Source organism: Hippichthys cyanospilos, chromosome 16 (genome assembly GCF_059441005.1).
Source record: "Hippichthys cyanospilos isolate Australia breed blue-spotted pipefish chromosome 16, RoL_Hcya_1.0, whole genome shotgun sequence".
Classification (NCBI taxonomy): domain Eukaryota; kingdom Metazoa; phylum Chordata; class Actinopteri; order Syngnathiformes; family Syngnathidae; genus Hippichthys; species Hippichthys cyanospilos.
Genome location: NC_142384.1, coordinates 2,538,785 through 2,682,963, shown reverse-complemented (window position 1 = coordinate 2,682,963; position 144,179 = coordinate 2,538,785). Strand labels below are relative to the sequence as shown.

Below are 144,179 nucleotides of genomic sequence, written 5' to 3'. Positions count from 1 at the left end.
AGGAGTTGTGAAATTGTCGCTACATGTTTTCTTAGCTTAGTAGAGGTTATGTTTTTGGGGTTTTTGGCTCCACAAGACTCTGTAAAACGTTTTAAACAATCACACCCACGAATGTTTTCTTGAGAGCCAAAGTAAGGGCAGGCAAAAATGAAAGGATTGGTTGAAGAAACTCCAACTTTCTTTCTTGTCTTAATTAAAATTTGCACGGAATTGTTTACATTCCTGGTGAAGAGAACTGGTACTTTGCGTCCTCTTTTACCCCGAATTTCAACTCTGGTGAGATTCTTATAAATTTTCTTTTCCAAGGGAGACAGGCACTCAAGAATTTCATCCTGCATTCCACTTCGGTTCTTCTGAAGGTAAGATTGTACTTCCATTATTGAAACTTCTCCTTCATGACATCGATTAAACAATATCAGCTGGGTAAGTGTCACCTGGGAAAGCTCACTCCATGCCTTTAAGGAAGGACTTTCAATTAGTGCCTTTTTGTGAACCTCTTCCAGGTTTTTTAAGTGGTCATGGAGTTTCTTGATGTCCTGTGATAGAGGAAGGGGTTGTGGTGTGTTCCATATTTTTTTATTTTTTTATTTAATGTCTTCAGTGCATTGGAGGACACATGTGAAGTCCATTCCATTGCAATTAACTCAGAGTTCTTTGGAATTTTAGTCAGAGCATTATCGTGATTACATATTGCTTCTTCTCGCAGTATGATTGACACGTTTGAGTGAATGGTGCAGTTTGAGTGCCATTGAAGGAGTCGTAAATCGTTTTGTGGATTCGTCAAATCCAGTCATGGTTTTGACTGCATTCAAAAGACTATTAAACTTACCAGGATTTATCAAGTCCCTCAAAAACATTATGTCCTGGTCAATTTTCCTGGCTGTTATCAGTAGTCTGCCCAGCTCCCTCATTTTATTTCTGATGTCTACCCTGCGTCGTCCCACTTCTCCATTTTCTTTAAACATCTTCTCACCAAAGGCAATTATAAGCATGTCCGATTTCACAGTTTGAGTGATAGTGTCGTAAGTCATGCCCCCCGAGAACTTTCTTCATTCCGCTGGAAATTGATGTGTTTGAGGGCAACGTCAGAGGCCGTTGCTTGGACCTTCCTATTCACTAATCTATCCTTGGTCACATTCAGTTTGCAGCGCTTGTGATGTCTCCAGAGGTCCGTCTTGACATACATTGCATAGCAGAACTCACAAGGCAGGTAGTCTGCTTCAGTTGATGTGTGAACTGCTTGCCTTTTAGGTACAATTATTCCTTTTCCAGAAGAAAGAACCGAACAGTTGTGGTGGTAGTTCCCCATATTAACCACTTTGCTTAGTAGCAGTTTGTATGTAGATGTCCCTTGTATGTGAGAAAGTGCCTTTGCCACATCAGTCTTATCGGCGTGCACCTGCTTGAGATGTCTTGTGAGTTTTGAATAAGGCTTCTCACAATAAAGGCAGACATTTTTCTTATCATATACTCTCTGAGAAGATGTGTTTGAGGACGTTTTCACCTCAATACAATCTTGGGATTTTCTTTTACATGTGTCAGTTATCGCATCAAACAACTGGGCAACTGTCTTCTTTGGAACTACGACTTCATTGTTATCTTCTTCGTTAACTCCATCCACTTCTTCTTCTTCATCTATTTGTTCTTCGTCTTCTTGTTCTTGTTCTTTCTCTTCATTGTTTTCTTCTTCTACGTTTACGCCATCCACTTCTTCTTCATCTATTTCTTCTTCGTCTTCTTGTTCTTTCTCTTCCTTTTTTTTCTTCCTGGTACACCTCCTTTTCTTCAGACATTTCCAAGAAAGGAGAAACCTGTTGGTCAGAAATGTTATGAATCAGAAATGTTTTCTTAAGAGCTACATTTCTCTCAAAAAAAACAGGAATACATCAACAACATTACATTAACATTAATAACATAATATGATTAATTGCAAAGGGCTCTATATGCCTACCATATCCGAAGATCTTTCTTCACTAAGAAAGCTTGATTCCACCTGGTCACTCCTCATCTCTGAATTATTGTTGTTTCCATGATCAAAACACTCTGAGGTAGCAATCTTCTCTTATGAGTGTTCACAACTATTTGCTGTTTTTGTCTTAACCTGTAACACACGAAGAAAACATTAATAGTTAAACACATGACAGAAATAAATTACCCATACCATCATAATTTGCCCTGAAAGTTATTTTGGAAAAATTTAGGTTGTGCAGTCTTGTGGTTTATAGACATTTGACAAGGACACAATGCCTTTTCAAATGGAATGTGGATAAAACCTCTAAATGCTCTGAAAGTACCTTAAATGATTAGATAGAAGGTAATGGTTTTATACATGTTTATCTTGTCTCTTGCAGCAATTCTGCCATTGGCTCAGTTAACTTCACAGAATATGGTAACAGAACAGAAATGTTCAAATGACATTATAAACACAGAAGTGTAGTTAGTGATATTTGTCGCCATGGGAAGTTATCGTTTCCGTAGTTAAACACAATTTCTTCTCCTGGATTTATTTTTGTGATAGCAAATGAACACAGGTGAGGGCATTTCTGTTCATCCAATATCTGTTGTGGACAAAACAATATTATTATTATTATTATTATTATATTTATTACTATTTTGCCATTTCATACAAAATTTGGAATCTAATCTGTCAAGATGATGTTTATTATAAGTGCATTGAGTTTACTTAAAATGATGTGGCTCATACTTACAACTTTAATTTTACTGTTTGGCTTGATGTGATCATCATTGATGAATCTTCCCAGTCTTTCAGTATCCCTGGTGCCATCAACACTATGCATTAAAAGAAGATTTTGATTAGAAAAAAAAAAAAAAACATAACCGAATCATGTGGAATTGGGAAGACTATTTCTTTGTACTTACCACAAAGCCTGCCACTTAAAGGAACAGAAATACAAGAAAGGTGCCTTTTTGTCTGAGTACTTCTTGTAGCCTGCTTCTCCTTGTGAGCCAGTAATGTGTTCACCAACATACTCAAGCAAGAATTCTCCGGCCTGGATGGTTTTAGTGACAAATATTCCATAGCCTGGCAAAAAAAAAAAAAAAAAAAAAAACTTTTGTCAAAAGTATGGATGGGTGGATGGAGATAAACACAAGCTCCTATAACCCAAGTTCCCTGTTGGCTTGCAAGATGTGACAACAGGGAATAGATACCCTGTTGGATGGTGAGTTATGATGCTCACACTTAAAACAATCTGAGCTTAAGAGATGTTTACAAATTTGAAACTATCATCAACTGCAAAATTGGGGGACTGCACAGAACCCAGGACCGGTGACCATAGTCTTTTTCGAGAAAACGCAATTTCCCAAGAGTGATAAAACTCTGTCTGTTCTACTGCTAGAAGGGCATTATTACCGAATAAAATTAATGTAAGGTTTCTTGGGGTACGTTAATTTCTGCTTTTACTGTTACAAAGGCTTTCAAAACCTAGCAAATCATTCATGTGAGTCATATTGTTGTAAATGTCATGACCCCGCATGCAAAGAAAGGCCGCGGCAGTCAATACACTGTAAGGATTGTAACAAAATATCCATGAATGAAATCAGCTTTGCAAAACATAAAACAGCTACGGCCGATCAACCCCACTCAATTGTGAATTATGGAAATTTTGTACAGAATGTTACTTGAAGTACTACGTCAAACGTGGTGGGGGCGGTGCTAAACATAAATGTCCCCAAATCAAATGTCAAGTGTGCGGTGCAGCATTATCTAGCGATAAGGGGGAGAAATTGCTGAATCCACACCCATCCATACAACCATTGAAACCCGAACCCCCTTGCAATCAGATAATCTATTATGACTTTTGTAATGATAAACTGGCTGTTGCACTGATGCAAGCAGCATTTTTTCATGTCCTCCAGCTGCTCCAGGAGCCATGCCGGCTCCCTATTGTCTATGCATAGCCATGGGGATTGAATCATGAGACCCGCCACGACTCAGCAACAACTTTTCAATAAAAGGCTGCAGCCTGAGAGCTCGTGGAGAGAGACTTTGCAACGAGGCCGACACACAGTCACACTCTCCTTCGAGCTCTCCCCACTGCAGTGGTAAAACTAAATCTCTGACTCCTTTGTTATTATTTACACCTCTCCTTGGGTCATTTGTGGGGTATCGAGCCCACTCTCAAACCCAACATTTCTCTGGTGCCAAAACCCAGGATCCAAAGACCTGGATATCTGGATCGACGTGGGATCAGCGGCCAAAAGCCTGTCGACAGCATCCTCCATTGAAGGATCAGCCACCTAGGGTTGGTCCTGCAGCAAGCTGGATCTCCAGTGACGGGTCCCAACGAACCAGGGGAGGTGTTTTAAGGTAAGAGTTTTAATATAATCTTAACATACGCTAGACCCGATATTGCGTAAGTTGCTGTTGCTAAATAGGTGGCCCGGGTCACGCAATGAGTCAGGGACTCACTAGATCAGGGATCTAGCGGCAAATATTGTGTTTAATCGGAGTCAGGGACTCCGTATGTCAGGGACCTAAAAAGCGAAAGACTAAACCAATAATTTAATCAGAATCAGGGACTCCGTAGGTCAGGGACCTACAAAGCGAAAGATTAAACTATACTTACTGATCCAGGATCAGTCAATGAAGGGTTTACGTGTGTATAGTGGAGTCAGAGCTGCGGAATAAATATTTAAAAACAAACTAATCATTATTAATAGAGTATATCAAAAGTGAATTGAGTAACAAACCAGGTAATAATTGTGGAAAAAGAAAAAGTGAGTGAGAAATAAAATAAGTAAAATGGCCAAAATGCAACTAAAATTATAAAAGGACATCCGGATGTCAAATTTATGCAAAAATGTAAACTGGGAAGTTGTTGTTATTTAGAAGAATGGGTGAAGAGGTATGAGTTTAATCCGACTTTAAAAGAAAGAGGAAATGTGCGCAAGTTGAAAGAAAAGTTGAGGGAGAAAAAAGTGAAGGCAAGAAGCAAAGAGAAAGAGCAACTTGAAGATCAGTTGAGCGTGTTGAATATGTGGGGGTGCGAGGAGAATCGAAGATATGAAGGAAAAAGAAAAAAAAAGACAACTGGCAGGAAGTGTTCCACCGACAGCTCAACGGCAATTGCAGACAAAAGGAGGAAGTGAGGAGCCAGCGGACAAAGCCCCACCTCCATGCCATGCAACAGGAGGGGAGCCGATTGCTGACACAACAATAAATTTTCCACCTCTCTCTCCCAAAAACCACACCCGCTCCAGGGGCCCACCTACTGCTGCCAGCATTTACCCATCCCTTCAACAACAACCAACTATGGAGGCACAGCTCCCTCTTGTGAACAAAGCAGAGAATACACCACCAGCCGAAACATTTCCAATGTATGCTGTGGCAAATACGAGATATAGCATAGACCATGACAACTGACCAACAATATTGGTGCCCAGACCATGGACCCCAACTGAGTGTGCTGATGTGTGCAGAGGCCTTGGAGATCCAGAAGCCAATCCCAGTGAATGGTGCACAAACTTCCGGGACCTCCGAAGTTCATATCACCTAAATGGCGTTGAAGTTGAAACTGCATTCAAGCTCTCTTTAAAACACTCTCTTTTTAAAACACTTTTCTACCTTGGGTACTCAAAGCGCTTTACACTAACTAGTCATTTACCTACTGATGACGCAACATCAGGAGCAATTAGGGATTCAGTGTCTTGCTCAAGGACACTTGGACATGGTCATGATGGTTGGGGATCAAACCCACAGTCCCTCAGCTGAGAGACAACCACTCTACCACCGAGCCATGCCGCCCCATTGTCAATGGTCTTTACCCCACGTCTGCGTTTCGATACTGGCTTCGTTTTACTCGGTTGTCTGCATCTTTTAACCCCTTTCAAATGCCTCCCGGCAGGTTTTCTGACAGCCCTCCTAGCCATCACCATTAGACCTGAGCCCTCTTGTGGGTCACTCCGGCGTTGCACAAGTTCTATCACACGCCCCGCTACGTCACTAACGATACTTTTTGCAGCTGTCTGTAGATGTAGCTTGGCCACACTGAAACCTTTTTTCACTAACGGCATCACAAAGCGAAATAATTTGGCAAAAATAGACCCCAAACCTCTACCATATTGAACAGGTGTACCATGAAACCCAAGGTACCCTTCCCCCACCTGCGATTCATAGTTGATGAAACGATGCAGATCCGGATGTGAATGTAGCGCCACCATGTTTTACATGGGTTTAAAATGCAGTGTCACAATAACTTTCCAGTATGCAAAATCAAGAGTCTGGTTTTGACCCATCTTGATTTGGATTTCTATGTCCTCGAGATCAGTGACCCCCGAGGTCGTGGACCGGTACCGGTCTGTGGGTCATTTGGTACCGGGCAGCACACAAAGAAAAAATCATTTTCATTATTTTCGTTTGATTTATTATCCGAGTTTTAAAGATATTTCATTTTGAAAAGTGGATTCTCTCTGTTAAAACCGTCTCACTTGACGCATGTCAAGTCCTCATAAGTCACGTGATACATCCAGCTAAATTCAACCCCAAGATAGCAAAATGAGCAAAAAACAAACTTCTTTCAAAAGTTTCTTTACAAAGGGGAAACAGTCTAATGAAGGGGACAGAAGAGGAGCCTGCACCTGCTAAAAAAGGGAAAGCTGCCTTTAACAGACAGTATCAAGAATCCTATTTAAGATATGGATTTATCGCCATGGGTGATTCGGTGTACCAAGCCCGATGTGCATAATATGCGGTGACTGGCTGTCTAATGAGGCGATGAAGCCTTTCAAAACTGGTTCGCCATTTGGAGACCAAGCACCCTGCAGTAAAAGACAAACCTTTGGAGTATTTTCAAAGGAAAAAACGTGAACATGAAGGGCAGAAGCAGTTACTGAGGGCCACCACATCAACAAATGCGAGTGCACTGAGAGCATCATATTTGGTGGCTAGCCGTATTGCTAAGGCCAAGAAGCCATTCACGATTGGTGAAGACCTTATCCTACCCGCCGCCAAAGACATTTGCCTTGAACTTCTATGAGAGCCTGCTGTTAAAGAAATTGCACAGGTGCCTCTTTCAGAGAGCACTGTCACTCGGCGCAATGAGGAAATAGCAGAGGACATTGAGACACAGCTGATGGAGAGAATTAATAATTCACCATGGTATGCGCTTCAAGTTGACGAGTCAACAGATATTGACAACAAGGCACTACTTCTTGTTTATGTGCGATATCTTTATCAGGGGGATACGCACGAAGATATGTCGTGTGCACTGTCATTGCCAACCAAAACTACAGGTGCAAGTCGTTAGATTATATGTCAGGAAAACTGAAATGGTCCTTTTGTGTAGGCATATGCCCGGAGCTGCGGCCGTGACTGGGTGGCTGTCTGGTTTAACTGCTCGGATCAAGGAGGTTGCACCTGATTGCGAATCTACGCATTGTGTCATTCACAGGGAAATGTTGGCAAGCCGAAAAATGCCACAGGAACTGAGAAGCTTACTGAATGATGTGGTTAAAATCATCAACCACATCAAATCACATGCTCTTAACTCGCGCCTGTTCGAACAGCTTTGTGAAGAGATGGATACGGACCACAAACGCCTTCTCTTATATACTGAGATAAGATGGTTGTCCCGAAGGAGATCGCGGGCCAGAGTATTTGAGTTACGAGAGCCACTGCAGAGATTTCTCTCTGAAAAAAGTCACCGCTGGCACCACACTTCAGTGACGAGGAATGGATCGCAAAACTGGCTTACTTGTGCGACATATTCAACCTGCTCAATGAACTGAACTTGTCACTTCAAGGGAAAATGAAAACTGTCTTCAAGTTGGCAGATAAAGTAGCTGCATTTAAAGCCAAACTGGATTTGTGGGGACGGCGTGTGAACAGAGGCGCATTTGACATGTTTCATACACTGGCGGGGATTTTGGAAGAGACTGAGCGTGCGCCTGTCCTTGCTGTCAGAAGAGTTCGAGCACTACTTCCCAACCACAAAAGATCCACGAACTGCCAAGGAATGGATCCGCAATCCATTTGTCAACAAACCAGGTGAATCCAGCATGTCAATGCGTGAAGAAGATCAACTTCTGGAGATCGCAAATGACGGCGGCCTAAAACGTCTGTTCAAGACATGAACTCTGCCGTTGTTCTGGATTAAAGTCATGGCAGAATACTCTGAGGTCGCCACAACGGCACTGAAAACCCTGTTGCCATTTCCGACATCTTATTTGTGTGAAGCAGGGTTTTCTGCAGCGATAGCAACCAAAACAAAATTATGGAGCAGGCTGCACCTAAGTAGCACACTTCGGGTTTCATTGTCTCCCATTACCCCAAGATGGGACCAGCTCGTTGGAGCAAAACAAGCTCAGGGCTCCCACTAATTCAGTGCTGCTGCGAGGAACGAGTATTTTTATGCACTTTGTTTTTGTGTTGTCTTATTTTGAAGGTATGTTTAAACGTTACCATAGAGACCAGGGTGTGTTGGGTAGAAACGATGTTGCTCATGTCATGTTCTGTTGTTGGTGCGACGTTAGGTGAACACACTAATAAAGTTGCACATGATTACACAGTGGATTTACGTTCATTATTATTATTTTTTTTATTATTATTATAAAGAAAATACCACAGTTTTTAATGCCGATCTTATCATTTTATTTTGTTTTTATCTGCTACACACCTTTAGATTGGGCCGTGAAAATATTGTCAGACAATCAACTGGTCCGCGGCAATGTGATCTCGCAATTCCCCTCAATAGTCACTGTCTGAAGCAGAGGAGCAAATGCATCTCCCACAGTCTGGTGCTGGATCAAATCCGTGTACACGTATAAATGATACCACCCGGCTTTGAGATCCACTGGATAAGGTGATGCCATCCAATTAGATTCGCAGGTGAACCATTTACCATTCTTCAAATCCAGAATGTATGCTAATGCACCCGTAAAACGGACCTTCTGATGACCATCACCTTTCCATTCAAATCTTCGGCTGTAAGTGTCGTATACGAGTGAAAGATTCAAACTGATACTGTCTCGTAAACGTGTTTCCACCTCTCTTCTTAATGTCTCAAAATCATCGTATTGCCTGTAACGGATTTTGATTTGACTCTTCGGGAAAACTTTAGCAACAGCGGTAGTAGTAACTGTTTCGCAAACAACCTTATCACAAGAGGGCACGAGGTGATCAGAATGACTCCTTTTGTCTCGTTCAACAGCCGGAGCTTTTGAATTTACTCCGTAAAAATATGCTTGATTTTCAGGAACATTGGTAAACGTATTCGGATAAGATAAGATAGTGCCACCTGCCATGCACCTTGGAGATCGAGGGCTTGCGCTAGGTTCACTCTGTACTACCCCGTTTTGTTGTTAAACAGTTTCATACTGGCGTTAAACCAGAGCGTGACAAGAAAAATGTCCTGAAGATTCGCCCCCCCCCCCCCCCCCCCCCCCCCCCCCCCATGATGGGATATACATGCGTTCACCCACTTCCTATTACTCCATGTCAGAGTTCTCACACATCGACTATCTGCGATGCCGAGACCCAGCTATTGAATTTCGACAGCCATCCTTTCCATCTGACTAGGCCACCTACCTTACACCATCTTTGAATTTTTTCGACGAAACAATCTACAGTCGGCCCCCGGTTCACGAACACCCTCTTTTACGAACATTTCGATGAACACCCTCTTTTACGAACATTTTAACTTACGAGCGTGGACCGCAGTTTTTTTGTCCCCCACTTACGCACAAACCTCCCGTCTTACGAACAAAACGACATGCCAGCCATTGTATGCATACTTGTTTTCGCTTTGCTAGGTCAAATAATTCAGAAGTTGACGCTCATCACAGCAACGTTGAACGCTATTGCTCTTACAATGTCACAGTCACTGTCTCAGTCACGGTGTCAGTCACGGAGTCAGTCACGGAGATGCTATTGGTCGGCGTCACGTCAATCACAGAAATGCCGATATGCTATTGGCCGAACGCCTTTATCTAACTTGATGGCACAGCTGGTCGGGACGGAAGGAAGGAGAGAAAATGAGTCAAAAACGGAAGGAAGGAATGTTGTGAAGACTTTGCAAACATTATCTGTTAGACATGGCTTCTGCAGGAGATAATAAAAAAATATGAAGGAGGCGCACGCATAGTTAACCTTGCTCTTGAGTATGGACGTAACCGCTCGGCAATCTTCTAAGGGCAAGACTTTTCTTGCCGGGGGACGGACCTCGCTCGACAACAAAATGGAGAGGCTTCTTCTATTATGGATTAAAGGGAAGGAAATCGCCGGTGATATGTTTTAGTTTGAGAAAAGTTCTTGTTTAAGAAAATAAATAAATTCTGCAGGTTGGTCTCTGCTCACCTCCTCTCCACTCAGCTCAAGTCACGTGCCCCAGAGGAAAATGTCATTTATCCTTTGTATATTCATGCTAAATAAATTGAGTGTGCTGTAGATTATGGTATTAATTTTAAGTATGTGTGCAAATTCGTGATGGTTTTAACTATGATTTTCACCACGCGTTGCCAGTCATTGTGTACGTACAATTGACCTCGCTTTGCTACATCAACGAAATCATTTGCTCACGCGTGACTGTGCTATTGCTCTTACAATGTCACAGTCACTGTCTCAGTGTCTCAGTCACGGTGTCAGTCACGGAAATGCCGATATGCTATTGGTCGAACGCCTTCATCTAGCTTGATGGCACAGCTGGTCGGGACGGAAGGAAGGAGAGAAAATCAGTCAAAAACGGAAGGAAGGAATGTTGTTTAAGACTTTACCAACATTATCTGTCAGACATGGCTTCTAAAATTGCTAGTGGCGGTAAAGGAAGAAGTAAGAGGATGATGACAATAGAAACGAAGCAGGAGATAATAAAAAAAAAATACGAAGGAGGCGCACGCATGGTTAACCTTGCTAGTGAGTATGGCCGTAACCGCTCGGCAATCTTCTAAGGGCAAGACTTTCCTTGCTGGGGGACGGACCTCGATCGACAACAAAATGGAGAGGCTTCTTCTATTATGGATTAAAGAGAAGGAAATCGCCGGTGATATGTTGTAGTTTGAGAAAAGTTCCCGTTTAAGAAAATAAATAAATAAATTCTGCGGGTTGGTCTCTGCTCCCCTCCGCCTCCACCCAGCTCAAGTCACGTCGCCCCAAAGGTAAATGTCATTTTTCCTTTGTGTAATTTATTTAATTTAACTGTACAGTAGATTGTTACTCATTTTTAATATGTGTATAAAGTCGTGATGTTTTTACCTAAGGTTTTAGCACGCGTTGCACGCATTCACTAATTAACATAGGTTCGGATTGCCCGTCATACGAGCAGTTCAATGGCTGGAACAACAAAGAACATCGGATTTTTGATGATCTATAGTTATGACAACATGAGTTTAGAAATTCACCAGCAAATTACAGTACTTCAGAATTTTTTAACACCACAAAAAAGTTCACTCTGGTATGTCCTGGAACTGTGATTCAATGAATATTAATGGTCATTTACCATAGGCTGATTCTTCAAAATTGGTGGGCTTGTTTATTCTCTTTCCATTACAGTTACTGGGGGTCCACTGTAAGAACCTTTATGAAATTTTACTTGAAACATGATAGAGGTATAACCCCTGCAATGCAATAACGATATCCCTCTAAACATAGCTTTCACTTCCCAAGGTGACAATAACTCCACAGCTACTGCCATTCTGCTGGGTGGGATGGGACATTTCCTCCTGTCCACTTGTAGTCCACTCACTTTGACTTCACATAGCACGTTCTCCTCATTTTGACATTCTCGCTGTTTGATTAAGAAGCACCAAGAACATCAGTTTTCACACAGCACAATTTATTCCTATCCATCCATCCATTCAATTTCTATAGCTGCTTATTCTCACAAGAGTCACAGGCTTGTTGGTGCCTATCCCACCTGGGTTCAGGCAGTAGGTGGGGACACCCTGAATTGGGTGCCAACCAATTGCAGGGCACAGAGACAAGCAACCATTCACGTACCCAATCACACCTAAGGACAATTTAGTTTGTCCAACATGCCTGTCATGCATGTATTTGAAGTGTGGGAGGAAGCTGGAGTGCCCAGAGAGAACCCACATGGGCTTGGGGAGAACATGCAAACTCCACACAGGAAGGCCGGAGCTAGGTGGATTTTAACTTGGATCTCTTTAACTGTAAGGTGGATGTGCTATTCACTGCGCTTCGAGCTGCCTTGTGGATAAATAATAGAACGGCAAATACTGTACCTGAATCTTTATGTTGCTGTGTTAGAATCAGTTAGTTCTGTCTTACTTTGTGCTGGATTCATCAAATACAGAGTTTGTTTGATGGCACTGATGAACTTGTTAATGAAAAAAGCAACTCAAAAGTAAGACAAATAACATTTTACATAAAATAAATAACAGAGAGGTGCGCTATGGAGTAGACGTGTGTGGTGGAGCTCCGCAGAACTTTTATTTAAAAACGTTTAAAAGAGTTGATTTTTATAGGTTGCTATCTTCCTTCCTGTTTTGTTTTGTTTTATTTTGGTCTAAAAGTAGGATTTTATTTTGGCACATGAGTTTAACTGATCGTAAGTGGCTGGCAAATCTTCAAAAACACGCAATGCTAACTTGCTGTCTGCGAGGCCTTGAGGCCCCAGCTCATCCCCGGAAAAAAGTGATTAACCAGGCCCTACGATGGACTGTCCAGCTGTCCTCACCACCCAAGCTTTCAAACAAGAGCTGATTTTATTGCTGCAAGATGAAATGAAGTCCAAAATTATAAAGGCGCTGGACAAGGAAATGGAGGGGCTCAGAGCGGATATAAGTCGTACGATCTGAATTACAGTCTTACCAGAGCACAGTAGCTACGGAGCTAACCATGTTGAAGGGCACCATCGGCCAGCTGGAGAGAAGATTATTGACATGCATGAATGAAGTTATCTCCCTACAACTTGAAGTGGCTCACCTCAAGACTAAAAGGGAAACATTACAGGAGAAATGCGAGGACTTGGAAGCGAGATCACAAAATAACAATATTCGAGTTGTGGGGGTGCCAGAGAGCCATGACAGTTCTGCCACCACCATAGCAGCATTGCTACAGAGGGCATTCGGGCTCACCGAGGCACCGCTGCTGGATAGATAGTCATCGTTTGTTGCTGCCGGCACCTAAGCAAGGAGATCGAACTCGCGTGATTGTGGCCCGCATGTACTTCTGCAAGACTGTGCCATCATTCTCAGTCTCGCCAGGGAAAAGCAACAGATCAACGTGAACGGGACGACATTCTCTGTATACCCAGATTACACATCACGAGTGGCCAAGGCTCGAGCAGAATAAAATGTGATGAGACAACAGCTACGCGGGATGGATGGAGTCCACTTGGGTATTGTATACTCAGCCCGCAAACGTATTAGCCACGACAATCGGGAACAACTTTTTGCGCCATCGGAGGACGCCCAGAACTACATAAATGAGAATTTGGCTACATGGGAAACACCTTTTAATTAGTGAAAGTTGGCCCATTGCCGCGGGTAGTTTTATTTGGTTAGCATTCTTCCACTTCTACAGGATGTGCAAATCCTTCAGCCCGTGAGTAGTTTATCTTTTTCAATGCCATAGTTTTTACTTTTAATTATTTTTTTAACAAGTACTTTGTAACTAATTAATTACTATTATTATTATAATTAGAGGTTTGTTTGTTTGTTTGTTTGTTTTTTTAGCAACCAGCCAGCATCTAAAACAGGTACACTGATTTCTTCATTTATGTAAACATATAACTTATTTGATCCATGGAGACACTCCAACCCAAAGTCTAAACAGTTCTCTTTCTTTTTACCGGTTCACCTTTTGTTTTCTATAATTGACTTTTATCTAATTGATTGTAGGTCCATTTTTCTTGTAGGCAACTGTCAGTATTCCCCCATAGTGATCTCCAACCATAGCCCAGTACATGTCATTTCCTAATAATTACCAATCACAGCGCTCATGGCAGCTCAATCCTTTTCTACTAGCAAACAACAAATTCCAAAAATTCAACTCTGACGAGGTAGATTTCTATCTATAAGTCAACTGGCAATGCGATCTCTGAATCTTTCTCCATTTCATCAGCAAGACTAGACAAAGACGAGAAAGTTCGATCATATCACTCCAATACTAGCTGACCTGCATTGGCTTCCAATACACCTGAAATGTGATTTTAAGGTGTTGTTAATTACTTATAAAATTTTACAGTTTAGCTCCTTCCTATCTTGTCGACCTAGCATCGCCATATGTTCCGTCCCATCAACTTCGGTCACAAAATGCTGGTTTGGTATCAACCTAAAAGAAGTTCGCGCGATCAAGGGCTTTTTCCATTCGCGGGCCAGTACTCTGGAATGCCCTACCCATGGAAGTTCCCACAGCCACTTCTGTAGAAATCTTTTCTGTATGTTGTCTCAGCCCCACCAGTGATCAGCCCGATGACTGTAGTGTGGTCTGCATACTTAATTATGCTGGTGTTGCATTGGGAGGTGATACAGTCATAGGTGAAGAGCATGTAAAGCAGGGGGCTCAGCACACAGCCCTGGGGTGTCCAAGTGCTTACAGTTAACGTGCTGGATGTGCAGTTATGGACTCTGACTTATTGGGTCTGCCTGTGAGGAAGTTCAGCACCCAGTTGCAGAGGCGGGGTGCCAGACCATGTGCAAGGAGCTTGTTCGTCAATTTGTCAGGGGTGACTGTGTTGAATGCAAAGCTGTAATCAAGGAAGAGCATTCTTACACACGTGTCCTTGCTCTCTAAGTGTGTGAGCATTGTGTGGATGGCGCTATTGACTGCATCATCCATGAACCGTTTCAGTCGATATGCAAATTGTAGAGGGTCTACAGTGTCTGGAATGTGTTTTTTTGATATGCGTCATGACAATCCTCTCAAATCACTTCGTTGTGATTGGGGTGAGCTCTACGGGACGGTAGTCATTCGGGCAGGTCACGGTGCGTTGTTTGGGAATAAGCACTATGGGTGGTGGCCTTGAAGCAGGTAGGGACAGAGGCTTGTGCAAGGGACAGGTTGTAAGGGAAAGTATTTGAAGTGCAGCTTACCGTGTACACTCCCAACAATAAATATTTTCACTTTCTCAATGTCCCCCTGCCTCCCCAATGTCTCCCTCCCTCAGTAGTTCCATAAAAATCATCCAAATTTCATAGAATTCAGAAGCCCTCTTTTGAACCGTATATGTAGTAAGTTTCTCAAGAGCCAAACCCGAGGTTACATTTAACCACTGACCAAAAGAGGGGCAACCAATATTCTTCCAATAGAGTGTGATGCAACGTTTGGCATGCAGTAAACAAAGGTCAGCCATTTTTCTTTCCTTACAAGTTAGAGAACAGTTATCTGGATAAATGCCTAAAATATATAACTTCGGGCAAAAAGGTACAGGGGAAGATGTTACCTGGGAAATAAATTTTAACACATAGATCTCCAAAATTTTTTAATTTCTTCACAGTTCCACAAACAATAATAGTGTACCCTGATGAGTGTTACAGGAGAGATACAGTATATGTCCGCATTACCCAATTAAACTGTACCATTCTTAATCTGGTATTGATGGTTAAAGTGCGTGTTTCTAAACATATTTTACTCATTCATTAACCGTAATATCTTCCTGTAAGTCTCGTATCTACTCCAGTCTCTTACTATCAGAGTTTTCTTTATGATTTTCAACCAACATGTTATAAAACTGCAATACCAATATTTTACCAAAACAGTTTAGTAACCAGTGTTTCTAAGCTGGAGAACGGAGGTAGTGTTGAATTGTTTAAGTGTGCCAGAATAAAACTTTTAAGTTGTAAATATTTAAAGAAATGTTTCTGTGGTATACCAAACTTTGCCTTTAACTCATTGAATGACTTTAGAGTATAATCCTCATATACATGTTGTTGTTTTACTATGCCTTTATTCAGCCAGGCTTTGAAACCCATGTTATTCTTTGCTGGAGCGAAGTGAGCATTCCCCCATATTGGGGAGAAACAAGATAACCTTGAGGAGTCGCCCATCATTTTTTGAACTGCATGCCAAACCACAATGGTGTTTTTCACAAAAGAGTTAGTAGTGCTCGTCATTAATGTCTTAAAAGACGCTGAATATAGATTGATATTCAATGCTAACCCTTTTGAGGGTATTTTTTCAATTTCCAACCAAGGCATAGAAACATCACTTGAAAACCAAAACATTGTGGCCCTTAATTGCGCCGCCCAGTAATACCATTCCAGGTTTGGCAGTTGTAGCCCTCCTCTATCAATAGGTAAATATAATAAAGAGAGTCTGAGTCTTGGCTTCCTACTATTACTGATGAAATTAGTCCGAGAAAAGAAGGAAGGAGGAGGGGCCAGCGGAACAGACAGAAAAATATATAAAAAAAATTAGGCAGTATAGTCAGTCATCTTTACAACACTTATCCTTCCCATTAAAGAAAGAGGCAATGTTGTCCACCTAGTAATCTCATCAGTCACCACTGCTACCATGGGTTCATAATTAGCTGAACTAAGATGATTTACTTTTGGGTTATTCTGACGCCCAAGTATTTAAATCCCTCTGTAGCGTTTCAAATGGATGGGGTACTACTGGGGTACTCTGCCTCTCCTGTATATATTTAAAAACATAATCGATGACTTTTCTTTGTTTATCTTGAATCCAAAGATAATGCCAAATTGAGTAAACAACTCCAAGAAAGATGGCATCAATTCTGTAAGATGTGATAAGAATACCATGGTATCATCAGCGTACATCGCTGTACTGTGTTCCATATCTTCGATTTTAATACCATGAATTGTGGGATGTGATCTAATCACTATAGCTAAAGGTTCCATGGCTATCACGAAGAGAAGAGGGGAAATCGGTGATCCTTGTCTTGTGCCCCGAAATAGCTCAAAAGGTTGAAAGGCGAGATTATTAGTAGATACCATTGCAGAAGAATCAACAAGTACAATTTCGACCCATCTACGAAAGTAATCACCAAATCCAAAACGCTTGAGCACCTTGAGGAGATAGGGCCTTTCGACTCGGTCAAATGCCTTTTCCGCATCAACTGATAGAATTGCAGTGTCAAGGGACTCTTTACACTTGTGCATTATATTAAGAACTCTCCTCACGTTGTGGAATCCCTGACGATTTAACACAAAACCATTCTGGTCTTCATGTATAATGGCCGGAAGAACCCTCTCAAGTCTCATCGCCAAAACCTTAGCTACTATCTTAGCGTCAGAATTTAACGGTGATATGGGTCTGTACGAACCGTGTTCAGTTGATGGTTTGCCTGGTTTTTAATATGAGAGTGATCAGAGCACTATGTAATGAATCTGGGAGGCAACCTGTCTTAAAGGATTCCAAATAAACATCTAAAGAAGGCGTTATTAATTTAGCTCTAAAAAGTTTATAAATATCTAATGGAAGCCTATCTGGACCCGAGGCCTTAGCACCCCTCATGTTCATAATTGCGTCTAATCCTGTTTTTGCATCCTCGGAAATACAGGGAATGACCAACCCAAACGCGGAAAAAGTAAATAAAATATAACTTCACGCGAAAGGCGGAATTTCGCTTCTCGTGTCCGCGCGCGGCCATTCGCTTCACTCCATTCACATCCATCATGTCGCCCGACATGCATTCGCGCCCAGTCACGCGAACGCCATTGACTACAATACAAAACGCTCCGCTTTTTCGCCTCGTTCGCGTTCGGTGCACGCGTACCATGAAACTAAATCATCTCCAAAACATTATTTCGGGTGCAGGCCATGCGGCCCGGTACCAGTTGATCCACGAACCGGGGGTTGGGGACCACTGCTTTAATATACGCTTTAAAAGCCTCCCACCTAATGGCTGCCATACTTTGGCCTTCATTTATTGCAAAGTAAAGATCTACATGTTCTCCTACAAATTTAATAAAGTCAGGATCTTGTAACCATTTAGGGTGTAATCGCCAATTAGTCAATCGTCCATACAATTGTTCAACAGTGTAAAATAGTGAGGTTGGGGCATGGTCCGACAAAACAATAAATAAATACAATTAGTTAAGTTGGACATTAGCTATGAATAAACTAAAAAATAATCTATGAGGGAATGGGATTTATATACTTCTGAGTATCTTGAGAATTCCCTCTTGGGATTTAGAGTCCTCCACGGATCCAAGAGATCCAAGAATCCAAGAGATTCAAGTCTTTTATATGCTGTTGATTTTGTTTTTTTCCTTTTTTGAGAATGGGATGTATCTATCCCTAATGAGCGATCCAGCCTCGGGTCCAAAGTGCAATTTAAGTCACCAGCCAATATTATCTTACCGTGAAGGGTGGCCAACAACAAAAATAAATTCTCAAAAAATGATTGGTTATCGTCATTGGGGCGATATACATTAACCAGATTAATATTTTCTCTCAAGAGTGTGCCTTGTACCACCAAATATCTACCCGCTTTATCATGAATAGTGTTATTTACTTGAAAGAGTACTGTATTATGAATTAACACCATAACTCCTCTTAAATGAGAAGGGGAACAGGATGCTAGCTCTTTGCCTGGCCATCTCCTACGGCCTTTCAGCAGGTCCTCACTGAGTAAATAAGACTCCTGAATAAACACTATTGATGACTTAAGTTGCTTAAACCTTGTAATACCCTGATTTAATTTAGTCAACCTTACCATCCCTCTAACATTCCAAGAAGTGAATTTATAGATCATATTTGAAGTCATTAAATCTAGATTTTACAATAGCTTATATATATATATCATCATCTTTAGTTGTTGGTAAACTTGTTGAGTGAGTGTTATATCGGGAATGCACTTGTAGAATGCAACATAATGGGAGGAGTACACAAAAACAAAAATATAACTTAAAATATGCCATTTACAAAACCCCTTAGCTGCTAACCTGAACAGGACAGCTCCTCATTTTACCCCACCCTCCCCCTGACCTTGGGGTGCAGCTAAGTGCACATGCTGATCCATATTAAACAAGGGAGCAGCCCGACCAAGCTGTGTTTAAAACAAGACAACCAAAAAAAGCAAGACAATTGTGTCCCTAGCTACAGTATATAAACTACACAAACGGGTGTATTCTGTACTGTTCATCATATTCTTTCTTGCAGCTCAACTCTCAACCAAGAAAGCCAACATTAAAGTGGAGCCCATTTCTCCAACAATGTATTCAAAACCAACTTAAAAAGGAGAGAGAGTCTCAATTTAAAGAATAAATGGGAAAACCGAGGAGACTTAAGGACCGATATACTGACGTAAACCCAGTTGAAAAGCTTCACCAATTGATGAAATAAAAAAGTACAACAGGAAGCATGATCATTTCACATGTGTGTTACTGGCTCATATAGCCCACTACATCAAATATTCCTGTTATGAGGATACAGTAGGATGCAGTAGATCTTTTTAGTTGCTCTGTGAGTTGTTGTTTTACCCGGTTGAAACCCCTCCTTCGCCGGTGTAGCTCAGCTGAAAGAACCGGGAAAAACATGACCTCTTGGCCGCCACAGATAACTTTGCCTTGGGCCCTGGCCGCTCGCATCACACGAACTTTATCTTGGATGTTCAAAATCTTTACGATGACGACTCTTGGTGTAGCTGAGCGGTTATGCTGCGTCCATCTGGGCACCCTCTGGGCTCTTTCGATGACAGGTGGTCTCGGAAATGCCGTTGCCCCCCAATGCTTTGGGAAGCCACTTCTCCAGGAAAGCCACGCATCATTTCCTTCTATCTTCCCTGGCACATTAACTAGTCGCAGGTTAGATCGACGAGAACGGTTTTCGAGAGCTCATCTAGTTTGGTCGCGAAAAGAGTCACTTGTTTAGCTAGCGCATCAGTCTTAGCTTTCTCTGAGCTTACTGTATCCTCTACACTGCTATTGCGCACCTCTGCTTCATCCATGCGCGTCAAAAAACTCTGCTTGTCTTTCTTAACATTTTGAATCGCTGTTAGTACTACATCAATCTTGGTGGAAAAGTCATTTCTGATCCCATCCAGTATCTGAATAATGTCCAAGTTGTGGGCCGCTCCCTCATCCATGTCCTAGTCCATTATGGGGCTAGCACCACTTGTTGTGTTAGTATCTGGGGCGACGTCTTCTTCCTTCTGTGACGAGAGCGTTTTAGATTTGTTTTGTGCTTTCTTCAGCTGTATATTGCCGCGGGTATGCAGTAAGAAATCGGCGCAAGAGTTAGTGATCACTGCTTGTGCAGTTAAAGGCAGATATACAGGATTTTACAAGAGTATCGCCAGGAGGCCACAAAAAAAAACGTGTGCTTAGTTCAGCGCCATAACCACGCCCCCTCCTTGCTTTATTTGAAATTTGCATTCAACAAAACTAAATACTTCAACTTGGACTGGCTGATCCGGCTCCTTCTTTCAGTAATTATTTGTCCAGACACGACAGAGCAAATACTCAGCGTGCACTCCTGGCAGTACCTACGAAGCCCCTCACCCTTAACCTTTCTCTTCCTTTCTCCCTCGCTGAGAACAGCAGCTGAGCCATTGCCCTTCAGACACCTGAAAAAGAGAGTGACAGAGGGAGAGAGGAAGGGAGAGAGAGCGAGCACCCTAGAGAGAGAGAGAGAGTGAGTGAGAGAGCGAAAGAGGGATGACAGAGCCAGAGTGCGGACAGTGCAAACAAGTGAGGCATTGTCTACATCAGTTGAAAGAGCCATATTGGACCAAAAAAAACAAAAAACAAATATGTCTGGAGCCGCAAAAAAATAAAAGCCTTGTAATGAAGGCAACACATGCTGTATGTATCTATAATAGCTATATTAGCCTACTATCAAAATGATTAACTACGAATACATAATGAGGCTTCATGATTAAATGTTTATTTTTCCTGCAGTGCATCCTGACACACCACATAACTACTCTGTTGTGCGATGCCGCCTCAAGTTTAACTAAATTACAATATTAATGAATTATGTTTCATTGCTTTGAATAAATTAAATAAAGCGGATTTTAGAAGATTTTATTCATGAGGATTAAAAAACAAAACAAAATGGAACGTGCATAAGTGGCCCTTATCTGGGCAATAGAGTGCAATAAAACGTAGCCTGCATCTATAAAAACAAAATATGAGCCACATACCTGCATAAACGCCCAGTGTGTTCAATATCGATCACATCACTGGCAATTGAGTATGCTGGAGCTGAATTAATGTCCTTGATTTGCTGATCGGTGTTGCCTGCCATTTTAATCGTTCTTTCCTTCACTGTCTTGGCGGAGAGAAGCGTGTCTTTTTTTTGTATTATCCCGGTTTTGTTTATGAAGTCCTTAAATTGGTGTTCTGATATGTTGATGAATGACTCCATGCAATCACCAACTGTAAACGGTTTGCCACGTTTTATTATCTCCCGGGTTGCAATGAAACTTGCAGCAGTCGTGGAGTTGGAGATGCAATCCACTTCTTAAATATACAGGTATTTTTGCGTTCCTCTAATTTCTGCAGATGTAATGCAATCGCACTTTTTCTCTCATTGCCAACTGGGTACTCGACTGTAAATGTAGAACGCCTTCCCTGAAAATGTCGTTCCACATTGCTATTTTTGTTATTTGACAACTTCTCGCTACAGAGCAAACATTCAGGCAATCCTTCTGCATTGGCAACGAATGCAAATGATTCGGTCCAAGAAATGTTAAATCGTCTGTTCTCCTCAGTTATTTTTCTCTTTTCCCCTTTGGGATCCATGGATCATGGCCGCTGGTTTGTTTACAACAGCCACTTGCCTAGCATCCCGCCCTGCTAACAGAAACGCGTGTCTCAGGCTATGACGTAATTCTTCGTTGACAGAAATATTGAAATGTAATATTTATTTTTACAGCATTGGAAAATGTTAAGAATGTTTTTGTCATGTTTGTCCCCCTACAGAAACCACATTAAAACGAAAATAATATTTTTCTCCCCCATCTTTTTCCATTTTCAAACATTTTTGAAAACGCTCCAGGGAGCCACTAGGACACCGCTAAAGAGCCGCATGCGGCTCGAGAGCCGCCGGTTGCCGACCCCTGGTCTACATGCAGCCGGGGTATTGCAAACGGGCAATAAATGTCTCTGTTTTGCCCTGTTTGCTATATGTGGCCAAGCTTTTTTAATCAAAATCGAATGTATCAAAACCTACGGCCAAAGTCGATATTTAACCCAAGCCTCCCGGTTTCGTGGTTGCGTGTGACCAGCTTCAACGGGGATTTGCGTGCGCATCGCGCTTCTCTTCTTCCCGCCGAAGATGCAGATAGCTTCAGAGGCGGAAGTTCTTCCTGATTGGACACATCAGAGTCGGAAGTCCTTTCTGATTGGACAGAATTTGCGACATTACTGCTGCCTAGCGACTTGGCATGCTTGTGCACCACTTTCATATAGACGCGACTTTAAAAAAACAAAACAAAAATAAACAACGACAAGGGGGAGTTGATGCGGATTTAGATTAGCCGGTTACATGTAGACAAGGCCTGAGAGAGGGGCTAGAGAGAGGTAGACAGTGGTCAGGGGTAGAAACATACTAAAAACTATCTGGGTTACTTAGGGCATTTCAAATCAAACTTTTTTTTTTGCCAATCGGATTGTCCAAAATAGTGTCAATTGACAGTTTGTGTAGTGTAGACGTATACGGGTGGGAACGTTTAAATCTGTTTTAATAACTATATGTGGTTTCGTGCAATACATGTGACAATAATTCTCTGTAATAAATAAGAGAAAAGCAGAGGTGTGTTTTATACAAACATGTGAAAAACGTTGTCATCTAAAGGCGAAATTGAGCAATTGCGGTATTTTAAGGTGGAATAAAAAAAGCTGAATCAAAGCTGAGTTCACGAACGAGAGCGTTTGCGGTGAAGCGAACTTGCGTTTTTTTACCCCAAGACGGAGATAAATGCTATTGCTTCTCCTGTGCAAAAGGGGGCAGCATAATCATTTCAAGAGTGCTCGTTCACAGTCATGCACTAAAGAAGAATAGGCTGCATTCTTCCGCTTCGCATGTGAAGCCTGAAGAGACAAGTTACGAAATTACGGAACTCCAAGCTTTACAGTGTCACGATTTCTTTTCCATCACGTCCCTGCAAATGGGGCTTGATAGATTCTGTAGTCCTGATGGTTCCGACCAGTTCTGGGTGAGTTATTATTGTTATTTTATCCCAACGTTTAGACTGTGTACATCTTTTGCATAAGTATGTTCTGTTTTGCTAGGTACCGGTCACCGGTGGCTAGCTGTCTAATCAATGAACGTTCTTTATCCGACTGCAAATATGCAGCAATTAATTCCGTGCTACAATCGCTCGAGCAACTGGCTTGTCAACATATTTTTGGTTTAAACAAAATCAGCATGTCATCCCTTACATGCCCTCGCAAAAGAATGTTGGTATAACTACCTGTTGTAAGTTCTCTACTCGATGCCTCCTCAAAGAGGACTTTGCAATGTCGTGATGTACATCACAAATGACTGACCAGTAGAGAGGCGCTTGAAATCCTAGATATGTCCAGTGTTTTCACAACGGAACTGTGCCCTTTAATGATTATTTGTAACATTGGATGTGCAGCTAAATTATCCTTATCAGTGGTGTCGATCTTTTTTCGTCACTGTCAGTCTAGCCCGTTTTTTTTAAACGTTCAGCTTTAACGACGATTTTAAGGAGTCTTTACTGGCTGTGCGATCCAAGGTCAGTTGTGTTTATTCTGAACAGTTCCACCTCACAACACAATGTATCTGAAGACACTTATCTATGGAGCAGATCAAGTACTACAGTACTCTCCTCAAACATCTAACAAAAAACATAAACCAGGGCATACAGATCCTTAAACGACAGTGTTAAACGACTTCCTTTGTTCAAATTCACATCATTATTTTGTGTCTAAGAGATATTTAATTAAAAACAATTTAAATCTTAATGGTCTGCTAAATAAGCTACTGCTCACAGGTAAAGCTGTTTCTCATCCTTATGCTACGTTCACACCAAACGCAACAAAGTGTGTTATTTACGCTCTACGTGAGGCTTTTTGTCACGGGGTCAAGATGATCATTTTTGTGAGGTCACTTTTTGTCGCACAAGGGGTGGTGAGCGAGCTTGCGCACTTTACAGTGGATCCGGAAAGAGGAGCACTGCTGAGAACTTTCACTTTTCTGGGATGTCGCAGAGCCAATATTTTCTCTTACAGCACCTTTATTCTTCTTTTTTACACTGCGTGTCCCTCGCTTTGTGGCAATACTCGTCTGCCAAATATTAAAAAAAAAAGTTTCAACGTAGTAATCAAGTGGCAGATACCGTGCTAAATACTGAGCTGTCAATGCTGCACTGTCATTATCTTGGCACAGTAACTATGGTGTCCCAAATTCTCCCTTTTGCCATTCTACAAGCCAGTTGAGTACTGGATAGCTCCCGGTGACTGCAAACCGGCTGCCATGATTCATTCCTGTCCCCTGTGTGAGACAATGAACGTTTCCGAAATTGATTGGCTCTTGCGACGCTCGATAAATTTGAACATTTTTTTAACTTCCCGCGACAGTCGAAATTACGCGCTGCACGGCGTCTCGCGTTGCTCCATATGCGTCCCGACGTGCCATCACGCCCTGTTGTGCAAACTCCATTGACTCCCTGCTTTTACGTCTTGATCGCGTTCGGTGTGACCGCAGGATTACACTCATGTTTCCTGTTCAGACAGGAAAACCTAGGATGCGGAAGTTTATTTTCAGAATGAGGAAAGTTTCCTATCCTAATAAGAAATATACCTCCCCCTTGTGTTCCTTTAAAAAATATATTTTTTTTCAACCTATGGCCACCATACCCCATTCTGAAGTGTAAATGATCGTCTGTCTTCTTGTTTCACCTCAACAAACTTCATTAAACTGTCTCGAATTAGTTCTGAATGCCGATGCTTGGCTTCCGTCAAGAATCTATTGGTTAATCCACATCTCTCATCTCCAGTCCTTGCACTTGCGCCGCTTCATAAAATGTAGAAAAAAAAAATCGTAATCACTTAGTTTTAAATTACGTAGTCTTGAGTTATTAAAACTGAACTATCAATATGGTCAATTCTTAATGGTTCAATTAACGTTCCTAAGAGCAAAAAAAAATACTCAAATTATTTTTAAGTTACTTAGACTTTATGAATGTTCTTTGCATCTTCTACCTCCTTGTTCTTATTTAGAAGTAGCAAATAATATATGCAAGTGCAAAATCTGTGTTTTTACTGTTTCTACATCAATTATATACCATACCATGATTTCTCTTTGCCCTTAACCCAGGATTGGGACCGTACATGGAATACTACTAACCCAGACTTTACTCAGTGCTTCCAGAACACTGTCCTGGTGTGGCTCCCATGTATCTACCTCTGGCTGAGTGCTCCCTTCTACCTCATCTACCTTCGTAGCCACAATCAAGGTTACATATGTATGAGTCACCTTAACAAAGCCAAAACTGTAAGTTTTGTATCCCATAGTCTTTATTTGATTATGTAACTTGAATTCTTTACAATAATAGTAAATAATAGCCATCACAGTAACCTCTTTTTCTGGCCCCTTTCCTGGTTTCCAAGCCCCTTAGGCACTTTGTTGTCAAGTGGTAAAATCGCTACATGCTGATATAAACTCTTTCAGTACAAAGCGTTATTGGAAAAGGAAGCTTCTAGAGGGCCTGTATATTTAGCATGTTCACTTACCTTTCAAAGCCAACAGAATATTATGTGCTATGTCAATGTAAAAATGGGTTCTGCCATTGAAAAATTGACTTCCATTCTTAAGTTACACTTGCCTATAGGGAACAGCTGTGTTACGTGTGTGGAAACACTGCCATCCAATGGTCACAGTTATCACTACAGTGCTCAATTGTCATACAGTGATCCCTTGCTACTTTGCGCTTTGATTTTCGTGCCCTCGGTCTTTCGCAGAATTTTTTTGGGGGGGCTATATTGCGCAGATGCACTGTAACTTGTTTCCTGCATGCCACACAAACGAGGTAATTATAAATGCACTTTCCAGGGACGTTGAAACTACTGCAGTACATTAATTTACTTAAATCTTTAATTTTTATCCCTAATATAGTAATTTAACAGTTACCCCTTTCCATATGCTTTGAAATCTCGCAGCTGCCGCGGTCATTCATATTAGCAGCATATAAGAAGTCGAATTAAAGTCAAAGTGTAGATAAACATAACATTCAGAGTTTATACTTCAAATACAGTTTTATTATACAAGAAATCTAGGTAAGAGATTTCCAACGGTCTGGTGAAGGGATCTGTTTCTTGTCTTGTTCTTGCGTGTTTTTTGATAGGCTGCTTGCTTGTGTGTCTAAAGCGGAAGTTGGGGTGGCAGTAGATTACAACTCCTGCCTTCATTGGTCGATGGTTGCGCCGGGAGCCAAGAGGGTGATTGGCACTGCGATTGGCTCCCGGCGTGACCATCGACCAATGAGGGCAGGAGTTGGTGGGGCTTACTTATCGCGGTCCTTTTTCCGGTCCTCATTAACCACGAAAAACGAGGGATCACTGTATTAGGTAAGCATTAGTCAAGTGTCAGCTCTTCTCCTTATAACACATATTTAATGAGAATTATATGATTTATTATTATTACTATTTTGAAATATTTGAATTCTCATTCATGGCACTGAATGTTAATAAAAATGGTGGATTTTGCTGCTTGATGAATTTTCCACAAACAGCATATTAATCCGAATACATTACTTTCAGACTAGTGGGGCTGCATTGAACATATCATTGTAAAGACAGTTTTTAAATTACATTGAACCCTCTGGTTACAGCGTCCCTGGCTTACGTCTTTTTCATGTTGCGATGTGGAATACTGAATTTTTTCGTACCCTCTTTACGGTATTTCCTCCGCTTTGCGACAAAACCAACTGTCATGACCCATGGGGTTTGGCTGTATTTGTGTTGTTTTGTCTCCATCTGCAGGCGTTTTTCGGTAATTACACTTATTTTCTGTTGCCGTCAAATTTGCCCCCCCCCGCAACACGTCAATGCAATGCTGGTCTGCTATTGATCGGCCTGACTCGTTTCAAAATGGCGGAACGGGAAAGCTTTGTTCGATTGTGAGTTGTTACAAAACCATATTTATAGTGCATTTTACTGCTTGATTCAAAGTTGAATGGGTTAGCCATGGGTCCCAAGATTGCTAGTGATGTTAAAGAGAGAAGTAAGAAGATGATTTAAATGGAAACGAAGCTGGAGAGAAATACAAGAAATACAAAGCTAGCCTAGCCTAGGCTACCGTTACTAGGGAATCTGGGCATAACAAGCGCCACTCAAAAGTAAATAAATCCTTTCCATATTCTTTATTTATGATGTTTTCTGATAGTATACATGTATATTATGTATACTTAGCACTTACAAAACTATTTTGATACCAATTTTTAATATGTTTGTACAATTTGGATGTTTTTACCTGGTGTTCTAAACGCATTAGTTATTTAACATAGGTCTGTATTGCCCGCTATACGGCGAATTCACCTTACGAGCCCAACCGCGGAACGGATTAACCTCGTAACCCGGGGGCCCACTGTACTTGACAACCTTTAAGCATGGGTGTGTCATAATGGTGATGCCTGCTTATGTTTTCAGGTATTTGGCTTTATGCTGTGGATTATCTGCTGGGCAGATGTATTCTATTCTTTCTGGGAAAGAAGTTCTGGCAGTAAAATTCCTGCACCTGTCCACCTGGTTAGTCCAACCATACTGGGCTTTACTATGGTAAGGGAATCGTGCACGTGTGACCAGTGAATGTGTTGTGTAGTTTTTATTTTTATGCTTTATTTTTATTTTTTTATTATTGTTGACAAAACTCTGTTGTACGCTTTAGATCATTCATCTGTAATTTTGTTAAATTGAGTGGATGTGAATATTTATTTTTTCCAGTCAATCTACAGTGCGTGTCCTGAAAATTTTGAATTAAAGTTAAAATGGTCTGGTTAGGAAAAAAAAGTTGGTTTGGAGCCCTGATTCACTATGTGCTCACATCATAGGGCCTGGGTAAGTAACTGAAATCTACCATATTTTGCTAATTTAAAAATCCTTTAATTTTCTCTAAAATGGACCGTGACAGTATTGGCTTTTCAGTATGTGGTTCTTGATTTAAATTCCTTTCTATTCCGTCCCTGTTATCATCTGAAACTATTTGTTAGTTTGGTTTGAAACAAGCACTACTTTCTACTTTGTTAGCCAAGAATTATCGGAAATGTGGTCCTGTGAGCCCAATGCAAGATATTTCTGGTGGATATATGTAGCACAATATTATTGCGGTCTGTGGGATTAAGGTGTAAATGTAAAGTTAAGTTTCTTCCAATTTACTTTTACAGTACTAGGGTTCTCATTTTCATCTCTTGGCTTGCATATGTGTATGTTTTTGTCAAACTGGAATGAGAACTTCCTGCTTTTGTTTAAGAACCGTGGAAATGTAGTCCTGCTAGCTCAGGGTTAGGCAACTCCGGTCCTTGCAGCTTCTGCAGAGCTTGCTGATGCGCTGATTATTTGAATCAGGTATAGTGTAGGAGCGAAACATTAAAAACAAGCAAATACGTGGCTTTCTAGGAGCGGGGTAGCCTACCCGCATGCTAGCCTAATGCTCTAGTCAGACCAAACGTGAGCTGAGCATTTCTAGCAATGCGTTTATAAAGTCACATTGAGGGACCATGCGGTAAACGATGCAGCCTGGAAGCTGGCTGCATCGTTTACCGCATGGTCCCTCAATGTGACTTTATAAATGTTGATGCTGGGATGAAGCATGAAGCATACAATGTTGGATGATGGTGAGTGCATTTACTTGTTTACAGCTGTTGAAATGTCAACCGAGATAACATTTAGCATGAGCCAAATTAATAACACCACCATCTTGGACTTGTTCAAACTTTTTTTTTTGTTTTTTGTTCAATTTGCTGACCTTATTTTCTTAATCCTTTCAGAATCCATTTACATCTAGATCTGAAAGACAATTTAGTTTTTTTTTTTTTTTATGGACTAGTTTTTAAATAGTTTACCTCATAATTCCAAACACTCACTCACTTGTGAAACCCATTACAATTACCGTAGAGTTTGCTTCACTTTTTTCTATTGTGTGCTCACTCATCATTGATCAACAACATAATGCCAGCCACAAAATGAAATCTGAAGACTGAAAGCAAAACATTTTGGTTTACAATTCAAAGAAAGATGTAAGCAACTAAACGGTCCTTCATGATTTTGCAAGATCATGACCTAAAACAAATGTATATATATGTGTATCAGATGCTGCTCTAAGTATAATGCCTTGAGGTTCAACATCACTACCAAGTGATTTTGGTGTCCTCAGTCATCATAAAACAATTTCAGAATAATAAAACTTTTAAGGGTCTGATTACAAGTAGCAAATCTTTGGACACATACAAGTACAATAAATCTAAATGGTCTTTGTTTCGTTTATGTTTATTTTTTTCCCTCCCAATTAAAACAATGTGCTCTGCCATGTCACACACATTTCTGTAATAAGTGGTTAAAGGATACAAAATATTATTTCAAACTTTTTGGTTTTCATTTTATTTAATTACATGCATCAGCGGAAGTTGCAATACTTACAGTCGATACTTTCACGTGTTTCGTAACGTCATTTTTTTTTTGTTTTATCTTAAAGAACCTCCATAATGGAAATTCAACTTTTGAGAGCGTAACAAGGTTACCTTATAAATGTTCTCACCCTAAAAGCCCTCTAAGTATAAGAGCGTTTAACAATGTTAAATTTTTTCTTCAAACAAATCCTCTAAGTTGTTATTTTCTTTCATTGATGCATTTCTATTCCTTGTTTATTCTGGGCTAAGATAGGTAAGATGACACAAGGGCACACGAGAAGGCCCTGTATCGCCTGTGCCTTGTAAAAACATTCCCACATTATCAGAACAGCTGTGCTTCTTTGTACTTTCGTTTTCACACCGAAATTGGGAAGAATACATTTTGCAGAAAAGTCAGACAAGTAAACAATGTTTCATTTATTACTGTACTGTGTTTTCCTGACCATAAGGCACACTTAACAATCTTTAATTTTCTCCAAAATGGACTGGGTGCCCTATAATACAGCGTATCTTATGTGTGCATGAATTCCAACATCTGTAAATGTTGTCGTGTGACTGATGTGCATGCCTCTTGATTGACTGGAAGCATTTCCTGCTGACACACTGGCTTATGGCAACATGCGGACGTTTAAATGGAAGGGTGCGTGTAAAATAGGACACTAAAAGCACGCTCCCAGTATAGTATAGTATAGTATAGTATAGCAACGGTATGTGCATTATGCAAAACAACATTGGTTTGGCTAAGGACCCCAAAAATAGCACCTACGAAGACATGCTTATAGTTTAAAGTGCAAGCTATCAGTTACACAGAGGAACGTGAGAATCAAGCAGCAGTGAGAGAATTCAAGTTCAACAAATCCATGGTTCGCAAGTGGAGGAAGAGGGAAAACAAGCTTCACCAAGTCAAAAAGATAAATTTGAGTTTGCGTGGAAACTCTGGGAGTTGGTCCAAGTTGTAAGACCAACTCTGTTCTGTGTAGAGAGGGTTGGATTCAGCTGTGACTGTAATAGCTTCTGTATTCATAACACTGCCGGGCACAGACCTTTTCTGTGCCTTTAATATACTGGTGGATGTTGCAAACTGGTACCTTATCGGTGCTGTCTCTTTTGCTATGTACTCTTGCTTGCTTGGAGGGGCTAGCATGTTCTGCCTGTCAAACATGCTAATTATCAGAGATCCGAATCAATGCCTACTCACCAAGTTCCCTTATCTTCCTTCTCTTACCAAGCCCATGTTCTGTGCAAGTTGTAGCCAACATGGCGTGGAACAACAAATCCACATGGCAAGTCCCTTCATTTGTTTGTGAGCGTTGACTCAGCCAAGCTTGCGATCGGCCAAGAGTTAGCCACCAGGGAACATTTTACCATTGCCTGCTGCTCGAACGGCCCATGTGCCTGCCACCTGCACATTGTGTCCAAAGCTGCCGATGCTTGGACCTAAGCAATGCTACAACCCCTGACAGATATTTCGTCCCGCTCATACAGGATTTCGCTGCCCACCTGGCGGCAGCCAGCATCTTTATTAAGTCGACCTGGTGCACTATTATTATTTGGTCCATAACATCCTCAAGATCTGCCCAAGGTATCTGTTATCACTCCATTCTGCCTTCTCAAAAACCTGCGGATGAGTATTGGACTCAAGTGAGCAGTAGAAACATTTCAGCGCTTTATGGGCTCCCTTCCCTTTGTTTACTTGGCCAGCACAGATGAAGAGGAGCACCTTGCGCACCTCCACATGCTATTTTAGCGACTCAGCAAGGACAACCTGGCACCGTGTCACACCACAATGAACTGTTCCCCTTCCTGCCAGAGTAGACGTTGCCACCAAGTTCCCACCGCCCCAAATGGTGAAGTCCCTGCAGTAGTTCTTTGGCATGATGAACTTCTATACCAGTTCATTCCCCACATGACACACGTCATGTTGCTCTTGTACGAGGCCCTGCAGGTAATAGGGCCCAAGGATGAAACTAAAGATTAATTGGACTGCTCTCGGAGATGGTTTTGCTTCTGCTGCGACTGCTTTGGCCAACGATGCTCTTCTAGCGCATTCATCTCCCACCGCCCCATTCGCCCTCATGATTGAAGTATTCAGTGGAGCTTTGTGTGAATAATGTGTGGGCGGAGCACGGCAACCATTTACCTTCAATGTGCAGCTCTCCACGAGAGGAAATGCATCGCTTACTATATCACTTCTAGGCTTTTTCCTCGTCATCCGACATTTCTGATTCCTTTTGGAGGGCTGCCAGTTTAATGCTTTTGTGGCCCAAAAACCACTGATTTTGCCACGCCATGGTCAAAACCTCTGAGCCGTGGTCTGGTTGACAGCAGCGTCAGTTTGCCTTCATATTTACTACAGACCTTTAGAGCGTGACTGTCAAGGACTACTACGTTGCTAACTGCCTCTCCCGACGAGCAAATATGGTCATGAGAAAATGTGTGACCAAATCCTCTGCGGTGCGTCTCTTGGAGCCACCATTGCTATCTGTGAAAAAGTTTGTGGAAATATCTCATATAACTGTTTTGCTCAGTATGGAGATATATTGTGTGTGCTCATTAGCATGACGCTAGCATTTCACAATTAAATACCTCCTTTGTTTAGGGTCGCGGTTGTCAATCACATCAAGCTCCCAGGAACGCCTGCCCATGCTGTAAAAAAAAAAAAAAAACCTAGGAAAGGAAAAAAATTCCCTAGAGAAAAACATGGCACTCTATAACAAAAATAAAGGAATTGACGTCACAGTTCCAATTGATGGGGAGTGTCTATAGCATTGTGTTCATAATAATAGTCTTTTGGTGGAGAAAAAGTCAATTTCCATCAAAATCATAACATGGGATTTAAACTGCTTATTTCTTCAATGGAAACATATGAATTAAAGTCGATGGTAAAAATCATTAGTTTAAAGAATGAATTGTACCAAACAGCTAAACAAGACATGAGCAAATTATTTATTTGATTTGATTTTTTTTTATTTATGGAATGTCCTAAAATAGTTGTATATGTGTTTCAGTTGCTGGCCACCCTGATTATTCAGTATGAACGACTGAAAGGAGTTCAGTCATCTGGAGTGTTGCTGGTTTTCTGGCTGCTGGCCTTGCTTTGTGCCACAATCACCTTCCGGTCCAAGATCCTCCAAGCATTGGACCAGGTCAGTCTACCACTGTCAGGTTCAGCAAATGATGATTTTTTTTTTCATGTTAGTTGATAGATAGCTTGACATGTTCCACTAATTAAGAATGTATACATACATTCCAGCCATCGACAATTTGTGTATGGAGACACGCCACCTTCTTTGTATACTATACCCTGCTGCTGGTTTCGCTGATTTTATGCTGCTTGTCGGATCAGCCTCCACTCTTCTCCCAAGTTGTTAAAGACTTAGTAAGTCTCTCCTCTCCGATCACAAACGAAATGTAAAATTTGCAACTTTGATAATAGAATACATACTAGAGTTGTAATGTAATTCCCCAAATACAGGACGAACTTGTGTATAGGATGCACCCTTAATTTTAGGGTCAAATTCTGGTATTTTTTATGTTACCGTGTAGAAGACTTACCAACAGTTTGGCGACCATATAAAAACTATAGTAAAACAGAATAAATCTTTATCTATTTTTTTAGTATTTTCTTGTGTTTATGTCTGTAAGTTACTGTATATGTTTGTTGTGGGTTAAGTGTGTTTCAGATTTCCCACATTGTGAGCGGTCAGTGAATGCTGCGTCAGTGGAACGGCGAATGCGCTCGAAGCAGTTGTTTTTCCTTTTCCTCACGATGCACCTCAAGTTAATATTGCAATAAATACCCGAAGTTGTGCACCATCCGTGGTCCACCAAGTTTTTGAATGAGTGTATATCCCAAAAGACCATAATTTAATAAACGAGTAAAATGGAATACCCCTTTGTGTTTTCTACCCTGTGTGCTCCTAATTGAATCAGCTGGAGACATCATAACCTTTACATGATCCTCTTGGTTTTAGTAATATTCCTATGTGTGAACAAGGATGTACTCAGACATTGGTTCAGTCCGTTGTCTTCTTTTATTGAAAATAATGCCATAACAACCTCAGCTAACTTGTGCAAGTGGTCTTAATGTAGTGGCTTGTTTAGCGTATTCAATGTGTGATTTTAATGGCGCATATCTCGCTGTGTTTAGAAATACAATGAGAAATCTCTGTTTTTCTGCATAATTTATACTTCAATTTAATGTTCCATCTTGGGTCTTACTGATGTTTATTTTCCTATTGCTAGAATCCTTGCCCTGAGCCTGGAGCTTCTTTCCTTTCTAAAATAACATTCTGGTGGATCACTAGGTAAGAGAGCTTTCATAAATATACATACATGAACAAGTTGTTAACATTTTTCGCACCATCTTCTTGATTAACTTTTTTACACAAAATGGATCAGACACAACATAAGCGTAATGCATTAAGAATGTTCCTTCAACATTGTTCATTTTCATACGTGCATCGTATACTGAGGGGCTTATGTATCACAAAAACATCAAGGTATATAAAAGCAAACTTAATAGCTCGATATTTGAAGTTCCGAGTTGTTGTGCTATTGTATGTATTCTATAGCATTACATTAAATTAGATGTTGCAGCAGAAGTAGTTATACACCCTTTCCTAATAACGTGTCTCATATTACAAGCCCACTGTTATTTATTTTCAGAACATTGTTTTGTGCCTCTTTTTATAACATTCCCTACAGGATGATGATGAATGGCTACAAGCATCCTCTAGAGGAGAAACACTTGTGGTCTCTGAACCCTGAGGACCGTTCACAGAAAGTGGTACCAAAGTTGGTCCAACGTTGGAATGCTGATTGTCAAAAGGGAAAAAGGTCAGCGGGGCTGTGTAACACTACTATCAGGGACATGTAGACTCAGAACAATTGTGACGTTTGTCTTCATAGATTAAGTGTAATTTAAGAGTTGTTATTGGAACCTAATTATTCTTTTACTTTTAGAGTTTGATATTGAGGTCAACAAATGAAGGATGTCAGGTGGTAAATATACAGGGTGATTGAAAAGAAACTCCCTCCCTATTAAAACATTCATGTTATGTTTTTCCAGGTTTTTTTTGTATTGGTTTTTTGCTTGTTCTATGATTATGGGAATTAACATTTGTAATAATAATTAAAAAAAAAAAGAATTTCGTGTGATTTTGACAAATTATTAACAAATGTTAATAGAAGAATGTTGTTGGTGTTTCCAGAACAGAACAGAAGACATTGTACTCCCCCAGGCGCGCCCGTAAACCTAACACCAAAGAGAATCAAGCCACGGAGGAATCTGAAATCTTACTTGTGAAAAATACAAAGAGAAAAGATCCCTCCCTTCTCTGGGCTCTGTGCCTGGCCTTTGGTCCATACTTCCTCATCTCATGCTTCTACAAGTTCATTCAAGACATTCTCATGTTTGTTGGGCCTGAAATTCTTAGGTCAGACAATATTAGTTTGACCTAAATTATGTTCAATTTTGATTTATGATTAATCTACCTAAGTAATTCTTTTTACTTTATCATTTGCAGGCTTCTTATCCGCTTTGTGAATAACTCTAGCGCACCCTCCTGGCATGGCTACTTCTACACAGCTCTGCTCTTCCTATGCACCTCTGTGCAGTCTCTTATCCTCCAGAGGTATTTTCACGTCTGCTTCATCACAGGCATGCGTTTGCGCTCTGCCATTGTTGGAGCAGTCTATAGAAAGGTACTTGCATTTACTTTCTTGTGTAACGGCTTGGAAGGAGAATTGTAGTAGTGTCCATCAAACCTTTGTCTGCTTTTGTACTTCGCCAGGCCTTGGTTATCAGCAGTGCGGCTCGCCGCACATCTACAGTTGGAGAAATTGTCAACTTGATGTCCGTCGATGCACAACGCTTTATGGATCTTATTGCTTATATTAACATGATATGGTCCGCTCCCTTGCAAGTGGTATTGGCCCTGTACTTTCTGTGGCAGGTAGGAATGTATTTCAAACAACAAATGCCTGATTTACTAGGAATTATTTTCTGACAGCCTCCAAAACTTGGCTCATGGGTGCCTAATAGGGCTGTCTCCCAAAAAGGCTTGACGTTGGACCATGAAATTATTCTCAGGGCGCACGGTGGATGACTGGTTAGCACGTCTGCCTCACGGTTCAGAGGTCCTAAGTTCAATTCCAATATTATTATTATATTATCTATTAAATTGTATACGTATATCTAAACCTGTATCTTCTTTAACAATAGAAATAAACAATATAAATCAACTTTCAACAACTGTTGATTATTTTTTACAATGTGTATTTGGGTTACATACAGCTTAGTCTAAAATAAAAAAAATAACCAAATGCATCAAAGTGCCTTAAACTAAAAACAAAACAAACAAAAAAAAAACAAAGATGAAAATTCTTATTTTATTGCAATTACATTTCACATGACTCTGGGGTCCTGCCCCACTATTTGAGAAGCACTGGTTAATACTGAGTATGACCGTTTTTGGTTGCATTTTGTAATTATGCTGTTCTTATGTGTTATTCTGTTATTCTGATTAATAATTGAATTGTTTAATAGACTATTGCCGTTAATTGAAATAAAGCAATTTGTAGTGGGGGATGACCAGTTGATATATTTTGATGTTTGTATAATACTTCCTGAATATTTTTTGAAACTACTTTTTTGAAAATACTTTTGTAAACTTTTTTTGTGCAGAACCTGGGCCCATCCGTTCTTGCTGGAGTGGGTGTGATGGTTCTAATGGTTCCAGTTAATGCTTTCATTGCCATGAAAACCAAAACCTACCAGGTGAGATTTTTTTCTAACAACTGTTGTGGAGGACCCAAAAACTTATAGTCACTTACACTCAGTCTGGTTGAACAAACGAGAGTGAGAGCCCCCCTTTATTGTTGAAAGTTCAGCTTGTATAGTTTTGGTTACACAACGGCATGGGTCAGAACTTACCATTATCCCGATAAGACATCACCAGACAGTGAAATTCAACCGTGTTGGGTCAACCCTCCACCAGTTGCTCAACTTTATGTACTCATGGCGGTCAGCCTAACCGCTCAGCACTCCAGGGCGCCCATAGTACACAATCAGTCCCCATCACAACTAGTGGAAAATCTGTGATAAGTATTTTTATTTTATACACAGCTGGCTTCTAATTTTGTCTCAATTCCATTAATAGATTTTGCATAGGTGTTCTGAATACCCATCTTTTTTTCTTTTTTTATGCAGGTAGCACAAATGAAGAGTAAAGACAGTCGCATTAAGCTGATGAATGAAATGCTGAATGGTATCAAGGTGTTGAAGCTATATGCTTGGGAGCTTGCTTTCCAGGGAAAAGTATCAGATATTCGTGAGAGCGAGCTGCTGGTACTAAAGAAGGCTGCCTACCTTGGCGCTGTGTCAACCTTCACCTGGGTCTGTGCACCTTTTTTGGTGAGTGTAACAAAAGATCATCATCATAACTGTTACAGCAATGTCTTAATGTGTACAAAGCGCCTTTGCAAAAACCACAATAAGCCTATTTAGTCACTTACATTAGTCTGAACTCAGATCACACACTCGAAAGCTGCACCAAGAGGGAGATGGGAAATCTGATTCATCCCACTTGCATTATCCCAGTTTCATCCTCAAATGATTCGAGGAGAACATATACAACAAAGGTAGCTGATAGATATAAATGTTTTTTGTGAAGACAGCCCCCCGTTTGCAACTCAGATCTTCCAGTTGAAAGCGGTGCTCGAGTGCGCTTTTCTTAGTCAGAGGTAGGAAAAGTTAAGAAATGTCCAACTTCCCACTTTGACGAATGCAGCATTGGAGAGACATTTGACAAATAATAGAGGCGCAGAAAAGCTCATATTTTAAAAAATAAACACACCTCTGAATACATTTCTACTCAATAGGTAAGAAAAGCAGAATTATTTGTGACAGAGTACATTAGTTGCACATGTGATAAGTAGCAATCAAGGAACGAGCATTCTATCAAGGTTGCACTTAATACACATAAGGTCCAAATAGCTCTCTAACCTTACAGTAAGTGTAAGCAAGTGTTATCAGTCGTATCAGTTGTAATCAAACTACGGTAGAACTCCTCTACAATGAAATCGTATTTCCAGCCAGAAATTTTTCACAACAGGGGACTTTTCACAATAGTAAATCTAATCTAATAGCAAATCTATGCCTCGGACATAATCATTAAGAAAACGTGTTGTGCACTCTACAATCTGAAGTTAAAAACAAAACCATCCAACATTTAAAAAAAAAGAAAGAAAGAAATTGCCAAATCTACGATAAGCATCTATTTTCATACTTTCAATTTCAATTTCTTGAGTAGTGTCTTTCACTTTGCTTCATCCATCTTTCATCTTTATTACTTTTATTCTGTCTTCAAGTGTTTGCTTGGTTTAACCTCCACGCCACTGCACGTGTCAATGAAGTTATTTCGGCAACCCTCCGCGCGGAGTCCACGTGGAACAGATGTTGCGCAATGCGTATCTTCCGTATTTTTTTTTTACTAACGAACAACATGTGGACGAACTATTGCTTATGGAAGTTTGCCGATTAAAAACACCTTTATGATTCATCTGAGATTGAATACTGTGATCTAAATACCTTAAAGAACTCCTGGTTGAGGAGAAATGATGAGTCTGTTTGGATCATTTGGAATGACTAGGATTCTCTACCTCTTTTATAGAGTGGTGTTGTTTGTATGCTGTAGAGTCAATTTACTGCTACCTATAGTATGGGAGAATATCGTCTGACTGCGGGGAAAAGCCGCTCCGAGTAGACCATTTCGTAAAACACATGCTGGCGCGTCAAGTATAAAACAAGCTAGACCAGGGGTCGGCAACCCAAAATGTTGAAAGAGCCATATTGGACAAAAAAAACAAATAGCCTATGTCTGGAGCTGCAAAAAACAAAATTAAAAGCCTTATAATGAAGGCAACACATGCTGTATGTATCTATAATAGCTATATTAGCCTACTATCAAATGATTAACTACAATAATGTACATAATGAGGCATCATGATTAAATGTTTATTTTTCCTGCAGTGCATCCTGTCGAAAATGACGGACCACATGACTATTCTGTTGTGCGATGCCGCCTGAAGTTTAACTTCATTACAATATTAATGAATTATGTTTCATTGCTTTGATGAAATAAAGCAGATTTTTGAAGTTTTTATTTATGGGGATTTGAAAAAACAACAAAATGGAACGTGCATAACGTGCCCCTTATCTGGGCAGTAGAGTGCAATTAAACGCAGCCTGCATTTATAAAAAAAACATCAGCCACATACCTGCATAAACACGCAGTCTGTTCAATATCGATCACATCACAGGCAATTGAGTATACTGGCCCTGAATTAATGTCCTTGATTTGTTGATCGGTGATGTTGCCTCCCATTTTAATTGTTTTTTTTCTTTCACTGTCTTGGCAGAGAGAAGCGTGTCTTTTTTTTGTATTATCTCGGTTTTGTTTATAAAGTCTGTAAATAGGTGTTCTGATATGTTGATGAATGACTCCATGTAGTCACCATCTGTGAACGGTTTGCCACGTTTTATTATCTCCCGGGTTGCAACGAAACTTGCAGCTGTCTTGGAGTTTGGAGATGCAATCCACTTCTTAAATATATTTTTGCGCTCCTCTAATTTCTGCAGAAGTAATGCAATCACAATTTTTCTCTCATTGCCAACTGTGTACTCGGCTGAAAATGTAGAACACCTTCGCTGAAAATGCCTTTCCACATTGCTCTTTTTGTTATTTTACAACTTCTCGCTACAGAGCAAACATTCAGGTAGTACCGCATTGACAATGAATGCAAATAATTCGGTCCAAGAAATGTTGAATCCTCTGTTTTCCTCAGCTATTTTTAATATTGTTTTTGTCATTTTTGTCCCCCTACAGAAACCATATTAAAACGAAAAAAATAGTTCTCTTCCCCATCTTTTTCCAAAATAAAAAGCTCCAGGAAGCCACTAGGATGGCGCTAAATAGCCGCATGCGGCTCGAGAGCCGCAGGTTGCTGACCCCTGAGCTAGACTTTTCCTGCAGGCTTCTTTTCACCATAGTGAATTTCAGCGCATTTCGTTTTATGCAACTGAGGGATTTTTCCTTGTATGAGGATGTAAGAAGGATTTTTCTCACTTTTTTTTTTTCTTTTTTGTGCACACGCAGGTTTCGTTATAGAAGAGTTTTACTGTATCTGTATCTGTTCAACCACCACCTTTTCATGTAACAATTGTGACAGATTATTACTTTCTTATTCTGTAGGTTGCCCTTTCTACTTTTGCAGTATATGTGCTGGTCGATGAAAACAATGTGCTTGATGCCCAGAAGGCCTTTGTTTCTCTGGCACTCTTCAACATCTTGCGTTTTCCTCTCAACATGTTGCCTATGGTTATCAGTAGTATGGTGCAGGTCAGTGTTAATTTTGTGTTGTTTTTTTTTCTTTTTCTTTTTTTGGGTCACATTATTTACAACTGGACATTTTGACTTTTCATGTGTTGGTAGTGTGCTGTACACGATACAGGCTAAAAGCTGGCATTATTTAAAGATATTTCCAAGATTATAAATATGGAACAAACATTCTGGAACCCATTCTTAAGAGCCACAGTACAAGAGTAGTTAAAACATTGATTGTATTTACTGTCTTAAGGCAAGTGTCTCCTTGAAGCGGCTGAGAGTGTTTCTATCACATGAGGAGCTACAGGAAGACAGTGTTGAACGCAAAACAGCAGTCGGCTGTGAGTCTTTATTACTTCCCACTCTATTATGTATATTTACTGAAACCTTGGTAAATTTTAAATAACTGCGCATACCTTTCTTGTCATTTTTATCACAGCCTCAAACACTATATCCATAGAGGATGGAGTTTTCAGCTGGTCCAAAACAGAATCACCAACACTTAAGATGTAAGTACAAGACAGTTCTATTTCGCCCCTCCAGACTGCCAAAGGTGGTGCTAAAAGCACGGAATATTTCTTTGCGCAGCAGTGGGCCTCGGGGCCGGTGTCCTGCATGTTTTCTCTCTCAAACGCACCTGATTCAAATGATTAGGAGTATTTTCAAGCTCCAGCAGAGCTTGTTGATGAGCTAATGGTTTAAATCAGGTGTGTTAGGGAAAGAAAAGTAAAAACATGCAGGACACCGGCCCTCGAGGGCTGGAGCTGCCCACCCCTCCTCTACCCCATTCCCGCCTGTGCTGCGTCGCTTGCACTTCGCACACGATCTCGGTTGGTTGTTATTGTCCATCTTCCGCTATACCGGCTGCGTTACCCACCTGTTACGGTTTTTGTGACGTGTTCTTCTCACCGATCGGTGGCGCCGAATCCGTGACTCGGTGGACGTTGACACGGCTTCTTTGCCGCAGGTGAGTGTGGCTGTGGATGATGTCTTTGGAGTCCAACAAGGCTACATCCGTGGCTCCTCATGTAGAGTTTGCAGTCTCCTTGCCGCCTGTTCTCAGACGAGGCGTGAAACGCTACTCTGCCAATCTGGCTCTGCCTGCTTCCTCCTTTAAGCGAGGTTACGTTTCCGGCCAGCAATGGGCCTCTGGGTTAGAGGATAAGGTTGCCTTTTTGCATTCCCAATTGGAAGGGATGTTTGCACTGTTGCAGTAGCTCCTCCAGCCAAGTGCCTTGGCTTCCGGTGAGCTGTCCTCTTTTCAAGGCGATGTTGCACTGGACCTTTTCAGTGATGTTGATGCCATTATTCTGTCTGCTTCAGACTCATGTTTACTTGAGTCTGAGTTTGATTCTAGGGACTCTACTGATGGTTCCCTTCCTTCTGAGAGGTGCTCGGCACTCACCGTACTGGGTGATGCGGATTCACTTATGTCCCTTTTGCGCGCTGATTTGCGCTGCTCTTGTTTTTGTTCACTTGTTCAGCTTCAAGTGGACGTTCCTTGTCCCCAGTCTCTCCCTTTTTCCGGCATGGCCGCCCATCTGCTGCCTTCATTGTCCCACATTGTGGGCATTATCTAGATCTCTTGCAGTCATGTTATGCCGATACGAGTGCTTTTGCTCGCCTTACTTCTGAAGAGCGTACATTGGCGGCATTGCAGGATGCTGCTAACATTTGGTTTGACCACATGCCTGTTGTGGAGGAGGATGTCGCTTCTTTGCTCTTGTCACCAGACGAGCTGGCTTGGAAAACACGGTGTTGTCCTAACGTACAATGTCGCATGGCGGATGACCTCGTTACAAGGGCCTATAATGCTTGAATTCGCTCGGCTCGTATTGGCAACTCTATCTCGCACCTGTTGTTTGCTGCCATGGCTGTGATGCGGAAAGGAGAAACTGAGTTGGTTTTTGTCATTTGGCGAGGCATGTCTACATGCTTTTGCCCTCATGACAAGGGACCATGGGTGAGTAATGTCCTACTGTCCACCTTTTTGTGGTTGTCTCAGTCCTCCTTGACTGAGTTCTCCAAGTGTACTCTGACTTTACTGTCGTCCCTGGGACATTTTTCGGTTCTAGTTCAGTGCAGACACTGGAACCGTCGCTCAGGATCCGTGAGGCCCATGTCCAGCTCTCTGGACCGTGACAGAGCTTCGGTTGTTTCTGGTCCTCCTCGGTTTCCTGCCTCTGTGCCTCGTTACCGTGTTCAGTCACGTAGCCAAAAGTCTGGGCTCGCCAGTTTCCTGTGTCTCCCCAGAAGGTATGCTGCTGTGGACACTCGCTCTTGGCACGCGTGCCTGCTGTGAGTGGTGTTCTTCCCACTGGTGGATTTCGCTCTGGTCTACGGGTGCCTGACGGTAGACCCCGGGCGCTTGCCCCTCTCGGTCCACCGAGGCCACGCAACTGAGTGGTTCACGGGAATGAGGTGTTAAGGCCGGCCGTCGGGTGTTTTTCCCCTCAGCAGCTCAGGCTGTGGGCTGCTTTGGGGTCAGACCCTTGGGTGCTTTCCACCCTGTCCCAGGGGTACAGATTACATTTCCGGCGCCGGCCCCCCATACAAAGTCGGGCCCGGGAGACCTTTATTGCTGACCCGGCAAAGCCCTTGGCCCTCGATCAGAAGCTTACTTCTCTCCTGGCCAAAGGGGCCATCGAGCCTGCTTTCCTTCCAAGCCTCACCAGGGGTTTTTATTCCCCAAAGAAGACAGGTGGTTTTTGCCAGATTTTGGACTTGTGAGGGCTCAATCGTTGCCTCAAGAGGTTGCCATTTCGCATGCTAACAACACCAGATGTATTGCGGTCAATCTGTCTCAGTGAATGGTTCACGTCAGTCGATCTGACAGACGCTTACTTTCATGCACGGGCTGTGCATCTGGCGCTCATCCACTTACTGGATTCCTTCGGGGTCGGCACGTCCTTGTGCGGTCAGACAATACCTCGACACTTTTCCGCATCAATCATCAGGGGGGTACCAGGTTCATCAGTCTGCTGTTGGTCGCTCGACCCCTTCTTCAATGGACTGCCACCCACCTAGCATGTCTGCGGGCAGCCTACCTTCAGGGTGTCCTGAATCAGGTAGCGGATTAGTTGTCTTGTGGGATTCCAGTGCTGGGGAATTGGCGTCTACACCCTTAGATTGTTCTGGCTTCATGAGCTCGTTTCGGTCAGGCAGAGGTGGACCTCTTTGCCAGGAGTCAACTCACTGTCGCCTTTCGTTCTCCCTGATGGAGGTCAACAGTCCACTGGGACAGGATGCTCTGGCGCATCCTTGGCCGTTTTGTCTACTACTTTGCCTGTGTGTGTGGCCTCTGAGGGGCCCAAACCCTTTCTGAGCTGCTGCTCTGTTTCAGTCAGGTGCGCAATTGTCAACGCCAGGGCTCCTTCCACATGGTTGTTTTATAACAACAAGTGGAAATTGTTTGTGTCGTGGTGCACAACGCTCGCCACGGACCCAGTGGCTTGCCCAATTCCTGCTGTTTTGGAATGTCTGCTGTCTCTCTGGATAAGGGTCGCTCACCTTCCACGCAGAAGGTTTATGTTGCTTCCATTGCGGCCAGCCACATAGCGGTGGGGTGCCACCCGCTTGTTCCTTCGTTCATGAAAGGGGCCTGGCGTCTCCGAGCCTACAGTGCACCACGCGCCTCTGCCTGGGACCTGCACGAACCTTGTGCTGGTCGCCTTTTAAACTCTCTGAAGACTGCGTTTTTGCTTGCCATTGTCTTGGACAAATGAGTTGGAAAATTGCATGACCTGTCTGTCAGCCCTTCCTGCATCAGGTGGCACCCTGATGGAGGCGCGGTTACTCTGTGGCTGAATGCCGCGTTGACCCTGTGGCTGAATGCCGCTTTCGTTCCAAAGGTGCTATCCTCTAACTATGTCAACAAACTTTTGTGCATTGAACGTTTTGTGACCCTGTCTGGGGACGCTGGGACCTCTGCCGACCTCTTATGCCCTGTGCAAGCACTACATTTTTATATGGATGCCATGGCGTCGTTTTGTAAATCGCCTCAGGTCCTTTCAGGGGCTCCAAGCTTTCCAAACAACGTTTGTCTCAGTGGATCGTTAACGTGATCACGCATGCTTGCGGGGATTTGAATCACCCCTTATCTTTGGTCGTCCGCGCCCATTCTACTAGGAGTGTCGCAACTTCTTGGGCTGCACTGAAAGGGGTTTGTTTGGAGGATGTTTGTGCTGCTGCTTCCTGGTCGTCGCCTGGCACTTTTGCCAAGTTCTACTGTGTGGATGTTGCAGCCCCCCCATTCTCTGGTTCTGGGCTACTTGGAGGCTGAGGTGAGTACCCTAGTCTTCTTGTCACGTCGTCATTCCGTGCTTTTAGCACCGCCTCTGGCGGTCTGTAGGGGCGAATGGCGTATGTAACAACAGCGGTTCTATTAGCCCCGGATGACCACCAGTTACTGGTCACTCGGATTCCTTGTCTCTGCGTTGTTCGCGCGAGTAGGTTCTGAGGGGCAGACTACTGGGTGACACTGCCTTATAATGTCCCCAGTGTCATGAACATGACATTTTTGATGGTAAGCATTCTCGTCTTGCGCTTGCGCTTGCGCAAAGGCTTATTCCATGCTTTTAGCACCGCCACTGGTGGTCATCCGGGGCTCATCGAACAGCTGTTACATACGTAACTGTCGTTTTATGTACAGTGAACCCTCGTTTATCACGGTAGCTACGTTCCGAAACCAGCCGCGATAGCTGAAAATCTGCGAAGTAGCGCCCCCACTTTTCACTTTGAAAAAAAATACACAAAAATATATTTTTTTTAAAAAAAATTTTAAACATGGAAAGTCTTCATGCTATACATTTTATTTAAGACAAATATTACTGAATTACACATATTTACTTAAATCTTATATTATTAAACCATATACACTGTACAGTAGTGACGTTGCCGGGGAGAGATTGATTACCTCGTTCACTTACAAATGGCTGGCCACGGCTGTGTAACTTTTCCCTTCAAGAAGTATCCCCTTAACAGCAATTGTCAGCATTATTTGATGGCGTTTAGGCTCAGTCCAAGCCTTTGCTTGGGAGCTATTGCATAAATTAAAAAATTAATGGGAAAAAAAATCCTCCAAGTCGTGAATCTGTATAGTGGGAAAAAAATCTGCGATGTGGTGAATCCGCGTAATGGAAAAAAAATCCTCGATGTGGCGAATCCGCGAGTGGAACCGCTAAGTAGCGAGGGTTCACTGTATAACTAAGAAATGTGTCTGGCTTCTTTGTTTTGGGTTTGTTTTAAGTTATAGCACTTTGATTTCACAATTTTCCTTCTCAAGTGTAGTTTTATTTATTTGTCCATATTTTTTTTTGTTTGTTTTTTTCTCCTTCTGCAGGCTGAATGTGTGTATCCCCGATGGCTCACTGGTAGCCGTTGTGGGACTAGTCGGATCTGGAAAGTCGTCTCTTCTGTCAGCACTTCTTGGTGAAATGGACAAACTTGAAGGAAGAGTAACTGTTAAGGTGTTTACTTGCACTCACATGTTCAGTACTGTAAAAGCACACTATACTGTACGCCAGTGGTCCCCAACCCCCGGTTCGATCAACTGGTACCGGGCCGCGTGGGCTGTACCCGAAATAATGTTTTGGAGATGATTTAGTTTAATAGGACATGCACACTGAACGCGAACGAGGCGAAAAAGCGGAGAGTTTTGTATTGTAGTCAATGGAGTTCGCATGACTGGGCGCAAATGCACGATGCGATGGACGCGAATGGCCGCGCGCTGTCACGAGAAGCGAAATTTCGCCTTTCGTGTGAAGTTAATTTTTTTTTTACTGTTTCCGCGTTTCGCGTCGCGACAGCCAGTCAACTTCTGAAACATTCAACGAACGGCTCACGCAGGGGGCAGGAATGAATCATGGCGGCCGCTTTGCGGTCACCGGGAGCAATCCAACACGGCCAGCTGAGCTTTCAATACAAAACAGAGCCAAGCAATAGCACTCACCTGGCTTGTCGAAAGGCAAAAACGAGAACTTGGGACAACTGGTATGTGCAGCATTTGCTTCACTTAACAGCTATTGAACCGTAGTTACTGTGCTAAGCTAGCGATAGCGCTGCACTGTCAGCACAATATTTAGCACGGTCTCGGCCACTGCGAGATTGCGACACTGTAAAAACATCGCGAAAACTTTTGCCGCCGCCTCTGGCTGCTGTTGATATTATATACTTTACATACATAGTGAGAAGGATGATGTGGCTTATTTAAAGTCTCCCAAATTCTAGCCAAACTATTCACTTCAATCACATCTTGCGTTTTTGTTCACGATGAATGGGTGTGTATTCCGGCTGCACGATTATGGCCAAAATATAATCACAATTATTTTGGTCAATATTGCGATCACGATTATTCATCATGTTTGGTCAAACGTCTATTTATTGCACTTTTTTTAAACAAGCAGCATATACTGTATAAACAAGACTTGATACTTAAAAATAATAATAGTAAATAAAGTAAATAATAATTATGGCAATAAAGTAAATAATAATTATGGCAAAAACCTTGAGTGCAAACCATTGAAAAAAAAAAAGAAGTCTAATTAGAACCAAATAATACCATAACAGACTTGTAAGAACACCTACAACAGCCTTAAGTTTGTTTGCAAGAAAAAAAAAACACAGTACAAAAGTAACAATCACTTGAAGTGAGTATGGACTTAGCAGTCAAAATGTCATCATTGGTCAATTCAAAACCAATCAATTCAAATTTTTGCCAATCAAATTTTCCAAAATGGGTCTCAATTGACAGCTAGTACGGTATACTAGGGGGCTGAGAAAAGCGGAGGCTTTTGACATGCAAACATGTGGTAAACATTGTCATCTAAAGGCTTTTAGGGTGGAATTGAAACCTGATATCTCTGGAGCGCCAGTGAAACCAACTTCAGCGTTGTCATGCCGTCCCATTCTTGATGCATGAAAGAAGACGTGTGTTATCTCGCCGGCTAGTAGATTCAAATGATCAAAATTTTTCCAAGCTTTTTTTTTTCCTTCAAATCTTGTCGCTTGGATACACATGGACCCTTAAGTGTCCCTCAAATATATTTCATCAAAGTTTTCTTACAAGAAATGGATCATGTAATCCTAACAGGTTCTGGCACCTAGCCAAACAAAAATGTTGAAAAGTGTTCTGATGTTTTCAGCTTGGTAAAGCCCATTGAGTCAATGTTTGCAAAGACAGGAGACGTTTTTGACAAGCCCAGGTCAGGCAGACCCCGCAAGGCAACTGCTCGGAAGGACCGGGTGTTGGCTCGAAAATCCAAAGCCAGCCCCTTTTCCGCTGCCGCAGAGCTCCACGAGACCTGGTCACCTGAAGTCCCTGTGTCAACCAAAACAGACTGTCAAATTCTGTCTAGAAATGGCCTCCATGTTCAAATCAGTGCCCAGAAACCAGCATCAAACAAAAACAATTAAAAACCGTGTGGCATTTGCCAAGGCTCACGGCCTGTCAAAAGGATGGACCCCGGAAAAGTGGCAAAAGGTGGATTTTTCAGATGAATCTTCCATTGAATTACACCACAGTCGCCGCAAATATTGCAGGAGACCTACTGGCACCCACATGGATCCGAGATTCACTCAGGAAACAGTGAATTTTGGTGGTGGCAAAATCATAGTCTGGGGTTACATCTAGTATGGGGGTGTGCGAAAGATCTGCTGGGTGGAATGCAATATAAATAGTCTGAAATATCAATAAATCTTAGCTGCCTCTTCCATCATAACCATAAAAAGGGATAAAGTCTGCAGCAGGATGGTGCTCCATCGCATACTTCAATCTCTACCTCAAAGTTCCTCAAGGCAAAGAAGATCAAGATCATCCAGGACTGGCCCGCCCAGTCACCAGACATGGACATCATTGAGCTTGTCTGGGGTAGGATGAAAGAGGAAACCCAAGATTGTTGATGAACTTTGGGAGGCATGCAAGACTGCTTTCTTTGCTATTCCTGATGACGTCATCAACAAATTGTATGAATCCTTGCCCAACCACATAGATGCAGTCCTTCAAGTCCATGAATGTCATACAAAATACTAAATTTGGATCTCACAGCACCACGACTTAATTTGCTTATGTTATGTATGTAACATATTTTTGTATTTGAAGCACATTTTTTTGTTCAATTTTCACACTACTTTCTGTAGGCGACAAAACTTTTGTCTTGCCAAAATTTGACCTTATGTCTTTATTAAATGATAAATCTTTTTTCAGTTAAGAAATATATTTTCGTACATTCAGCATAATTTGGGAAGATCTTAGCTTTCATATGCGCCATTTCTGAAATCAATTGAATAATCAAAAGTCAGGTTATTAGCAATTAACTACTTTACATTTTTCTTTTTGCAGGGTTCTGTGGCCTATGTTCCCCAGCAGGCATGGATACAGAATTCCACACTGAAGGAGAACATCATATTTGGCCAGGATTTGAGTGAAGCCTGGTATCAGCGGGTAGTGGCAGCTTGTGCCCTTCAACCCGACATTGATATCTTGCCTGCTGCAGATTCAACAGAAATTGGAGAAAAGGTAGTGTTTCGCATGAACTGAAAAGTAGAATATATTTTACTTTGATGTAGGCATGGGCCGATAACAGTTTAGACAGTTTACCACAGTGTTAAAAAGTCACGGTTCCAATAATTGCTAATTCATTCCATCACTGGAAAATAGTGGGGGTTTTTTTTGTTTTTTTTGGTTTTTTTTATAAATCTCACAAAGAGGGTGTTCAAATGGGGCAGAACATGATTGCTTTTGCAAAGTTGACTCAACAAACTGCCTCTTTGAAAAAATTAGATGTCAATCGCTTTTTCTTTTTCCTGTTACTGTCTTGGAGTGCACAGAGGACGAGGGTATTTTGTTTGTTTGTTTGTTTGTTTTCTTCTTAATCCATGCCGACCTAAGCATCATGCTGGAGAGCATAACACGTTTGCGTTTCTAAACTAATAAATTTGCTGAATTTTGACGGTGTTACTGTTTTTGGGAGATGATTGGCCCATGCCTACGAATTTGTGTCCAAGGAATATATATAGTCAAAAGAGAAGTTGTGGGACACACAACAGTACTATATTTGGCCCTCATCTAAGTGATGGAGGATTGTCTTGTATTTAACATCATTCCTTTATGATTGTTCATTCACTCCAATTTTGATATCCCATTCTAAAGCTTATAGGTTCATATTGAATGTTGATTTGAAGAACGTGACATAGTTACTCCTTATGAAGTTACTCGCTTCTTTTTAACAGCCTGTAAAAAAATAATAATGCTTACATTTGTAAAGCGCCTTTCACAAAACCCAAGGTGCTTTGTAAAGCACAGCACTATCACACAGTAAGACCCGTGGCGGTAAAATATGTCGCGTAGCCACCGCTGCCCTGGAGCAGACTGACAGAGGCAAAGCTGCCATACCATGCCATACGGCCCCTCCGATGAACCTCTGGAGGCAAGGTTGGTGAAGCGTCTTGCCCAAGGACACAACAGCACGTGACTCTGACAGAGCGGGGATCGAACAGCCGACCCTTTGGTACTGGATGAGCCCCTCTACTGCCTGAGCTACGGCCGCCCCAAAAAAGCCATAACGTTGCCTGTTTTCCTGTTGCTGTTCCTTATGAGAAGCACAAACCCAGCATTGTGCAACAATGTAGACAAATACATTTTCTGGCCTCTGAAGTAGTATCTAAGCTTCAACAGAGGCATATAGTAAATGTTACATTAGCCTGGAAGACATCAGATGGAAATGTACAATACTTAGGAAAGTTCATTTTTATTTTAAGGTCCCCTTTCAAATAAATAGTAAAAAAGCTGCTTGTATGGTCAATTGTCACCGTCTTTTTTTTTTTTTAAGGAAACACTGGACAGAGTTGTTGAAACACTCACATACCTACCTGACTAGCTGATTTCATGTTGTTAGTATGAATGTGGACATATTTTATCCAATATCCTTTACTTTTTTCATCTGCTTGCAAAAGCATACTTTATGACTTGCTACCTTTTCATCTATGTACAGGGTGTCAATTTGTCAGGTGGTCAGAAACAGAGGGTGAGCCTTGCTAGAGCTGTCTACTGCAACCGCGCTGTCTACCTGCTGGATGACCCACTGTCAGCGGTTGATGCTCATGTAGGAAAACACATATTTGAACATGTAATTGGTCCACAAGGCTTGCTGAAGGATAAGGTGTGTCGTCTTAAATGACATTAAAATGATGTCTCCAACCTAATATTTTGAGGCACTGATGTTGATCTTCATCATCTTCCTGATTTTTTTTCATTTGTTGATGTCTGCAGACCCGTCTGCTGGTGACACATGGCCTGAGCTACCTACCTCAGGTTGACCTGATCCTGGTCATGGTCAATGGAGAAATAACAGAAGTTGGCTCATACCAGCAGCTAATGGCCACTGAGGGTGCTTTTTCTGAGTTTCTGCATACATATGCTGGGGTTGACAATACAGACAATAATGGTGAGACACACTTTCTCTACTTGATACAACGACATATTTTTTTCTAGTTGCAGTGTTTTCACAGTCACCATGAAAAAGTAACTTTGTTGACAGTTCATGAAAATGTAATCTATGTACAGGGTGTCATTTTGTCTGGTGGTCACAAGGAGAGGATGACCATTGCTCAAGCGGTCTGGTTGTTAAATAAATCGCAAAAACCAAATACAAAATAGCCATCCCTAATGTACAAGTAGATAGATGATCATTGCTTCACAAAGCTAATCACTAAGAAATACTACTACACCTGAAGAAGAACAAGTACTGTAAATAAAAACACCACAGCAGGACATTGTTGATACAATACAAATAAAACAACCATCAGTCATGTCTGTTTAGGACCTTGGACCACTCTTCTCCAGTTTTCTCAGAACAGGTCATTTCCCATTACCATGCAAAGTTGCAGTTGTGAGAATGATCCACAAACTAGAAAAAAAGACTAACATGGCCTTCTGAGCCATAGTGAAAAACTATTTCAAATAATATTCTTGTGCCTTAATAATCACTGAGACAATAACCCTCCTAAGAATATACCAATCAGGTTTCAAAAAAGGATAAGTGACCACAGAGCACATCATTCAAGTTCACTGTTCATATCAAAAGGAGTTCCTCAGGGTGCAGTTCTGATTCCACAGTTTTTTTTTATTCTTCATTATACTTCTGACATTAATACCCCCCCTTTTTTTAAGAACAATATGAGCTGAACACATCGATAATTTAGAATTTGATTCCATTAGGGCTGCACAATTATGGCCAAAATAATAATCACAATTATTTTGGTCAATATTGCAATCACGATTATTAATCATGATTATTCGTCATGTTTGGTCAAACGTCTATTTATTGCACTTTTTTTAAAACAAGCAGTTTATACTGCATAAACAAGGCTTGATACTTAAAAATAATGAAAATAAACTAAGAAAAATACAGTAAATAGTAATTATGGCAAAAACATGCTGAGTGCAAACCACTGAATGAAGCCGACTTAGAACCAAGCATATACTACAACAGACCTGTAAGAACACCTACAACAGTATTAAAGTATTTTGTAAGAAAAGAAAAAAAAAAAGTACAACACGACCAGAATCTCTCGAAGCGAGTATGGACTTAGCAGTCAAAATGTCATTTTTGGTCAATTTATTTCAATCGGATTTTTCAAAATGGATCTCAATTGACAGCTCGTATGGTATACTAGGAGCTGAGAAAAGCAGAGGCTTTTGGCATGCAAACATGTGGTAACCATTGTCATCTAAAGGCTTTTAATGTAGAAATGAAACCTGATATCTCCGCAGCACGCCAATGAAGCCAACTTCAGCGTTGTCATCGCGTCCCACTTTTGACGCATGAAAGAAAACGTGTGGAATCGCGCCGGCACACGTTTTGCACGTTTTATACTCGTTTTTTCCCCTGCAGTCAGCCGATATTCTCAATGGAGTCTACTGCATACAAAAAACACTATTCGATTCAAACTGTTCAAATTCTTCCAAGTTCTTCCAAGATTCTTCAAATCAGACTCCTCACCTCTGTGTACTTGCTCCCCAGGGGTTGTTTACGGTATTCACCGGCGAACACCAAGAAGCAATAGTTCGTCCTACATGTTTTCTGCCTAGCGCTTCCACGTGGTAACAAAATTCCAGAAGGTATGCCTTGCAGAAAATCTGTCCAGCGCGGACACAGCGCGAAGTGGCAAGGTTCCGAAAAGACGCCATTGTGACGCGTGGAGCCGCGTCATACTCGCCGGGTGCGTTAAGCATAAACCAAGCTGCGGACGTTCTTGCAGGATTTGCTCGCTTGCTATTTCTTAAGCTTAATGATGTCTTAACCTTGCTTGATTTGACATGTACTGGTAGGCAGCTTTTTAAATGTTAATACCGCCGATCGCGGCAGCCAATATCGTGATTGCGAGGAAATTCGATTCATTGTGCAGCCCTACATCAACATAAAGCCCTCTGCGGAAAGCAGGGATGCATCACCTCCTACAGTCACTAGTCTTTTTGGCATGCGTTCAATCATTGTTTGAATATTCAAAGTCACTTGGATTTCCCAAGAACCATCTGCAACATTGACAAATTTTTCAAAACAAGGCATGAAAAACACAGACGTCACTTCTACATTACATTTAGATCATTAAAGGCTTAAAAAAAACATCAAGCAATAGCACCTAAGAATAGAAAATCAAAATGTACACATTTTAAAGTACTGCAGTACTTATTATTACTGACATTATTTTTTGTGAATTTATTTTCATTTTTTTCTTTCTCTCCGTAGATGCAGATTGTAAGCCAAAAACAGTAACCAAGGGAATGGAGAATGGCAGTGCAGCTAGTCTTGCTGGGTGAGTATAACTGGACAACAGTGTCATACGTACAAAATGCTGTCAGGTTCTAATGTCGGCTGTGCCTACTTGTCATATGTTGAACTTGACCATCAAATGTTACACTTTCATATGCATGCAGTACAGCTGAGAGTAATTAACAGGGTCTCACCATTCTACATTAGTGTCCCCACTCCCAAAAATACATCCTGGTTATGGCCAGTTTTTTCTTTTTTTTTCTCCCCATACCTGGAGGAGAACAGTATACTGTACCTCGCACAACTGCCAGTCATTGTTTGACAGTGTTGGGCAACATACTTCAAAACTGTAACGCATTATTTATGACTTATTACTGTCACTTCAAAGTATTGTTACATTAGAAAGTTACTGTATTTAAAATGTAATGCATTACACTACTTTTGCATTACTTTTAGATTACTCTCACCAACATAACTGGAAATACTGTATGTATTTGCCAGTCTAAATGTAGCTCATTACGCTCATTACACATCCAGTGAAAGATTGGCTTTAACATGAAACCAGCACAAATCATTTAATCTATATTGTATTGTGAAACTGCAAAGACATGATTATTTTTTTATTTTAATCACTCTATTAGTTACCTTCACAGCGTAATGACGCATTGTTTATTCTGTAGGCCAGGGGTGTCCACACTCGGTCCTCGAGGGCCGCTGTCCTGCATGTTTTCCAGGTTTCTTTTCCCGACACACCTGATTCAAATGATCAGGTCATCAGCAAGCTCAGCAGAAGCCTGATGATGATCCTGATCATTTGAATCAGGTGTGTCGGGAAAAGAAACCTGGAAAACGTGCAGGACTGCGGCCCTTGAGGACCGAGTTTGGACACCCCTGCTGTAGTCAAAAACAGTTCGTGTATGTCTGTTCATCAGTTCGTCGTCTGCTGTAGTAGATACTAAGAATAGGAAGTAAACATTCTGCCCCGGGCTTTTCTCCTCTGATCTCGCTGTATTTTTGGCGAATTTATGGGGGGGACCACCACTTTCAGGCTAAAAACATTTTGTAATGCATTGCGTTACTCTGGTTTGTAACAAGTAAAATAGTACTGTTTTTTGCGCGTTACAGCCAAAAGTAATACATTACAGTAATTACTTTTGTCTGCATTACAGTAATTACGTTACTATTGTAATCATTACTCCCAACACTGTTGTTTGACATCCAGTTTTAAAGTGCTATATAAGTGAAGATGAGCTGTTAAATGAAATTATAGTGACACTATGACTGGCTGAATAAGTCAAGTTAATTTATATAGCTCTAAATCACCACAGTCTCAAAGCGCTTCACAGGTGAAAAATAAATCACACAGAATATCACAAATACACCATAGCATCCTCTGAAAAATTGCCCAGAAAAGGAAGGAAAAGCTGAAAAACCCCATCTGGGTTCAATGAGAACATTTCAGAAGGGACTGCAGGTGGGAGGAGCCCCCTTCCATGCTCAACAGGTTGCACTAGATGCTGAGTGCTAAAAATAACATATTTTGCAATATCAAGCAGCAAGCGTCCAGTACAAAGATGCCTTGACGGCATACAATCGGGTAAGATCCCCCTTACAGTCTGGCCTAGTGTGTCCATCCTTACAAAACCTGCATCGGTGGCCCAGCGCAGGTCCGCGTGACAGCAATCAATTCGTCTCTCACCATCTAGCGGCTAGGTGCTTGAGTGTAGAAATGTGTTTTTTAGTCGAGATTTAAAGATTTCTACTGAGGTGACTGTGTGAACTTCACGCGCCAGTGCTCTGGAGGAGAATGGAAAAGGCCTGGGATCCAGCGGACTTCAATTTAGCCAGCAGGGTCATTAACAAACCAGTGTTTTGTGATCGAAGCTGTCAGGACGGAACATATGTCGATACTAAGTTGATGAGATAGGAAGGAGCTAAGCTGTGTAAAATTTTATAAATAATTAACAACACCCTAAAATCGAATCTCAATTCATATTATGCAGGTGTTTTTTGTTTTTTTCATGTGCAGGGTTTGAACTCAAAACCTCACCTCAAAATGCAAGCAAACGTCATAATGCTACACTATTTATTAATGATAAATATTACAAAACAAATCAATAAAAAAAATACTGAGACCGCAATACTTGGAGCCCCATCTTGGTGAGTATTTCACTGTGTATCATTTATAACACCTGTCCTGGAATCTTTCTAAAACACCTTGACAATTAAAATAGTTTGAAAGACAACCTAAAATGAACACAGGTATTTATTTTGTAGCCCTGGTCAAGGCGGGAGTACATCCAAACTATCCAAGTCAGACAAGGAGAAAGAGGAGCTTGACAAAAAGGCAAAGGATGCAGATGCAGGGAAACTGACAGAGGCTGACAAGGCCAGCACAGGACGGGTGGGTTGACGAATTACATCAGTGCCAACAAGTCATCATAACAGAATATTGCTCGAAGTGTGGCTGTCTAAACTTGAGACTGAATCTATTTCATCTTCTGTCACAGGTCAAGCTGTCTGTGTTCTGGGCCTATTTTAAAGCAATCGGTGTACTCTCCTGCATTGCTCTGCTGCTATTTTTGGCTCATAACCTGCTTTCTCTGCTCTCTAATTACTGGTTGAGTCTCTGGACTGATGACCCAGTCATTAATGGCACTCAGCCTAAAAGACAAATGAGGTTGGGGGTATATGGAGTTCTTGGCCTGTCCCAAGGTGAGGATTTTTTGTTTCTTTGTTTGGAGTTTCATTCTCATCTTAAGTGATTGTCTTAATTTATTTTGCTAATTCATTCAGTATTTTCTGTGAATTTTCTGTGAAAATAAAAAAGCCCTACATTTTTGCTGCCCTACCCATGAAAAAAACTGGAAAAAAAAGTCTTTTCATTGTCGATTGATGCTTGCTACAGCAGGGGCTTACATGGGTAACAGATACACTGCAGACTATGTATTTGTTTTGCTTTGTGTGAGCAAATTTGTGCACAAAGTAAATTAAAGTCCTTTGATGAATTTTAAATATTTTTACTCACCATGACCTTTTCAATATTGTGTTGTAGGAGTAGCAGTCTTTGGTTACTCCCTGTGCATGTCCATCGGAGGCATTCTGGCATCTCGTTGCCTTCATCAATCAATGCTCTATGACGTCCTCCGCTCTCCTATATCTTTCTTTGAGCGAACCCCCAGCGGTAACCTTGTCAACCGCTTTGCCAAGGAGATGGATACCATTGACACAGTTATCCCCAGTATTCTTAAAATGTTCATGGGCTCCATGTTCAATGTGATAGGTTCTTGTATTGTGATTCTCATCGCTACACCATACGTGGCAATCATCATTCCCTTCCTTGGCCTGCTCTATTTTTTTGTACAGGTTAGTTTTTCCAACAACCCACAAAACTGCCTTCTTTCTTTACTTGTTCATTAATGTTCAATAATAGTGCTATGATGGCCATATTATCTACTGCACAAGTTCTATATCTGTGTTTTGAATCATAATTTTACTCTTACTGTATCTGCTCCTTCAGAGATTTTATGTGGCATCATCTCGTCAGTTGAAGCGCCTGGAATCTGTCAGTCGTTCACCTATCTATACCCACTTTAATGAGACCCTGCTGGGCACGTCTGTCATCAGAGCTTTTGGTGAACAACAACGTTTTATACAAGAGAGCGATCGCAGGGTTGACCATAACCAGCAGGCCTACTACCCCAGCGTTGTGGCTAACAGGTTGGAAGGAATGGGATTTTCTACATTTCCTCTAGTAGTGACCAACATGATAATAGAACTAATAGGCCTGGCCAATAAATTAATATCAGTAGCTTATGTATTGTTATAGATGTGATCTCTAGCATCGGAAATTACCGTACATTTGTTTTTTTTTTTTGTTTTTTTTTTTTTTTTTTGGTTTTTTGTTTTTTTTGGCAATTGGGAGCTAGCTCTTATTTGATATATAGAAGTCAAACTTTGTATAAGCTGTAGGACGAGCGTGGGGGGGTGACTTTTAGTCTAAATAATATACAGTATTTAACCTCGGAAGGCACACATAAACTTAACTTGACCTTCAGATGGGCCACTATTTGATATAAAACACTGAAATGCGTGCAGTGTCAATAATGAACACAGTTGAACAAACAATACCGTTGATTATTCATCAAAACAAATGTTCTGACAGAAATGGAAATAAATATATGTTGTGAAATGTATCCTTCGAATTTGAGCCTCATCCCCTGAGAGTGTGGTGAACAGCATGGTGCCATACGCTCAGGAATCATTTGGTGATCGCCTTGCTAGAAGCTGTACTGGTATATCATATTCAAATAAGTTGCCTCATCTCAAATAAATGTCCCCCATTTCCTTCCAGAATTATAACAATGGTTGTGTTTTTAAATAATTAATCATTCATAACAGATGGCACTGATACAATTTTATATATATATATATATATATATATATATATATATATATATATATATATATATATATATATATATATATATATATATATATATATATATATTCTAGTGCAGCTTATCTGTTGTCTTTTTTTTATTTTTTTGCTAGCCACTAGCAAGCAAATGTGTGTATCTGTTCAAGGTTTCAATTTATGAAAGAACTATGAAATAGAACTGAAAAGATGTTAATCAATGGCTGTGCTCAAAGAGTTTTAAAAATATATGCTTTAAAAAAAATCTAAATTGAATAAGAGAATGTATAAAATTTTGGATACATTTGTGGCATGTAAATTTTATATACAGTACTCAGTATATATGATTTATTTTGCGTATATGATTTTATTTGCATATTTATGATTGTATATATGAATTGCAATGTGCAATGTCTTTTTATGTTCACTAAAATACCCTAATCTATCGAACAAAAGGAGATTAAAAACATGCTATTGAAGTATTGATTTCAATTTTCAACTGCTATTTAACTAACAATATTCTGTTAGTGTTGAAAATATCCATTTTCTATAAATATGTTCGGACTAAACATGCAGGCAAGTTCAGTCTGTTAAAGAGAGGATGCTGTTGGCAGACAATTACAAAAAAATTAAATAACAAAAAAAAGTTATAAACTTCCATGTACCATCTTTTTGCGTAAGTATCATGTTATTACCTGCGGCTTATTGTCCAGTTTGGTTTATCTGTGACAAAAATCATATTTTTGCTCATATTTTGCTGCTGCGGCTTATATGCAGGTGCGGCATATAGTCCTGAAAATACGGTAATATGAATATGAATGAAATAAAAAACACAAACATGTTAAAAATGAAACAATAAATAAAGAAAATGCTATCACTCACCAAAACAAATGGCAGTTACAATCAATCAGTGTTTTCAATCTCCCAATTTTTCTTCCTCTCCCTCTTCATTGTGGAGCTCTCTCTTTCCCTTTGCTTTTAGATGTACAGTTTCGGGTGTCCCCAAAAGTTTTTAAAAGCACCATAGCGTGTGTGTCCAGCCGTGCTTTGGTGTCTCGTTGCTGCCTCGGTTAAACAATTCAAGTTTGCAAATCTAATCTAGCTCCAAACACCAAATCGATCCTTTGCAAACAAAAGACATACCCAGCAGAACAATTCGCAACGCCCCTCAGAAGCCGTAAGCCAGGGGTACAGCTCAATGTTCGTTGATTGTAAGTGGTGGACAAACACCCTCCCCTTCGTGGACAGGTTAGCTAATAGCTACGCTACATCTTTAATGCAGATCAGACAAGCTAACACTTCTGCGTAGCTTGGTTGCTGAGGATAGCACAGCCTTCCTGCAGTGAGCATTTAATTACTTCGCGTTCAACAAGAGGCCTCTAGATGGCGAAATGATGACCCGATTGGCAATTGCAGCAGTCTATTAAAAATATGGGCCCGTTTACAAGTGTCTTTTCACACTGTACAGATGGCCTGCAACGTTTGAAGCGAATGCCCTAGCGCTTAGGGGGGCAGGCAGATTTCATACAGCCTGGCTACACAAAGTTAGCTGAATTCTAAAGAGGTGAAAACGCCAATATAAAACTACAGCACTTGAAGGATTGTAACCATATGGATATAATATGACATGAAAAGGATGGAATATGGAGAATATATAAACAAAAGAAAATATATATATTTGGTAATGTTATATATAGCCTATCAGACAATAGTAGTAATATTATAAAGAAGGACAGCACAGTGGCAGACTGTTTAGCACGTCTGCCTCATAGAGGTCTTTGGGTTCCAATTCCAGCTTGCCCTGTCCTTTCTTTCAATACCCTTAGGTGTGATTGTGAATGTGAATGGTTGTTTGTCACTGTGTGCCCTGTTATTTTGTTAGCAACAGTTTCAGGGTATCCCCCACCTCCTGCTCGAAGACAGCTGGGATAGGCACCAGCAAGCCTGCAACCCTAGTGAGAATAAATGGCTATAGAAAATGGAAGGATGGATTATAAAGAATGAAATAAAGGACCAATGCATTTGTACAAAAGATAATGAGTACCTTTAGTAAAGTCCTTGTTCTTCCTCCAATTCTTTGAACATACCTGGACAATATTTGAGGAAATACCAAGTCTTGACCTCAGTTGTTGGAATAGGAGAGAAGATTACTAGAAGGCTGTTCTTTTTATTTCTCAATTTTATTCATTTATTGCGCAGGTGGCTGGCAATCCGACTGGAGTTTGTCGGCAACTGCATTGTGTCATCTGCTGCTTTGTTTGCAGTCATAGCCAGAGACAACCTCAGTCCAGGTATTATGGGCCTGGCGATCTCCTATGCTCTTCAGGTAAAACACAAGCACTTCTGTTCCATGCAATTTGGTCAAGAAATTACTACTTTCAGATGTGTAATGTCTTTCAGACTTGTCGGCTGTATTTGCATCGAATCAGGCCCCTTTATAGTTACTGATGAACAAGTCATATGTATAGGACATTAGCCAATGCAAATACAACATAAGCATGCTCAACAGATGAACAGTGGCACCTCTATTTACAAGTGGACCAATTTAGAGGTTTTCTGGCTTATGAGCCGTAATTTTTTTTTTTTTTTTTTTACCGTATTATGAGCAGGCGACAGATCACGTGTGTCACTCTGAGTTTCAACCTCACAGTCAATGCCTCCATGTTTGTCAAAACACAAGTAAACACTAAATTTTAATGATGGCTGAAAGATTAACCAATAAATGATATAAATACGTGCATACATTATAAATAATTGAAGATCGAAAAATATTTGCAGAGTGGGCTACTGTTGAACTTGGTGAATTATGCAGCTCACTCCTTTTCATCTTACTGTAATTCCAAGTTCAACAAAGCCACTGCCATCTGCAGTTCCGTAAATTACCACCTCCTAAATTTCTGCTCTTGAATGAAATTATTTGGTTCAGGAGTTTAGCACTTGACATGCTACCCTGTCTCATGCAGCTGACAGCCTCTCTAACCTGGCTGGTGAGGATGTCGTCCGATGTGGAAACAAACATAGTTGCAGTGGAGCGAGTGAAAGAGTACAGTGACACTGAAAAAGAGGTACAGTGCTTCAGGATTTGTGTCTTGCATTGTTTGTGTGGAGACCAAAATAATTGTATAGCCCTGAATCACCGCAGTTTCAAAGGGCTTCACAGATAAAAAAAACTGAATCATACAATACATCTTAAATGCACAACAGCATCCCCTGAATAAAGCTCCCAGAAGGGGAAGGAGAAACTCAAAAACCCAATCTGGAGAAAATAAGAAACCTGTAGAAGGGACCGCAGGTGGAAGGAGCCCCCTTCCAGGCTCAACAGTTTGGACTAGATGCTGAGTGCTATAAATAACCTCATGTAATAATAAGTTCAGGAAGGGTCCAGTGCAAAGATGGCTTCACAGCAGGAGAGGCCCTCGGATCCTCCTCATAGTCTAGCCTAGTGGGTCCATCCTAACAAAAGCGCCACAGGGCGCTTTTACTCACAGCTTCTACCCACAGGCCATCCGGATTCTGAACAAATCCCACATGCACAAATGTGTCTCATCACAGTCACGTTACTGCATGTGCAATTGCACCTTACAAACCCTGCACAGTGCAGGAAAGCCGATAAATACATAATATTTTGCACTGCATGATATTTTGGGCACCCTGATCATTTTCAAAATTTTCCTTTATAAATCACTGGTGTTTCGGATAATCAATTTCTGTAAAAATATCATATAGCAGATAAATACAGTGATATTTGAGAAGTAAAATGATGTTCATAGGATTTACAGAAAGTGTGCAATAATTACTTAAACAAAAGTAGGCACGTGCATAAATTTGGGCGCCTTTGTTGTTTTATTGATTTGAATACCTTTAGTGCTAATATTGTGGGGAAAAAAATATTTGGCAAGCTCATTGACCCATGGTCTACATCAGTGCTTCTCAAATAGTGGGACGGGCCTCCCTGCGGGGGAGCGCAAGGTGATGCCAGAGGGGGTGTGAATGACCGCAGAGAAAATACTTTGTTTTTGTCATGTGAAGTATAATTGCAATCAAATAAGAAGTATTATTATGCTTTTTTTTTAGTTATTTCTATATTTATTTTAGTTTCAGGCACTTTGATGCACTTGGCTAAGTTTTGATGTTGTAGACTAAGCTTAGGAACCTAGTGAGGAAATGGAAGACCACAGGCACAGTTTGACTTGAGGCTTGAAGTGGCAGGCCAAGAAAAATCTCAGCTAAGCAGAGGTGAAAAATGGTGAGAACAGTCAAACTCAACCCACAGACCAGCTCCAAAGACCTACAACATGATTTTGCTTCAGAAGGTGTCACTGTGCATCTTTCAACTATTCAGTGCATTTTGTGCAAGGAGATGCTGTATGGCAGAGTAATGCGGCAGAAGCCTTTTCTGCACACATGCCCTGAACAGAGTTGCTGGAGTTATGTTAAAGCACATTTGGATAAGCCAGCTTCATTTTGGAATAATGTGCTGAAAATGTGTTATTTGGACATACAGTAGCAAGGGGCTGTTGCATTGCTGAAAAAGAAGACAGCATTCCAAATCAAACACTTGCTGCCCACAGTAAAACTTGGTCGTGGTTCCATCATACTGTGGGGCTGTTTGGCCAGTGTGCAGGTACTGGCAATCTTGTTCAAGTGAATGTCACATGGATTCAGTATCAGCAGATTCTTGAAAAACGATGTTCAAGAATCAGTGACAAAGTTGACGTTGTGCCAGGGTTGGATACTTCAACAATACAACGACACTAAACACTGGTTTTTGTACTAAGGCATTCATGCAGAGAATTCAAGTACAACGTTCTGTAATGGACATCTCTGTCCCCAGACCTGAATATTACTGAAAATCTATGGTGTGATTTAAAGCGGGCAGTCCATGCTCAGAAACCATCAAACCTGACTGAACTAAAGATGTTTTATAAAGAAGAAAACACCTTCAGCCCAATCCAGAGTCCAGACCCTCATTGGAAGCCGTAGGACATGTTTAGAGGCTGTTATTGCTCCCAAAGGAGGCTCTACTAAATATTGATGTCATTTTTATGTTGCGGTGCCCAAATGTATGTACCTTCCTACTTTCCTTTAAATATTTATTGCACACTTTCTGTAAATCCTATGAACTTCATTTCACTTCTCAAATATCACAGTGTTTATCTGTTTTATGATACACTATATTTTACTGAAATCGCTGATCCGAACCACCAATGACTAATAAAGGAATGACAGCGTTCAAGTAATCTCTCACCATGTAGCCCCCTCTTTAAGCCGGGAGAAGGGGGCAGGAAGGAGAAAAAGAAAGCTGCATTCAGACAGATCCATTCACTAAATGCTTGAATGTTTAAATATGTTTTTAGTTTAGAGTTAAAGATTTTTACTGAAGTGGCTGAGCGAACTTCCATATGTAGGACATTCCAGAGCACTGGTGCACGAATGGCAAAAGCCCTTGATCCTGTCGACTTCTTTTAAGCCCGCGGGGTCATTAACAAACCAGCGTTTTGAGACCAAAGTTATCAGGATGGGATGCAACAGACGGTGATAAAACGGTTCAAGAGTTTTATTGTCACATGCAGTAACACTACACAATACAGTAAGACTACACAATGAAATGCATATTCTGTTCACCTTGCCGAGCAGACTTACATTCCACACAAAAATAAAATGGGCAAAAAAAAAAAAACTGTCGTAAGGCAAGAAGCACAGTGATAATGAGGCACTAATAAAGGAATTGACTCGCATTCTGAACCAGGGGTGTGCAAACGTTCTGGCTTGCGGGCCACATTGACTTTTAAAATTTGACAGCCGGGCCAGGACAGCAACAAGGTACTATACATATTAAAAATGCATGTTTTAACAGTACGTATCAAACAAACTTAGCTAAAGTATCAATGTAATAACATATACTTTACCTCAGCATTACCTCTTGAGCATCCCAATGTTTTTCCTGTCAGCTTTGGTGATTCATTTGTGATAACATTGACGAGCGTACTCCAAGGTAACTTGGTTTTTGTTAAATAAGTTGGTGTTTTTCCTTTCAGCGATTCCATATCCAAAAAGTCCTCCATTATCTCATAATGAGCTGTGTCGGTTATATCAGTCATTGCGTTCGTACAGTGCCTTATGAAAATGATGCTGCTTTATTGTTTCGCTTGCTAGATAAGTGCTCGTCAATACGGCAAGTCAGTGACCTGCATGAGAAGTGTTTTTTTCCTCCTTCCCAAATGTATTCTTCTAGGTCGCTACCTTGCACTCTTTAAGAAACTCCTATTCAAGGAAAGGCTTACTGGTATTTGTCGGTGGTAGCTGTACATTCTTGTGTCGAATAGTTGCTGCCATAATTAAACGCCTTGGTGGACAAGTGATGGCTGTTATTATATTCTTTTAAAACTGCCACGGTTTCTTGGCAAATAAGACATACTGCCTTATTAGATTGGACTACACTAAAAAAAATGTTGGTAGTCTGTCATAACAAGTCAAAATGGAATGAATGGAATCATTCAAACCAAACCTTAATCCTGTGCCATCATAGGCGGACCGGATTAAAAAGACCAACGGATCCAGCCCGCGGGGTGTAGTTTGGCCATGCCTGTTCTGAACACGTTATGAAGTCGATGGATACATATGAGGATGATAGTGCAAAATATCATGTAGTTAGCAGCTTTCCTGCAGTATGCAGGTGTTCTCAGGTGCATGCGGTAAAGTGACTGGCGGACAGCGTTCCCTCTAAACTGCGCACTGCTCCCACATTCTCAGCGCACAAGAAAATCTATGCTGCACATAAAACAAAATGCAATATAAATATATTAAATAATGTCTAAAATTGGACCTCATTTTATCGGATTAATTCGACCAATAATATTTCTGTACCATTTTGTATTGTGACTCAGCTAGTGACGAGGGTCCAGCTAACGAAACGATAAGTTTCACTTGCACTATTCATTCAATCAAACGCATTGACAGAAACGTTCCCTGCATATACACCTGGCAGGTTAGCGAGCTAACAACAGTGCAGGGTTAAGAGACACAAATGCGAACCACTTTTCCTGGCAAACGAGCAGCAACACATCCACACACCAAGCCAAAGTAAAAAAGAAATGTGCTCCTTTTAAGATGGAATGGCTGTCAGGATATATGCAAGTGAGTGAGTTTTTTTTGTTTTTTTTTCTTTTTCACAACTTGTGGCTTGTTCATTACCATGGTGACAAGTGTAATATACATTACACTGTCATGTCTAAAACACTTATTGCTCAAGATTTAAAAACATAATAAACTTGTTGAAAACAAACAAAAATACAGTGGTTGTGATTTGTTTGGCAACATAATGCAACAAAATAATCATAGATACATCGTTCTACCATATTGGTGCAGGATGACGCTTAACCTCAACTATTCCCTCATAATGGGATAAGTACCCAGAAGCACATTACCGGTCCACACATGTTTAAAAGTTCTTGGAAAATATCAGGTCGTGCTGTTCACATGAATTCTTAGTGTTCTGGCTCGTTCCAGGGCCGCAGAAGCGCTCATTAATGACATAATGTGAATTAAGTGATAATATTGGTCACTTTGGGAGTGACATTTGCACACAACGACTCACTGTGTGCATGTTTGAAGTTGCTCACCTTGGTCCAAAGCCTGCTCAGAGAGTTTGTGCGATCACTCAGACACATTGAAAATTAGAGGGAACATTGCTGATGAGTAGTAAAAAGTAAATACAGTGGGCCCCCGTGTTAAGAACTTAATCCGTTCAGCGGCTACGCTCGTAATTTGAATTGCTCGTATGACGGGCAATCCAAACCTATGTTAATTAGTGATTGCGTGCAACGCGTGCAAAAACCTTAGGTAAAAACATCACGACTTTATACACGTATTAAAAATTAGTAACAATCTACTGTACAGTTAAATTCAATAACATAAATATACAAAGGAAAAATGACATTTACCTTTGGGGCGACGTAACTTGAGCTGGGTGGAGGCGGAGGGGAGCAGAGACCAACCCGCAGAATTTATTTATTTATTTTCTCAAACAAAACTTTTCTCAAACAAGAACATATCACCGGCGATTTCCTTCTCTTTAATCCATAACAGAAGAAGCCACTCCAATTTGTTGCTGACCGAGGTCCGTCCCCTGGCAAGGAAAGTCTTGCCCGTAGAAGATTGCCGAGCGGTTACGGCCATACTCACTAGCAAGGTTAACTATGCGTGTGCCTCCTTCGTATTTTTTTATTATCTCCTGCTTGGTTTCTATTGTCATCATCCTCTTACTTCTTCCTTTACAGCCACTTACAATTTTAGAAGCCATGTCTAACCGATAAAGTTTGCAAAGTCTTCACAACATTCCTTCCTTCCGTTTTTGACTCATTTTCTCTCCTTCCTTCCGTCCCGACCAGCTGTGCCATCAAGCTAGATAAAGGCGTTCGGCCAATAGCATATCGGCATTTCTGTGATTGACGTGACGCCGGCCAATAGCATCTCCGTGAGTGAGACCGTGACTGACACCGTGACTGAGACATTGTAAGAGCAATATCGTTTTACGTTCCCGTGACAAGCTTTAACTACTGAATATGATGACGTGGCAAAGCGAAAATATATGAACAAATCCAATGGCCGGCATGTCAGATTGCTCGTAAGGCGAATGGTCTGTGCGTAAGTGGGGGACAAAAAACTCCGCGGACCACGCTCGTAAGTCGAAATGTTCATAAGAGAGGGTGTTCATAAACCGGGGGCCGACTGTATATGCATACTGTGGATGAAAAGCAATTGGAGGATGTCTTGGCGGGATACATTTTCAGTCTTTTTTTTTTTTTTTTTCCCACATAGATTGATTAGTTTTGGTTTGTCATTTGACAAGGTTCGAACAGCCATTTTAGTTAATGGAGGTATCATTTCTATTTTTTATCAACTCCCCTATGTTCCACTTCTAATTTTGATATGCGTCCAATTACAACTAGGCTGAGTGGAAGCGGGAGTCCTCTAGCCTTGCCCTTGGGTGGCCCAAAGAAGGGTGTATAGAATTCAGAGGTTTTGGTCTGCGATACCGTCACGATCTGGAACTGGCCATCCGGAACGTCACAGTCAGCATTTCTGGAGGAGAGAAGGTCTGCTATTGTTTTGTATATGTACTATGGACATTAGTCACCCGTATAAAATACTGTATGTACGCATAGGTACATAGTCCCAAAACTAAACTTATCAAAAAAATATGAATTAAACTTGATGTTTTGCATTTATTTGAGAAGATACACAACATGAACAGTGTAATCCTGCAACTATACTTTTAAGAAAGCGATCATTTTTCAAGCAAGAATTCATCTATAAATTGACTTACTTTCAGTACTTTTCTGGTCCACCAGTGCATGCATTATATCTGATGTGGCACTCATAGAAACATAGTTACCCCCCAAAGATAATTGCTTGAAGTTGCTTATTGTTATTTATTACAAAAGATGATTTGAAATTTTTGTAAAGATTTTAGCAATGGTCCAAAACATCCTGTTAATCTGAATTTAAAACACCTATGGAATTAAGGAAGGTGTGTGTTTGTGTATTTGAAGAAACAGCAAAAACAAAGCCCCCCATTCTCCATCTCAGTGAGTTACTGAAGTGTCGACTTAGATCAACTGCACTTTTTTTTTTTTTTTTTTTAACTTGCAATGTCATCATATTGACTAATCCTTTCCATTAAATCCTTCTTCAAGGTGGGGATTGTAGGGCGCACAGGAGCAGGCAAGTCATCCCTAACACTGGGCCTGTTCAGGATCATTGAGGCAGCGGAGGGTCAAATTCTTATAGATGGAGTAAACATTGCTGAACTTGGCCTCCATGACCTCCGCTCCAGGATTACTATCATACCACAGGTCACTGTTGTCAGGTTACTAAAAACTTGTAAAAAATAATTATTCTCTCATATTAGGTTTCAAAATGCCCGAGTTTTTTCCTTGCTATTGAAGTGCTACTTAATCTCTCGTTTGCCATGTGTACCGTAATTGTTACTCAAATGAGGCAATGTGCACAATCATAATAACAGCTCCAATTTTTACGTGAGCCATAATACACTGTACTTCTCTGTCACCCTCAGGACCCAGTGCTGTTTTCAGGCACTTTGAGGATGAACTTAGATCCATTCGAAAGCTACTCTGATGAGGACGTATGGAAGTCTTTAGAGTTCTCTCATCTCAAGAACTTTGTGTCCGGCCTGCCAGACAAACTCAGCCATGAATGTAGTGAGGGGGGAGAGAACCTTAGGTAAGAAATCTTTCATTTGTTGTCAGTTTACAGTTGAGTTTTGGGGAAATTTGGGTGGTTGGGGAGAACAACCCACCCCCCTTTATTGTATTTTATTTTATTCGTTTTTTTTCGGGGGGGGGGGGGGGGGGGTCTCATTGATTTAAAAAAAAAACTTTTTGCGGAGTCCTGGCTAAAAAGGAAGAACAAGCAAACTTTTAAACAGTTTTATATTCTATGCAACAAACACATTATAAAAAAAAAAACAAGTGTATATTTGTAGAACTGTTAGTCAATATTTGTCAATATTTCTAAGTTTATATTGGAAGATATCACAGTTGACCCCGTGTTACAACGTCCCACACTTATGTTATTTTCATGTTGCGGCGTGGGAATACTGAGTTGTTTTTTTTTTTCCCCCTCTTTATGATATTTTCCCAGTTTTGCGCCCAAAACAAGTCATGACCGTGGCTGTATTTGTGTTGTTTCGTCTTCATCTGCAGGCGTTTTTAGGTAATTACACTTATTTTCTGTTGCCGTTCCTGCAATGCGTCGCTACAATTCTGGTCTGCTATTTGTCGGTGTCGCCTCACGGAGATACTGCACTGCTATTGGCCGGCCTCAGTTGTTTCAAAATGGCGGAACGGCAAAGCTTTGTTGGATTGTGAGTGGTTACAAAACCGTATTTATAGTGCATTCTACTGCTTAATTCAAAGTTGAAAGGGTTAGCCATGGGTCCCAAGATTCCGAGTGATGATAAAGATAGAAGTAAGAAGATGATTTAAAAGGAAACGATGCTGGAGATAACTCTTATTAGGGAAGACTGGTATAACAAGCGCCACTCAAAGACAAATAAATCCTTTTTATAGTTTTTTATTTATGATGTTTTCTGATTGTATATATGTATTTTATATCTATATGTTGCACTTACTATAATATGTTGATACCTAGTTTTTAATATATATGTACAATTTTGATATTTTTACCTAGGGTTTAAGCGCATTAGCTATTTAACATAGGTTTGGATTGTCTGTCATTCGCCTTACGACCCCAACCGCGAACGGATTAATCTCATAACACGGGGGCCCATTGTACTTCATTTAGCTTCCAGCATTTTTGTAGCATATTCCAACTTTTACCACTTCTGTATGAGTATGTCATGTAGATGATGACATTCACACTTAATTTACATTAGCACAAACAATCATATTGCATTGGAGAAAATGGAAGTTTTTTTAAATTTGTTTTCTTAGTCTGAAGCTTGTAAGCAATTTGTTATTAATGATGTGATTACTCTGTACACTGTATACTTTACCTTCACTTTTTTGTTTGTACAATGCCATGAAAAATTATCCTGATTTCTGTTTTATTTTAAACAAAGTTTTCATTGCATCAAACAATTATAATATCACACTGAGACAGCCAAGCATATGTAAAATGTACTTTGTAAATAAGTCATTTATTTACTAAGGAAAGGGAAATGCACCAGACGTACCTAATAATAACCAAATAATAATAATAAATGTCCAGTAGAAGTTGGGAAGGTGGCAAAAAATAATGAGAAAGCTGAGAAAAGCTGATCAAACACCTATTTGGACCATCCCACATGTTATCAGGCTAATTAAGAACAGGTGGGTACCATGATTGGGTATAAAAGGAGCCTCCCCATCACATGCAAGGATGGGGCGATGTTCACCACTTTGTCTACAACTGTGTGAGAAAATAGTTGAACAGTTTAAGAACAACATTTCTCAAAGCAAAATTGCAAGGAATTGAGGGATTTCAACATCTACAGTCTATAATATCATTAAAATATTCAGAGAATCTGGTGAAATCACTGCACATAACCACCACGGCCGGAAACCAAGACTGAATGACCATGACCTTCAATCTCTCAGACGCCACTGCCTTAAAAACGCAAGTGTGTAGAGGATATCACCAAATGGGCTCAGGAAAACTTCAGAAAACCATTGTCGGTAAATGTAGTTTGTCACTACACTAGTTAGTGTGGGTTAAAACTCTACCATGCTAAGCAAAAGCCGTTAATGAACAACATCCAGAAACGTCGCCGGGTTCTCTGGCCCTGAGCTCATGTAAAATGGACTGATGCACAATGGAAAAGTGTTTTGTGGTCTGCTGAGTCCACTTTTCAAATTGTTTTGGGAAACATTAGATGTCGTGTCCTCCAGACCAAAGAGGAAGCAGACCGTTGACTTATATTTTTGTGAAGGCAACATAAATGCTAAAAAGTACATTCAGATTTTGGAGCAACATATGCCGCCATCCAAGCGACGTCTTTTTCATGGACGCCGGTGCTTATTTCAGCAAGATAATGCCAAGCCACATTCTGCACGTTACAACAGCGTGGCTTCGAAGTAAAAGAGTCCACGTTCCTACCTGGCCTGCTTGCAGTCCAGACCTGTCTCCCGATAAAAATGTGTGGCGCATTATGAAGCGTAAAATACGACAAAGAAGACCCCGGACTGTTGAACGACTGAAGCGGTTCATCAAGCAAGAATGGGAAAGAATTCTACATGAGAAGCTAAGAGAATTGGTCTCCTCTCTTCCAAAACATTTATTGAGTGTTCAAATGAAAGGTGATGTAACGAAGTGGTAAACATGCCCTTTCCCAACTTCTACTGGACGTGTTTCAATCATGAAATTTTAAGTTAATTATTTGGCAAAAAACAATTAAGTTAAGCAATTTGAACCTTAAATATGTTGTCTCTGTAGTGTATTCAATTGAATATGGGCTGAGAATGATTTTCAAATCGTTGTATTTTGTTTTTATTTACATTTTGCACAATTTCCCAACTTCAACCGAATCTTTTGTACACTCATAAGTAGCCTACCGTGCACTCAGATGTTCTGGCAGGAAATTCCACAACCCTCGTCTCCTCAGGGTAAGAAATAAAAAAATTCGGTCATTGGAGATTTCTGCCGGACAGTGATAATCACACTGAGTGATTGGGCTATTAGATTCTTTTCTTGGCAATAAATTGCATTGAAACGTCTGAATTATTTTTCTCCTTTACCATGGTGTAAGAAAAGCTGTATTGACGTGCATTTGTGTTTTTCCTCAAGCGTGGGCCAGCGCCAACTACTTTGCCTGGCTAGAGCATTGTTGAGAAAGACCAAGATCCTTGTCTTAGATGAAGCCACAGCTGCTGTGGACATGGAGACTGACAACCTCATTCAGACCACTATCCGCTCTCAGTTTGAGGACTGTACCGTACTTACCATTGCTCATCGTCTCAACACCATCATGGATTACTCAAGGTACCATATACCAAAGTAATTGTAGGTTTTCCTTGACACTACTGCTTGGCAGTACACTACATTTTCCCAAAAAGCCCAATGTGAAACTAGCAATTGATGGTCTTGCCAACATGCTTACCTTAGTTGTGTTCCATGTTAATGTATTTTTTGCAACAATTCCTCTACATTTGTAAAGACGGCGGACAATATGAGCACCAACTGCTCACTCACATTGTTCCTAGATGGGACCACTTTGCATGCCTGGATTTAATTGACCCAGAACCAACAGGCTGAATTTTGTAGACAGAAAATGGTATCCATTCCAGTCCAACCGCCCTTTCATACAGTTGTTTTCTAAGTCAATTAGTTCCAGAATTGTCTTTTCTTGTAGGCTAAAAGATGTGCTAATGTGGCCATGATGTTGACAGGGGCAACCTTTCCATAAAATGCATGTATTAATGTAGTGGCCATGTTGGTAGGGCCAAGAAAATGAAAGCTGATCATCATTAGTATTTGGATTTAAGTTTATAAAAATGTTTAAACTTTATAAAATGATAATAATATAATTTTTACATTTATTAAAGAAAAAAATCCATATCTCCTTAGTTTCACATCCATCTGTTTAGAAAGCGAAAGAAACATCTTATGCTTAACAGCTCTCTTGAGTTTGTGAATGACCATCCAAATTATGGAAGGATTGAGTTACAAATATAGTAATCCCTCGTTTTTCACTGATAATGGGGACCGGAACACCACACCCACCCCTGCGCACGATAAGTAAAAAACCGCGAAGTACCGTAACCCCTCCCCCAAACAGTTTTCATCCATGTGTTTGTGGGTACCTGATTTATTTAAATGTGAAAACTATTTATACTTTCCATATTTAAGACAAATATTACTGCAGTACACATATTTACTTATATCATACATTATTAAACATAGCTGATTCGGAGAATCATTCTGTGGACTGAGCACCCTAGAAGACACGTGATTGGCTCTCTGCATGACCAATGAGGGCAGGAGTTGATCATTGGTCAATGGACACGCTGGGAGCCAATTATGTGTCTTGTAGGAGTGCCCTTCTCCCTCATGAAACTTGTACATGCTGTTGGGTTGATGTGGAGGAGGAGCAGCGCTGCACCGGGCACTGCTAATATATCCACGGCTCTTCGTGGAACTACAACTAAAGGGATGGGAAGGGAAGGCAAGGGATAACGGTAAAGTTACTGTATAAGGCTTTATAAATTAAGATTCAAGTAAATGTGTGTACTGCATTAGTTGGACATCCGAGGAGTGCCTGTGGCAAGTGCATTTATAGTTAACTTGTCTGTCTGGCATGCAGGAAACCTTCACAGCATGTCCCTCTGCAATATAGATTTCCTTTGTTGTTTTTTTTTTTTTTTTAAGAAAAAAAAACTGTAATGCACTGAGGGCACGTTAGAGGAGGCGCAAAGTAGCGAGGGATCACTGTAGCTTATTTGTATCTTTAAGGGCATTCGACTTGAGAGATTTTACTACCTTCTTGTTTCATGTCAAATTTCTATTCTATAATAGTGAAAGAATGTCTTCCTATCATAAATGACACTTGCTCAAAGAACGTGTTGTAGTTTGCTGAGAAATAAACAAGTATTCTTATTTTCATTTAGGGTGCTGGTTTTGGAGAGAGGAGAAATTGTAGAATTTGACTCCCCATCCAATCTCTTAGCTCAAAAGGGGTCGTTCTACAAGATGGCTAAGGATTCTGGGCTGGCCTGAAGCTTTATCACAATGGTCCTTCCTCCACACCAATTTGCCAGGCTCCCATTGACACCTGATGTGAAGGTCTTCTGTAATGGAGGGACCAGAGGTGGCACAGCAGTTTCCATGTTTGACAAGTCAAGCAAAGATGTTGGGGAAAAAACATAGGGCATGGCTATTACCTGCCTACCAACCTTCCATTTTAATTGAATTAATAGTTAACTGCCTTTTGCAAGCAAATACACTACTTATTCATACCATAGCTTTAGGTGCTTCTGCAATTCCAACCAGGGAAGGGATGCACATTTACGTAGCCTTGTTTTGATACCTGTTGTTTCAAAAGACATGGAGGGCATTGTCATCATCATACCTTGCTGCAGTGACTGGTGTGTGAGGTTTCTTGTTTTCAGCTTCTGCGAATACCAAAGGTTTTAATCCGAGATTCAACTGTGTGGTGATTTGAGAGAGAGGAGCGGTTGAGAAGTTTACAATAAGCTCCATGTATTACTTTAAAAGTATATAAACTTTGTGCAAACTTGAATTTGAATTATTCCCAGTAAACGTTTGGGTGATTAGAAATAAATAATTGATTTATATTAAAAAAAAAAAAAAAAATCAGTTTTCTAAAGAAAAAAAACAGTTAAAATCCACTCATAAAGCCAGTTTTCAGTTTTTATGTTGTATGAAACTGAAACCTGCTAAGTGTTAAATTATTATTTGGTGTTTTGAATGTTGCTTTATCAGGATGGACAGGGTAGTGTTTTCGTTTTCTTACTGGTGGACCGTGTTGGCTTATATTGTTGAACCTTAAAGCTGTTAGCCGACTGAGGGGCGAACGTCCGTAAAGGTTGCCAGAGGTCACCAGACACTGCATGTAAATTTTGAACACGTTCAAAATTTCCTTGCAACAAACAACATCTGGCGGCCTCTAACGGCTCTTAATCGAACCCTGGAGGAGATCAAAAATGCCGCTTCCTTCGCAGACACTCGCCAGCACTGAGCCCTCAGTGGGATACTGGTTTAAAGGCACGTTCATTGGATCTGTGGGACAGATTCCAGTATCCTGTCACTTTACATGCTGCATTATTTATTGTTTGAGTTTTTTGTTCAGCTTGTCTTTTTAGCAGCTTTAAATTTTTGTTAATATCAAATATTCAAATAGATTTTTTTGATGCTCTTGTAGAGCTGAAGTTCATTGTCAAAATGGTAACTCCAAGGAATCTGATTCATAGGAGTCCAATTTTAGGCTGAGGGCATGTGTTGATTGCATATGGACATATATGTTTCAAGTAAAAAAAAAAAAAAGTACCGTATCGCTTTATTTGTTGATAAACTACTGAGTTTTCTTCGACTTAAGATACCACAAAATACTCACGTTTGCGTGAACACATCTGTCCCTTGTGTGTAGATAAAGGGGGGGTTCTGACAAAACAACTGTCTACATGTAACTATGGGAGGTGCAAAAAAATAAATGAATAAAAACCACCAGCAAACTCGGGTGTTTATGATGAAATCATAATATGTTTTTGCGTGTGTGTCTTTTAATCGCTTTAGTTAATGGCATTGTGTGTGTTTTGAATATCTTCCGGAATAAAATAGTGAGGCTTTCTGCCCGCCTATTACTCAGACTGGCTTTTAGGTGAGTTTCAAGTACTCGCAGATTCGAACTTTGTAAAAGATATTGTCTTTCCACATTTTGTCATCTGAGTGAGTATGTGAAAGCCATGTTATCTGCTATATTCAAAATGCACTTTGGTTAATTCACCAAAAACGTATCTGAGCTAAGATTAGGCAGAGTTTCTCCTCTGGTGTCAAAATATATCATACAACTTGTAATGAAACTGACATTATCAACTGGGTATCCTTTAAAAATGTATGGATTGGTGTGTTCTTACTTGGCAATTGTCAAATTTAAGGTTCTTCTCTCACTGGGCCGTTCTCTAGCTCATGATTGTAAAGCCTGTGGAGATTTAAGAAAATGTTATGTTACATATTTATCTTTTTTTTGACATTTGTTTATTTTATCTGTTTTAAATAAATACAATTTATACACACTGTTTTACTGACATTCACATTTCCATATACTGTAAGTATGAACAAGAGATAAGCATGCTCTGCGATTTGCTTGTGACCAGTTCAGAATGTCCCCTACCTCTGCCCAGATTGGATTGGCTCTAGAATGCCTGCTACCCGTGTGGGGATAAACGGTACAGGGAATTGTTGGATGCATTAGTTTTAGGGGGGGAAAAAAATGATTACAACGAAGCCTTAAACATGTACTAAGGCACAGAGGAAAATTAACTATTAAGCGGCGGCACTGTAGAGGATGGGTTAGTACATCCGCAAAACCGCATATAGGTTGTGAGTTCACTTCCGACTGCAGCCTTCATGTGTGAAGTTTCAGGTTTGTATGTTCTCCCAGTGCTTGCACGGGCCTACTGTGGGTGCTCCGGTTTCCTTCCACATTCCAGAAACGTGGTGATTTATACATGTATGATTTATATATGGGTTGTGTGTGAGTGTGAATCGTTTTGTCTTTGTGATTCCTGCTTTTGCCTGGCAACGAGTTCAGAGTGTATGCCATTTTCTGCCCAAAGAAAGTGGAGATAGCCTCTAGCATTGGCCACGACACTAATAAGGATAAGCGGTTGAGAAAATGGATGGATATAATAAAGCTGAATGAATCACTCAATGGCTTTATATGCGATGTAGAATGAAAACATGTTATCTCAGTAAAATGATACAACTGCAATTTAGTGAGGAAATTAAAAGAAATATATTTCAGTTGAATCATTAAAGTCACTTTAGCCATTGGTTTTTGGAAAACTACGTTTCCCATAATCCTTTGTCATGCGGCTTCAGGGAGCGGAAAATGGCGGAGATTGATGGAACTGAGCCGCTGTTGCTTTCATAAAACCGCATGAAGCAGTCTTTGATGGTTTTTGACCGTCAAATCTCATGTGGTAAAAAGAGAATCCGGTATGCGCAATCCAAACACCTACGCCGGACATAAGAGGACTTAAGGTAATTTTAGCACATAACCCATACCATTTTTCGCCAGCTAGCATCAGCTAATTTAGCTTAGCTACATTGATACTTGGTGCGGCGTTAAGTTTCAGATGATTTCATTAAAACAAAAAGAAACTTACGTTCATTTATTGATTAAAATTTGAGTGTAGACAACGCTCCTACACCGCTAAACATATTCCACCAAATTCAGTAATCGTAACGATTCATGTCAAGGTGCCAAGAGAAATCGGAAATCTCATTTTCAATGTAAACAAAGCCCTCTGTCTTTTTTCGTCAACATATCGATGTATGCGAAATCTATTTTTCAATGTGTTTTACACTGAAATCTGAAAATGCCATGTCAATTTTTTTGAATACATAGGTTTGTTTTTTGATTGCCTCTGCTTAAGTGCATGCCTTCAATAATTTCAGTGGCTGAATTGGAAGGCAAAGTGTGTACGATTTAGCTGCTTCAACTGGCAGACAACAAATCAATTCATGAAAAACAATAACGTTCAATGATATACAAGGGACTGTGTTCTGTGACACGGATCACAAAACATTTTGAAACCGAGAGCTACTTCTTGGGAACTGAGTAGTACAAAGCGGTAACAGTTTATATGAAGACATTGACCATGTTATTGATTTCTCACAATAATTAGAGATCATCTGTAGTACATATGTAACTCAAGTGTAATATGTGATGTAATATATGTATAATTGTTTGTAAATCTAGAAAATTACAATGTTCCATAATTTGAAAGCTAATTTCAGAACTAGCATTAGATCTAATGTGATCCTTGGGGGCTACCTGGTGTCCACCGATACCACGTTGGTGACCCCTGTTCTCTGACATCAACGTAATGTTTATTTAAATATACGTTGATCCCTTGCTACTTTGCGCTTTGATTTTCGCGCCCAAAATGTTATACTGTATTGAGAGACAATGTGACGGTTTCTTGCATGCCAGACAGACGAGCTAACTACAAATGCACTTGCCACAGGCCCACCTCGAATGTGGAACTACTGCAGCACACATATTTATTTAAGTCTAAAATGATTAAACCTTATACACCGTACAGTAAGTGAACAGTTACAGTACCCCTTTCCTTTGAAGTTTCGCACAGCTGCAGTCGTATGAGCAGCTGCCCAGACACTGAACTAAAGTCAAATCTGTACATGATCAAACATGATAACAATGGAGACTTTACATTTGAAATACCATTTTATGATCAAAGAAATCTGGTAAAGAGATTTCCAACGGTCTGTATTGGTCATGCTCACTTGTTTCAAAGTGGCGGAACAGTAAAGCTTTGTTTTATCGTGAGTGGTTACAAAACTGTACTTATAGTGCATTTTACTGCTTAACTCAAACTTGAATGGGTTAGCCTTGGGTCCCAAGACTGCTAGTGTTGTTAAAGAGAGAAGTAAAATGATGAAGTATTTGTAAACGATGCTGGAGATATTCAAAAAGTACGAAGCTAGCCTCGCCTAGGCTACCCTTACTAGGGAATACTGGCATAACAAGCGCCACTCAAAGGTAAATAAATCCTTTCTATATTTTTTTATTTATGGTGTTTTCTGATTGTATACATGTATATTACATATACATAGCACTTACTATACTAGTTTGGTACCAGTTTTTAATGCGTATGTACAATTTTGATGTTTTTACCTTGGGTTCGCAGCGCATTAGCTATTTAACATAGGTTTGGATTGCCCGCCATATGGTGAGTTCGTCTTACGATCCCAACCGCGGAACGAATTCATCTTGTAACACGGGAACCCACTGTAATATATATACATTAATGGAAGTTCTGAATACAGTGTGTGTATATATATATATATATATATATATACACACACACACACACACACGCGTGGACAAAATTGTTGGTACCCCTCAGTTAAAGAAGGAAAAAGCAACAATTCTCACTGAAATCCCTTGAAACTTACAAAAGTAACAATAAATAAAAATTTATTGAGAAATTAAATAATCAAAATCAGCCATCACTTTTGAATTGCTGATTAACATAATTATTTAAAAAAAACAAACTAATGAAACAGGCCTGGACAAAAATGATGGTACCCATAGCTTAATATTTTGTTGCACAACCTTTTGAGGCAATCACTGCAATTAAGCGATTTCTGTATTTGTCAATGAGCGTTCTGCAGCTGTAAACAGGTATTTTGGCCCACTCCTCATGAGCAAACTGCTCCAGTTGTCTCAGGTTTGATGGGTGTCTTCTCCAAATGGCATGTTTCAGCTCCTTCCACAGATGTTCAATGGGATTCAGATCTGGGCTCATGAAAGGTCACTTTAGAATAGTCCAACGCTTTTTTCCTCACAATTCTTGGGTGTTTTTGGCTGTGTGTTTTGGATCATTGTCCTGTTGGAAGACCCATGACCTGCGACTGAGACCAAGCTTTCTGACACTAGGCAGCACATTTCTCTCCAGAATGCCTTGATAGTCTACAGATTTCATTTTACCTTGCACACATTCATGACACCCTGTGCCAGATGCAGCAAAGCAGCCCCAAAACATTACTGAGCCTCCTCCATGTTTCACTGTAGGGACAGTGTTCTTTTCTTCGTATGCTTGGTTTGTGAGTCTATGAACATAGAGTTGATGTGCCTTACCAAAAAGCTCCAGTTTGGTCTCATCTGTCCAAAGGACATTCTCCCAGAAGCTTTGTGGCTTGTCAACATGCATTTTTGCAAATTCCGGTCTCGCTTTTTTAAGATTTTTTTTCAGCAGTGGTCGTCTCCCATGAAAGTCCACTTTGGCTCAAACAACGACGAATGGTGCGATCTGACACTGATGTACCTTGGCCTTGGAGTTCACCTTTAATTTCTTTGGAGGTTGTTTTGGGCTCTTTGGATACAATTCGAACGATCCGTCTCTTCAATTTGTCATCAATTTTCCTCTTGCGGCCACATCCAAAGAGGTTGGCTACTGTCCCTTGGGTCTTGAACTTCTGAATAATATGAGCCACTGTTGTCACATGAACTTCAAGCTGTTTAGAGATGGTCTTATAGCCTTTACCTTTAAGATGTTTGCCTATAATTTTTTTTTGGATGTCCTGGGACAATTTTCTCCTTCGCTTTCTGTTGTCCATGTTCAGTGTGGTACACACCTTTTCACCAAACAGCAGAGTGACAACTTGTCTCCCTTTAAATAGGCAGACTGACTGATTATGAGTTTGGAAACACCTGTGATGTCAATTAAAGGACACACCTGAGTTAATCATGTCAGTCTGGTCAAATAGTTTTCAATCTTTTATAGAGGTACCATCATTTTTGTCCAGGCCTGTTTCATTAGTTTGTTTTTTTAAATAATTATGTTAATCAGCAAACCAAAAGTGATGGCTGATTTTGATTATTTAATTTTCAATAAATTTTTATTTATTGTTACTTTTGTAAGTTTCAAGTGATTTCAGTGAGAATTGTGGGTTTTTCCTTCTTTAACTGAGGAGTACCAACAATTTTGTCCATGTGTATATATGTGTGTGTATATATATATATATATATATATATATATATATATATATATATATATATATATATATGCGTGTGTGTGTGTGTATATATATATATATATATATATATATATATATATATATATATATATATATATATATATATGCGTGTGTGTGTGTATGTATGTAAATATATATATATATATATATATATACAGTGGCTTGCGAAACTATTTGGTCCCCTTGAACTTTGTGACCTTTTGCCACATTTCAGGTTTCAAACATAAAGATATAAAACTGTAATTTCTTGTGAAGAATCAACAAGTGGGACACAATCATGAAGTGGAACACACTTTATTGGATATTTTAAACTTTTTTAAGAAATAAAAAAAGAAAAAATTGGCCGTGCAAAATCTTTCAGCCCCTTTACTTTGAGTGCAGCAAACTCTGTCCAGAAGTTCAGTGAGGATCTCTAAATGATTCAATGTTGACCTAAATGACTAACGATGATAAATGGAATCCACCTGTGTGTAATCAAGTCTCACCTGCACTGTGATAGTCTCAGATAGTCAAAACCGTTATGGTATTATTAAGTACTCGTATCGGTACTTGGAATCAGCAAGTACTTAAATGTCAGTACTCGTACACGGTAGGCAAAAAAGTGGTATTGGGACATCCCTAAAATATATATATATATATATATATATATATATATATATATATATATATATATATATATATATATATATATATATATATATATATATAGGTCGTTCCAACCAGTAAAATTAGTTCAAAAAATTTAAATCGGTTTTGCAAAGTCATGAGCTATAAGTAATCAAAAAATGTTGTTGAAAGCCCATCCATTAATTCTGTGGTACTGAAGTCTTACTCGTCACCTGAGAATTATATTAATTATTTCTCTCATTTCTCTTTCTGCTCACTGTCAGGTTTGTTCGTGGGTTCCAGTCACTCAAGTGGCCTTTCATTTTGCTTACATCCCCTATGTCCAGCTGACCAACATTTATATAACCAGTTCCTGTGACCCATGGAACTGACATCAGTATCAAACCTCAAAAGGAGGCTTGCAGGCTCCTGCTCACCCTCCGCCCAAAGAGAGATTACTAGTAGCCCTCCTCCTCGCTCACCGTGCTTGGCACAGTCATCTCCATCGTCTGAACGGTCTTCACCCTCATCTGCATCATCTTCTCCCTGTGCCAACTCATCAGTTTTTCCAAATCATGTTAAAAGTCAAACTCGTGGATCCAAAGTGGTGAAGATCTCTTCCACATCTGCCTCTTTTGCAGTGTCATCCCTCTCCACGTGCAAAGTTGAATCCTTCCCTCGCACTTTAGTACAGCCAGCTGTTGATTATCAAGAAGAAGGCAGGAAAACAGAGATATACGATCCTTTCCATCCTACAGAGGGGGAAAAAGATGCAAAGACTGAGGAAGATGGAGAGAAGTATGATCCGTTTGAGCCCACTGGTTCTCCAGCATCTGATGATGATGATGATGATGATGAAAATGGCAAAATAAGAGAAGAGCGAACAAATGCGGAGAGAGAAGTTGATGAGGAAAAAGAAGAGGAGCCTCCAGATTCCACTGACATTTTCATTGACGCACCAAGCCCTCCGTTGTCTACCCAGCTCTCTCATAGAAGGCGAGTTGACTACAGCACTATCAAAGCTCGAGTTAAAAGAGAGAGGACTGACTCTGACCATTCTGAAATTGAGGAAGGGGAGATTGTTGTCGCAATTGAAACAGATGTTGGCAACAGAAGAGCAGCGGAAGAAAATCTTCCATCAAACTCTCCCCAAATGACATTTTTTGATCCAAAACCAGAACGCATCCTCCGTGTACTGGATGGGGATGGATTTGTGTCTGTGTGCGCAGACAGCAACTGGGAAGTGGATAGGGAGACAGAGGATGAGCCTGTTGTAGGAGTGGAGGATCTGAGAAGGAAACTGGTTAGCAAGAGGAAGGAAAGATATCTTGCCTTTCCTGGTTCGTCCCCACTTAGTTCTCAACCGCCACTTCCCCCTTCTCCTCCTGTTAACTTGTTACCTTCTTCCCCTCTCACTACTGCTGTTGAACAAGAAAGCACAAGTCGTAAGTCCTCCAAAGGTTCCAAGGACCAGAACAGACGGAGAAGCAAGGATAGGAAAGCTAGGGAGAAGGATGAGAAGCGAAAGAAAAGAAGGAAAGACAAGGAGGCTGATAAGGAAAGGAGCAGAGAAAAGAAGCCAGGGGACAAGACTGATAAAGAGGGTAAAAGTTGTAGAAGTAGCAGAAGTAGTAGTCAGAAGAGAAAGAAAATTCATCACAGTAGCCCAGAGGCTTCACAATCTCACAACTCTTCTAGACGAGATGGCCACGGTAGACACTCTTTCTCCAGCCCTTCTGTGATCCGTCATAGAGAAAGACAACGAGAAAGAGACAAAGACCGAGACAGAGGTAGAGATAGAAACAGAAAATTTGAACGAGGCAGGCATAGAGAGGGTGATCGAAGCCGCACCATTAGTCAGAGAAGAGATGAAAGAGATAGACGTTCTGACTCAAGAAAGGATGAGAGCAAACGATCGCGAATATTTCATTCAAGAAGTAGAGAGAGGGACATTTCAAATAGGCAGAGAAGAAGCTGCGAGAGAAGAGAGGGTGAAAGAACCCGGGAACATGAGAGGGAACGTCGCCGGGATGGGCGTCCTGTTGTTCCACCATCTATTCAGGACCTTAATGGTTCTGACCTCTTTGCTATTAAGCGAACCATCACAGTCACTACCACCACAACTACCACCACCGTACCTGGCTCTCCTATACTCACACAAGCCTCTCCACGCCGGATTGTACAGGACTTAGACATGCCGCACAAGCGGAAGAAGAAGAGGAGATGGCACTCAGGTGGAGAGGAAATGGACCAGGGAACTTGTCGTAGCCGATCCCAGTCTCTGTCTCCTCCACGGTATCACAGATATGAGTCAGACCGCTATTTGGATAAATTAGAAATAGATGTTCTGTCTTTAGATGGCGAAGCTTTGGACTCAGACTACCCATCCTTGGATGATACACCTCCAGCTGCCCTGCCCCCAGAGCCGCCTGTCCCTAGTCCCAAACCTAAAACAACACCAAAGACTGAACGACACCACCCCAAAAAGAAAGTCCGCACATCAAAGAAATTGGCACAGTCTTCGTCATCCTCTTCCTCATCCAATAAAACCAAAAGAAAATGCCGACCTTCTCTGTCGGTCACATCTGATTCGGCTCCCGTCTCAACTGGCCTTCCTTTAGCCAAGAGAAGCAGGAAGGTGGTGAAAGACAAAGTGTGGGACAAAGACAGCAAAAAGGACTTGGGTCGCTCCAATAAATCTAAGAAAGAGAGCAGCAGTCGAAAAGGTAAACTTCAGTCCAAAGTGTCTGTTTTAGTACGTGAGGGTGTGAGTAGCACCACTGGGACATCAATTGGCTCTGGTAAGTTAGGCATGGACCTTCTTGGTCCTGGAGGTACAGGAGGAGGTTCTGGAGGGTCTGTGGTGGGTGGTTCAATTGCTGTAGTCTTCTGTAGAGATAATGAGAGCAGGTCACCATTTCTAAAACCTTGCACTGAGCCTCTGCCAGCAGGAGTTCGCAGTAAAGATCTGAGTGTCATAGGCAAGCGAAACAGCCGAGCAGCACCACCATCCTCTATAACTAATCCTGTGAGAATAAAATCGAAGAAAACAAAGCCTGGCTCTATCACGTCAACTTCCTCCTCTACCTCCTCTCCTTCATTAACATTAGTAAACAAGCGCCGCCGTCGCTTGGCCAAAAAAGTTAGGGAAAAAGGCAGCACATCAGATGCGACCACTGGAGATGCGAGCCAATCAAAAGTTACATCTGAAGGCTGGAGTGGAGCCTCTCAAGAGGTTCTTTCCACTGCTGAAGATGGAAGCAAGCCTGTCAGTCCACAATCTGGCCAAGTAGGCCCTGTTCCTTCTTCGTCATCCTCCTCTTCCTCTTGCTCATTTACAAGTGTGCTCCCACCCCCCTCACCACCACCCCGCACACCCCCACCTTCTATGGCTCCCTTGCGGGATACCAGGGAGTCTTCTCCAGACTCTCAGACGGTGGACAGCAGCTGCAAGACTCCAGAGCCTTCTTTCCTTTCCGAGGACTGCCCAACTCAGACCAGCCCTATACTTCCGCCATCCAGTCCTCCCAGCCCATCTGAGCCCCAGGCCTCTACGCCCACGAAAATGCACCCATCTTCAGACAATGCACCTAAATCTGTGGCCTCACCTCCTTCCCCTTCATCATCAGTAAGGGGTGTTCTTGGTTCCCTTTCTTTGTCTTTGTCCTCGTCAGACCCCTCTTCTTCATCAGTGTCCTCATCGTCAGCCAGTAAGCCTCCTCCACCACCTCTTCCGGCAGCTCCTGTTCTCCCATGGAGTCTGCAGGCAGGGGTGGACTGCACAACGGGAGGAGTTCTTGCATGTGAGTTTGCTCCATCAGTTAAGTGAAGCTTGCCATGTTTGTATTTAGGAAACATTCACATCTGAGAAATAATAACTTGTTTTATTCATTCAAGACAGCACAGTTTAGGCACAAAGAAAATACTTCTGAGTGAACTATTAACAAAAAAAAAATGTGATGTTGGATAGTAGTCATTGGCAGAGTACAGTTTAACTACAATGAAAATATTTGAGTTTTTTTTTTTAATTATAAGGTAGGCATCAGCAGAGTAGATTCTGATTCTATGATAACCATGATCAAAAATATCACAGTATCTTGATCTTTAAATTACAGCTCTAAAATGCTCCTTTTTTAAATATGTGGGTAAATGAATCAACATTTTTCATTTGAATACAATCAATGGGTATCAGGAAATAAATATCTTAAAATTGAAGCAGCGCACCACTAAAAATGCATTGCTGTCCTTTCAGAACCAAAAAAGTTCATACTGATTAAATATCAAAAATCAAATTCATTGTGACCAGTTTTGAGAAGGCATTTGATCACTATGACATAGTGGCTTGCTGTAACGTGGCACTTTTCCTAGTCTTTTTTGCTGTAAAAATGCCATATGCCATTATCAAATTTTGCCATAAATTAGATAGCACTCCTAATCATGTCAAGTTTCATGTTTATTGCTTCAAGAAAAAAGAAAAAAGACATTTCCAGCAGCAGTGCCTGGGAAATGCAGCCAGACAGAGCCTCTTAAAGGCACAGTTTATGACAGGGGTGTCCAAAGTCGGTCATCGAGGGCTGCTGTCCTGCATGTTTTCCAGGTTTCTTTTCCTGACACACCTGATTCAAAGGATCAGGATCGTTATTAGGTTTCTGCTGAGCTTGCTGATGAGCTGATCATTTGAATCAGGTGTGTCAGGAAAAGAAACCTGGAAAACATGTAGGACAGCGGCCCTCGAGGACCAACTTTGGACACCCCTGGTTTATGAAAAGCTCACTCTATCAAAATATCTGAAATCCATATTCAATCATCACCAAGACTTGTTAATATGATTATTCATCCCCGTACTCAGAGAATATTCATTATTTATACCCATCTAGAGAAAAATCATAGTCACTGAATGTATGAAATGTGTACCATGATACAGGACAGGTTACGTCACAGTGATTAGATGCCTGCTCGAAACTGGTCATGGAGCAGGTGATTATTTTGATCCTTTATCACAGGGGTGTCAAACTCATTCTTATCGAGGGCCATGTTGCAGTTAAAGTTTCTGTCAGAGGGCCGAGATGACTGTGATAAAATACATTTTGGGTGTATTTGTCACTCTTCCAACTAGTTTTGAAATCAGAGAGAGGGTAAGGGCAAAAAGCGCTTGCTTTTTTCCCCCAAACAATTTCAAATTGACTTACAAATGTGATCTTTTGACCGGAAACTTTGATTGGAATGGGCGTTTCGCGGGCCACATGAAATGATGTGGCGGGCCGAATCTGGCCTTGAGTTTGACACCTGTGCTTTATCAGCTTAAACTTATTTTTTGGGGGGAATCAGATGTCTGTGATGTTTGTACTATTATAGTTTAAACAATGTTTAATTGAAGGATGGCCATTGGACAGTGTAATTTCAGTTATGAATTTTTTTTAAGACCTGGTAGGGACAGAAACTATTAGCTTGCTGCTACTAAACTGTTTCTCACAGCTTGTGGCCATAAATTCTCTCATTGTGTCTCCTCTTAGTAACTGCTCTACTCTTCAAAATGGAAGAGGCAAATATTGCCAGCAGAGCAAAAGCACAAGAGTTTATCCAAGCAACCAGCCAGGTGAGAGAAACTGACCATCTTTGGCATATATTTCATAAATGTTTGTAATGAAATTGCCCTTATAATAACATTATAGTATTCATTGAATACTGTTAAAATATTATAGAATATCATTAAAAATATATTTTCTCAAAGATCAATTATATTCTAAAGTATTTTGAGTCTGCACTGTGTGCAACAATGCTATCGAGTGAGGCCTCAATGTCAGTGCAAATGTCAATGTCATTGTTTTTTAATCTTTTTTGACCCATGGCACACTTTTGGGGGGGATCTCGAGGCACATTACCAGCCGAAATTTTAGAAATTTCCAACTCTGTATTCTATATAAAATCAAGTGATGGTGAGATGAAGCCCCATGAACCATCGAAACATTCAGCCAAATGTGCTGAATGGCTAAATGTGCTGGCAAACCTTTTATTAGGATACATTTGCTCAATAGTGCCATCAAGAATGCACTTAAATGTACTACAATCTAATTTCCCCTGCAAAACAAGTGTTAGATTACAGTGAAAAAAATAGTCATGTGTTTGTGTTACTTCATATTATTTCCTGTTAATAAATAAGGCAAATTAAAACATGCATTTGTTACATTTGTTTTAACTACAAAAATAACAAAAAACGTTTTTTCCAAAGTAACTGGTGTGAGGTTGTTTTTTTTTGTGAGGATGTCGTCTGCTTCAGGAAAAAAAAAAATCCTCTTACAAGGATTGCTCTTATGTTGGTGTAGAAAGGTAAGAGAGAGCCAATATGAATGAATTAGGAATATTATGTTTTTGTATATTTTAAAGTAGAACAATTCCACTCATTTCTTAAAACAGATTTCCCGATTCAAATCTTTTTATTGAACACTCCTGTTTGTAGCACAAACTTTAAGAGCAATGTGTGAAAATGTATTTTCCCAATGCTATCACTGACTGGTTTCCTCTAAAATGCAGATCCTTTCACAAGCAAACCAGAATCAGTCTCAGCCTCCATCAGCTGCCTCCTTGACCTCCTCGCAGATCCCTTCTCCCCCTCCCACACTACCCCCTCCGCCTGCATTGAGCCCAGCACAATTCATCCTCCAAAGCTCTCTGCCATTAGTTGGTTGCACTAAAACTCCACCCTCTCACCTGCACCCCGCCCTCAGTGGCGGATGCGCACAGACACCCCCACCTATCATGCCTGTTGGACTGCCTGGATTTACAGGGAATTCTGGTGACCCTTTATGGGACAATGAAAGTAAAGACCCTGATAAGGTAAAGTAGGAGTTTATTATCCTTTCACAAATGCATTTGTCCTGTATAAATAAGATACAGTGGTACCTCTACAAAGGAAAAAATCAGTTATTGTTACTAAAAATTCAGCTTATGGAACGCCTTGGCGCAAAAATATTGTCTCCAGTAATTAAAGTCAAGTCAAGATAAAGGTGACATTGTTGGCATATAATATAAGACACGCCACATCAGCGCTCATACTTACTTTAATGTACCGTATTTTCCACACTATTAAGACGCACCTAAAAGCCTTAATTGTTTAAGTGCCTTATACTCAGGTGCGCCTTATATATGGATCAATATTGGGATTGGGATTCGTAGATGGGAAATGAACTGATAAAGTAAGCTTTAACTGTTTCTTTTGTGTGTTTACAGTTGAACAAGGTTGGTCATATTGACATTTAGTTATTATGCTATTGAGAATTTAGAGTTAGTATTTGAGTTATTATTGTTATTACTTTGAGTATTACTATATTGTGATTGAAAAAGTTTTAAAATATGCCATTAATTGAGGGTGCGCCTTATATATGGAAAAAGTTTTAAAATATGTCCTTAATTGAGGGTGGGCCCTATAGTTCTTAAAATACGGTAATCACTTTATCACAACCTGTGATGTGTACCATATTTGTTACACTTTGTGATGCATTTTTATCATATATTATTATGCTGGCCTGCCCACAAGTGAGACAATAGACAAAACATAAATTTGTCATTATCTACGGACGCAAAACACATATGTATACCACTTTGAGCTGTCAAGCCTGCCGTTTTTGTGTTAACATGTTGTTAGCACTTTAGCTACATTATTCATGTATACCTTGTCCTGTAAATGTATATGCAGCCTCGACAAAAGAAAATATTTGTAATTTTGGGAGCAAATATTGTCAATCCATATAAAAGAAAGAAAAGTACTGTACAGTACCTTTGTAGATCTCTCACCTTTTAATGCAGATGAGTGACAAATACGCTCTCTGGTCCTTCTAGTTTATTTCCAAGATTACCTCCACCAGATCATGTTAGGTCTCATGTTAGTCACAAGAGAAATATTAATATGTTTTTCTCATCATCTCCATCCATTACTGTATTTTGGTTATTTCAAAACAAATTAACGTGTTTTCCTTTTTATTTTTTGGGGGGAATTAAATTCACAGTACCTGAAGAAGCTCCACACCCAGGAGCGGGCAGTGGAAGAGGTGAAGCTTGCTATCAAACCTTACTATCAGCGCAAAGACATCAACAAGGATGAATACAAAGATATCCTTAGAAAAGCTGTTCACAAGGTCAGCCACACATCACTCTTAACTGTTGTCACTCAGCGGTGAGAAATAGGGTCCTCAATTTTCAAATGGTCAGAAATCACATTTTGATTCATTTCATCTTTCTTCTTAAATATCAACTCCCGGTGACGTGTATAGATGTTTTTTGTTGTTGTTTTTTGTTTTTTTTTTTACAAATTATTGTTATAATAATTATTGAAAGTGTTGAACATGACGTGTTTTTTTTTTTTGTATATCCTACACAATGGGTTAAGGATTGGGTTTGTTTGGACAAACGTGCCATTTTTGGGGTCTCCTGAAGAGCCATCATTTTAGGGATACAAGCCTAGCGTTTAATTTCTTCTGTCGAGACTCATACCTCACTTTACCCAGTTACCAAGTCAGGTCTTCCCACTGAAAAGAATTTAAATGCAAATGATCGGTTCCTGTGCCCCCCCAAGAAAGTCTATCACAAATTGTTTCTTTTTATTTTCAAGAAGAAAATAGCATTGTATTGTAAAATTTTAGTTAGTGTTTGCTCTTTGCTAGTGCTTGTTGTGTTGTATTTGGCCGTTTGTCCTGTTGATCATCCATCCATGTATCCAATTATCTTAACTGCTTATCCTCACAAGGGTCACTGGCTCCTGTTGATTAAATATTTAAAAGGGCATCTGCAACTGGTGCTTTTTTTTTTTTCCTGTCTATCTTCTCAATTAACTTTGCTTGAGTGGTAGCGTATCTGGACCTTGTTGGTAACTCAGTTAACGACTTGAAACAAAAAGGAAAAGTGACCGCTTGTTCTTTGGAAATTACGTCTTTATGTGTTAAGAATGACTAACGTCTAACACCTGTACATAGAAGCTTTATTATTTAACCATGAATATGAGCTTTTTTTTTTTCCTGCCTCTTGTTAAACTTCTTTTAAAGACACTTGAACATCACAAGGGTTCAAATCTGGCTCACCAGCACCATGACAACAACCCAGAATTTGTTATTTCATATGTTCAATGCATGGTATTTACTCAGTGTAGGCAATATTCAGTGCAGGATTGCAGTGTATTTCAATTCGTAGTTGGAACTAAATATGCCCAAATGAAACAGTTTCAACTGATGGATGCATTCTCACAGACAACCCCCATGCGCAAATTGAAGTAAAGGCGTTGAACTGAATCAGGCCATTCATTTTTCTTTCTTTGTTTCAGATTTGCCACAGCCGTACTGGTGAAATTAACCCCGTGAAGGTCAGCAACCTTGTGAAGCTCTACGTTCAGCGCTACAAGTACTTCCGAAAACACGGACGCAAAATGGATGAAGAAGAAAGGGATGACAGGGAGCATGGAGGGGCTTTTTAAAATGTTTTTCTGATCATTCACTATTTTGTGTTACTGTTTCTATTGTTTAGTCTTCTTGCATCTTATCTGTGTTATTCCATTGTAAATATGTTGAAAAAAATTGTCTTTAGAGGACAGGTCATGTATAGATGCTTCAATGGATCCCATGTATCCCAATAAAATCCCAAAACCTTGGAAATGCAACCAGTTAATAAAACACAAGCAGGGTCATGAAGGCTGTTGGGCATTTTGGGAAAGTCCTTACATTTTCTCAAACAGCCCTTGCTGGTGGGGCTGGTCTGACTGCTGTTGCTATGGGTTTTTGCATGATACTGTAGCTACTTGACAACCTTCACTTCCACCTCCTGTCGATGGCCGACGTCAAAAAGGCTTGGCCCAAATTTTCATCCCAGTATGGCCCTGCAACATAGTGGTTGTATAAACAGCAATCCATCCTCTCATTTTTTAGAACCGCTTTTCCTCACAGGGGTCACAGCCTTGCTGCCGCCTGTCTTAGCTGGCTTCGGGCAGTAGGTGGGGGACACCCTGAACTGGTTTCCAGCCAATCGCAGGGCTCTCAGAGACGAACAACCATTCACACGCCCAGTCACACCTAAGGACAATTTAATATGTCCAATTTACCTGCCATGCATGTTTTTGGAGTGTGGGAGAAAGTCGGATGGATTTGAACCGGGACCTTAGACCTATGAGGCAGACATGCTATTCACTGCGCCACCGAGCCGCCCGTGAACAGCAATATTTTATTTTATCATTATTATGTTCTTTATTGGTTTCATGTCTAGGATGTAATACACTACTTCATACTCCTCAAAATATGCTGTACAGTACATAAAATAAATATACTATTGTACTTCCTCTACACCCACCTGTCTCTTAGCAAATTATATGCAAGCCTGAGTGGCCAGACGGTTTGTCTCGAGTAATTATTTGACACTAGTTTATATACGGTTGACACTCAGCTCTTGGATTTTCATGCTGTCTTGACTTGAGTGATTGATTTTTCTGAGTTGAGTGACTGAACGTTTCATACATGTATTAAATATGTATTTGTGTGTGTGTGTATATATATATATATATATATATATATATATATATATATATATATATATATATATATATATATATATATATATATATATAAAACACACACACACATATGACAATCAAAAATTAATTAATGTTGCTTTATTTCTCGGTGTCCTGCAATACAGTCATCACTGCGTGTGTAAACCAATGTATGCATTATTTCCCGGGATTTGTAATATTTATGTTGCAAACTTTTAACGAAATGGAATAGACTAACTAAAAAAAATGTGTTGACATCCATGATTTTTTTGACTGAATAATTGGTCAAAAGTGAATCTTATTTCCACATATACAATATAAACGCAACGATTTTATAACGTCGAAGAAAATTAACCCTTTTACAACGGTTAAAAGCTGAGAGAACCAGATAGAAGACTTGTTTCTAACAAAGGGTGCTTAGACGTTCAATGGAAGCACAAATATATTTGTAAAATACAGGTGAATGTAAAAGTATTGAATCAACTTCCGAAGCAAAAGTATAGATCGTAAACTAGTTGCGTAAACTAACTCCCGTATTTTAAATTGATGCACGAGTTGAGAAGTACGGTGGCCCTGAAGTGCAAATGAAAAAAAACGAAGAAATAAAAAAAAAACAACCCAAAAGACGAAAAAAGGAAAACGTATTTCAAAAAGACAAAACAAAACGAAAGAGGGGAAAACGTATTTTAAAAGACGAAACGCAAAAAAAAAAAAAAACACTTTTCAAAATTCGGAACACACGCAACATTTCAAAAAGCAGTATTGCCACCGAAGTGCAGAGAAAAAAAATAGCACAATCAAAACGTGATCCCGCATCTACATGTAGCTACATTGTGAACTGAACAATGCCAAGTTGAGTGATCAATTTGGAATTTTTTTTTAAATCGGGTTACTATTTCCAGGTCCCTTGTGATTAATCATACAGCGGAGAGCACAAGCATAAGCATCTTGCAGTTTATAAAACACATAATTTGGTTAATGCTACTTTGCTACTTAAAGCTTTACTGTGGGCGTACACACTATACCCTCATTTGTGTCGTACTCGCCGCGCCTTGTTTTACGACGCGTGTAGCTGTTATACGGCATCCCGCCATTTTAATTTTACAGAAGTCGCACACGATCGTCTTTGGTGTTACTCGTGTTTCTGTTTGCGTTGGCCCATAAACATCTTAATTCCCTTACCGTGCATATACGAAAACCATCCCGTCGGAATCTGGTAGATATAAATGTGTTTTACATGTCCGTAAATTCGATGGTGTAATTTCTTTTGACGTCGGATGACTGAAGGAAGGTAAGAATATTCTGTTCCATTTTAGCAAAGCTAGCTTTGTGGTTGACGCGAATTTGTCGAATGTTGAATGAGCAAAACAAAAGCGCCGCCACACCTATTGGATTTATTCATTGTGTCTTTTGAGGAAAGCTTAGCCACGCAAACCATTTAGATTAAGCCCATTCTTAGTAGTCAACTATGACGAGTATGCTAGTTAGCACGTGACGCTAGCAACCATGTTTGCCTTTGTGCTTAGTGTTGACCTGACATACTGGATTGTTGTTGTTGTTTTAATCGCAGGTTTACCGTAAATTTTGTCTTTTTAGGTGAAAAAATGACACAATTTTTGCCCCCGAACCTTCTGGCTCTTTTTGCTCCACGCGACCCAATCCCTTTTCTGCCTCAACTGGAAAAGTTGCCGCACGAGAAACACCACAACCAACCTTACTGTGGCATCGCCCCGTTCATCAGGCACTTCGAGGTTGTTAGCATGTCACTTAGGACAGTAATACTCCCTAACAATGCCGTTTGGAAGGAAAGTTGACAATGTAATTTTTGTTTTTGTTTGTTATTAGGATCCCAGGGATGCTCCTCCGCCAACAAGAGCTGAGACTCGCGAAGAAAGGTTGGAGAGAAAGGTGTGTTTGGGGACTTACAAACTATCCCCGGATAACTTTGACCAATTTCCCTATAGCCTTTTCATTTGTGTGTGTGTTGTCTTTGCAACTGAAGTCACTTTTGTCACTATCAGTTACTCATTGCAACATCTAACTTACTTCATTTGCAGAGACGAGAGAAAATCGAAAGGCGACAAACGGTGGTGGAGACAGAACTGAAACTTTGTAAGTTTCTTCATAGACAAAGGACAAGTTATTTGAGCCGATTGTGCCTTCTGGGCTTGACCATATCTTCATACTTTCATTATTTTAGGGGATCCCCATAATGACCCAAATGCACAAGGGGATGCCTTCAAGACATTGTTTGTTGCAAGAGTGGTGAGTGTATATTGAAACTATGCTCCCCCCCCCACTAGCTCACCTGTTAATAACATTTTTTTGTACACTAGAACTACGATACTACAGAATCCAAGCTTCGTCGTGAGTTTGAAGTCTATGGCCCCATTAAACGGGTAAATGTACCTTTTGTTGCTCACTTATCACAACATTCTTAAATGTTTAAATGGCATAAAACTAAATACATTCTGTGTTTGAGCTAGCATTTCATAACCAGAGAGCCACTGATGATAATGTGCCTGTCGCTTGCAGATCTACATCGTCTACAACAAGAGGACGGGAAAGCCTCGAGGATATGCCTTCATTGAGTATGAGCATGAGCGTGACATGCACTGTGAGTCATGTATACCACCCGGAGCACAAAAACATTTTTCACATATTCATCAAGCCACATTCAGGGTGTTCTTCCTTTGGCAAAAACTTCTCTCATATATTGTTTGATCAGAAGTTCTTGCGCGTTACGTTTCACATATTGCATCATGAAAACCGTGTCGTGGCTGTGTGATGTTTGTGTGTCTGTTTGTTGCGTGTCGTCAGTTGACTGATGGTTTGGTTGAGGAGGGTCTTGCTTCATTCAGTGGGGCATCATGGGTCAAGAGGTAGAGGTGTGCGTCATCTGTGAACCTGAACCTCTTTGCCTGTCAAAGGGCATGTTGTCTTTTAACTGTTAGGTGATGTAGCTCTGTGGAAGAGCAACTCTGCTGGTTGGACACAATTGGTAAGCACAAGGTTAGACTAGTCACTCATTCAAAGGGTTATCTGCTGGAAATATCCACTGTTGATTTTGTGGAAACCCCAACTTTAGAGTGGATAGGTTATTTTGTGGTCTTCAACCCTGGTCATGGTGAGATAATAGAATCTAAATTTGCCCATATTGAGGTATTTGAATTTGTTTTTTGATGCCACTGTGGACAATCTAAAATTGCAATTAGACACATGGGTGGTGTCAACTAAAAAAACAACATCATCGTAGGATGTTGGCGGCACTAAGCTCTGCAAGACCAGAGTTGCTGATCACAGCAATATAGTGAATAAAGGAATAAATTGAGTGGGGAGGCCGGGTTAAACATCATATTAACTGTGTGTTATTCTCATTGCCACTGCAGCCGCCAATCTGTGATGGCTATTGGCCAGAGCTGGCTGGCAGATGATGATGGTTATGATACATCTACACCCTACTACCACTGCTCAGTGTATGGTTGGTATAATGGGTTTGTATGATGGGTAAGATTTCTTTCCACCCTCCATCTTCTATACAGGGAAGAGGAGCTACGTTCAATGGGAAAAGCGTTTTCAATGGCAAGCCCCAGAAGCTTTTCAAGTTAGTTTTCTTTACGACTTTGACCATTGAACGCACCCCTGAATGCTAGCATTTTTAATGGTACCCAGTGACTCTGCCCTTTTTGTTAAAGCCAACTTGGGTTTCTGCTCACAGCTTGTATTATTTTCTTATGGAGTTAGATGAATAGACCGAAAACAAATCGTACTGTTTTTTTGACGATGGCACGGCTGTCAACGTTTGTGGCAACGCTTAATACGTGGTATGCATCTGCATTTGGAATTATAGAATGCTCAGAAAGCACCCTATAAATCACCAATTTGTGATCAAGGTAATTGTCACACCCTCTTTTATTTTTAACCTTGGTTAGTTAGTTGGTTGCTTGCTTGTTCAGGAAATATATTGCCTTTATTCATAAGACCTTCAAAGATTGTTCTGGTGTAATCTGTTCCATTTTAGTCCACATCAAACCACTTTAAAGATTTCATATAGATTGGCCAATGCAGATTATTTTAGGAAACTGATTTTTAAGATGGTGCGTAGGGCAGCTAATGCTGTTAATCATTTAATTGAACTTGTGGTGGTAAGGGCTAAGATGGCTTTAATGGAAAAGGCAGATGTTTTCTTGTTAATTCTGATATAGGGGACCTTAAATTATTTATTCACTACCTAACCAAGTAGTTAAATTTAGCCACACAGCGCTCTTAATAAAAGTGATGAAAAAAAAATCTCATTTTGTACTCTTTTGTTATTTGTTTTATTTTTTTCCACTCCCAATTGGAATAAGGTTTAGACAATGGGTGAATAATTTCAGATTGAAACAAATTGTCTTATTTTAAAGTGGTTAGTGCAAGTAGAATGGCATTACGTATTGGCCTCCGTTATTTGGATAGGGGTAAAGGCAACGTCTGCCTTTTAGGCAGTTTTATTTAATTTATTTGACGTTTTGTTATTTTAACGGGTCAGTTTCGGGAAAACTGTTGTGGGTTTGGTAAGGCCCTGTCAATGGATGGATTTAAATGGCATTCTTTGTGAAGAGAGGAAGTGGAGGGGATCTGGTAAGGCCCCTGATTGATGTGTTGTGCCAAAGTGGTTTTGAGGGATTGTGGTAAGGCCCTCTGACTGAGCTTTTGAGACTAATAAGGTGGATGAGAGCTTCTGTCTTGTGTAAATGGTAAAACCTGAGAGGTTTTGGTAAGTCCTTGTCCTTCAACATCAAGATGATTGCGCCGTCATTCGTCAACACAGACGAGTGTAGCAGACAGCAAGAGGCATCCCAAGGTCAAAGTTCTTCGCTTGATGGTTGGAGATGGAGCAACAAACATTTGGGTGGTATCATAGGGTGAGGGGTGAAACACTGAATGAGTTGTTGTTGGTTTCATTGTGCTACTCTGGCATGGGAGGATTGTACTAAACAGGTAAAAGTTCACATTAAATAGAAACCTACATGATGTAACGAAAAGTTACATCTGGAAACGCCATTCAGATGGAACTTAAATTTGTGAGTGTGCAAGTGCTAGTCTTAATTGTTGAGCATTTGTAGTGTGTAAGTACAATGGCAACTAGCTCAGCAAACTTTAAAAGTCAAGCTTGTGTCGCAACAACACGAGAGATCAAATCAGTTTGATTTCCTATTTACACAAACTCTTGACACAGTACTTGCCACTGCCGGTCACAGACCAGTGAAATACATTTAAAAAGTGACTGTTGAGGTACACAATAAAAACAATTGAACGTTCATCGGGTGGAAGGAAGTCTACTCCCATTATCCTTGGGCTTTTATCCAGAGAGCAGCCCTCTCGGCTTCACCTGCTCCTGGTCAGTATGCTTAAGCACTGTTCGTTTCCTCGGCTAAAGTGACACATCATACTCTGACCACCCGTGTTTTTCTTCTCCCACTCTTCTTTAGCCGCCTACAAGCACGCAGATGGCAAGAAGATTGATGGCAGGAGAGTGCTGGTGGATGTTGAACGAGGACGCACCGTCAAAGGATGGCACCCTCGTAGACTAGGTCAGCAGACGTTTACTTAGCAATTGTAATTCTTTAGGAAGTTAACCTTATACATTTATATTTATTTCACCTAGGTGGAGGCTTGGGAGGGACCAGAAGAGGGGGTGCAGATGTCAACATCAAGCACTCGGGCCGAGATGATGCGTCTCGCTATGATGATCGTCCAATGGGGGGGTGGGTTTATTTTATTTTTGGTACACTAATAAAACCAAAGCCTGTGTGTAATTTACTTTTCTTTTTTCTAATTACTTTCTAGTGACCGTGATCGTGGGGACCGCAGGGAGCGTAGTCGCGACAAGGAACGAGAGCGTCGGAGGTCCCGGTCCCGCGAGCGCCGCCGTCACACCCGTTCCCGCGAGCGCGAAAGGGAGAGGGACAGGCAGCCGGCACCAGGGGAGGATGTCACCGCTAGCGGTAGGCGTCGAGACAGAGAGCGCGATCGTGCTGCGCCAGTTGGAGGAAACAGCAGGAGTAGAGAAAGGAGTAGGGATCGCGACAGGAAGAGGAGAAGCAGAAGTCGGGATCGCAAGCGTGAGCGCGAGAGGGCCAAGGGGCCTGAAGGAGAGGAAGTCAGCCAGGGAGACGGAGGCCCTAGTGGCCCAGAGGCTAGCGATCGTGCACTGGAACAGGCTGAAGGAGAAGCAGGTGAGGGTACAGAAGAGCGCAGGGACAGAGAAAAGGACAGGGATCGCAGGCGCAGCCATAGGGACAGAGACAGGCGTCGGGGAGATAGAGACCGGGACAGGGATCACAAGAGGGAGCGAGGGGATCGAGAGAGAGCTGAACGCAGGGAAGAACGCCACGGCTCTTTACGAGAAGACATGGGCCCACAAGATGAGATGGCTAATGAGGAGGGAGGAGCGCCCAACATGGAGGAGTACAGTCAGGATGGAATGATGGAACAGCAGTCTGTGCCTGATGAATATGCTTCTGGTGAGAATGGCTACAAGATGGAGGCAACAACTGGAGATGAGTATTAACTTAGACTTCAAAGAAATGTTCCATATTTTACTGTGTCATGACACCCTAAATTAATTTCTCGCCTTCCTCTCAACAAAAAAATGATACTGTATGTTCCACATGGTGTTTCAAAATGTGGATTTGCCCAACAAATCTAGTTTTTAGCAATTTCAATGTTTTTTTAATTGTCTATTTGAAGAAGGTGCTGTGCAGCCAAAAAAACCCAAGCCGTCACATTTTATTTTAAGCTTTATTTAGAATTTATTTGATAAGTCTAATTGGTAACAGATACTTTCTGTTTAGTGTTTGTGACATTTGAAGGGAATCGTGAGAAGATTCAAAGTTGTATTATTTGAAATTCATTAAAAAAAATATATATTGCTTGGTGTTCTTTAGTTTTGTTTATTCATTTAATTGTTGCTTAACAAATATGCTTTGTTTGATTTGTGTACTTTTATGTTCACAATTTTTCTTTGTACTGAACCATAAGTCCAAGCTACTGTAATTTATGGCACAAAAGTGGCTTTCAAGTGCAAGTCAGCAATTGTCTGAGGCAGTATTAAATTATTCCTGATAAACACTGACTGCCTCCTAGGCCAGCTGGTTAACAATGGTGCAAACTAATTTAAAAAACATGATGGAAAAAACCTGCACAAATGGAGACTCACTAAAATAAAATCATTGAAAATATCTCAAAACATTCACTGATGTGGATTCTGCTATTTAAATGGTAATTTATAGATTTAAAAAAAACACGAACAACTGCTGTGATTTTTTTTTTTTTTCAAGCTGGGGCTTAACCTTCAAGCTATCTTCAATATTTTGTGTGTGTGTGTGTGTGTGTGTGTGTGTGTGTGTGTGTGTATATGTAGTATCGTATTTTCCAGACTAAAAACCGCACCTGTATATAAGCCGCAGCAGCAAAAATTGACCAAAAATAACCTCTTTTGCCACCTATAAGCCGCACTGAACTATAAGCCGCAGGTCAAAACATCAGATATTTATGCAAAAAGATGGTATATGAAAATTTTAATTTTTGTGTTTATATTTTTTAACATCTACCAACTGCAACATCCTCTCTTTAACAGCATTCTGTCTCCCATTGTTTAATTGATGGATTAATTTAGTGAACATTGCACACACTGCACATAAATAATATATACAATCATAAATACAATCATGTATACTTTATATCAAACACAAACTTTTATACAAGATCTTTATGCCGTCCTCACTCCGAAGCGTCAGGCTTTTCGCCAGCTAGAAGGCTGGAAAACAACGTTTCAAACAACCAGACTGTCTTTACTTTTGCTCTGCTTTATTTGAACAATGGCCATTGACCATGACCCTCTTTAGGTCGCCGTAAAACTAGATAATAAAACACATAATCAGCTAATGATACATAGCACCTCTCGAGCGAACAAACAAGTTGCACATTTTCAGTGTCTCTTACGATAAACAAAACAGATGAACAGTGTCATAATTTTGACAACTTGTACACTTACGGACAATTCTCATCCAAGGCAAAACAAAATAAGATCAGAAATCTTCGAACATTAACCTGTCGTCTTGGCGTGCTGCCACATTGGAAACTGTGAAAAAGAATATTTCGAAGTAATCAGAAGAGGGTGCTCTAAGTCTATGTACAAATCTTAACAAAGGTAGTACAGTACTCAGATAAGCCTCACTGGACTAAAAACCGCGGCTACTTGAGCTACGTGAGCTACTTATAAAATGACCAAGTAAAACTACTGCAATGGCCAATCGAGCTATAGGATCAACATCTAGAGGCCTCATCTTGAACGTGACGTGAGTGGATGCTCACTGCAGGAAGGCGATGCAATGCTCATCAACCAAACTACGCGGTGTTGGCTTTGGCTGATTGCGTGAAAGGCATGGCGTAGCGTAGCTATTAGCTAAGCTGTCACGACTTGATCATGTTGGGGCTACCCAAAAATTTTTTTTTTATATATATATATATATATATATATACATATATATATATATATATACACACACACATAAGCACATAGACGGGTGTGTGCGTTTGCTCTCGGCACACCTACGAGTCACGTGATTGGCTCCCAGAGACCAAGCTGTCAATCAATGTGCTTACTACTATACTTACAATATGTGTGTGGGTGCCTTTGCTGTGGATGCGTTTGATGACTAACACGTCCCTGTGGGTGTAAAAGCGGGAGTTGGGGCGGGAGTAGATTGCAACTCCACAGGGACGGGTCGTGTAACTCATGACATGCACCTCAGCACACATTGTTGTCAACAGGGAGAGAAGAGCAAAGATGATGTTCATCAGACCATTGGAAATCTCTTCCCTAGATTTCTTTTATAATGAAATGCAGTGATGGGCAAAGTACACAGATTGTTTACGCAAGTAAAAGTAAAACGCGATGTGAAGAATGACGAGTAAATATAAAAGTGCTGAACAAAAAAATCAGGTAAAAGTACAAGCTTGGAAATGTACTTTAAAGTAAAGTAAAAAGTAAAGGGGGACACTTCCTCACCCATTCCAAAATCATGCATGGGTGGTGTATTGGACACTCTAAATCAGGGGTGCTCACACTTTTTCAGCATGTGAGCTACTTATAAAATGACCAAGTCAAAATGATCTACCCATTACAAAAATGTAAAACATATATTTATTTATAAATATATTGAGGATTCTTTATACGTGCATAACCGCATGAGCCAATATTGCACAACACAACACAATTAAATGTTTTTTGACATTACCGGAGTTTGTCTGTTAGGTCCTTTCCTTGAACAGTCCGAAAATGCCGCTCCACATTTCCCTTCTTTGGTTTTGCGATGGTAGACTGGCAGATCATGCAAACGTACTTTGAAAATGTCATTGTGAAAAAAAAAAATCCTCCTCCCATTCCGTATGAAAGTGATACGTTTTTGTCTTCTTACTTGGTCCAGCTCCCGCACTCATTTTTATACCCTTTCTTAGGTTTAAGAGAAAATACTCGCTGACTAACTTGTTAGTTTTACTACACTTTGGGCCATTATTTGCGCATGCGCAGCGACCAAAGTGTCAGAAAAATTCTGATTGTCATCTGACTGGCTACCCTGTATATTAATCAGGTGACAGGATGGATGAGGCATCTATTTTTTTTTTTTAATGTCATGTGATCTACCAATACTACCTTTGCGATTGACTGGTGTCCCCCAGTTTACGAGATTAATCCGTTCCGCGGTTGGGATCGTAACGTGAATTGGCCGTATGGCGGGCAATCCAAAACTATGTTACTTAGCTAATGCTGTAAAACCCCAGGTAAAAACATAAAAACTGTTTATACATATTAAAAATTGGCATCAAAATAGTATAGTAAGTACTAATTGTATATAATATATATGCATATAATTAAATAATGTCATGAATAAAAAAATATATATAGGATTTATTTACCTTTATGTGACAAGCTTGTTATGGCCATATTCCCTAGTGAGGGTAGCTTAGGCTAGGCTGGCTTAGCTTTCTTTATATTTCTTGATTATCTCCAGTTTCTTTTCGATACAAATTATCTTCTTACCTCTCTCTGGACCCATGGCTAGCTAATTCAAGTTTGAAATAAGCACTAAAATGCACTATGAATACGGTTTTGTAACCACTCACAATAGAACAAAGCTTTACCATTCCGCCATTTTGAAACGAATGAGGCCGACCAATAGCAAACCAGCATCTTAGTGTTTCCAGAACCCCAACCAATAGAAGACCAGCATCTTAGGGAGTCGATACGCCGACCAATAGCAGACCAGCATTGTAGTGACGTGTTGCAGCGGAGGCAATTTGACACCAACAGAAAATAAGAGCAATGACCTAAAAACGCCTCAAGAGGGAGGCAAAACAACAAACACAACCAAACTCACAGGTCATGACGAAACTCAGTATTCCACATTGTAACGTGAAAAAAAACATAAACCAGGGACGCTGTAACCCGAGAGTCCACTGTATATCATTTTTATACTTTACAAAATCACCTTGCGGGCCAGATTAAACCTGTTCAGGCCAGAACCAGCCCCCCAGCTATATGTTTGATACCCCCGCTCTAAATTGTCCTGAGGTGTGATTGGGTGCGTGAATGGTTATTCGTCACTGTGTGCCCTACAAGTGACTGCCAACCAGTCCTGGGTGTCCCCGCCTACTGCCGGGACTGCTGGGATTGGCACCATCAAGCCAGAGACCTCAGTGAGGCTAAGCGGCTACATGCGTAATGCATGAATGGATGCATTACTTGACGTACTGTACTTCACTATTAAGTTGGCAGGATTTGATATAGTTGTTATTTACAAGTCACACTTTTGTGTTCTGGATGAGACCAGGATTACCTTTACAAGTATGGTATCATACTCATAGGCCCATCTTTTAATCAATTTTTTAAATACTATATTCTTTCTTAATGACATTTTACAGCAGTATTTTTTATTGTTCTCAAAGTGGCGCGAGCATCGAGTGGCACATCCAGACTATTACATTAATAATGAGCATTATCCCATTTAAAGCAAATAAAATTAAGTTGCGCACTGTGAAAATCATCCATCCACCCATTATCTGTTTTCACTAGGGTCGCTGGCTTGCTCGCGCCTATCCCAACTGTCTATGGGCAGTAGGCGGGGGACACGCTGGATTGGTAGCTAGCCAATCATAGGGCACAATGACAAACACCTAAGGACGGTTTAGAGTGTCCAATACACCTGCCATGCATGTTTTTGCAATGTGGAACTAAGTCGGAGAGAACCCACACAGGCTCACGGAGAACATGCAAAATCCACACAGGTCAGCGCGAGCTGGATTTGAACTCGGGACTCTGAACTGTGAGGCGGACGTGCTAACAACTTTTACTCCCAGCTGCCCTGTGCAAATCAAAAAACCAAATAAAAACATATACGGATGCCAAGGACATCAAAAAATGTAAAACTCTAAACATCCACTCTCCTTATTTGCACAACAGTGTAGAGTAATAAACGGATAAATAAAATGATAATAATAATATAATATGATCAAAATGATTTTTGATTTTCATATTTCTGCCTTTGAGACATGTTGTCTGCAGCCCAATTCAATAATGCCTAATATGCATATAAGATTTCACCTTAAATTTAGGGAAACAACATTTCTGTTTGGTTTAAGCTGAGTAATCAACTCAGTGATTTGTATGGTGCTATCTACAAGTTAAAGGCACCCAGGCACAGATTAATTAAATCAATCAAAGTATGCTGGAAAATCCCCACAATTTTACTTGGTAGTAAATGAGATTTTTCTTTCTGAGATTCGACGGAGTTCTTGGAGGCAACCATCCCATGACATTTTGGCTTCCCCAATGAACGCGAAGAAATCCTTCAAGGAAGGCCATAAGTGAGAGTGAAAGGCTGCGGGCTTTAGCCTCTTGAGCCTGTGCTTATTCGGCTTATTTGTCCGTGTCAATGCTATTTTTCTTATTTAACGCTACCTTCTAGCAAAGGTACCTACTGCTATCTGCTCTCGAAGTTATGTGGCGCTGACAGTTGAGGGATGTCCCAGCATTTTTATTTTTTAATCTAGCGGCAGCCAGGCTGATTGGTCAAACACGGTTTACTTAGTTTGCGCAAAGATGCTGAAAGCAAAGCAACAAGGCATTTTATCGTGAATTGTTAAAAATAAAAAAAAATAAATAAAATCAAAAATTCATGATTTACTTTTGTGAACAGATTTCTACTGTAATCCCAAAGGATGACTCTTTATGTTTACTATTTTTCTGTGGACAAATATTTATTTCTAGTGATTTCTTTTTGGGGACAGATCCGAAACTTTATGTTGATTATTTTTTGTGGACAAATATTTTAAATAATTAAGTTATTTCTTTTTGATAACAGATCATTTCTGTGATCCTAAAGAGAACACTTTTATTATTTTTTTGTGGACCAATACAAATGAAGCTTGAAGGGTTCTAAAGTTTAATGAATCAAACACTAATGGCATGATTTAAGACTTTTTTCTTTCTTTTTTTTTAACCCGAAATTGCTTTGCACTGGTTGAGGGGTACATCACTGAAAAAATGTTGAGAACCGATAAAATGAAATAGACGACCACTGCTCAGCAAAGCAAAGCACAAAAGAAAAAAGTATACATGCTTGTGCAATGTTGTGCCTCACAATGGCTTTTATGACCTTTTATGTCTTATGTGCCTCACAATGGCGTGTGTGACCTATAAAATACAGCCTAGAAAGGTAAAAACAAAACATGAATAAATAGGACGTATTTAAAATATGCATTCTCACATGTGCCGTTCAAATCTGCGTTTACAGGTCGCTTTTCATCGCCAAGGTTAGTGTGATTCCAGTGCAATCTTGGTCTCTTTTACGTCGTTACGTACGCAGACGCGCGACGCCTCAACTCCGCCTTGCCCCTACGTAGATTTGCCCGCTCGCATTGTGAGTCTCTCGTCATTGCGTCGCTCATCTCCGTATCCCGGTACGCCCTCTGACGACTTCCTAACGATGGAGCAAGCAATGATGTGAAGACGAGTCTCGCTGACAATTAAAACACAATGATGTCCTCTTTCTACCATCCAGCCAAGGAGGCAGATATGGCGGCCATGGCGGAACCGCTCTGCTTAGAAAGAGGTACTGTATGTAACACTACTAACAGCGGCATGCCGTTTTTATTTTTCAAATTATATAGGCTACGGCATTGTACACATTTTTCACTCCGTTTCGATCTACATTAACTTTTCTCAATTTCACATATCAACTACTGTAATAATTGAGCAATGTAATTGTGAAACGGCGTTATGGTTTGGGTCCCATTTGGACATGTACGGAACAGGTGTGTATAACACAATTAACGTGGTCGTACGTCTCCATAACGTCACAAGATAATGGTTGGAAACGTAGCCGGGGTGCGGTTAAACCACGGTTGCAACATTAGGCTTACTAGCAAACTCCACTCGGATGGTGTTCTTTGTTTCGGGCAAGCCGTTACTAACCACTGTGACGCCAGACCCAAGTGAATGGTTACTGGTCAAGTGGACTTCAAAATGTCTCACCTTTGTGTCTGCCGCAAGTGCCTCATAAGCCCTCTTAAGTCTTTATCATGGCCCACCTGGCATTTACTGGAAACCTTTCCCAAAGGCGTTTCTAAAAGTCCTAGATGTGAATAGCCATTTTCAGTCCCGTCACTGCTTTTTGTTAAATGCAGTGCTTCTCAATTATATTTTGAAAATATTATATTTTCCGCTATGAGAAAACCTATCTATATGACTGCCAATTCCCGCTAAATGTTTCCATTAGGTAAGTGATTGGCATTAGTACTGACTTAAATTTGAGTTTGGTTAAAAAGTCACATGCTAACCCAGTTCTCAACATTTTTCAATAATGTACCTGTCATGTTCTGTCTATTTTTTGTTGTGGGTTTTGGGTTGTGTAATTTCAGTTATAGGTTCTCTGTGTTTCCCCGCGTGTCATCACTGTAATTAACCTCACCTGTCGCCCGTGTGTTCCAGCCTAGTGTTTCCTCCAGTCAGTTTCCCCGCCCCTTGTTGTTCCCAGGTGTCTTGCGTCTTAATTAGTTCTGTTAGTATTTAAGCCCCAGTGTTTTGCCTCATTCCTTGTAAGGTCATTGTACGTCTTCCCCTCACTGTCTTGCCTTGCGCTGCCCTGATCCCATCCTTCCCGTGCTGCCTCCCGTTCCTTGTTGCCCACATTAAGTTTCAGTTTAGCGTTTTTGTTTGTACTTTGTGTTTTTCGGTTCTTTTAACCCTGCCTTCGTTGCCATTAAATCAACCTCATGTGACCCTTACCCCAGTCTGTCCTGCATTTTATTGGTTCCGCCTTTCCCGCATCCCGCACCTCCTCAAACTGCCATGCCCAATCGTGACAGTACCTCATGCAAAATATTTTTTCCATAGGTTACACCCTATGCAAAGCATTTTTGGATGGAAAATAAATGACTTAAACCAAAGTGCTATGCTCTTTGTATGGTATTTGATTTAATAAACTTGGGAGATACATTTGCATTGGTATTTATCGGCACATTTTATCCAGCAACTCCAGAAGATAGTCTTAACAACAATGACATCACCAAAAGAGGACTCTACACTCTATTGGTTGCTTCATATTCCAATTTATTTGCTCTCAATTTGAAAGCGATATTGTATTGTGGCATCACATTAAAAGCATTAAATTTGCTGATACCTGCAGAAATCTTATTAAAATCTCTCATATCCTTTGAATTGCCTTCACGTTGCCCAATTGGCACGAATAACCGCATTTGAAAATCACAGGTGACATCTTGAGCCATTACTAAATCACTAGGTAGTAATAGATGTGTGTATTTTGTTTGTTAGATGTGTGTAGAGTGATTGAGTTGTTGGACCGGCTGCAGCGCAGAGGTGAATTGCCTCCTCCCAAATTGCAGGCCCTGCAAAGAGTGCTGCAGAGCAAGTTTTGCGCCGCAATCAGAGAGGTATGAATACAAAGATTTTTTTTCCTGCACAGTACATCAATGTGTTTTTGGTATCATGAAATCCGCAAAATAATTACTGCATTTTGCCCCATCCTATTTAACCCTCATGTTGTATTTTGATAATTTTTCGGATCATTTTCTTCCGCATATTTTTTTCAGTATTTAAGCCAAGAGATGCCACACTTTTTTTGGTGCTTAGTTGATCTTTGAAATGTTGTCACCGTCTTGGTGAAATTTCAGCTCCCTAATGCCTTCTTTCATTGCTTTCCTTTTGATTTGAAATGCTTTTGGTGTAAAAATCAGATGATTTGATAAAGTACTGCACAAGGGTTAAATCATGCCTAAGTAATAATTTCATGCCAGAGTGTGAAAATAATTTGACAGTACATTACCAGGTAAGACCATAGCAAGATTAGACTAACTGTTCGGGTTATCTCGCACTCAGTCGGGGAGAGCTATATTGCAGATAGACATGCAGTGAAGGCTTCCTGCATGCCAGACAGACGGGTTAACGATAAATGCCCTTGGCACGTGCACTCCTCGGACGTCGAGCTACTTCAGTGCACATATCTTCTAAATCTTACATTATTAAACCTGATACAATAACTGTACTGGTATCCCTTCCAGTGTTCCCTCTAAGCTGCGCGCATGTGCAATTGCGCACTGCTTGCACGTTATCGCACAAGAAAATGTATGCTGCGCATAAAACAGAATGCAAAATAAACATATTAAATAATATCCAATATTAGACCTCATCTGATTGATTACCGGTAGACCAATTATATTGTTTTCCGTACCATTTTGCATTGTGACAGCGAGTGACAATTGTCCAGCCAATCATACGATAAGTTTCTCTTCCTCTATTCATCCAATTAAACGCACTGACAGAAACGTTCCCTGCATATACGCTTGCATATACTGCAGGTTAGCTAGCTAACAACACTGTGACGTTAAGAGACACAAATGCTAACCTGCGGTAAACGAACGAGCAGCGACACATCCACTCACCCAGCGAAAGTAAAAAAGAAATGCGCTTCTTTTAAGATGGAATGGCTGTCGGAGTATATCCAAATAGAAGAACAAGCGGTAAAAGTGGGTGAGGTTTTTTTTCTTTTTCACAACTTGAGGCTCGTTAATTGCCATGGTGACAAGTGACATCACACTGTCAGGAGTAAAACACTTATTGCTAAGATATAAAAATAGCAAACTTGTTGAAAATGAACAAAAACTTTAATGATTTGTTTGGCAACATTGTACGAGTTGAGACTTCTGGCCGCCTGGTTTACGTGTATGCTTGCCCAGGTTCAAATACAATAAATAAAATAAAAAATGTCACAGGTCTATCTTTGATTCAATAAAACATCAACTGATTTCCATAGTAGTTCCAAAGCTCTTCAAACAAAGATACTTCAAATAAAAGGCAAACATTACGATCAAGAAACTGTGTTCTCTAATCTGCAATCAATCTCAACTATTCCCTTTGATGCATGCTCCATGGCTTTTCAAGGACCAATATTATAAGGGCAGTAACGCAAATGTACATAGGGCAGTGAGTCAAAACAACCAACAAACAAATAAATAACTTTCTCGCTCTTGGCCATTACAAAAACCTAAATTTAAATTAACTCTGTTTTTGTGATCAAAACCAATAATAATTCCAAATGCTGTGAATTGGCCCCTACAATGTCAATGTCAACAATGTCAATCATAGATGCATCCTCCTCCCGTATTGTTCCTGGATGACGCTTTTCACCTCAGCTATCCCCTCATAAATGACGGGATAAGTACCCAGAAACACATTACCGGTCCACACATATGTTTAAAAGTTGTTGGACATCATCACGTCGTGCTATTCACATGAAATCGTGGAGTTCCGAGCTGCCTTGCATCATCAAAGCACAAGCCACAAATGAGCTCACTGGCTTAGTCCTTGGCCGCATCTAGGCCCCTGGATAGACTCAGCGCGACATCAGATATGCGCACGGTTATTCGCAGTGTGCATGTCTGAAGTTGCTCTCGCCGTAACATTGGCATGTGCATTTGAGACATCAACTCTGCTGGTATTATGGATTAAAGTAATGTCAGAATACCCTAAGATTTCCACAACAGCACTGAAAACCCTGTTGCCATCTCTGACATCATATCGGTGTGAAGTCGACCGGACATAAGCAACACACCTCAGGTGTACCAGCATTACTGTCACAACTTTCATCCATCCATCTATTTTCTAGAGCCACTTCTCCTCACAAGCAGTTTCTTTTCCTCTAGTCCTTTTTCATTTAGTGCACCTGGCTTGCTGGTGCCTATCCCATCTGGCTTTGCGCAGTAAGCTGGTTACCAGACAATTGCAGGGCATACAGAGACGAACAACCATTCACGCACCAAATCACACCTAAGGACAATTCAGTATGCATGTCCAATACACCTGCCATGCATATTTTTGGAGTTTGAGAGGAAGCTTGAGTGCCCAGGGAGAACTCACACAGGCTCAGGGAGAACATGCAAACTCCACACAGGAAGGCAGAAACAACTCGTGTCCCTTTAACTGTGAGGCCGATGTGCTAACCAGTGCGTCATCGAGCCACCTGTAACAACTTTCAATGGTAGCAAAAATACTACAGAAAGGTATTCAGATTTTTACCGAAACCAAAACACATCTTCAGCAGCTGAGAACACCCTGTTTTTCTAAACAAAAAATTCATTAAAAAACAGTAAAACAGCAGCAAATATCAGAATAATAATGGAAGCAATGCAAAAGTACTGCAGCCCAATAAACACCTTTTACCGTTAGAGGTTTCTTTCTTGTTTTCCTGGCTGAGAAGTCTTTGACGAGGCTGATAAAATCCAATTTTCTAGAACATCACTCTCAATGCAGTATTTGCCAATTTTCTTGTGAAAAATGTTTTGGAAAAAATCGTTTTTGTCTTATTCGTTTTTGTCGTATTCGTGGCGGTTAGCACACTACAGCTAACCTGCGGCCGGCACACTGTCGGGTGTGTGTCGGATGGCTCAGTCGACCTCCCAAACTCCACCTCTGAGACCCATAGTGAGGCGCGATCGGCCTCGAACTAGTTGCGGCTACATCTACGTTATCTTGCTCGTTGTTCACACCCCATGCACGCTGTGGATGGTCATGACCGTGTCAACCAGGAGAAGATTCAGTAACCTTGAAATATTCTGTCAGTACTCCAGCTGCGTTTTCCACTTTTGAGCTTCGCTATATTTTTTGCCCAACATCTTGCCACTGTGGGAATGAGAATGACAGCAGTGCTGTCACTGCTGATTGGCAATCATTATTTTTTTTCATACTTTATGGGCCAATCAAATTTTCCACTAAAAATTGACATCCAATTGTCTGACGAGTCAGAGGACCCCTCCACACGTAGGGCGCCTAGGCCGCAACCTAGGGAAGCCTGAGCAATAATCCGCCCCTGCCCATCACTCCTAGATGGGACCGTCTCGTTGCAGAGAAACAAGCTCAGGGCTCTCAGTAATTCAGCGTTTATGGTGAGTTGTATTTTTTTATATACTTCTGTTTGGTCTGTCTGATCTGTTTGGTCCATGAGAGTATTTTCTGATACAAAAGCGGTCTGTGGCTCAAATAAGGTTGGGGACCACTGACCTAACATACAGTACATGGGAACTCTGCATAGCTAGAATGACAGAGTCCAACACTTTGCAAAACACTGACATATTTTATTTCATGGTTTTTGCTTCCCTTCTCATTTTAATTGTTTCTACTCTGGTTTTCATCTTGTAGGCGTACACTGCTGTGTGAGTGAATACAAATCTTCACTTTTACTTACCCCTACACACTCTTTTGCAGACCACTTTGCTGTTCTGTTAAACTTGTGTATTTGAAGCTTCAAATAAATGTTTTACTATTTTACTAATCTTAACCAAAAATCCTAAAAATTCCACAACAGCTTCAACCTAATCTGTGTGTGCCCTCATTGGTCAATGGTCGCACCAGGAGCCAATCACAAGTCTTGTAGGAGTGACTGTCTCCCTCATGAAACTCACACACGCAGGTTAGGTTGACACGAAGGAAGAGGTGAAGGAAGGAATGCCGAAATGGAGCATTGTAAATCTCTTACCTCAATTTCTTTTAAACACTTAAAAAAAAAAAACCACACACACACACACACACAAGCAACTTCTCTGTTGATATGCAAAGCTGAACAGACAAAGCATTTTGAGAACATTATACTTCCATTGTTGCTATAGCTTTTGTATCTTGCCTTGTCAGTTTTTGATTTTGTGTCTGTCTCTACTCTCTGTCAGGTATATGAGCAGCTCTATGACACTCTAGACATTGTCGGCGGACCAGAAGTGCGAGCCCAGGCAACAGCCAAGGTATTAAAAGCAAACGAAATACAAGTCTCGTTCTGTACTTAATTAGGCATAAGCCCACAATAGTTTGTTTTTGTCAGTTCTACTTGCTTACCCTAGGACTTGTCTCCATGTCAACAATATACAGCCAGCCTGTAGAATACCGTACAAAGTCATTCAATGTTGAGAAAAAATGTTACTGAGTGAGACACCTAAAGCCCCTATCCCACTGAGGCCTGAACATTGGCAAGTGTCCGCATTTTTTTTTCATCTCAGGGTTAGTTAAAAATCACCAGAGGTTGCCAAAATGTCGCGAGAGGTCCTCCCATGTCTTCAAAAACTATTTGTGACAAGAGCAGCACAGGTGAACGTCTCCCAATCTCTGGCGACATTTTGGCAACCTGTGCTGACTGGTGACCTTGAACGAATCCCAAGGAGATCAAAAGAGTCACATTCGTCCCTCATTGGGCAGTTCGTCTGTACTGATCGACAGTTTTCCGACGCACCGCCGACTGACATAAACGGCGGAACTGTAAATTTTGTCCGTCATTGGAATCATCACTACCTATACCACCTGTCACTGTTGGTATGTCACTTCACCCAGTTAAATCTTCTAGATTTCAGAGAAATGTTTAACTTACCATATACTTAGGAGCATAGAAATGTAAACACAGTTTGAATAGGTAGCAGGCATATATACATGCACTCAGGAATAATTGGCTGAGGATTAAAGAATTAGTATGCAGCAGCTACTATTAAGAGAGAATGTGCCCTTAAAGCAGTGGTCCCCACTACCAGTCCATGGCCCGGCACTCCGGGCAAAATAATGAACTATTTCCGTTTTAAACACCATTTGAGTCTGAAAGATATTTTGAAAAACCTTTTCTTTTGAAAATTGGCCAGATTCTCTTGGATTCCTTTTGGTCACTTGAGCACCAAAATGTTCCTCACAAAGTAAAATGAGCAAGACGTTGTTGGGAAAGGGAAAAGACCCAGTCAAGAGACAGGTGACTAGCATGCAACTTGAAGAAAAAGAAAGCTTATCAATATCAAAGCTCAGCAATATCAGGAGTCCTACTTGAAATAGTGACTTCTCACGGTGAGGAATTCCAGCATCAAAAACGGACCCATAAACCGACAAGAAATGGATTCCTGTCTCACGACCTACTGTATTTGTTAGCAAACCAGATGTGCTTGCAAATGATGGCAGCATCATAATTATGTTTGAGGCTCCCGAGAGAAGAGAGAAACAAGCTGAGGGCTTCCATTAGTTTTGCGTTAATGGCGAGTTCATATTTTATGTGCACTTAAAATTTTCATCCTGCCCAGGCCACGGTGGCAGCGTTTGCAGCCAGTGAGGGCCATGCACATCCACGAGTGGTGGAACTGCCCAAGACAGATGAGGGGCTTGGCTTCAACATCATGGGGGGCAAAGAGCAGAACTCCCCCATCTACATCTCTAGAGTGATACCTGCGGGGGTAGCCGATCGTCAGGGGGGGCTGAAGAGAGGAGACCAGCTGCTGTCCGTCAATGGAGTGGTAGGAAGGAGCTAAGAACATAATGCTATCTATGAAGTGAAGAATATTTATAATATTTACAGTGAATTGTATCACAATTATTTTGTATAGGTTATTCTGTGTTAAGGCACATCTTAACCAAAGAGTTGTAGGCCTTTTGGGAAGTAATGTGTCACAACAAACGAACAAAAACAGTGTGTTTCTCAAGCCATTAACATTGCAGCATCGAGAGGAGCAAATTCTTAACACATTAGATTTGGTCAATAATTTGTAAAAATTGTTTGTAATCCCTGTAACACCTATGCTAATTTCAATTTTCTCAAACAGTGTGAGCATTAAAGGGCCTAGATCATGGTATTTTTCCACTTTCCACATTTAAATATATGTGTATAAATTTCATTTGGCACATTGGCAATTGAATTTTGTTTTGGTGATCGGGGTTTTTGGGTTTCTGTTTTTGTGTTGTTTTTTATTTTTATTTTTCATGTTGCTAAGTTAATGTTTCTGTTCCCCTCATGTTTGTTCTCGTTAGTGTGATGGTGTCCATCTGTCTGTGTTTACCCGCCCCCTGTGTGTCAATCAATCAGCTTCGCCTGCCTATTGTTCCTGTCCAGCTGTTTTGTTACCTTTTTTGTCACCTCATTACCTCATGTAGTGTATTTAGTTCTATGTTTGCTTCCGGTTAGTTGTCGGAAGATTGTATTATTGTCTATGTCTACCGTCGCAATCAAAGAGTTGTGCATATGTTTCCTGTTGATCCCCTTCAAGCCAGTTCCATTTTTTCTTTAGTTGTAGTTGTTTTCAGTGTTTTTTGGTTATACTTTGCAAGTCCTTTTGGCCACGTTCGTTTTCCACCCTGTTTTGATTAAATTATTATTCTTTAAAAGCAATCTGCATCCATGCATCTTGGGTCCACCTTCAAACCGACAATGTCTGATCTTAACAAATTTCTTATTAAATGAGTTTTATTCAACCAGGAAGTAAAACCCCTTGTTTGTATGTGGCTGCCTCAATTTCTTCATGATGTCGTTCAATGCTGGCTGGCCACGAAACGTCCATCCATCTTGACCACTAATCCTCATGAGTCTCGCGGGTGATGGCGACTATTCCGGCTAAACGACTTTTGTTTTCCTTTTTGTCAGACATTGAGAGAATTAAAAATGTAAAATTCAAAAATAGGAACTTTAAAATCTCAAAATTTCTCAGAGGTTTTACCTTCTTCAGACTGTCCAATATAAAGGAAAAGAACAGTTGATTCTAAAACAAGGACTATTCCAACAGCATGAAGAATGGGGTAAGAAACGTGTTATACTGACATTAAAATGCAAAATCGCATCAATTCCCTGCTCTCACTAACACCCATTCCTCCTATCAAATTAGTCCCTGAGCATACCCAGTATTCATAACAATAGTTCTACCCGTGGTTTAATTATTTACTACTGACGTCGATTATCCAGCTATGTGCCCTAAACACACATTTTCGCCACTTTGGCATTTTCTACAGTTAAACGTTGCAACTAATACAAGACATGTTGCTGTTTACTTGGCTGACCCGATGCAAAATTTTGCCTCCATAACTCAAAACGAAAATAAAAGACATGGTAAAGGTTGGCAGGTATTTCCTCTTGTGCCGGCGGGATGGGGACGGTGTGGGGGAGGTACGGAAAGTAGATGCAGTCCTTCAAGCCCAGGGAAGTCATACAAAATATTCAATTTGGATCTCACAGCATCACTACATAATTCGCTTATGTTATGTAACATATTTTTGTATTTGAAGTACATTTTTTGTTCAATTTTCACACTACTTTCTGTAGATGACAAAACCTTTGTCTTGCCAAAATTTATGTTTCCATTAAATGATAAATCTTTTTTCAGTGAAACAAATATATTTTGGCAAACAAGTGGATATATTTATGAATGCCTAAAAGGGCGTCACTAACTTTTTGAAGTGACAGTAATATGCTTGTCTAAGTCATGGCCTACTCTAGAAATGACCTCTAGTACACTGTAAAGCGCAGACATCGAACTCCAGTCTGAGGGCCGCAATCGTGCATGTTTTTGAACCCTCTCATTTAAAAACACCTGATTCAAATGCCTAAACAAAGGGTGTCACTAACTTGTTGAAGTGACGGTAATATGTTTGTTTAAACCATTGTCTTCACTAGAAATGACCTCTAGTACACTCTAAAGCACAAACGTCGAACTCCAGTTCGAGGGCTGCAATCACGCATGTTTTTGAACCCTCTCATTTAAAAACACCTGGTTCAAATGATTAGAATCATTTTCAAGCTCCTGCACAGCTTGCTCCCATTAGAATCAAATGTGTTGGGTAGAAAAAAAAACCCGAAAAACATGCAGGATACCAGCCCTTGAGGAGTGGAGTTAAACACATCTAAAGCATCGGTCTCAAACTCCAGTCCTCAAGGACCTGCTTCTGTCTTAAACACACCAGATTCAAATTATTAGCTCATCAGCAAGCTCTGCAGGAACTTGAAAATGATCCTAATCATTTGAACCAGGAGTATTTGAGCGAGAGGGTTCAAAAAGTGCAGGATACAGGCCCCTGAGGAGTTTGAGACCTATGCTAAAGTCAAACTGTGTTTATTGTCAGGTGCAAAGTATAGAAACACATTTCTCCATACAATGAAAAACATTGACATGAATGTCCTAAATATAAGTACCAAGTTAAGACCAAAAAAATTGTAAAAACACGCAGTTAACAGAGTATAAGTATGAAAATAGGTGTGTTAAAAACAACATAGTTTTGGGTAAATGGACTTTTACTTATATAGCACTTTTCTACCTTAGGTACTCAAAGCGCTTTACACTAACAACCCATTTTTAGACGTGGTTTTGTGCAAAAAAACCCTGAAGGTTTGGTCAAATTGACTTGAATTGGACTAGTCTTTTTTTGCTGTATTTTTTTTTCAGTACCTCAATGACATCATAGCAATAGGTGAACACCTAACAAGAGTGTGGTTGTGGTTTTAGACAGTGGAGGGTGAGCACCACGAGAAGGCTGTGGAGCTGTTGAAAGCCGCCCAGGGATCGGTCAAGCTGGTTGTGCGCTACACCCCAAAGGTCCTCGAGGAAATGGAAGCTCGCTTTGAGAAGATGAGGACTGCCCGGAGACGACAGCAACATACAAGCTACACGTGAGACCACAAACACTGCTATGGATAAACCAAGGACGGCGATTTAAGAGTCTGACATTTGGCCTAACATCAGCGATACGCACGTGTATGCCTTTGTGATCTTGTGTTGTTGGTATAGCGCCATTTTGCCTCTCTTCTTGCAGATCTCTGGAGTCCAGAGGCTAAGAGATCCAACGTCTTTATCCACATCATCACCCAATCTACCTGACTCCTGTGTCCCAGTTGGAGGCATGACTATAGACAATAAGTAGTAAACCAAAGTAGCCTATTAACGCCTGCTACCTGAAATGAAGCCAAACGCTACTGTCAGGCTTTATCCTTCCATCCTTTCCTCGGTTTCTCAGAAAAAACAATATCTTGTAGTGTAAAATTCTGATTTTAAATCTTCAGTGTCCAAACGGTATAGATGTTTGTGCTACGTGGTTCAACTAGATCTTATTGTTCATATTTTGTGCATACATACTGTATGTGGTCCACTGTGCTCTTAAAAAATATGAAGTTTAAGCAAGTGCGTGCAAAAAGATACTTCAGCCTTCAAGACCATTTCTGTGACAGACGTCGCATTAGAGGGTTGACCATTGGCAGTAGGTAGAAATACCCTCGTTGGCTGCTATATGCGACATTAGGTTTAGGTTTGTGACTTCCTTGTTTACTCATGAAATAAATGGTGTCAGTCCATCTCGCTCTTTATCTTTTTTTGCAAATGGCTACATCATTGCAGCGAGAAACATCGTTTGAGGACATAATTTTTTATTTCAACAGTGGTTTAACTGTATTTCAAATTGAACTGTCACACAGTAAGAAAACAGTTAGGCTTTTGTGGTGACTTGTGAGCCATGTTAAATTCTTGACGTGACCTCTGCTCTCCTGACCAAGGACCTGCTCACCTCTGATAGGGAACGACAACCTGCTCACACAAAGACAAATGAGTATGTCTACAGTAATTTTGTGTGCGTGTGTGTGTGCATGCATTTTACCTGCCAAGGCCATTGCAAGTTTCAGCTCATCTTTGAGAAGTTCCAGAACTGCAATAACACCTTCTTCCCCCTGGACACCAGAAATATTGCGTACAATTCATTCCAACAATATACTGAATCGTGCATTATCGCCAAAGCACAGAATTTTTAAAGTCATTACGATTTGGTCCAAAGTTAAATAGAGCATGTCAAAATGCAACTTGCAACTGGCATGTTCTTGCTTGTCCAACCTGCATCAGAGCCTCGCCCTTTTTCCGTCATCATTGGTCCATCATTTTTTCAAGCCATAAAATAGTAATCCTCAATCCGTCTGTGTATTTTTGCCCAAACTGCCGTCATCACTAGAGCGCAAAATTTGACTTTTTTTTTTCTTTTCCTGGTTCATCATTGGTCAGGCGCTCTTCTACTTTTGTCAGCACTCATTCTAATTATTTTTTCTGTTTTAGTTCTTACACTCAAAGTTAACACCATCTCTGTGGTTCTATAGTTACACTGCAATGGAAATACAACATGGTTATAAGTGTAACTACAAAATAAATAAAATAAATCACCAACAAAACACCATCATGTTTCTTATGCTGAATTTGAGGGAATGCAGGGAACGAGAGCGAAATCATGTTCACCGAATGGCAATATCATGCTTTACATGACACTCAAATGGTGGATGTCTGTTCTCATATATAAATGCCCGCCCTACAACTATAGAAGACAGTTTCGTCAACATTTGTCTTTCATCTTTTACATACACTACAAGTAAAACAAAGTATTGCTGAGGTTGAATTTACTAAAAAAACGTCTTTAATTGGGGAATTAAAAATGTTCTGTCTTGCATTTCCAGGCCAAGAGCCAATTAGAGAAAGAATGCAAAATTGTTCCCTATTCATTGGTTAGTTGAAAGAGTGACTGCCTTGCAGTACTAACGCATCCCAGAATGCTCTTATTAGCAAGAAACCTGAAACCAAGGACCAAGAAAGCGAGCAACTACAAATACATCTCGTAAAGTCAGCTCCGTTATAGCTGTGAATGACAATTAGTGAATTGATCCAATCCAGTTTATTCACTCAACTGAACATATTTCTCCACTGCTTGCTAGTGCTGTAAAGTGACTATTGTCACATTGACTGCAGGCCGATTGCAATTAGTACAATAAAGATGCAGCAATATAGCAAATCAAAATCTAATTCAGTTGAATTATATTTCAGTAAACAAATAGGGGCGTAGCAGGTTGACAGACATCTGACGTAATGTCTGTCGGATGAAAACTGCAATTCCAACATTGTTAATTCACTTTTTTTTAGCCTTCTCGTCATTCGTCTGCCCGTTGGCAAAACGGGCGTACGTCTGACATTAACATGAATTAGTTTTCTGAAATGAACATGAACTGAAGTCGGTTTAACACAACATGAGTAATGTGTTTACCTTACATAACTAACCACAAGCAGGATATTTCTCAGGCTGTTCTCACCTGACAGGAGAGGCCCCACAGAATAGGCCTACCAACGAAGACCGCCTTGGCTCCCAAGGCGAGTGCCTTCAGCACGTCAGTTCCTCGTCTCACTCCACCATCCAGATAGACATCACAGCGGCCTTTTGCTGCCATCACAACTTCCTCCAAAACGTCAAGCTACACACAAAGATAAATGTTTGCTTATCATTAGTAAGGATGGGACGGGATACATATGGCGTTATCAGTTTGATTTTCTCCGCTCAATTTTTTTTTTCCGCGCGTGCGTAATTGTGGCACAAATATAACGCCATAGATACATACCCCACTAGATGAGTTGTCTCGTGTGATCGAGCCCACGAGACGAATTTTTTGCAAAATTTGTAATAATTAAAATAATGCCTGTATAAGATTTTTAGCTTTCAAAATGTGTTTTTTTTACTGAGCAGACTGCAATAAAGTTAACAATCTAGTGTGCAACTGTAATGCCCATGTTTATACTCACATACAGAGCATTGAAAAGCAGTGCAGAACATTAACAAGCAGATAATCCTGTGTACTCCATTGCAAAAAAAACCCAAACCCGCAAAAAAAACAACCCAGATAATCCTGTGTACTCCATTGCAAAAAAAAACCCAAACCCGCAAAAAAAAACAACCAAGATAATCCTGTGTACTCCATTGCAAAAAAAAAAACAAACCTGCAAAAAGAAAAACAACCCACAACCAAAACAAATGTACAAATGTTATTGTACCTCCAAAATAGTCACTTTTCAGGGGACCTCACAAATGGCAAGTTTGTTCGACCAGTAAAATAACATCGTGAAGGAAAGCAAGTCATTTCCAACAGACTTTAGATTGGTCAAAAATTTGTAAACCTTATGTGTGGACTAAATAACAGTACTGATTTTTGAAAAAAAAAATGAAATGGTGACCAATGAGGTTTAAGTCTGATCAGAGTAATATCCAAAATAAGGCATCAAAAACTAGAAAATGATTTATTTATAAAAGTGAACACTGTCTTTATACAAAAAATCCAAAACATAGCCCTGCAATTGGCTGGCAACCACTTCAGGGTGTCCCCCTGCCTACTGCTCATATACAGGTGGGATAGACACCAGCAAGCCTTCAACCCTATTGAGGATTAGCGGCTATAGAAAATGGATGGATTCAATACACAAAACACACACAGAAACACACCGTGGCAGGAACCCCATCCAGTTGTCGAGCGCCGTGGTTTGACACTAGGATGCCATCAACGCCATAGCTCACCGCTCTGGCAGCATCCTCCCCTGACAAACACACACAAACACACACACACAAATGCACAGAGACCACAGTTATTTCATCCAGTAAGTGGTGCCCCCCAAAAAACAGCCTGTAAAATGCGTACCAGAAAGCACTCCTTTGACAATCACAGGTAGGTGTGTGTTTTTCTTGAGCCAGGTAATGTCATTCCAACAGAGCGTGGGATCAATTGCTTTTGCGACGTAAACAGCCAATCCGCTGTCACTCCCATAATTTCCCTCGGAGAAAGCCAAGGAATCTGTTGAGAAGTTTGACAGTCTGGAACATAGCGGACAGGAATGAATGATGGCAAGCTCATCTGTGGAAAAGCCATTTTGGCTTTTATTACTTAGTATCCATCAACTAGTAAGCTCTTTGACAAACAGTTTCCAAAGTTCTACCTCAGGTGGGAGGGCAGTTTGAAGCAGTTGCGCATGTCCTCCAGCCTCCTGCCTAAGTACGGTGTATCCACGGTAACGAAGATGGCCTTGTAGCCCGCCTCTTCCGCTCGGCGGACCAGCGAAAGAGTCAGGTCTCTGTCCTTGTAGATGTAGAGCTGCAGCCACAGCACAGCGTCCGTGCCCGGTGAGGTCGTCATTGCTGACATCACTTCCTCTATCGTGGAGGTGGCCCATGAGCTTAGCATCATTCCCGTCCCCACTGCTCGGCATGCTGGGGAAGAATACGGTTGCAATTGGTACAAGCCGTCGAATTGACATCAGCGTATTTACACTTAGCTTTCAACTATGTTGAGTTGTTAAGGTGTTTTGTTCCGACAAAACCACTGCTTCACTTGCATCTTGGGGAATTTTGATGTCAAGGATGAATGCCGAAATGAGTTGGGGTGTTTGATTTGGACAAAATTAGTGCTTCACCGCCACTCGTGTGGTATCATTATAGGCACTTATATACCTTTTTACCATCAATTACTGCCAAGCAGTGTTGCCACAATTATGTACCTTGAAAAAGTAGCTTAAATACTCCCCTTAAATACTGAATTCTTGGCTGAAAAAAATAAATGTTAGATTACACATGACTTAAATAAGGGGTTCTCAAACTTTCTGGAGACAGGGAACCCTTTTTGGAAAGCAAATTTTAGCAGTGGTGGACCATCAGGGCCAGCAAGGCCTTCTCTGCTAGCCTAACATAACCTGACATCTTTATCATAATAAACTATAATTATTATAACAACTAGAATGAAAGTCACCCATTTCATAAAAAAATGTAATGTATGAATGTAACCCATTTCATAAAAAAAAAAATATATATATATATATATATATATATATATACAAATTATTTTCCGTATTCCATTTTTTTCGTGTAATAATATTATATTATATCCATTTTGTTACGCTCCTTTCAGTGTTGTAGTTTCAAGTTGGAGTTTTTAGCCAATTAGAATTCAGCTGACTTGTGCAGGCTATGTAATCAGCCTGCTCCCAGAGGTGCTAGCGCATTCGCTTCAACAATTGCGGGCTTCTGCGCAAGCTCAGATGGATATGTGAGCGCCCGCATACTTAATAGACTGCTGCAATAGCCAAGCGAAACATAAGATCGCCATCTAGAGGCCTCACGTGACGTGAGTGGATGCTCACGTGGATGCAGAAGGGTGGTGATATGCTTAGCAAGCAAGCTACGGGGTGTTGGCTTTGCCTGATTGCTTTAGAGGCGTAGTGTATTTATTAGTTAACCTAACTTGGCCATATTTCTGACTGGGCTAGCAGGGGCGTGAGCTAACCCTGACAAATAGTTCTGCTGGGAATGCCTTTTGTTTGCCAAGGATCGATTTGGTGTTTGGAGCTACCCTGGATTTGCAAACTTCAATTGTTTAACCAAGGCAGCGACGAGATAACAAAGCACGGCTGGACACACGTGCTAAGGTGCTTTTAAAAACTTATGGGGACATCCGAGTGGATATACAGTATTGTACATCTCAGTTGGAATGCTTTGAATCTTTGGCATTTTATAATTAATTTATTTTCAAAAGGAGGTTTGGAAAATGTCTGGCACTGAATAAGTTAAAGACCACCTCTTCTAAATGATGCTACAGTATATTCTTTGGATCACATATGGATTGTGCGGGTAATAAATACTTCTTGTCACTGTCCAAAAACTTGTGGACCCAGCAATATTTGAAGATACTATTTGAGACGTCAGCAGGCACAGAGGCCTCCCCCATTGCGTATTCCACTACAATTGTGTGTGTACACCTCTTGCAGTAGCTATTTCGCCATCTGGATGAGCCATCCTCTGCATTGCAGTGGCTGCAACACACAGGGGCATGCTAAGCTTGTGGCCCAACACCGACACATTCAGATCCACGGAGGACACATCCCTCAGCACCCGGGGGATCAGCCGCCACCTACAATCAAATATTTTGCGGTGTTAAGAAGAATAAAAGACAGCTCAGCCAGCCTTTCTTGATCTGTTTGAATGACGCTGTTCATGCATGGAGAACAGATGTGGCTGAGTGTCATTGTGCATAAACTGATAATACGTGTTTGTCCAACCAATGAAAAAGTGATAAAGGTGGTGATACCTCATTACATACACTGTATGTTTATTCACCTCAGCCCTCTGCCTCTAAGTAGGTTTTTTTGATTAGGCACACTGTTGGGATCTGTATCAAATGTGATAAGTCGCAATAAAACATTCATTATTGTGCCACCTTGGCCAAGGTATAGAAGTGCATGTTTGGAAAGAAATAGATAATAAAAATGAAAGTCTTATTTGACGTCCATTGTGTACCTTACAGACATGTAAGTCATGTGGTCACAAAAGTCTCAATTTGGTATGCTTATTCGCAACCTTTATCAAAAAAAAAAATATTTTATATTTTACAATGAAATAATGCTCTTTTTGGTTTTCAGGTTTATTTGTATAGGCCTGAATCAGCTCAGTCTTAAAGGGTTTCACAGGTGAAAATAAATCGTACAGCACATCACAAATACACAACGGCATCCCCTCAACAAAGAGCCCAGAAGAGGAAGGAAAAACTCAAAAACACCAACTGGGTGGGGACTGCAGGTTGAAGAAGCCCCCTTCCAGGCTCAACAGGTTGCACTAGATGCTGAGTGCTAAAAATAACACATTGTGCCATATTATTATTATACTGGTAGCCACGAGATGTTTGCCACCAGAATTAGGCAGGTGAACACGGTCAGAAGGAGTGTGTTGGGACTGGTTGCAATTTGTCCTTCACTGTAGACTCAACTGACAAAATCCATCTTTTAATCACACCACTATCACATGACAAGTTTCAAATCTGCCTCGAGTTCACAGATCAGAAACATATCGTTAGAGGCTCATTTCCAATGACACTTTGGGGAGAAAAAGGGACTGAGCTTGTGCCAATCCAAACAAAACATTATCATGCCTGTGATATGGTTTGAATGTTTGGAGGGTAGTGAACCACATTCCGATAAATGGTTAGGTTCATTGAAATTCAAGTTGCTCTTAGATGTAAATGCGAGTGATTGAAAAGTTCAAATGAGTTTCCATTAAAGACATACCTTTTGAAGGCCGCCACATTGTCAGCAAGCGTGATCTGCTCCTCAGCTCCAGAGCTGTAGTAGTCATAGACAGCTTTAGGGAGAAGCTTCCTGGCCTCCACCTCAAAGTCGAACACGCACACACGCTTCCCTGACATTGCTGCTGAAGCTCACCTAATGTGTATTTGCGCTCACTGAACGAGTCCAAACTGTGCCAGACACAGCAGATGTAATCATTAACCTAGCAGAGGCCTAAAGAGCCCACACACTCATTTTCAAGAAATCCGTGAGGAAAAGAAGAGGGATTGGTACGTATCAAGACAAAATAAGTGTCAGAGAATGATGTGGATTGTTGCCTGATTACGGCAAAATGAACATCAAACCCTATTGATGTGACAAACCTACATGGTTTGGAACTACTTCAAGTTGGCTGTCACCTTTGAACGCTTTTGTTTCAAGGGTCTACACTCAGTCAATTCAATCACACACCAGTAATATTGCTGGGTTCACTGGCCCCGTCCTGTAACATCCTATGCTCTGCTCAAGGTTGAGGAAATCCAACTTCCATTGTAATGTTACTCTTGCTCTTTTTATTGGGTTCTTGTTTTTCTCTTTTTGTAAACTCTATTTCCAAAAAAATCAACAGCAACAGAGGAAAAACATATACAGTATTTCTGCATACAAGTTGTCTTTTTCCCCTCATTTTCAATCCCCGTATCGAGGGTGGGGGTTGACTTAAGGCTGCATAACTCAAAACTAGGCCAAATTTTTCCCAAATATGTGTTTGAATAACATTAATTTGAATGTGAAAAGTCATATCATGACGTTTACAAAGCTTAAAATGATTATATATGTATCTCTAATTTGATATATAGTATGCTTTCATTTTAGCCTCTTTGCTGCCTCTTTGTTGTCAACAAGGCTGCGTGAATCATTTTTCCGGCGGACTTTGACGCATTATTAAGGATTGACTTGTCTCCTTCAGCCATTGAATGTGTGCCTGAACAAGCAGTCATGGATGTCAGCAGGTGGGGGGAGACACGGCAAAGGGTAACCTTCCACACCACCGGGTGTCACCAGACATATTTTACTAGGGCACATGTCCCAGTATCGATCTGTTGTGCCCGGGTAAAAATTTTAGTAATTAAAAAAATCATTTATTCTAGAACACACATTCTACTTTCTGTGATACTTAACTACTACTGTGTTGATGTGTCACTACGCTCCACATAAGTAACGCACACATGGTTAATTAATATGGTAATTTATTTACGTGTAAGACTTCAGCTTTGTCATCAGTACCTATTTGTCAGGGAGAGAAAAAGAGAGCGAGCGAGAAAGAGCCCCCTCTCAGGCGAAGATGAAATTGCTAAATGTTTGTGGCAACGAGTCCGAGGCGGAGGTGTGGTTCCAATATTTTTATTGTATCTTCTTAAAACAATAATTAAAAATAGTGTGAATACTTAACTAAGGCTGGAACGTCCTTGTCCGGTACACTGGAGAGGCGAGGCACTTCCAATCAATTAAAACTACCACCTAGTGAAACACGCGCACACAAACACAGGTGACCCACAACAAAACTAAAATCATGTCAATCATGAAATTGGAAGCCCTCATCCAGTGACGCAGGGGAAGAGGGCGCTGGCCTCCGCCCGGGAATCCACGGAGGTGGACGGCTGGGACGTGGAGCACCTCCGGCTGGACCAGGTGAACGCCGCTCGGACGTGAGAGTCCCGTAAAACCAGCTAAAACAAAGCAGCAGCGGCTACAACGTTCAATGTCCGCTGCTTATGGAAATACAAGAAACGATCACGCACCATAGGAAGAGACTCATACATGTAGAGCAGATACTCACGTCACGGAGAAAACAGGAACACAGCCGCTTATTCGGCTGTGTTGCCGATCGCACTGGGTTTAAGAAAACAGTTTGCTGCGTTGTGCCCCTCAGGGCCTTACTTTAAAAACAACCTAGAATTGAAATCCACAATATCAAATTGGCTAGTATGGGATAATACAAGGCGACAACCAAAAGACATTACCTTAAGTAACTTGATAGACGCCAATGGAAGGTACCCCAGAAGTGAGTAGACCTCTAAGCAAATCGATCAGTGAAGGGCAAGAGTAAGACTGTGTTTTATAGCGGGACCTTGATTGTAAATTGCCCACCCTGCTTAACATCTAGATGTGCTTTCTACGCGCTCTGCTTGGCACATGCTTATGAGTGTGCCAGTCAATCAAAGCTGACAAAAGTACTGTACATTGATTAACTGTTTGCGCTCCAATTAAATTGCTTGTTAAATTCACTCGGAAATGGCAAACAAGTTCGCTTCAACACGGACTTGGGCGAGAGAAGGTGGATTTATTTGAACACAATTTGTGCACTAGTAAAATTCATCAATGAAAAAAAACTACATTAATTATCAGTGAGTGAACGAGCTGGAGGAAGAGCAATAGAGAGAGGAAAAGGGAAACGGCCAGATGAAGTCGGTAAATTGAGCCTATTTTTTTTTTTTTTAATTATACTATTTTGGTTTTAATTTGGCTCAAACTGTAACTTCTAGATGGATATCAGAAAGATTTTTGCCCATGGCAGGGATAAAGAAGCAGACATTGAAAGAGGTTAGTGAAATTCCATCTAGCTAGGAAGTCTGTCTTAAGTTTATGCTAATTTAGCTAATATGATTCCTTGTATCAAGAAAACCATGTAAATTTGCTGTACAGTTGTAGGGGTGGGGTGGGTGGGTGGGTGGGATTTCCAGTTCTGCACAGTTCTTTCACTAAAATTATTTTCTTTGATCTCAATAGTTACAGTGAAAGTATATAGAGGGTTTTCACTGACGTCACATATTGTGGGGAGTAACCCGGATGCGCCGCCATTATGGAGGGACTTGACAAAAGAAGTGCAATGCCATCATGTGTATCTTGGACGGCTTAAACAAAATGATCAACATCGAGACAAAAAAAAAAAAAAACCTTAGCAAAGCCTGTCATCGATGCGAAGGCATGCATTGAAGGACTCAGAACACAAGCGAAGGCCCTGTATGTGGAAAAATTACAGTTTATCGGCGGTGTCGATCCATATGAGTTGGCCGTCTCATTATGGATATACGACGATCCGGCTATTCTTCCCACAATTACATATGCAGATATAGTCAATTACTTGTGTTTTTTTCACCGAGCCCATACACAGCCGAATATCTTAAATACTACGAAGGTTTGGAGGCCAGATGGCGTGTGGATGGGTGAGGCAGACGCAACATTTTCAGAAGAATCAGAACAACGTAACTCATTTGCAACATGAGGTAGCTTGATAATAATATTTATGCCGATGTCAGTTTTATTTATGTCATACCAAAGATGTAGTGAATGACAACGTAAGATCATATTTATAGCTCATTATCTTTTATATTGATAACACACGCGACTGCCTATGTTTAGTAAGCGATGGGTGTTTATTCTGTTTACGTGTTCGTTTGTGTAGAAGTTGCACTTTATAGTTAGTAGTTGTTGTTAGTTGTTGCTAACCCGCTAATGTCGGCTAAAATTACAGTAAATATGTAGATTAAAGTTCGGCAAGTGTTTATATGTTAGTTTACTGACTTTAAGATTGTTGTTGATTTATTATTCAACAGATACTACATGATACACCATACATGTGCCAAAATAAATGTGAAGTTCAACATGATGACTTGCGTACTCTCTCACCGGAGTCTTTGTGGTGGTCAATCAAGGCAGATAACCAGTCCTGAGAACAAATTCTCAACAAACTAAGTAATATTAGTTATTGAATGAATATACAATAATGTTAATAAGGATAATGTAATGTTAAATAATAGGAGAAAGGAAATAAAATTCGCAAAAATTACCCCCCCAAAAAAGGATTGTTTATGGTTACTGCAGCTATATTGGGGCGTACATAGAAATCTAGGGACTGATACCCTACTTCGCGGATTTCAGACTTCGCGGGGGGTTGACACCCCCCATTAACAGCGAAGTAGGGGGGATCACTGTATTATAATTTGGAGTTGGTAGACAAAATGGTTTCTTGCCCATTTTTTTGCACAAGTCTTGCACTGGAAAGAAAATGACAGGATTCGTGTTTTGTTTCATGTTTTGATTGTTTAACCATTTTGTTGTTGAAGGCTGTCTCAGTTATACATGCATGTGAAAAATAAAAAGAATACATATATTTTTTAAAATATAATATAATATAATAATAAAATATAAAATATAATTAATAATAAAATATAATTTTATAAAATATTATTGTTTACATTTTAACTGCATTTTTGCCAGACATATGGTTTGGAAGTGAATGGTCCTATGTGGCATCTCGTAGGCCTACTTCATGAATGTCGTTATTTTTAATGTCATAACACAAACACACACACACACACACACACACCGGTATGCATAGTATGCATTGACAAACAAAAAGATAGACACCAACACACTCACTTACACACAACCAGGTGCACAGGCTTACATGAACACTCCTACCCAGACACACAAAGACACTCACATCCACACTAAGCACACTGAAATACACGTACATGTACTGTACATGCTACAAATACACAGAAAACATCGCGTCACGCTGTGACAACTGAGCACATTTAGTGCCACGTAACAGGACATTTGCATTGCTCTAACCCTTCCCCCCCTTGTTTCAGTAACTAGCACTAAATCTGTCTCTAATCCTTGCTGTTATGGTCTGCTCGGCTTGAAAAACCTTTCCATCCCCAAATGAGAGACGACGAGATCGTTCGTGTTTCCATTTAGGACACAACTCGGTGCATGTTGAGTACACAAGTTTTTTGACATACTGTACAAACACAACATTCGCTTTGCTGGGTTGCACCATTAAATTCAATTACAGCTGTCAGCAGTGGCCTTGGAAGACTGTGTATTTATTTGTTTTCCACAAAAATATCCAAATGTTCAAAATAAAATGGCCGTGAAATAATTTGAGGAAAACATGTACTTAATTTCCCATTATCATATGATCAAAAATCTGCAGGTTTGCCCTTTTCCTCAGGACACCTCTCTTGCCATGCATAAAACAAAAACAGTGATCCTAATCGTTCCACTCAAATGGTGTAGAGACCATCTTTATTTATTGTAAAATCATTCCATGATTTTCCTGACTTGCATGGACATATGGGAACATAAAACGGCCATCGGTGACCTACTTTGCAAAGCACCCCTTTTATTACAGTATTTATACAGGTTATACAGGTTTGGCTAAACTGTCAAACATACGGCCCTAGGGCCGGTTCTGGCCTGTAAATGGGCTTAATCTGGCCAGCGAGATAAATACAGTGGACCCCTGTGTTACAGCATCCCTGTCTTAGGTTTTTTTTCATGTTGTGATGTGGAATACTGAGGTTTTTTTTTTTCGTCCCTTCTTTACGATATTTTCAAGAAAGAAAGTGAGTTTTCATTACTGTTGGAATTGGTTGTGTTATGAATAACCGCGGGACCCAAGCGGATAGAGGACCCCAGCCAACCACACGAGGAAGTGGATAGTCAATGATAGTTTATTCACTGAAAGCACATGCCAGGCGTGGAAACAAAAACAGTCCCAAAAGGGAAAGTATCAAATCAAAGTCACAAAGTACAAACCCAAAGTGTCTCAACGAAGAAGAACGTGGGATGAGAAAACAAGAGATATGCGATGATTCTTGGAGCGTGGCGAAGCAATAACCTGGCAACAAGCTTTCCTGCGCTGGCCGGTTATAAAGCCTTCATGGTGGACTGTGAAGTCAGCCTAAAAGGCATCCTTTATGACAAGGGACTGTGAACTCAGCCTAAACAAAAAGCACAACTTAAAAGCAGAAAACACAACAGGCAAAACTTAAACGCAGAAAACACAACAGGTAGTACACAATAGGTTAGCTCCTGCCTAATAACAGAAATGTCAGAATGCAGTGGCGGTCTGTGCATTTCACACTTAGGCCTTCAGTGACTGGACCCCACGTACGCATTACTGAGCTACGCACGCTATTTTTGAGAGCATTTAAACATCAATAAATGCGCATCTGCAATTAAAACTTATCATACTATGTGCCAAAACATAGAATAAGTAATAATAATTTCAAATTATTTGTCCACGAAGTTTTATGAAGTGGCAGTTTAATGTAAGTGTCACGTCAGGGCATGGTGAGTTGGGACAAGGTGAGTTGGACCCCAAAAAAATGCAGGAAAACTGAGAAATAAGTGGCTCAAAAAAGGAAATTTTAACCGGGAAATGAGGCAGGAACAAACTTGGGAGCAAAAGTGTCACGGGGCAGGTGGACTAAATCAAACTAATGAGAACGCAGACAATAAAGGCAGATGCGAGTGGAATAGAAACATGAACAAAACCCTACAAACTCACAACAACCAAAATCAACCAAACATGACAATTGAGTATGAATGTCATAAAATTATAAAAACATATTAACTCAACCAAAACGAATGTCCCAAAGGTATTTCAATACAAAACCCATTCATCTTTTCTTTCCTCAGAAAGACTTTCATGACTTGCTTGTAGTGTTTGTTTTCGCGTTTTCATTTCCAATAATAAATCCTTTTGTATTGACATGGACACCAATGCTGAAAATCGCCTCGGTCAAATTTCCTCTAATGCTACCGCTAGCTGGTTGAGCAACATGATTTTTATTTTTTTTTAAATAACTTTATTTCACTACTTTCACCGTTAAACATGGTTGCTCAAAATAGCACCGCCTTCCTGCAGTGAGCGTCCAGTTATGACACGTGAGGATTCTTGAAGGCGTTTTTATGGGTCCATTGGCTATTGCAGCTGTCTAACAAAAATATGGGCCAGTACACAATATGTCATTGCACACTGCACAGAAGCCTTTATACTGTTCATGCAAATGCCCAGCGCCTCCAAGCCTGGCGACACACGTTAGCTGAATTCTAATTGGCTAAAAACTCTACACTAAAACTGCAGCACTTCTTAGGAGGAGTATAACCACATGGATATAATACAACACGATAAAAACAGAATATGGAGAATAATTTCATCCATAAAATATATATATTTAGTAAAAAATAAATTTAAAATGAAATTGACTTTTATTGTAGTTATAATCATTGTAGATTATTATAGTAATGATAAAGTCAGGTTCTATTAGGCTAGCAAAGAAGGCCTTGCTGGACCTGATGGTCCACCACTATCAGAATGTCAGATTTCACAGAAGTCTTTTGCAGACTGACTCACATGCAACTCAGTATGGATATAAATGAAATATTTCAGACAGTGTACATCATTCATGTAAGACTTGTATGACTTGTAACTTTATTTAGGATAGTAATGACTATAAAGTAGTGAAGCGAGAGATAAAACCAAATTCGCCTGTCAAGACAGCTACATTAATATTATTTTTTTATATTGATTTAAAACACCATAGGGGAAACAATTTTCCTTAATCATTTAGGTACATTCAGACATTAAAATATACAACTTTAAAAGTATTTCAGAGCAACCAGTTATTGTGCTGTGAGCTAAAGTGTCAATTTGACACAGTTAAAATCATATGGCTCACTCACCAATAGCTGGAGACTGCAGCTTTTAATATGATTTTGATTACATTATTATATTCTAGAACAGGGCTGTCAAACTCATTTTTATTGTGGCCCACATTGCACTTATGGTTTCAGTCAGAGGGCTGGCATGACTGTGGTCAAATAAACTTTAAGTGTGTTTGTCACACATCTACCTAGTTTCAGTCAGAGGCTGGTAAATTTTGTTGAAAAGAGAGAATGGGAACAAAAATGCTGTTTTTTTTCGTTTTATCCCTCAAATTTTTTTAATTTAAAGAGAACTTGCTAATTTGGAATTGTAGCCAGAAACTTGAAGTCAATTTGGCATTTTGTGGGCCACATAAAATGATGAGGATGGCCTGATATGGCCCGCGGGCCTTGAGTTTGACACCTTTGTTTTAGAAGATTTTTTTTTTTTTAATTGAAAATGATGTGCATGGGATATTTTGTGACACTTTTGTTTTATAATTTTGCATACACTGTGTACATAATTTTGTTTTTATGTTGTTAATGCTACAAGCATAATTACTGTGTTTGTGTAATGTACTCTATTAAAACTGACTGAAACAACACTACAAATCTAATGTGTTGACTTTAAGATTTTACAAAGTATTCTGAGTCTGCTGGCAGTCAGTTAGCTCCGGGGCCACATGGAGGAAAATCTGCTCTCAAGTGGGCCAGACTGATAAAATCATAGTATGGTATATAACTTAAAAACAATTATTGTCTCTTATATATAGATATGTGCTATGCGTGTTGGATTGGTCCCAATTCCCAGAGAATAGCGGTGATCAACTGTTATTTTATTGTTGGAAAAAACAAATGTCTGGTAATGGCCAAGATAGCGACTCCCGCCCATTGTGATCAATGGATTTTAGCAGTGTTGTGTAGTAGCACGACAAAGCTAGATACTAATGCTAATGTAAATGCTAATGTAAGTGCTCCACTTTCTGTCACAGAAGTGATCAGCAAGCTATTTTGCACAAGTGTGGCTACTAGTCACTTCCACTTTTAAGTTGCAGTGCTCATCGAGGCATAGCTTGTAAACGTAATTCACCGTATTTCTCTGAGTACAAGTCGAAATATTTTTTCTAATTTTCAACCCCCATAGAGGAGTGGTCAACCTATAACCACATAACTCAAAATCAGGGCAATTATCTCCATTTTATTGAATGCAAATAAAGGATCTTGTCATGTACAAGGTTTAACATGATGCCTCTAATTCCAAATAGTATGCATCCATTTTAGTGTTTGCACAAAACATTGCAAAAATGCACTTTCGTCAACTGCTACCTTATTGCCTCTTTGTTGTCAACAACGAGGCTGCGTGGATCATTATGCTTTGACACATTTTGAAAAGGCAAATGGATTTCAGCAGGTGAAGGGAGAAACAGCGAAGGGCAACTTTCCATGCTCTGATCTCACCAGAATTGTCACTTGGCTCAAGAAAGCTTGGCGGAATATCCCAAGTAAGATGATCAGCAAATAATATTACTACGCATGGACGAGTAACGAGCTTGTTTCAAAAAATAACAAGGAGAAAGAAGAGCACGTCCAGAAGTTAGATCCATATATTGAAATGGATGGAGTTATTTGGCGTGTCAGATAATGGTGATGACTTTTAGACAAAGGCCTTGTCCTTTGTTGGGTCATTGTTACATCCTCGTCGTCCAGCGTCTTGCTCCCTCCGCTAAGTTCGCCCTGCCCGAGAAGCCTTGCCCTCCTGCTCCTGTTTTTCCCCAGTGAGCTTGTTCTGTTTTTTTGTACTTTGTATTATTCTTTGTGCCGCCTCCTCCCGCCTCAGTTCGGAAATTAAACCTTCATTATTCGAGTCTCACCTCTCACAGTCCTGCACTTTTATTGGTTCCACCTTTTCCACGTCCTGCACCTCCTCGCGTCACCATGCCGAATCATGACAAACATTCCTCTTACTGTATCTGTTTTGCTCCTTGATATAAATGGGATTTATATTTCTCTTGTGCTGTAAAGTCCACCAGTGATTTTCTTTTGTGGTTCACACCATGTGGTTTGTACAACCTTGTATTTAATTCTTTTTTAAATTATTTTCTTTCCTACAGTTAGATTTACTGTACTTTGGTTTTTATACTTGCGATATTCCCTCCAGGGAGGTTCTGTTCTTAGGATGGGGGGCTGTGGGTTTGGTTTTGCGATTCAGTGTCCCAGTTCTTGCCATGATTCCTCTTCCTGTTCCTTTCTGCCATTACCACGGCTGCCACCACGGTGACCAGCACAGTGACTGTGATGACCAGCACGGTGGCGGTCTCTGCGATGCACAGCTGGCTGTCAACCCAAGCCAGAGAGGCCCCGGCCAGCTGTGGTGGCTGCTGACAGGTGACGTTGCGATAGTCATCGATGTGGAGATGGCGAACGTGAAGGATCTTGCTGAAGACGCGATGCAGCTCACAGTCACAGCTCCAAGGGTTCCCTGGTGACAAGACCAGAAACTCGTCAAGAGTTTTAGTGTTTTAGTTTTGAATGCTGTGACAGGCACGCCACATATTGCTAAATTGCAAAAGTGGGCACTTCGTCAGCACTGACGGACTGTCCGTCAATTCGTCGCCTATGGACGCCCGTTTTTCCAACAGAACAATAAATGATGGGAATGCTTAGAAAAAAAAAAGCAAACTTCAGAATTTTAATTTTCATTCGTCGTTGTATTCATCGGGCTAGAAATTGCCAGATGTCCGTCAGTCCACCACGCCTCTTTTTGCTCACTGAAATATAATTCAACTGACTTGCACATGTATCTGTTATATTGCTGCATCTTTATCGTACAAACTGCAATCTGCCTGCAGTCAATATGACAATAGTCGCTTTGCAGCAACTACCAAGCAGTGTAGTGACATGTTTAGTCGGGTCAGTGCTTCTCAAATAGTGTGTGTGTGTGTGTGTGTGTGTGTGTGTGTGTGTGTGTGTGTGTGTGGGGAGGGGGGGGGGGGGGGGGGGGGTTAGCGAGGTGATTTCAGGGGGGGCGCAGATGATCCCAGGAAAAAGGCTTTGTTTTTATCATGTGGTATGTAATTGCAATAAAGTAATAATTTTCATAATTTTCTTTTAGTTTCAGGCACTTTGGTGCACTTGCTTCTATTTTTTTCACGTTTTAGACTAAGCTATAACCAGTATGAACGCGATAAATATAATTAACAGTTGTTCAATGTTGATTTATATTGTGTTTTTCTGTTGTTAATGTTAAAAAGGATACATGTGGAGGTATATTTAAACAATTTACATCAATAATAATCTTATTTATATTCAGTGCATCGACTGGGGGGGCGATTTGTGTTTGTTATTTCTCCATAAATAACATAGACAAGCATAGATAACAAGACAAGCATTTGCAAAGCAGAAACCTGCGAGCTGGATGTGTGTCGTTGTTGTGTGGAGACTGAGGAAGGTTTTGAATTTCAAGTGACGCAGGTTGTTTCCCTCCAGAGCGAGAACTGCCAGACTATAGAGAGGAGCCAGCGCCTTTGTGTGGATCTCTGAAATGTTGTTGTGACTTAGCTGGAGCACCTACACAGAAAGATGAATGGACAGATTGACAGACACAGGTCATCATTTTGTTTCAAAGCTTGGCTACAGAATCATCCCGTGGGCTTTCATTTTTACCTCCAATCCAGGAAGCATGTCAAGGCTCCCTTGAAGCACTATAGATAATCTGTTGTTGTGCATGTAGAGTTGCCTGAGCCTTGAGAGGCCCCTGAACACACCAGGGCCCACTGTCACTAGATGGTTATGACTAAGATCCAATTTCTCAACGTTGTCCAGGTACTCAAAGCTGACGTTGGAACCGATGCAGAAGGGAAAAAAAGGGCTTCATGTGAGAAAAATAAAACAGAAACAGTGGCACTTCAACTCACGAAATACATTTGTTCCGGAAGTAATTTTGTAATGTAAATTTTTCATAAGTAGATATGCTTCTTACCTCTAAATAGCCTAAACCGATCCAAGCCCCCAAAATACTCCTAAACCCTTTCAATTAATCATATTAATTTTAGATGAATGCAGGTCACTTGTTTGCCTTGAGATGGGGCTGGTGTGTTGGTGATGAGTGCAGAGAGAAAGTTTAATTTGTACATTTTAGTTTACATTTCCAGTGTTCCAGGAATCATTTACAAGTCCACAGGAGCAATAATATATATATTTTTTTGATTATTTTGAGCTTTACTTAAGTTGCAGCATGCTTCCTGTGTGACATCATTGCTAAAGTGCTAACGACGTGCTAACAATGCGAATGTCAGACGTGACAGCCCAAAGTGCTATATTACATATGTGTTTTTATGTGAATTATTACAATGTTAGCCGTAGCTAATGTCAATTTTATGTTTGTTAGTTCTACCGTGTAAATTGTTGGTGGGAAAAGTGGATGAAAAATGAAGTGAAGATGAAAAATGGAAGACCACAGTAAACATAAATGCAAAAAAACTATTGTCTCATTTCTGAGCAAGCAGGCATATTAATAAATTCTATAAATGCATTACAAACTGTAAAAAATACGGTAGACATCACAGGTTGTGATAACATATTACATTATAGTCACGTTGGCACAAGCGCTGGTGTCTCATGTCTCATATTTAATGCCAAAAATGTTGCCTTTCGTATCTTGAATTTTCTCTCGTTACTGGAGACAATATTTTCCACCAAGGGGTTTCGTCAGCTGAATTTTCCATTACAAGACGCGTTCGTAAAAAGAGGTACCACTGTACTAAGTTAAGATGATAGAAATGTTCAGTACTCTAATGACAAATGGGGAAAAAGCACACCTTTACGCCTTTTACCTGCAAAAATCTGTACACACACTATATATGTGCTCCAGTGTTCCAGGTATTGTACGTAGGTTGAATGAGCTATAAAAAATTGTAGCAGACTCCAAAACACATACTGTGTGAGCAAGGGCTAATGTGACTTCAATTTTAAATGTCATCCGACTGCGACATTTTCCTCATGATTTGAGCCCTGCGCCTTATAGTGCGGTTTATCTGCTTTTTTTCCCCACCAGTCAAGCAAATGTGTATATCTGCTCAAGGAGTCAGTTTATGAAACAACTATGAAATAGAACTGCAAAGATGTAAATCAATGGCTTTTTAAAATATATTATTAAAATATATTTTTTAAATATATTATTAAAATTATATTTTTTAAAAAGTATAACGAATAAGATTATTCTGCCCTTCAAAATGTAGTACCACCTTTGTTATTTAAGATTTGTACATAGACTTAGAGCACCCTCTTCTAGTTACTTTGAAATATTGTTTTTCTCAGTAGACGTGAGTTATCCAATGTGGCAGCACGCAAAGACGACAGGTTATTGTTCGATTATTGCTGATCTTATTTTGTTTTGCCTTGGACGAGAATTGTCCGTAAGTACACAAGTTGTCAAAATTATGACATTGTTCATCTGTTTATCGTCAGAGATATTGGAAATAAGATTATTTTTTTCGTTATGCAACTTGTTTGTTAGCTCGAGAGGTGCTATGTATCATTAGCTGATTATGTGTTTTATTTTTCTAGTTTTACGGCGACCTAAAGAGGGTAATGTTCAATGGCCATTGTTCAAATAAAGCAGAACAAAAGGAAAGACAGTCTGGTTGTTTGAAACGTCGTTATCCAGCCGTCTAGCTGGGGAAAAACCCGACGCTTTGGAGTGAGGACGACATAAAGATCTTGTATAAAAGTTTGTGTTTGATATACAGTATACAGTACATATGATTGTATTTATAATATTATGATTGTATATATTATTTATGTGCAGTATGTGCAATGTTCACTCAATTAATCTATCAATTCAACAATGGGAGACAGAATGCTGTTAGAGGATGTTGCAGTTGGAAGACAATTTTATAAAATACAGTAAATATATATAAAAAAAATCTTTCAAATACCATCTTTTTGCATAAATATCTGATGTTATGACCTGCGGCTTATAGTCAGTGCGGCTTATCCGTGGCAAAAGATGTTTTTTTTTTTTTTTTTTTGTCAATTTTTGCTGCTGCGGTTTATATACCGGTGCGGCTTATACAGTAGTCCGGAAAATACGGTAATCTGAAATTGTAGTAACATTGAAATTGTTGTTTTGCTTTTCATTTAAATTCATCAGTTTCATCCATTTTCTGTTTCACTTATCTTGTTCAGGTTGCAAGGGGGGTCTGGACTAGTCTTCAGTCAATAATATGAGAAATTACAGAGATAGACAACAATTTACGTCAGGGGTGTCAAACTCATTTGGTATCCTCAAGCGGACCAGACAAGTATAAGCTTGTTGTATATGTCAAAAAACAATTTGTATTAATTATATGTAGATTTTTGCTCTGCATACAGGCCCTGGTCCAGGTCTCTACTAGCTACCAAATAGTCAATTGTATGTATATATATATATATATATATATATATATATATATATATATATATATATATATATATATATATATATATATATATATATATATATATATATATATATATATATATATATATATATATATATATATAGTCAAACATTAACTAAAAAAAAAGAAGTTAAACTGTCATTCTGCTATGTATCCCAATATAGCAGGAAGCCCGTGGAGGAGGACACAGTCAGATGTTATCCAGCACAAGCGTGAATTGCAACTGACAGCAGTTTGGACGACACGCTTGTTAACTGTTCTTTCTATTTTGTAAGTTGCATTGCTGTTTTTTGCATTGCTTGCACAAGTAAGAATGTTTGCATATTCTAACATTCGTTGTTAAGCACAAGGAAGCCTGCAGAGGAGGACTGACTCTGTTGTTATTGATCACTATGTGACTTCTGGCTGGCAGTAGTTTGGGACGACGTGCTTGTTAACTGTTTTATTAAATTTTTCTTTCAATAATACAAGTGACCGACTGAGTGAATCCTTTAACACTCGCAAGTAGTTATACTTACTATAATAATAGTAGGTACTATAATACTTACAGTATTATAGACGATAGATGATAATAGATAATGCTTCATGGAATCATCTTGCGCGCCGCATGACACCCCTGGATCACAGTATGGCATGTTGGGAAGTGAACCCAACTGCCTAATCAAGTCAGACAAATTTATTGTTGATGCCTCTTTCCATGCATTTGTTTCCTGACTTTTTCTCACTATGGTGAGTTTGAGTCTATTCCAACAGACTGGGCATCAGGTGCAGTAGTGATCCTTCCTACTTCGCGGTCTCAGATATCGGTCTCAGTACTTCGCGTGTTTTTCCAGGAAAAAAATTAAAAATATTTCAAAATAAAAAATAATTTAAAAATGCGCAAAAATGAAAAAAAAATCAAAAAAGCAAAAACAGTACATTATACAGTACTGTATTAATCAAATAACTAAGTAATATTAGTTAATAACTATGTTAAGAATTCTTCAAGCGTTAGAGTTCGTGACATATCATATATTATTTTGAAATGTATACTTTTAATTTGTCGGCATGTTTTAAATTTTCGGGTAGCGTTGCATTTCCGTTTTCTGTTTTACATTCTCTGTGGAGTCATTTGGCTCGTTACGGTGATGTAGTGAATGACAACGTAAGATCATATTTATAGTTTATTATCATTTATGTTGATAACGCACGCTACTGCCTATGTTTAGTGAGCGATGAGTGTTTATTCTGTTTATGTGTTCGTTTGTGTAGAGGTTGTACTTTATAGTTAGTAGTTGTTAGTTGTTGCTAACCCGCTAATGTCGGCTAAAAATACAGTAAATTCATAGATTAAAGTTCGGTAAGTGTTTATATGTTAGTTGACTGACTTTAACATTGCTGTTGATGTATTATTCAACAGTTACTACATGATACACCATACATGAGCCAAAATAAATGTGTTAATAAGTTCAACTGATGACTTGCGTACTCTTTCACTGGAGTCTTGGTGCAGATGACCAATCCTGAAAACAAATTCTCAACAAACTAAGTAATATTAGTTATTTAATGAATATACAATAATGTTAATAAGGATAACGTAATGTTAAATAATAGGAAAAAGGAAATAAAATACGCAAAAAATACAAAAAAAAAAAGATTGTTTATGGTTACTGCGGCTATATTGGGGCGTACATAGAAATCTAGGTTATCGCCGGTTTCAGACTTCGCGGGGACTTAGCACCCCTCATTAACCGCAAAGTAGGGGGGATCAGTGTATATTCTGCCCGGGATGTATCCCGGTCTTCCTTGAACTGTGTGGTCTTATTCTAAGTGTCACGTTCTGTTGGTGTTTTTAATGTTTTTTTTTGTTTTTTTTGGGCTTATGTGGTTTCAGTTCATTTCTATTTTCATGTTCTTGTCCTACATTCTTGTGGTGTTTCCCTTGCGTTTGTCTTTGTTTGTGTGATTTGTTCCACCTGTTGTCCATGTGTACCTGCCCCATGTGTCTCATCCAATCAGCGTCCCGTCCAGCTGTTGCATGCTTTCCTAATTAGTGTGTAATGTATTTACCTCCAGTTCAATTCAAGCTAGTCGTTGGGTCAATGTCTGACGTTGCTGACTACCTCTGTCCGTGTATCCCACTGTCTACCTGTGGCTGTCTCCCTGCTGTTCCTCGTGTGTTGGTTTCAGTTTTGAGTTTTGGTTGTTACTTTGATGAGTTTTGTTTCAGTTGGTCCTGCCTCACTTTAATATTAAATCTTTGTTTTTTGAGCCACTATACCTCACAGTTTCCCTGCATTATTTGGGTCCACTACCTGCCTCCACTTCAACCTGCTAGTACGAACGTGACACTAAACCCCAATTCCTTACAAATGAGCTAATGCCTATCCTGCATGGTTTTCTCTTCAAAATCTTCAAAAATAGTTTGAAGATGCAGTTTGCAGCATATACAGAGAGGTGGGACAAAGGCTGAAAAGCACTTAAATGTCTCAAGTCTCAAATGGCTCAAGTCTGGAATTAATTTCTTCCTTTGAGTTACTGTGGCGTCAAGTCTATTCACCATCAACGTCATCTGGTCCTCAACCTCCGTGAACCACAACACAGCCTGCTGATTAAGAAGGAAGGTTTGTATACATATGCAGTTTTATCCTGTAAAGGAGAGTATACATTTAATTGAGTAGCACCTGAATGCAGACAGATGATATAAATAGTTGTGCTCCAGTCGTAGCTCCCTCAGTGCAGATAGGCTCACAGAGAAGTCAGCAGGCAGTCTTGTTAGGTGGTTCCCACTGAGATCCAGCTTTTCCAGGTATGACAGTGAAAAGAATGCCTGGAGAAATGTTTAAAAAAAAAGAAGAAATATACATGTATGCATATATATGATTTGCCACTCAAATCTTTGTATGATCTGTATTCCATTATGACCTGTGGTTGAAGGGCCTGGATCTGGTTGTAAGCCAGCACCAGGACTCTTAAGGACCACAGCCCAGTGAAGGCTCTGGTACAAATTTCAGTCAGGTTGTTTCCTCCCAGCTCCAGTAGCCATGTACCATGTGGGATCCCCCTGGGAACGTGTTCGAGCTCACGCTCACGGCAGTCCACCAAGTCAGTATGTTCATAACAAAGGCAGCGGTGGGGACATAACCGTGAGCAAGCCACTGATTGGAAAAAGAAGGAAGGAGAACCAAAGACTACAATAAGTAAAAGCAAATTGCTAACCAGGAGGCACATCCTTCATTGGAAAGAGGAGAACCCTTGGATGAGAAGAAGAATGGACGACCAGTCATTACATTCTGCACTTGACTAAGCCAACTCTCAAACTCAGCACTGCACTGCACCTGAAGACACAAGTAAAAAATCCATGTTTGTTTAGATAGAAATCATCAAAATTGTCACCCACTTGTAGTATAGCGTACTAGTAATCAGACTATATTGAATCCTTTTAAAAATGGTTTGTGGAATCAAACAGTCGCGAATGATTCATCAGAATTGTTTAGTGTTTGTGGTATCTAACGGTCATGAATAATTCATTAGAATTGTTTATCGGGATTTATACTAGCTAATCCTGATTTTTCCCAAATATTTCTTGGCAATAACATTTAAAATATATAATAAAAATATATCATTTAATCAATATACTGTAATGTAATATTATGTCACAGCCCACCAGTCCGGTCACCTAGTTCTCGACCTTGCCTCCTCTGCCAATCAGCCAAATCACCACAGCTGCAGCTCATCCCCTGTTCAGTATTTAAACCGGTCTCACCCTCCAGCACTCGCCAGATTGTCTTGCCCTGTTATGCCAAGACTCCCAGCACTCTTCTCTGCAAGTCGACACATGTACCGACCCGGACTGTCCTTGACCTCCCGCCTGCCTGTTGCCCCCGTCTGTCCACGCGTGCATTGACCTAGCCAGTTTCTGACCTCCCACCTGCCTCCACATCTGCCTGCCTTCCGCCCACGTCTGCCTGCCCGTGCCTCAACTAGGCTTGCCCGTGCCTCAACCAGGCTTGATCCCGAACCACCACCAAAGTTTCCATACTGTCTTCATCCTGCCAACCTGCAGTCCTCTGCAGAGCAATAAACAAACCTGATCAGCACTTACCAGTCTGCACGTACTTTTGGATCCTCTCCCCACTCCTGGTATAACATGTAATTACAGCCTGTAGGCCATCCTACCTTCGAGACCAAGGACTATTGAATGTGTTTAGTTTGCACAACTTGCTCAAGCATATTGGCCGAACGCCTTTATCTAGCTTGATGGCACAGCTGGTCGGGACGGAAGGAAGGAGAGAAAATCAGTCAAAAACGGAAGGAAGGAATGTTGTGAAGACTTTGCAAACTTTATCTGTTAGACATGGCTTCTAAAATTGCAAGTGGCGGTAAAGGAAGAAGTAAGAGGATGATGACAATAGAAACCAAGCAGGAGATAATAAAAAAAATACGAAGGAGGCGCACGCATGGTTAACCTTGCTCGTGAGTATGGACGGAACTGCTCGGCAATCTTCTAAGGGCAAGACTTTCCTTGCCGGGGGACGGAACTCGCTCGACAACAAAATGGAGAGGCTTCTTCTATTATGGATTAAAGAGAAGGAAATCGCCGGTGATATGTTCTAGTTTGGGAAAAGTTCCCGTTTAAGAAAATAAATAAATAAATTCTGCGGGTTGGTCTCTGCTCCCCTCTGCCTCCACCCAGCTCAAGTCACGTCGCCCCAAAGGTAAATGGCATTTTTCCTTTGTATATGTTATTTAATTTAACTGTACAGTAGATTATGTTACTCATTTTTAATATGTGTATAAAGTCGTGATGTTTTTACCTAAGGTTTTTGCACGCGTTGCACGCATTCACTAATTAACATAGGTTTGGATTGCCCGTCATACGAGCAGTTCAAGTTACGAGCGTAGCCGCTGAACGGATTAAGTTCGTAACACGGGGGCCCACTGTATGTCAGTGGTGGACTGTCAGGGCCAGCAAGGCATTCTCTGCTGGTGTAATATAACCTGATATTATCATAGTAGTAATAAACTATAATAATTTTAATAACTATAATCAACATAAATTTAATTTTGAATTGTTTTAACTAAATATATACGGTATATTTTATATATAAAATTACTCTCATATTCTGTTCTTTTCATGTCATTATATCCATATGGTTACACTCCACCTAATTGCAGCAGTTTTAGTTGAGTGAATATTTAGCCATTTTGAATTCAGCTAACGTGTGTCGCCAAGTCTACCAGAACCCAGAGGCGCTGGGCATTCACTTGAACAGTATGAAGGCTTTTGTGCTGTGTGCAATGACCTTTTGTGTATGGATCCATATTTTTGTTAGACAGCTGCAATAGACAAACAACCCATAAATATGCCTTCAAGAAGCCTCATGTAGAACATGTCATAACGGGACGCTTACTGCAGGAAGGCGGTGCTAAATTGATCCACCATGTTTAACGGTGGAAGTAGTGAAATAAAGTTATTTAAAAACAAGAAAAAACATGTTGCTCAACCTGCTAATGTTAGCATTAACATATATCAAAGCCAGACCAGCAGAGGTTTTTTTTGTTTTTGTTTTTTTTTTGTTTTGATTTTTTAACCCACCATGGCTGAAGAAGGTCAAAACGAAAATTGGACCGACATGACTTTCCGCATTTCCATCCATGTCAATATAAGAGGATTTAAAAAGGCGTCTGTGTTTATTGTATGTGTTCTCTTTAGTTTGATTTCGTCCACCTGTCAGGTAACCCTAACCCTAACGCCTCACTACAATGCTGGCCCTCGCCAAGAGGCTGGTCTGCCACTGGTTGGCTTAGCTGTATTTGTGTTAAGTGTTGTTACCTTTTCGTTTCAAGAAAAGAACTAGCAGACTGACGCAATATTTGAGTTTCCTGTTTTTACCTACTCGAAATTGATTGGCTGTTTCGTGTCACGTTTCATGCTCTGTTTGCACAAAACACGTCCTATAAATGTCACCCTTTCACTCACTCAATCGATCAGATGGAACTCGTCCAAGCACGTCACGAGGTCAAGATGAAGATCACTTTTCACAGGGTCACGCGAGGGAAGGGGAGTGAGCTTGCTGTGCACTTTACAGTGGATCCGGAAAGGAGAGCATTGCTGAGACTTTCACTTTTCCGGGATGTGGCAGAGCCAATATTTTCTCCGACAGCACCTTTATTTTTCTTTTTTACACTGCGTGTCCCTCGCTTTGCGGCAATACAATGTTGCAATCAAGTGGTCGATACCGTGCTCCATCTCGTCCATCGCATCGCCCGACGGCGTCATCGCGCCCTGTTGCACGAACTCCATTGACTACAAGACAAAACCATCCACTTTTACGCCTCCATCGTGCTCCATCTGAACGCGGCATTTACAGTGGATCCGGAAAGAAGATCATTGCTGAGAACTTTTACTTTTCTGGGATGTAGCAGAGCCAATATTTTCTCTTCCAGCAAGTTTATTCTTTTCTACACTGCTTGTCCCTCGCTTTGCGGCAATTCTCGTCTGCCAGAAAAAAAGTTTCAACGTCACAATCAAGTGGCCGATACCGTGCTAAATATTGAGCTGTCAATGCTGCACTGTCGTTATCTTGACACAGTAACTACGGTTCAATAGCTGTTAAAAAAGGAACCAAATGCTGCAGATACCAGTTGTCCCAAGTTCTCCCTTCCACCATTCTACAAGCCAGGTGAGTGCTCTTGTTTGGCTCCGTTTATGTCGCTCCATTCACGTCACCTGATGCGACATCACCTGTCGCGCAAACTCCATTGACTACAATACAAAACTGTCCGCTTTTTCGCCCCGATCGCGTTTGGTGTGAACCCAGCATAAAACTGCAATTCAAATGCGTTGCTTGCCAAACAATATTTATTTTCGCAAACCACGGAGAGCCGCAACATAAGAGTCACGTGGCTCTGGAGACATGCGGCTCTTGCTGACCCCTGACCTACATAAAAGCCAATGTACATTTAGGAAGGACAGAATATTGGCTTATTATCAAAATCTAAATATATTTAGTGCTCATTTCATTGTATATTAAATTGTGAAAGTATTCATGACTCTTCAATAAAGCAATCAATTCAACCACTTTGATATATTTTTAAAAATGTAATAATTTTGAAAATGTCAAAATGCATTTTGCGTCTACAATTGCTTGCTAATGAGGCAATGAAGCCAGCAAAGCTAAAGCAAAGCAAAGCATTTCATAATGCTGTTTTTGACTAAATACTTGGCAGCAACCTGTTTGAGGTAAATTGACCCAGTTTTGTTATTTTGTATCCTTCAAGATGGCTGAAAAGTAACAAACATTCTTGTTGTCAAAATGAATCTGTTGGTAAATGAAAAGGAAACTTATGTGTGGTTTAAATGATTTTTTTGTTATGTTTTGTTTCATTTGCAAAGGGGGTCCTTGGAAAATTTGCTTTTTAAAAGGGGTCCCAGACTCCAAAAAGTTTGAGAACCCCTGCATTAGAGGACACCCTGATGAAAGTGGCTCGTGCCTGATGAAAGTGGCTCGTGCCTCAACCAAGCTTGAATTCCTTATTTGTTATTCCTCCATTAATAACATAAAGACAAACACTTGCAAAGCAGAAATCTGCGAGCTGGATAAATAATTGGCAGTAACCTTTTTGGTGGAAATTGTTTGTTATAAGGAGGCATGCAATCTGCAAATACTGTGGAAATGAGGTTTTTTTTAATATAATTATAAAAATGTCCTTCCTGCATACCATTTACTGCCCTAAGGCAGTCGGGGATAAGATTTGGTATGCACCTGACCCCAGTGAGGATAAGCAGCCAAGATAATGAAAAAGGAGATTTTTCACCGAATTTGTGGCGTTCTCAAGTGTCTGGCACCCTTAACTTCTGCCTATAGCGGGGTGCCCACGTCTGGTCCTGGACAACACCTATCCAACCTGTTTTCCACATAACCCTCCTAAAACTAAGGATTATCATTGGACTGGGACTTGAGCACCCTGGGCATGTTTATGTGACTCTTACTATTATCAAACAGCTGTGTATTTTTTACTATGTGACCCTGAATGACCTGAGTGATGTCTATAAATAATCAGAATTATTATTCTAATTGTTTAAAGTACGTTTATAACCTTTTTCATTTTTAAATTTTATGTTATATGTTGAATCATATTTTATAAAATATATTATATCTTGTTTATAATTTCATTATCTTTTAATCCTGTTGGGAATTTTAAAAGATTTCTTACTGAACAAGGGAAAAAAACAAAAACAGAAAATCCCAATGGGTCCTTTTCCTATAAAACGACATTGGTACACGGTACAATCACCTCTTTACATAGTCCTGCAGGACAGGCATTTCCCAAAAATCGAATTGACATTTAAAGCAATGTCACAATAGTCTGCGATAAATATCACAAAATGTTTGGCCCAGTTTTTGGCATCTGAATGATCCCGCCACTTGAGTATAATTGCATCATCATCATTTCAAGTGGAACAGCTGGATGAATTCCTTTGTTGGGCACAGTGATATATCCAACCAACATGCATTTTTCCATTTATTGCATGAATGCTGAGGGAGCGTCGTAACAATGTCTCAGTCCAGTGGTAAACAGACTGTTATTACATTTTAAAAAATATTCTTAAATTTCAAAGCTCAAGTCTTATTTATGAAAGTCTCCAAACGTAAACTCACCATTCTTGCTGAAGAGTTCCATAGTGTTCCATTCAAAGCATGACAGTCAAAAGTGAACAAATGATGATGATGATGACGATGCCGCTGACGGGAGAGACTTGGGTGCAGCTGTGTCACTAATCCCGTAATCCTTTCCAATCACCAAATGTTTCCTCTCATCCGCTGGCATCTCATCCCATGTTTTTATCCGCCCCGTGTCCCTCCTGTTTTCTCTTAATAACACTGGGAGGGGTCGTTGTGTCTCCCCATCCATCTGTTTCACTGACTCCTGGATTATATAATGACTGTTACAGTGCAATTTCAATGGGAATATACGATTGGGTGTTTTTGGAAAATCCCAAAGTAAGATTGAATATATGTACTTTGTACACACTACTACTACTATGGCTCATAAACTAGTTAGAGTTCATTCCAGCGCT

At 40.4% G+C, this 144,179-nt stretch overlaps 6 protein-coding genes across 8 annotated transcripts; 4 read left to right on the top strand and 2 right to left on the bottom strand.

The window, feature by feature from the left end:
- The first annotated feature begins 22,918 nt into the window (after nt 1–22,918).
- abcc1 (ATP binding cassette subfamily C member 1 (ABCC1 blood group)) lies at nt 22,919–74,331 on the top strand. The gene is made up of 31 exons (XM_088436616.1): nt 22,919–23,045; nt 25,175–25,351; nt 27,505–27,633; nt 32,489–32,626; nt 32,734–32,859; nt 33,726–33,787; nt 34,188–34,319; nt 34,694–34,918; nt 35,009–35,186; nt 35,276–35,437; nt 36,169–36,261; nt 36,694–36,897; nt 39,737–39,883; nt 40,122–40,209; nt 40,308–40,377; nt 45,210–45,336; nt 48,207–48,383; nt 49,858–50,025; nt 50,136–50,310; nt 52,615–52,681; nt 54,916–55,042; nt 55,149–55,353; nt 55,694–56,004; nt 56,159–56,358; nt 59,255–59,381; nt 60,019–60,120; nt 66,007–66,153; nt 66,754–66,912; nt 67,134–67,300; nt 70,364–70,558; nt 72,184–74,331. Exons 1-31 carry the CDS (start codon nt 22,998–23,000, stop codon nt 72,290–72,292), a joined length of 4,542 nt encoding a protein of 1,513 aa, XP_088292742.1. The 5' UTR covers nt 22,919–22,997; the 3' UTR covers nt 72,293–74,331.
- An 810-nt stretch (nt 74,332–75,141) lies between these two features.
- scaf1 (SR-related CTD-associated factor 1) lies at nt 75,142–89,754 on the top strand. Its single transcript, XM_088436618.1, has 6 exons — nt 75,142–75,298; nt 79,714–83,232; nt 84,943–85,025; nt 85,961–86,263; nt 87,433–87,561; nt 88,740–89,754. Exons 2-6 carry the CDS (start codon nt 79,812–79,814, stop codon nt 88,887–88,889), a joined length of 4,086 nt encoding a protein of 1,361 aa, XP_088292744.1. The 5' UTR covers nt 75,142–75,298; nt 79,714–79,811; the 3' UTR covers nt 88,890–89,754.
- A 1,287-nt stretch (nt 89,755–91,041) lies between these two features.
- On the top strand, nt 91,042–96,868 carry snrnp70 (small nuclear ribonucleoprotein 70 (U1)). Its single transcript, XM_088436631.1, has 10 exons — nt 91,042–91,245; nt 91,551–91,705; nt 91,800–91,862; nt 92,012–92,066; nt 92,155–92,219; nt 92,291–92,353; nt 92,490–92,571; nt 95,426–95,527; nt 95,602–95,701; nt 95,784–96,868. The coding sequence occupies exons 2-10, from the start codon at nt 91,559–91,561 to the stop codon at nt 96,505–96,507; spliced, it is 1,401 nt and encodes a 466-aa protein (XP_088292757.1). The 5' UTR covers nt 91,042–91,245; nt 91,551–91,558; the 3' UTR covers nt 96,508–96,868.
- A 5,988-nt stretch (nt 96,869–102,856) lies between these two features.
- lin7b (lin-7 homolog B (C. elegans)) lies at nt 102,857–114,634 on the top strand. Its single transcript, XM_088436647.1, has 6 exons — nt 102,857–103,111; nt 104,833–104,951; nt 109,236–109,307; nt 110,613–110,822; nt 113,793–113,956; nt 114,100–114,634. The coding sequence occupies exons 1-6, from the start codon at nt 103,036–103,038 to the stop codon at nt 114,119–114,121; spliced, it is 663 nt and encodes a 220-aa protein (XP_088292773.1). The 5' UTR covers nt 102,857–103,035; the 3' UTR covers nt 114,122–114,634.
- A 55-nt stretch (nt 114,635–114,689) lies between these two features.
- hao1 (hydroxyacid oxidase (glycolate oxidase) 1) lies at nt 114,690–121,331 on the bottom strand. Of its 3 annotated transcripts, XM_088436633.1 has the most exons (8): nt 121,179–121,331; nt 119,877–120,028; nt 118,065–118,335; nt 117,770–117,942; nt 117,577–117,668; nt 116,399–116,557; nt 114,934–115,003; nt 114,690–114,863 (listed from the first exon to the last, which is right to left on the bottom strand). In XM_088436633.1, the coding sequence occupies exons 1-8, from the start codon at nt 121,313–121,315 to the stop codon at nt 114,796–114,798; spliced, it is 1,122 nt and encodes a 373-aa protein (XP_088292759.1). In that variant the 5' UTR covers nt 121,316–121,331; the 3' UTR covers nt 114,690–114,795. The 3 variants fall into 3 exon arrangements, with proteins under 3 accessions (XP_088292759.1, XP_088292758.1, XP_088292760.1); XM_088436632.1 differs by having other exon boundaries at nt 114,690–115,003; XM_088436634.1 differs by lacking the exon at nt 119,877–120,028 and having other exon boundaries at nt 114,690–115,003; nt 121,179–121,313.
- A 5,348-nt stretch (nt 121,332–126,679) lies between these two features.
- On the bottom strand, nt 126,680–143,882 carry LOC148410160 (uncharacterized). The gene is made up of 6 exons (XM_088436636.1): nt 143,761–143,882; nt 138,020–138,432; nt 137,779–137,924; nt 132,339–132,507; nt 132,080–132,242; nt 126,680–131,154 (listed from the first exon to the last, which is right to left on the bottom strand). Exons 2-6 carry the CDS (start codon nt 138,323–138,325, stop codon nt 130,847–130,849), a joined length of 1,092 nt encoding a protein of 363 aa, XP_088292762.1. The 5' UTR covers nt 138,326–138,432; nt 143,761–143,882; the 3' UTR covers nt 126,680–130,846.
- Between the last annotated feature and the right edge of the window lie 297 nt (nt 143,883–144,179).

Excerpts from the sequence above, each read along its gene's own strand:
- abcc1 (XM_088436616.1), top strand. The coding sequence starts at position 22,998 with ATGGGGCTTGATAGATTCTGTAGTCCTGATGGTTCCGACCAGTTCTGG. Across the intron at positions 32,860-33,725 it reads CCCAAGTTGTTAAAGACTTA|AATCCTTGCCCTGAGCCTGG; the intron begins GTAAGTCTCTCC and ends TCCTATTGCTAG. Across the intron at positions 34,320-34,693 it reads GATTGTCAAAAGGGAAAAAG|AACAGAACAGAAGACATTGT; the intron begins GTCAGCGGGGCT and ends TGGTGTTTCCAG.
- scaf1 (XM_088436618.1), top strand. The coding sequence starts at position 79,812 with ATGGAACTGACATCAGTATCAAACCTCAAAAGGAGGCTTGCAGGCTCC. Across the intron at positions 85,026-85,960 it reads TTATCCAAGCAACCAGCCAG|ATCCTTTCACAAGCAAACCA; the intron begins GTGAGAGAAACT and ends TCTAAAATGCAG. Across the intron at positions 87,562-88,739 it reads TTAGAAAAGCTGTTCACAAG|ATTTGCCACAGCCGTACTGG; the intron begins GTCAGCCACACA and ends TCTTTGTTTCAG.
- snrnp70 (XM_088436631.1), top strand. The coding sequence starts at position 91,559 with ATGACACAATTTTTGCCCCCGAACCTTCTGGCTCTTTTTGCTCCACGC. Across the intron at positions 92,572-95,425 it reads GCATGAGCGTGACATGCACT|CCGCCTACAAGCACGCAGAT; the intron begins GTGAGTCATGTA and ends ACTCTTCTTTAG. Across the intron at positions 95,528-95,601 it reads ATGGCACCCTCGTAGACTAG|GTGGAGGCTTGGGAGGGACC; the intron begins GTCAGCAGACGT and ends TATTTCACCTAG.
- lin7b (XM_088436647.1), top strand. The coding sequence starts at position 103,036 with ATGATGTCCTCTTTCTACCATCCAGCCAAGGAGGCAGATATGGCGGCC. Across the intron at positions 104,952-109,235 it reads TTTGCGCCGCAATCAGAGAG|GTATATGAGCAGCTCTATGA; the intron begins GTATGAATACAA and ends ACTCTCTGTCAG. Across the intron at positions 113,957-114,099 it reads CAGCAACATACAAGCTACAC|ATCTCTGGAGTCCAGAGGCT; the intron begins GTGAGACCACAA and ends CTCTTCTTGCAG.
- hao1 (XM_088436632.1), bottom strand. The coding sequence starts at position 121,315 with ATGTCAGGGAAGCGTGTGTGCGTGTTCGACTTTGAGGTGGAGGCCAGG. Across the intron at positions 120,029-121,178 it reads AATGTGGCGGCCTTCAAAAG|GTGGCGGCTGATCCCCCGGG; the intron begins GTATGTCTTTAA and ends ATTTGATTGTAG. Across the intron at positions 115,004-116,398 it reads TGTGGGGCCTCTCCTGTCAG|GGGGAAGAAGGTGTTATTGC; the intron begins GTGAGAACAGCC and ends TCTGGTGTCCAG.
- LOC148410160 (XM_088436636.1), bottom strand. The coding sequence starts at position 138,325 with ATGTGCCTCCTGGTTAGCAATTTGCTTTTACTTATTGTAGTCTTTGGT. Across the intron at positions 132,508-137,778 it reads TATCATCTGTCTGCATTCAG|CTTTGAGTACCTGGACAACG; the intron begins GTGCTACTCAAT and ends TTCCAACGTCAG. Across the intron at positions 131,155-132,079 it reads GACACACATCCAGCTCGCAG|GGAACCCTTGGAGCTGTGAC; the intron begins GTTTCTGCTTTG and ends TCTTGTCACCAG.